Consider the following 144,179-nt stretch of genomic DNA (forward strand, 5'->3'; position numbering starts at 1 on the left):
GGGAAGGGCCTAGTTAAACCTGATGAAAGTGTATTTTGGTTCCAAAAAGACTTGAAATGACTTTTGCAAGAAGAATTAGGGCTCGTTTGGATGTGCTTTTAAAATGACTGAAAGCGCTCTTAGAGAAAATGTTCTTGGGTTCCAAAAGCACTATAAGTGATTTTGACAAGAAGCATCATTTATGTACTTCTACCATAAAGTACTTTAAGTGCATTTTTACTAAGGATTGTTTCCAAAAAGATTTTCATCAAAAGTGCTTTCAGTCATGTTAAAAGCACATCCAAACGAGCACTTAGTTATGAGTTTTTTGTACTTTCCATGATTTATTAGCATTTTTACTAAGGATTGTTTCCAAAAAGATTTTCACCAAAACTGCTTTCAGTCATTTTAAAAGCACATCCAAACGAGCACTTAGTTATGAGTTTTTTGCGAGAAGCACTTCTAGTGTTTTTTTTATTTATTTATTTATTTTTTTAATTTTTTAATTTTTTAATTTTTTTTATAAAGATTCACTTGTATTTTATTGATGATTGATTATAAAAAAAACTTTAGCCAAAATGTTTTTAATTATTTTAAAAGCAATTCCAACCGAAGTGGTATAATCATAGTATCACTGTCAATGTACAAATAAATCGTTACAAACTACTCAAATGTGTCAAAAACAAGCAGTATAATTTGTATCCTTCATCTATATGGTGTGATATTGACATGTAGACTGATAGCCTAGGCCCAAGTGGACACTTAGTGTCAAAAATATTATTTTTATCACATTTTTCATACAACATCTGCCCTCTTTTTTTTATTTTTTTTAATAAAGATAAGACCTACGTATATTTGTGGATCCTACTTTTATCATAAATATAATACAAATGTAGTATAAAAAATATGATAAATGTAGCATTACTCGTTAATTTATTCATTTATTAGTGAACAAGGAAAAATCTTTATATAGACGGAACAAAGTATAGGTCATGATCAAGCTAGGTTAAAATTTTGGTTTCCTTTTACCATCCAATTACCAATTTAGGACAAGTATTGTTTGCCCTCCCACTTTCGGTGCTCTTTTTTTTGTGTGATCACGGTTAAGCCACGTCAACATTTTATATTACTATTATTTTTTGTCTTATTATCTTTATAAAAATAAAATAAAAATATTAACGTGATTTAACCGTGACCACACAAAATAGGAAGACACGAAAAAGTACCGAAAGTAGGAGGGCAGACAATTATTGTCCACCAATTTATAGTATTAACCCGCATCCACGGCACCAGTCCATTCTCGAACCCTACATATACATTGTTCCACACGTTTAGCACAGCGGATGTCATGACTCAGTAATTATGACGCAATTAAGAAAAATGGAGAAAGTAGGAGGATAATATAAGCTGGCCACTTTCCTCCTTGGTCTCTCAATCCTCAATCGTTAAATTCCTTATGGATCATGGCATGGCAGAAATATTGGGACCCTTGTCGTTGTCCCATTTAAAATTTTCAGAGCTGAGACTGAGAACACCATCTGCATGCTTTGCCTCCGCACCAAGATCTCAAGTCTCAACAATTTCACCCTACGGGGCTGCGCCCTGCCAAGGTGGGGTTGTTCTGTCGCCACTCAAATTCCTCATGAATTCTTACCACTATTTTTTGGATATAGATATATGCCTAAATTAATTTGGGAGGTTTTCATGAATCCGGATTCGCATCTTGTTTGTGAGGATTCCAAAAATTCATGAATTGTGTTCGTTTATCGTATATTGTGCGATCAGAAATCATTTTAAATATTTATATTTAAAATTAAATACAAACATCATTTGTCAAAAACTGATCGCACGATGTACGATAAACGAATATAATTTACAAATCTTCAAGATCCTCACCAAAAGGAAAGAAATTTCTGATATGCTACAATTCGACATGAGGAATATTAATTTTTCTCTTTGAACATTGAAATATAATTACCATTTTGACTAACAGTTAATCTCTTGTTATAAGCAAAAGTACAAGGAATGAAATTTCTTTTAGATCCCTCCCTCATTTTTTTTTTTGTCAAACGATAGATTTATTAGATTAGAAATCAACGAGTTTGAACCTACACATAGTGCAAGGACAACACTTCTTTTCACCATTAGAGCGCATGAATGTTTTTTCCCTTAATTTTTTCTCCATAAATAATGCGGAGAATTCAATATAGACACTTTTTTCTTTCTCAAAAAAAAAAAATATATATATATATATATATATATATAGACACTTTTTTCAATATCAATTAGATAAATATTGCCAAAATTTTAGAGTTGGTCTAGCAACTCACCATTAATCAGTATCAATCAAATAAATATTGCCAAAATTTTGGGTTTGAGGATTTGATTTGAGTTTGTGCTTGAGAGTCCTATTTAAATTCATGGTCTCAATTCGAGAACATGTTTGGATTTTTTCAATTAGCAGTCCCAATTTGAATTCAATCGAGCTCATAAAGTGTGGTAAGTTTTCATATTATGGGTCAACATGCTCTTCCTCTCAAACAAGAGGAATACTTGGCTCCTCAAAAGATGAGGAGGAATTCCTCATCAAAACACTTTATGGCAGATTAAAGAACTTTATATTTGTGATCAAAATCATGCCTAATACCAAGCGTTCTGTATAAATCATTTTAGCAAAAAATCAATTAAAATTAAGGTCGTTTAGTTAAATAATTATAGCAAATAAATAGTCAGTTCGTAATACTTTTACTGATTCTGATCAATTGTTTTCATACAATTCAATGACTAAATAGTATCATATTTTATTGATTTTTGCAGAGATAATCTTAATATAGTTACTGCAATATTTAAGGATTCCGACCATAATCAGAAGAGTTCTGAAAAACCGGCCATGAAGTGTTTCGCTCCTCATCTTTAGTGAGCCAAATTGAACTCCCAAAACAATGCAATTAATAGAAGACATGTCATAGAAAATTTTTCAATGTGCTCATAATACGGACAAATACGGAATATATTTTTATACAATTGGAGGAATACTCTAACCTTACTCATAGTAAAACGAATACATTGATTGTGTAATGCAAAAAAGGGACACTAACACTACCTTAACCACTTTCAATATTAAACACGCCTTACACTAATAAATGCGTTTGAATTACAAAAGTCCCCTTCTTAGATGAATGATTACCCATTGTTTTTCTTCTTAAATGAAGATCCATCTTTTCCTACCAAAACGATAAAAAATGAAAAGAAAAAACAACCAGAAGCGTAAATCTTGTAGACTTGTATGTGTAGTGGGGCATAATATAATGGCATTCACGTACAGGTTTATGGTTAAGTACCAACCCTAAGTAGACCTTACTTATAGTGGATCTTGATCCCCGGTTTGACTCTAAGGATTTTAATTAATTAATGTCACTGGGAAAGAATAATAATAATAATTAATTGGAAGTGTTTAGGTCAAAACGTTTCAATTGAAGTCTCGGTGTGTTTCCACCTTTGCAAATCATCAACCATTTGACTTAGCATAAAAGGGAAATACTAAGGGGCTCTCTCAAAAATAAGATTTTTATGAACTCTTCGTAATTTTATGTTTTTGGTATGAGATAGTTGAGAGTTTATAAAAAATCTCACTATGAAAAAATCTGCTTAGTATTTCTCTAATCGAAAAAATAATCAGCCCCAACAGGAACATCAATGTAATTACATTAGTTGTATATAAATTAATAATGTTTGTAATGTGTTTCCATTATATATTTGTATATAGAGTAATGCTAATTTTTTTTCTTAAAAGTAAAACTCTCCATGGACCATCTCATGTTCTTTGTACAATATTTTATAATTATGAAAATTAATGTAAAACTGTGAGATGATAAAAAATCTATAATCAGTTTCTCTCTGAGAAAGTGTCCTTTACATTTCTCTTATATATTAGAGGAATGATTAATTAGTGAGGGCAGCTGCTGCTGCTGCGTACGTTGATGTCAAAGAGGCCAACGAAATAGCTCAAAACGCGTTTTTGTGGAATTTATGAGTGTTGTTTGTCATTTGTTAAAAGATAATTATTGTGTTAATAAATAATGTTAATCATGGAGGCCCTCTACTTGGGAGGCTTTTCTGGGTCTTATGATCTTATCAACCCGGATTTGGATCCTCGCTGGATCCCTTTTATAAGGATTTTAGGGACCAATGAATACGGACCGTTGATAAAAAATCGAGCGATCACAATTTTTTCATTTTTTATATTTTTTGTGGAAAATGATGATGCTTTACTTTTAAAAATATAAAAAACATTTAATTAAGACCCCACAATTTTTTATCAACAATCGATGTTCGTTGATCCTTAGGTTTCCCAGGGAGGGGATCTGGCGAGGATCCAAATCCTTATCAACCCATCTGTATAGCACTCGCATGTCAACCACGACAGCCACATGGTTTAGTATATAATGGTATATTTTTTGTTTTGTCAAAGCATCTCCAAAGAAGATATCAAAATGTTCAAATCAGTAATAACAGTAATAAAAGATAGCAGCAATGTTTTTCAAACGAGAAACCAAATCTGACGCGACATGACATAGAATAACATCTTTACCTCTTACTTTCAAATTTGACACCTTCTTCAAACGTTTTTTAATTAATTATTCAACCTTTTTTTATTAATTTTGTATTGTTTTCTTCTCTCCTCCATTTTCTCTTTCCTCCTTCCTTCGTCCGTTTTTGCATCTCAGGTTCTTTGAGCACAGTACTTTGTATCCTCATCTCAGGTTGTCATTCATCCTTCCTTCGTCCATGTTTTTGCATTTGCAAGCCCTCATCGCATTTTCCTCTCCGGTAATCTCTGTACGGTGCTTTTCAATAAAGGGCTGCGAATCGTTGGCTGAGGCTCGAGGTAAGCGCATATCTACCTCTGAGACTTGATCTTTTCCTTTCGTTTTGAGCCAGATCAGCTTGATTTTGTTGGTTGGGCCTTTAATCTGGTGTTGTATTGTATTAATGTGTAGATTTATCCACTGTGTTCAGGTGGCGGCTGTGATGGTGTTGGTCTCATATTTTGGTGTCGGTGTTTTAGGCTTAGTGCTGATTTGGAGCTTGTTGTAACTTTTGTTAGATTATTTAACATCTCTTTTGTTTTGGAGATGTTCTTACGAGTTATTAATTTTTGTGTTGCCTGGTTGGAACTCCTATATATGCTCGATGATCTTTTGCGTTTTGTGACACGTATTGTTGTTATTTTGTCTAATTTTATTTATTAATAAAAAAATAATATATCAACGATTGCCTTAATTTTATATGCGCAAACAAACACGCGACGGCTATAATTTAACATCCAAATGGCTTTGACCCCTCGACTTGTCTTTCACATGTTTCGTACAAATCCCAACACCTCACCTCACTCCGATTTCTATACTTCGATACAAACTCCCATGACCCTCCTTCTAAGAGCAGCTCCACCGGGAGCTTTTGCTCTGGGGACAGGCCCGTGAACAGGGCTAGAGAGCCCGACTGATTTGGTCCAGCGTGTGGTAGCCCGAGGGATAGGCCCAGCCCGAGGGAAAGGTCTGGCACGAGTTGCCAGCCCGAGAGCCCGAAGTGGGTGTGACGTCAGGGCGACGTCAGCCGCTTTTTTTATTTTTTTCTGTCAGGCGCGTGGCCTTCAAGCGCGCGTGGATGCGCGTTAGGAGACATAAATTCAGAAATGGGGCCCGTGGCCCACTCAGATTTCTTACCGTTGGGGAGGCCACGTGGCTTCTCCATGTCCGTTGGATTTCAACGGCTATATTTTATGGACCGTTGGATTTTCAAAGGTAAAAAAAAATTTAAAAACATCATTTAATTTCAGTCATTGGATCTGAGATCAACGGTCCACGTTATTAGGCTATGGAAATTTAAAAAAAAAAAAGAAAAAACAATTTAAAATTCTGAAATGTTACAGTTGTGCCACGTGACACAATCTGGAGTGTTGGAAATTCAAAATTTTTAATCCAACAGCAGAGATTAATTAGGTGAATAAAAATTAAAAAAAAAATGTAAAAAATTATTATAAATTAGAAAAAAAATGAAAAAATGAAAAAAAAATTGACTTTACTTTTCTATAAATACCTTCTCATTATCTTCTACCTTACACCACAATTTCATATTTTCTCAACTAGTTTCAACCACATTCCTATCTTTCTTTCAAAGTTTCAATCCAATTTTTTTTTCCATCACCAATAATTGTCTTTTCGGATTTTATGACAAGTAGGGCAACAAGAACGATTAAAAATCTAATTTGAAATTACAAATAAAATTATTTTGTATTATTTTATAACTTTTCGGATAATGACACGTGGCGCAACTAGAACGATTAAAAATCTTATCCGAAATTACAAATAAAATTATTTTATATTATTTTATAAATAAAAAAATACTATTATTTTATTGTCTATTGCCAGGGTTATTGAAGTACAACGGTGGAGATGCAAAAGGTGATTACTATTCATTAAGGGCAATTACTGTTCACCAGGTGAATTGAATAGTGAATAGCCTGGGGCGAAGGCTCCCACGTTGGAGTTGCTCTAATAACCCCACTCCCACCACCCCAATTCAAACTTATGGGAAAATTGGTCCTTATTATATCATGTCGACTATGATATTTTTGGCAGCAATATTCGTTCGTTAGAGCATTTTTAGTCGGAATGTATAAGTTATGGGGATGTAGAACATATATACGATTTTTGTGGTAAGAAAATTCTTTAGTATATATTTGACTGTTTGATAATAAACGTATTAAATAAATACATGTACTATAGCCAACCTTATAAATAAAATGCCAAGAAATCGCACAAAATGCCAACCATGCACGGCAATATGGGATGTCGACTGGATTACGTTAAACCCCACACATACAAGACCCCGCAGTGCATGTGATGTCTTTAAATAATGGCACCTTGCTTTTCTATCTTGGTGATTTGGCTGAAGACATAGCCCCCATGCTCTGCTTAAATTTGGTTATGCATAGTTCATGTACCATGTGACTTCTCCACATCACTTCTTGCTTGCTTCATGCATAGCAAAAAGCCCTGCAGTGACGAATGAATTTATTTAAGACACAACCACTTTTTGGTGTGTAAATTGAAGAGAAGGGTGTTTAACTAAACAAATGCTTATGTTGAATACCCAACCGAACCTTATATAAATTTTTATATGTATTTGAAATATAGGTGGCCGTTAGATATGATTGCGATTAGAACTCAACCGTTTATAAATATATAAATCTCTCCCATCTTGGAGAAATTTTTAGTTGTGATGAGAACATAGATAATACACCACGTGTTTTTACGTAAATGATGAGAAATTTTATTTTTTAACTTATTAACTTTTTAACACACATATTTCATAATTTATGTAACAACACGTGATGTATCATCTCGTGTGACAGTCACTGAAAAATCTCTCCCCACCCAGAACCTTCCCAGACGACCAAGCACTTTCCTTGACGACTCTGACGCTCTCTCACGACTCTGATCCTCTTCCTCTGTTTCTTCTCCGACGACTCCACACCACAACACAGACCACACCACACCTCCAAATTCATCTTTACAGGCAACAATGCACCGTCAAATTCATCTCCCAGTCCCACCAAATTCATCTTCCACCCACAGCTTGCACCCAAACAGTCCCTCCCACTCGACCCTCCACCACCTATTCCTCTATTAGATAGTCGTCGACCACCTCTCTCTTTTCGTCTGCCTACAACTCGACGAAAACCCCCTTTCGTTTCAGTCGTCGAGGTAGATCTCCATCAATTCTCAACAATATCTCGATTTGACCGTCAATGTCCATCTCTCCCCCCTCTCTATATCTCTCTGCAACTCATTCCCTCTCGCTTTCAAAATTTAGGTTTTTGATTTTCGAATTGGAGGATGAATATGAGAATTGGGGAATGACTTTCAAACCTTAGATGTAGCATAGAGTTGAGTAATAGACAAAACAAAAAAGAGTGTTTTTCCTTGGTGTACAATACAAAACATTTCTCACGACAGAAAACTGTCCAAGTGAAAAAGGAAAAGGTATACGATCGATATATCATTCTATTTAACGCAAGAAATACATAAACGACTCGTTGGATATCAATTACATATATAAAATGCAGTTTTCATAGGGAGAATGATTTTTGTATCCTTTCGCACTTTTTTGTATTAATTAAATTAAACAAATTAACAACCAAAATTAAAAAGAAGGTGAAATAGTGTGTACGTAACAAGAAGAGGAGTTAAAGGTTTAAAGCTCATCTTAGTTAGTGACTACACCTGATCCTACCGTGATGTGTATATAGCATCGAATTGACAATCAAATCAAACCAAGATCCATGGGCAAAAGGACAATAAGATTAGCATCTCACTGGACGGAAAATATTGCCACCATATTATAAGCCATGCCATGCCAAGTTGCCAATACCATTTTCATTGACTAACTACATGTCAAGGAAAAAACTATTGACTTAAAATGATATAATTGAGTAGAAAATGATACAATGCATTTTTTTTTAACAAACAATGCGTGTTAAACATGTTTGACATACTAAAGATGAGCCATTTGTGTTTTATGCCAAGAAATTATTGCATATATTGCGTGACAATGTTGTGATGCATGACGTATACCTAAGTTATAATAATTGTATATGTATTTAATTCTACAGAGCCTTGAGAAGGGATCTCCATTTTCTTAAAAAAATGAGGATTAGTTGTGGGACTCACTCTACATCGAACTTCAACGATCCGAACCGTCTATTTTTCAAGTTGCATCTCATAGATCATCCTTACAAAATGTTAGTCAAATAAAAAATATATGAGGCATCTATATGAGTTAAAAGAAATCGATGAACACTATGTTTTAAGAAACATTGAAATTTCATTGTGACAATTAGAAATGTAAATGGTTTTGAATTGAATTGAATTTTTGAAAATATGATCTATGAATCGAAACTTACAAAATAAATGGTTCGGATCGTTAATATTTGATGTTGAAATATTTGAGGCATCTAATTGAGGCATCCAAATTCAATATGTGGTATAAGGATTGTAATTGTATACGTGCTATCATATTAGTAAATCTAATGGGAAAATTTTTGACATGTCATATGAACTTGTACTCATTTTTCAATTTTCAACGATCCACATGAATACATACTATTATATAAGAAACAAGTTGAGATTCGGTGCCAAAAATGGAATTGTCAACAATCCACATTAATACTCTCAAACACAAAATTTAAGAGTTTTACTAAATAAAAGTAAAAAACTTGTAAAAAGATCTTAAATGACGGAAATAACCTAGAACACAAGTCATGTGACTCGCACATTACTTATTTTGGACGTAAAACTTAATGGAGTTAGAGTGAGATGACAAATTGATGATTTCAGAAAGTTAGTATGACATATTGGTTAAAATTTTCGTTTATATGACAAATTAAAAAATGTGAACAAGTTCATATGACATTTAAAAAAATTTCCTTAAATCTAATACATGTACCTTTATTAAGTGATGCCATATGGTATATCAGATGATTTTTCTTTTGTACCAATTCTATCTATATAATATTTGGGTTTGCATTTTAACTAATTACACAGGAGATGATTTGGTAAATATCGTACATTTTTCTTTTAAAAAAACTAATTAAACGACCTAAAAAAAGAAGAATAGGCAACATTTTATTTGTTATCCTATTGAAATTGCTCCAGGAAAGCTGGACCGGCCACAAGTTCATTGATCGGGCACTGTACTAAACTACAAGTACGTAACTTATCAGTCACGTTACTCCTTTCATGGTATTTACTCTCTGCCTAGTGCTTAGTACTTATTGGCGTGCTTTAACTTGACATTGCAATTCAAAATTTCAAACCAAATAAGAAGCTGCCTAGCTAGAACAAGAATATCAGAATATCTTCCCATTTCAAACTAATGTTTTCTGCATTAACTGCATAACAAGATTTCAGCTCACTAATGTCAACAATCTCTCGTGGCTCCCATTTCCTTGTTCTCACAACATGGATCAAATCTCAAATGGCATTTGATGAAACTATCTGCAAACTGCATTATTTATAATTACCCAAACAATAAGAAGTTTATTCATTTGAATCTTGTTTTGATGTTTTGATCTAAGCCACAAAAAGCTCACTTTCATTTTATGCTGGAGCAATCTAGGATCCACGTTGGAAGAAAAAAGGGCAACAATCACAGAGCAAGAGTGGTTGTTGCTGTGGTAGTTATTGCTTAAAAAGTGTAACAAAAAGTCAGAACAAATGACAAAAAATCAAAAAGTTGTCATACTTTATAACGCTTTTAGAAATAACTAGGCCAGTTACAGCTAGGCTTGTTCCGTTGTTGTTGCCATTTTTCTTGTATTTGTACATTACCATTAACATTGCGGTGGTTCTGTAATAAATATAAGATAGTCATGAATGTAGCTAAGTAGAAAATCTTCTTTTATATATCCAACCGTTTATCTAATATCTAATCACGTCGTTAGAGATAGTAACATATTTTATATAACTAATAATGTTAATGTATCTAAGTGATTACAATTAAGCAAACTGAACCAAATCAAAGAGATGTTTTTACTCTAACGTGTATTGCAATGAGCTTACGCTATCTCCAACCGAATGGGCCACGTTTAGACCCTGTCCAGATTATAACCATGCAATTTTTTTTAATGAACAGTGTCATACCATATCTATATACAATCTCCAATAGAAGGAGGCTATTTTTTTAGCCCTCTCAATAATTTATTATTTAAGTTTTTTTTTTAATTTTATCGGTTAATTGAAATTAACTACCATATTAAAATAAAGTTTCCGGACATATTTTGAGGGCCACTTGTCGCTAAATGTTGTTTTAAGTTTCATGTTATTAAACATTTTAATTTTACTTGCATGTTAACAACTTAGACATTAAAATGAGATAAGATAGTATGAAGGGTGAAAATAATGTGAGAAATGGTGTAGAAATGACTTAAGTATTTATAGGAAAAAATTAGAATTAATTAATTTTTTTTTTTAATTTTGTCTTAGAAAAAGGGCTACATGATGTTAACTAGCAGCATAGCTAGCCTGAACTTTCAGGGTTGGTTGGCTGACTATGTTTGCCCAACCCTCTGCCCATTTGGCTATATTTTGTCCTAGTGGGTCCCAAATTTTTTTGGCTCAAACCTCCATTGGAGATGAGTTTTGTGTAAAAATGGGTTATGTTTTGGCCTATAGCCCTTTGACCGTCTCGGTTAGAGATGACCTTAGTTCAATTTATTAGTATTTTGAACAAGTAGATATGTATCTGTGTGGGGATCTTCTTCCTCCTACCAACCAAACGGAGCAGTAATGCAATATCATTGGATGAGTTACTCAAACATCTCGTGCGGGGCCAAGATCCATTACTGGCAGCCTGAAAACGGAAAGTAGCAGTATCCCGTAGGAGCAAGAACATTTCAAATGATATGTAGGAATCAAAAGAAATTCTAGAGGAAAAAAAGTTTAAAAGGTTCGTGCATGCATGTTAAATATAATTCGTTACTCCATTTTTCTTAACCCCACTTTACCCATTTGATTGCCACACTCTTTTAATTTCTTGTAGGTCCATCATGCACACAGCTTGCCATCTCTAAAGATGTCCAACACATGGTCTTTAATTTTGGAAATCCTCTCTTAAATGAACAATACTTCCGTTATTTCTACGCGGAAATGAGTTCATTCTTCACTTGCAAATATCGTATATTTATCGTACAAATTTTTTCATCGGAATCGTTCAATTTTTCTTAATATTCATTTGAACATCATCTTTACAAGAAAATCATTCTAATCGAATATTGTTTAGCCATTTAAATATATTAATAAATCAACAATTCGTTACGAATACGTTACTTATACCTGACTTCATGTACATAACTCAACAAATTGCAATGTCATACTAAGCTACAACAACTTGCACGGTTGCTCCTCATGCTTGGTTTTAGGCTTTTAACTGAAAATTTTTATTTTTATACGAGCAATATTTGAGAAGAGAAAAAAAAAAAACGTGTAACCTCAAATTGAAATGGCAAATGCTTTTAAATTTGAACTGCAAACCCTTTACAGCTTACATTTTATGTCTTGGTAAAAACCTTTTGCCATCAGTTTGCCCCCTTCACAATTCATAACCGAGATCACTTCGAATCTGATTTATTTGTGAATACCAAGTAGTATAGAGAACTCTTTTGAGAGTATCAAAATTTGAACTATTTTAACATATGAATTATTTTAACACAATCCAATCCTATCCTTTTGACAAAAAAATAACTTGTTTGATAAGTTGGAAATTGATGGGTCTAATAAATAGTTTAAAAAGAATAATAATCATGAATTAAGTTGAGTGGGACAGCCAACAACAAACTATGGATGCAAATCTGCAAAGAGAAGGAAGGGGCATGCAAGGAGAGGACCACTTCCACTTCCACTTGTTTAATGAGATGAATAAATCAATGCTCCACCTCTAATATTGGACTCTACTAATTAACTTCCAAAATTGACTGCCTGTGGCTGTGGGGTTTAATTTCAGGCAGCACGATTTCAAACTTAACCACTTCAAATTTTTGAATATTTGTGCACAACCATACAACCATATCATGAATATGTATACAACATATCATATTTCTCGTCAAATATGAATTTGAACCACATTATTGTTAACATATTATAAGGTTAAACCCATCCCCTCTTCTTTAATGTAGATAATATCATTTGTTAAAAAAAGAAAAGTCAAATTCACATTGGAAACTAAAACCCCTAAATTTGACAAAAACCTTGAAGCAGCAGAATTTGGTACGTTGTGTTAATGGTGAACATGTTTTTTTTGGACCATATGAAAACTTGAGATTGATTTTGGTGTGCAGTGTGTGGGGCTCGTAGTTTGTGGGGGCGTGAGAGTAGTCCCGACAAATAGGGTGCATTAAGATAACTTGTACTTTAAAATATAGGGGTGAGCAAAAATGGATAATTGGGGTGAGAGAGCTATGAGACCTACGCGCTAGCCAACCGCGCCACCACCCCAATTGGCAACTACCTTATTTTGTAAGTGGAACCATTCAGCCTATGGGAGTGGTTGGTTATTGGACTCGCCAAGATTGCAGGCTATAAGCTTCGGCCCAATGTATTTAAAAGAGAGTCTTGAGTCCATAAGGTGAGTTTATGGGTCTTCCGACTCTTCTCCTTTGAAATTTCTTTCACTATTTCATTCATGATTAATGTATTAGGGAGAGCAACTTGTATGACGTAGGATACTACCGTGGCAGTGTACATGTACTATACCAGTCCTTCTCATTTTGTTGACGGATTATAGACATTGGTATGGCGTACTTTATATAAGAATTTAATAATTGCAATTGTTTGTTTTCTTTAAGTTGTGTGACAAATGCTTTACATAGTTGCTTATCTAGGTTTGGTTGTGTTGTGACAATCAATCGCACAATGAGCCTATGACCTATGCTTATGAATGGATCTCATTGTTTTACGCTTGTTTGCTTGATATCGATGATCAAGCTTTGATTGAGGCCCAAATTTGAAAAAAGGGTTAGTGATCAAGAAAAACATATGTGGTAGGAATAATATTTGTTGTATATTCACACGGCTAGGATTATAGATTTATACATGATTTACATATCAAGATCCTACTCTATTGCCTATAATTATGCATAGATGGATACAGAGTAAGGAAACAAATAACTACTCATCAATGATAATATTCGACACTTATTTCGCGGGATTCTTTCCCTTAACACTTAAGTTGGAGTGTATGTTAATGACACCCAACTTGCTGAGCAGCACTTCAAATTGTGTTGAACTTAACGGCTTAGTGAACAAGTCAGCTGGCTGATTTGTAGTTCGAATGTAGGCTATTTGCACTAGTCTTCTTTGAATCTTCTCACGTACTAAATGACAATCAATCTCTATGTGCTTCATTCGTTCATGGAACATAGGATTCAAAGCTATATGCATGGCCACTTGGTTGTCACAAAACAATGTAACTGCTTGCATGTGAGTTACCCTCAAGTCCTTCAATATATTTTTCAGCCATGTAATCTCACAACAAGTAATGGCCATAGAATGATATTCCACCTCTGCGCTTGATCGGGACACAATGTGTTGTTTCTTTGTCTTCCAAGAAATTGGTGCTTGGCCAAGTAGAATGCAAAAGCCAATTATTGATCTCATTGTATTTTTACAATGCACCCAATCGACATCACAAAACACTCGTAGCTCTAATGAACCTGTAAAGGTTAGAAGAATCCCTTGCCCAGGTGCTTGCTTAATAGATTTAAGGACCTTGTGAGCAGCTTTGAGATGTGGCTGCATTGGTTTGTCCATGAATTGACTTAGCACATGGACAACGTAAATGAGGTTAGGACTTGTAATGGTGAGGTAAATCAAACGACCCACAAGTCACCAATAAGGAGATGGGTTGGTAGGCATTCCCCCACTTGTCTGTGTGAGTGACAAGTTGTGCTCAACAGGAAATCATGGAGGGTTTAGCACTCACAAAACCTACGTTTTTCAAATTTCCAACACATATTTTCTCTGACACAACGTGATTCCTTGCTTTGATCGACCAACTTCTTCCCCAAGAAATATATGAGTTGGCCTATGTCCTTTAACTTGAAGTAATTTGCAAGAAATTGCTTGGTATCTATCTTGCAAGTTGTTTCCTGCCAATATTACATCCTCAACATAAACCAATAATGCTATAAAGCTACCTACACGTCAGACGAATTATACACGGTTTTAGATGAATAATTAGTGGTCGAACCATGATTGATGAAATCCAGCAGATTTGAGAGCACTAGATAACATGATAAACCATTAACGTGAAGCCTGTTTTAAACCATAAATGGATTTGTGCAGCTTGCATACTTGATTCTCCCCTTTTCGTCTGAAACTGGGAGGAATTGACATGTAAACTTCCTCATAGAGATCACCATTCAAGAACGCATTGTTAATGTCAAGTTGATGCAAATGTCATCCTTGAATTGCAGCAACATTGAGAAGCATATAGACAACGGTTATTTTGGCCACCGAAGCGAAGGTTTCTTGATAATCAATGCCTTCAACTTGGTTGTATACTTTTGCAACCAATTGAGCCATGTACTGCTCAGTAGTGCCATCGGGTGGATGGTGGAATGAGTGTGTGTGTTGGTTCAGGAGGATTAGGTGGGGTTTTATGTGAAATGGGCATGTGAGAGTTGGTTGTTGGGAATGAGTCCATATCAAAAGGAAATGTCGAAGGATTAGGATTGTGGTGAGGTTAAGATGCAGTGGATTTAGTGTTGGTTTGGCAGGGGAATTGATCCTCAAAGAAATAGACATCACATGAAACAAAAATCTTTTGGAGTTTGAGATCGAACACACGATACCCTTTTTGGCCATGAGGATAGCCAAGAAATATGCAACGGGTCGTACGAGGATCAAATTTGGTAGGTATAGTGGCATGTGTGGATGCGAACACAAATAACCGAAGAATCTTAAATGGGAATAGTTTAGCTCTTTTTGGAATAGTTTTTCGAATGATGTCTTACCATGAAGAAGTGGGGTTAGTGTGTGATTAATGAGAAAGACGGATGTGAGTATTGCTTCACCCAAAAAACGTTTTGGAAGATTGGCTTGAAAAAGCAAAGCACGGGCAACATTAAGTAAATGTTGATGTTTGTGACACCATTTTGTTGCGGTGTGTTGACTCAACTAGACTGATGAAAGATCCCTTTGGTTGCATAAAAATGTTCAAGTTTGAATTCTGGACCATTATCACTATGTACAATTTTGACTTTGGTATCGAATTGATTCTCAACCATGTGGATAAATATGACTACAAGTTCCCATGTTTTTGATTTGTGTTTCATCAAATAAACTCATGTGCTCTAGTGTAATCATCACCTATTATGAGAAAAAATCTTGCACTAGAAAGTGAAGGTACTTGGTAACCACCCCAAATGTCAACATGTATCAAATCAAAACATGACTCACTTGAAAGGGAACTTAGTGAAAATGGTAATCTGGTATGTTTGGCCAAAAGGCAAATTAAACACTTGTTTACATTACAAGATTTATTTTTGAAAAATGGAAATAGCTTGGATACTTTTTTGGAAGGATGTCCAAGGCGTTAATGCCAAAGACCGGTAGCTAGTATTCGAACAAAATTAGATGTTTCTTTCTTTGCTTGGTTGAGATAGTAGTCTCTCCCTCTTAGTTCCCGTCCCAATCATCTTCCCTGATTGTAGATCTTGTATCACACAAAATTGGTTGAGACAAATGGTGATGTATAAAAAGTCATATGCTAGCTTACTGATGGAAATCAAATTTAATCGAAAAGGTGGTACACAAAGGACATTATCAAGGATGAAATTGGGAGAGAAAACAGTTTTTCCAACATGAGTAACCTTAGCCAACGAACCATTTAGCAATTCGATTGTATGATTTTCAACTGCCTTTGAATGGGTAAGATGGTTGGGGCTACAAACAATATGATAAGTAGCACCACTGTCCAAGATCCATACATTTTTCTATCCATTTTGAGTGAATGTAAAAGCTTTACCTAAGAGCTCCTCATGATTGGGAGTATTACCATCGTGATTAGCCATGGAAATTTTGTTCTTTCTCAACATGCTCTAAATCTGCTTGCATTCTTCTTGGGAAAAAGGAAAATTGGAAGCAATTTCTTTCTAGTCAGGTACTTAAGAAGAGACCTAATTCCCTTTGGATCGATTTTGATCTCTTTCTGCAGTAGCTTTTCTCTTGTGGCAAAATTCAAATATATGTCCTTTCCAACCACAAAAAGGTACATTTGAGATGTGCATGACAATCCTTAGTGCTGTGATTTGTTTTGTGACATTTCTCACATTTGGTGTCGCTCTCTCCTGGATTAGATTCACGTTTTGTATTCTTCACAACAAAGACAACTGCTTCTGGTTGTGACGAAGCTTTTCCATTCGAGACCTCTATTTGCTTTTCATGGCGAAGAACTAGTGAATATGCCTTGTTCACTGTTGGTAAGAATCCAATAGAAGTGTGTTGTTATGGATAGTAGCGTACGAGTCATTCAAACCCATAAGAAACTTCATTGTTTTCTGGGTCTTTATGTATGAGTCGACCTCTTTTGTTGTTCCATAGCTTCACGCAGGAATCGGACAAGCATTTCACGCTCATCCCAAAGACTCTTCAGTTTAGTAAAGTAGCAACTCACAATCATGCTGCCTTGTGCGCAATTATGAATTTCGTTTTCTACATGGAAGAGTTGAACTATATTTGCATGGGAGAAACGTTCCCGCAAATCAAGCCACATTTGCTGTGCGTCCTTGTAGTTGATAACGCTTCCAGTGATTTCTTTTGACATCGATCCCAATAACCATGTTTTGACTAGGTTATTACAGCGATTCCATTGTTGTAGCTCTTACATTTTGTCTTATGGTGGCTACTTAATTGATCCATCAACAAGACCAATTTTGTTCTTGACCGTTATAACCATGCTCATGAATTGAACCCATGTGCTATAATTGTCTTCCACCAAGGGTTGTGGCACAAGGACTATGCCAGGCTGGTCTAAATGATGGAGGTCTAGAGTATGATTAGGATTTTCCCATTTAGGGTTTGAAGTCATTCCTGGTTTGGTTGGCTTCTCTTATGTGTTGTCTCTCATGGCTGTGTAGGCTAGGGTTTTGTCTGTGTTTCGTTGATTTTCTCATGTCAATGCCTTAGTGCCATCAAGAAAAATGTGATATGGTAGGAATAATATTCATTGTATATTCACATGGCTAGGATTATAGATTTATACATGATTTACATAGATGGGTACAAAGTAGGGAAACAAATAACTACTTATCAATTACAATATTCTGACACTTATTTTGTGGGATTCTTTCCTTTAACAGGTGAACCCAAAGTAAACCTCAGTTGGGCTCAACAGTCACAATATTATCAAGCATACTAACTTAGAGCATATTCAGGAAAAGTACGTTATTATTACTTTTTGCTAATTTTAAATTGACACAAAGGATTTTTTTGGTCCAACATAGTTTATAGAATCAATCTTCAAATTTGAAACCTTCATTTCACTGTCACGCACCTATACGTCCAGGATCAACATGTGACGTCACCAAATACCTGTATCTCTAACATACCCCGCCTCTGGGATATGGGCAAAAAAACAACTCGAGATCCAACAACATAATAATTTTTTTCGTATACCTTATGGCTGCATCTAACCTCCTCGTTAGACTGCCTACGTACGCTCAATAGGGTCAAGCCATTCATAGTTCGTCATTTCACTAGACTCAAACATCCATCACATAAATCGCTATTTCTCAACAATATATCACAATGCATACCATGCAATATGTCAAAGAACCAATGACGAAGCACGATACTCTTCTCAAGCCACATTGATCAACTAAAATAATCATAACAATAACTTCCATATCCAAAGTCACTCCGCAATCCCGTCAATTAATCAATTCATGAATCAAACATGCATGATTTTAGCATTTATTTACGTTAATCAATCAATGTGATAACTTATCATTTCATGAATTTAACTAAGGAACTCTATATAATTCCCTACTTGGATTATGAGTAATAAATATGGTAATTCTAATTTACATTCACCACGTCTATTAGTGGTAATTCTTATTCACTCAAAGCTAGGGTTTTAGACTAACCTTATGGAAATGAGCAAGAGCAAGGATTCCGGACCACTCAATGGAATCCAAAATATCAAGCGGTTTCTCGTAATCTACCCAGACCTGTCACATGTATAATTAGTGTCTACATCATGGAAATGGTGCACAGGCAAATTAGAACTCGGTTAAGCTGCCAAGCTCAGGTGAGTGACAATAATATAAGTATGTGATATTCAATAAAAACAAACCATCGGTCACAATTTATAAACATCGAGTATAGAATCATGCTTTATGAAATCATAATCAAATCACTGAAAACTCCAAAGGAGTCACCCATACATCCAACAACTTTTCCCATTCAAACTACCAAGATTCCCAAAAACCATCGTTCATATGTGCATTAAAAACTAGGGCTAGAGGGACGCAGTTCGGCCGAAGCCTACATATGTAACCAAATAGGAAGTGACACCCAACTGTGGATTAACCAAGCAGAACAACCCCTGCAGTAACCAAGTAAGCAGTGATCCCCTATCGCGGATTAACCAAGCAGTGTCACTCCTAAGCATCTGTTAGGCAGTGATCACTTATCACGAATTAACCAAGCATGTCACATCCCGGCCCGGGGCAAATCACTTCCCAGGCCCGCTCCACCACTGTAGCACGATATTGTCCGCTTTGGGCTTACCATTCCCTCACAGTTTTGTTTTTGGGAACTCATGAACAACTTCCCAGTGGGTCACCCATCATGGGATTGCTCTAGCCCACTTCTCGCTTAACTTCGGAGTTCCTACGGAACCCGAAGTCAGTGAGCTCCCAAAAGGCCTCGTGCTAGGTAGGGATTGGAATATACATTTAAGGATCATTCCTCTGGGCGATGTGGGATGTCACAAAGCATGATCACTCCTAGGTGTGTGTGTATGGCCATACCAAAGATATAAGGATCGCCTATCGCGGATTAACCAAGCAGAACCAAGATAACTAAGTAGGTAGTGACCCCCTATTGCGGATTAACCAAGCAAAGTCACACCTACGAAACTGTTAGCCTGTGATCACCTATCGTGGATTAACCAAGCATGATCACTCTTAAGTATGTATGGTCATAAGGATCGCCTATAGCGGATTAACCAAGCAGGACCACTAGTGACCCCCTATCGCGGATTAACCAAGAAGGGTCATGGTCTCCTACTAGCCCTCAATTTAACAAACATTTCAATATGCAATTCAAATCACTTTTTCACCAATATTACCAATCCATGACTCAATTCACATTTAATAAAAATAGATCGATGACCAATTATAAAAGAATCACATTTTAACAGAAAACACATTTATAAAACCAAGTCATATCCACAAAGGATACTAATATAAGACAACAGGGTAATAACCATATCACATATATTAAAGTCACTCACCAAGACAAGTCCGCAAAGTGGGAGTTTAAATAATTTCTAAAATCTATAGTTTAGTAACACAACTTCAAATGTCCGTAACTATACCGTTATAATCCGGACTTGCAAGCGGCTTTCGCCTATGCGTTTGTGGTTTCGAGATCTATTCAAAAATATAAATTGTGACCTCGACAGGGTTACGGATTTTAAATAATTAATTTCCAAACTTCAAACTTTGTAACTAGTTTAATTAAAATCTAAATTCAAACAAATTAAAATAAATTCTCGAGAAATAATATAAAATCTTAATAATACAAGTACGTAGATTATAACAGTGAAATCCAGAGACGGGATTTCACATTCACTCTCTGGATTTTGTTACCTTTTGCTAATTTTAAAGTGACACGGAGGATATTTTTGGTCCAACATAGTTGATAGACTCAGTCTTCAAATTTGAAACCTTCATTTCACTTTCTAAATCTAGAGACTCTTCAATTCACTCTTTTACTAAAATATCTCTCTCTCCTCCGTCGAATGAATGAAAATATTGAAATTTTGTTTTTTAAGTGAAAATAAAATATTGAAAACGGTAGAATCTGTTGAAATGGAAAAATGTGAATTTCATTGCATCGAAACTTGATGAATTAGAATTTTCAGATTTTAGTTTTTCTTTCTTCCAATTTTCAGGTTTCATTAAAAAAAAGAAGATCCAAACCAAAATTGAATCGAGCTGAAAAAATGAATCGAGAACAAACCGAACAAGAACCCCGTGAAGAGAATCGAACCAAACTGAACATTAATTTCGGTAAGATTTTTCAACTTTGACAAAATACGGAACCAAATAGAACTGAATCCACCCCTAGTCAACTGTATTAATTGAGTATATGTGCATGGGTATTTTAGTCATAGTTTTGTATAAGTTAGCTAGGTAGTTAAAGTGTTTAGCTAACTTAGTTATTAAGTTTTGACAGCTGTAAGTTTTGTTTGGTTAGGTATATCTACTGAAAATGTAAGCAATTGTATTCATTCAGTAAATACAACAACATTTGCAAGATATTGCTTTCTCTCTACTCTGATATTCATTGTTCTTCGTTCTTGCTCTTCGATGGAGATTTTATGGCTTAATGCCATAGTTATCATGGTATCAAGAGCTGAGGTTCAGTAAACCGGTGAAGAGGATCCTGGTTAGCTCATCAGGCTTACGGTTTTTCTGCGGCGTCTCTGAACTGGTTGTGCCCTAAATCTTGATCTGTTCAGATTGGGATCTTTGATCGTTGTTGCGATATTAGGTTTTTCTGTGTGTTTTGATCTTCAAAATTGCGATGTTTCTTAGTATAATTGTGGAATTCTTACTTCGCCGTCACGAAGAATTATGGATGTGTGGCTTGATGTGATGATTTCTAGAGCACGACGCTCCTTGTTGTTTCTTGATTGTTGCTAATTTCTAGGGCACGAAGCCTATCATTGTTTGATTACTGGTGATTGATTTGAGCACGAAGCTCCTTGTTGTTTCTTGATTGTTGCTGATTTCTAGGGCACGAAGCCTATAATTGTTTGATTTTATCAAATTGCACAGTATTGGTTATTTCTTGAGCACGAAGCTCCTTGATTACTGGTGATTGGTTTGAGCACGAAGCTCTTTGTTGCTTCTTGATTGTTGCGGATTGATTTTGTCGTTGAAATTACTGTGTTCTTCTCATTTTGTGGAGTAATGGCGATGAATATGGTGAAGGTTGAAAGTCTACTTGGAATGTTAACCATTAGACTTCAGGAGGATAATTTTGTGAAGTGGTCCTTTCAGTTTAGATCTGTTCTTGAAGACAATGATTTGTTTGATCATTTTGATGGTACCTCTGTCTGTCCACCAAAGTTTGTCTTTACTGAAGACGGTGGTATCACTACTGAAGTTACAGCAGCTTATAAAGAGTGGATTAAAAGAGATAGGGCTCTTGTGAGTCTATTGCTTGCTACCTTGGGCGATGAAGCAGTTGAATACGTTGTTGGTAGTCGAACTGCACATGAAGCTTGGATGAATTTGCAAGATCGGTTTGCTACTGTTTCGAGAGCAAGAGTGAATCATCTCAAGACTGAGTTACTGACCATTAAGAAAGGTTCAGATAGTGTTGAGAAATACATGTTGCGAATCAAAGTTCTTAAGGATCAACTTCTTGCTGCTGGAGAAGTTGTATCTGAAAATGATCTTATTGTTGCTGCTTTGACTGGATTGCCAGCAGAATTTAACATGATCCGTACTGTAATTGTGGCTCGTGAAACTCCTATTTCTCTTAAAGAGTTTCGAGCTCAATTATTGGCTGCAGAGAGGACTGCTGAAGATTCCCAATCTACAATGAATTTTCCTATGTCGGGCATGTATTGCCATGGTGAATCTTCAAATGCTAATTCTTCAGAGAGTCAAAGATCGGCTCAACAGTTTTCTGGTGGTTATGGTTTTGTCAGTGGTGCTAATGTTAATTCTCAGAATAATACTCAACGGTCAACTGGAGAATTTGTGTCTCAGGCTTATCTTCCTCAGTTTCATCAACAAAATAATGCAAATTCTCAGAATAACAGGAGCTATCAGAATTATGGAGGTAACAATGGAAGGGGTAACAACAGGCCTAGGAATAATGGGACCAATAATGGCAGGTTCTCAGGGAATTCAAATTTCTTTGCTGGAAGCACAAATAATAATGGAAGCTCTAATTTTGGATCTAAAGGTGGTTCAACTTGGCAGCATTGGAATGACAATACTGGTTCCAAACCAACACTGATTCCTGAATGTCAGATTTGTCATAAACGAGCCCATACTGCTCCTAATTGTTACTCAAGGTATGATGCAAGTTCCAGTTCCGTTCCTCCAGTTATGGCATGTCAAATTTGTGGAAAGAAAGGCCATACTGCTCTCAACTGTTATCACAGAGGCAATTATGCATACCAAGGTGATCAACCATCTTCTTCTTTGACTGCATTTACTGCCCAAGCTCAGCAGAATTTCGTGTCTTCTTCACAGCCAAATTGGGTGTTAGATACAGGAGCTACTCACCATATGACTGCTGACCTTGATAATTTGACACTTGTAACACCTTTTGAGGGCAATGACAGGATTACAGTTGGCAATGGAGAGGGACTTCCCGTTGCTAACACTGGTTTGGGTTCTCTTTTAACCTCTTCTAAATCTTTAACTCTTCAAATGGTGTTACATGTTCCACAGTTAGCAGCTAGTTTATTATCAGTTTATAGACTATGCAAGGATAATCATTGCTATGTTATACTTGATGAATTTGGTTTTTGGGTGCAGGACAAGGCAACCAAGAAAATCCTCATGAAAGGAAGGAGTAGTAGTAGTGGCTTGTATTACATTCCTCAGCAGCACTTCTACAAATATTCTCAGCTAATGAATAATACACCTCAAGCTTTGTTGGGGCAACTTGTGAAGACATCTATTTGGCATCATAGACTTGGGCATCCCACCAATGAGGTTCAATTAAAAATGCTTCAAGACTCTCAGATTTCTGTTTCTTTAGATAAATGTCCTCAGTTGTGCTCAGCTTGTATTAGGGGTAAGATGTCTAGACAACCATTTACTTCCAAGTGTAATAAGTCAAGTATTCCTTTTGAAAAAGTGCATACTGATGTCTGGGGACCTTCACCTACTGTTTCTGTGGAAGGTTATCGATATTATGTAATTTTTGTTGATGAATGCACAAGGTTTACTTGGATCTTTCCACTTGTTAATAAGTCTGATGTGTACACTGTATTTGTGAAATTTCATGCCTTTGTTGTGAATCATTTCAAAACAAATATTAAGACTTTACAATCTGATGGAGGAGGAGAGTACATGAGTAAAGTGTTTAAGACCTTCTTGGATACCAATGGCATTTTGCATCTTGTTTCTTGTCCATATACACCTCAGCAGAATGGTCTTGCTGAGAGGAAAAATAGACATATTGTTGAAACTACTGTGACATTACTGAGTGCAGCTTCTTTACCTCAACAGTTCTGGTTTCATGCGTGTAGTCATGCAGTATTCTTGATCAATAGAATGCCTAGTCAGAATTTAGAAATGATATCCCCCTATATGAAGTTGTTTGGACAATCACCTTCTTTAGGGTCTTTAAAGGTCTTTGGTTCTGCAGTCTTTCCTTATTTGAGACCCTATAATGTTAATAAGCTACAAGCACGAAGTGATGAATGTGTATTTTTGGGATATTCAGTAGGTTACAAAGGAGTATTGTGTTTTCATATACCTACAAAAAGGTTATTGTTGTCTCGGCATGTCCTTCATGATGAACATGTATTTCCTTTTAAGACATCCCAATCCATACATATTCCTCAATCTGTGTCTACTTCAACAACACAAAGAGAGTTACCTAGAGTTGTTTCGGTTGTATTGTCCCATGAATCTGAGCAACATGGGGTGAATGATGTGGTCAATAATCCAGACATGGAGCTGCATTCTGTTTCTTCTCAGTCTTCTGGTACAGCATCAGGTTCAGGATTGTTACCATTACAAGCTACTACTCTACATCCAACTCCTTCCTCTCCAAGGTTGCCTGTCCATAACCCTTCCCAAATTCAGGTAACTTCTCACTCTGAAGATCTATCTCCAAATAATTGTTCTACATCTGCCAATATGGTTGATATTTCATCTATTTCTCCTGATGTTGTGGCTGGTACATCTTCAGTTTCTTTTCATGATGTAAATGATCCTGTGATTCATAATGATGTAATTAATATGCCTTCTGAGCATAATATGATTACAAGGTTAAAAAGTGGAGCTTTACAAAGGAAAGATTATTCTGGTTATTGTGCCTCTGTATCCATGACTCCTGGTTCTTCTTTATCATCTGATGATGATATTATGTTTAGTGGTTTTACTGCTATATTGGATATTCATGAGTCTTCAGAACCAACTCATTACAAGCAAGCTGTTACCTCTGTGCACTGGAGAAATGCAATGAAGGAAGAATTTGAAGCTTTGCAGAAACAAGGTACTTGGGAATTAGTACCAGTTCCACCAAACAGAAATGTTATAGGCAGCAAGTGGGTATACAAGCTTAAGAAGGATCAAGATGGAAAGGTGTCTCGATACAAGGCAAGGCTTGTAGCTCAAGGTTTTAGCCAAGAGTATGGTCTGGACTATGCAGAAACATTTAGTCCAGTGGTCAGACACACCACAGTAAGGCTAGTCTTGTCACTTGCAGCAATGAACAAATGGGATTTAAGGCAATTAGATGTGAAGAATGCCTTTCTTCATGGGGAATTACAAGAAGAGGTGTTTATGAAACAACCTCAAGGTTTTCAAGATTCTCTATATCCTACTCATGTCTGCAAGTTACATAAGTCTCTCTATGGCCTTAAACAGGCTCCCAGAGCATGGAATGCCAAGTTTACAAGCTATTTACCTACTTTGGGGTTTCAATCTTCTCATTTTGATCCTAGTTTGTTTGTGAAGATCAGTGGTTCTAATGTAGTGATCTTGCTATTGTATGTTGATGATATTATCATCACAGGGTCTTCTTCCACGTTAATACAGCAAGTCATTGATGATTTAGCCAATGTATTTGATATGAAAGACATGGGGAGGTTAACCTATTTTTTGGGTTTGCAGATTGCCTACCGAGACAATGGAGACATTTTCATTAATCAGTCTAAATATGTCACTGATCTTCTCAATAAGGCGGGTATGATGCATTGTAGACCCTGTTCAACTCCGAGCAAGCCACACACTCAGTTATTGAAGGATGAAGGACAACCAATGGCTGATCCAACAGTGTACAGAAGTATGGTTGGTGCATTACAATATCTGACCTTCACTAGGCCTGATATTGCCTATGCAGTCAATTATGCATGCCAATTTATGACAACTCCGACTGAAGAACATTTTTGTTTGATTAAAAGGATTCTTCAATATCTTAAAGGTACATTGCAGTGTGGATTGACTTATTCTGCTCAGGGCAAAATGGAACTCCTTGCTTATAGTGATGCAGACTGGGTTGCTGATATAAATACCAGAAGGTCCACCACAGGATACATTGTCTTTATTGGTTCAAATCCTGTATCATGGCAGTCCAAGAAACAAGGAAGTGTGTCGCGCAGCTCTACTGAGGCAGAGTATAAGGCATTAGCTAATGCTGCTGCAGATGTAGCTTGGGTTAGATCAGTTCTCAAAGATCTTCATGTTTTTCTTCCCTCTGCACCGTTGTTACATTGTGATAATCTTTCAACGTTAGCCTTATGTTCTAATCCAGTTTTTCATACTCGGATTAAACACTTGGATACTGACTTCCATTTTGTTCAAGAAAGGGTCCAAAAGGGAGATCTAGAGGTTCAATATATTCCTACAGAAGCTCAGGTTGCCGATGTCTTGACCAAAGGTTTACACAGTCCTTTGTTTATTCATCATTGTACCAATCTCAGACTGGGATATCCCAGTTGAGATTGAGGGGGAGTATTAACTGAGTATATGTGCATGGGTATTTTAGTCATAGTTTTGTATAAGTTAGCTAGGTAGTTAAAGTGTTTAGCTAACTTAGTTATTAAGTTTTGACAGCTGTAAGTTTTGTTTGGTTAGGTATATATACTGAAAATGTAAGCAATTGTATTCATTCAGTAAATACAACAACATTTGCAAGATATTGCTTTCTCTCTACTCTGATATTCATTGTTCTTCGTTCTTGCTCTTCGATGGAGATTTTATGGCTTAATGCCATAGTTATCAAACTGTGTAACATTTTGCTCGGGTTCCAGAAACCCAAGTTTCCACCCTTCTGGCTAGAAATTATCTTTATGAATTTTTCTTCCATATGTGTTTGCACTAAATGCAAAGTGGAATATTAGTACTTAAAAGTAGTAGCGTCGGTGCTTAAAGGTGTAGTGTCGTGTTAGGGAGCGATGCACAACTCTAATGATGTAAACAAGTGCACTGCACTTTTTGTGTGGAAACGTGTTGGAGAAAAACCACTAATCTTTAGGTAAAAGAACTTTGCAAACCCGAATTAGGTGTAGGGTCATCAATCAAATAATGAGAAGATGAGCTAGCAGAAGATCGACCGTTAAAAAGGGAAAAAGAAAGAAAAAGTCAAAGGCACAAAGAATTCAGCTTTTGAATCATGTCATGAACATGAAGGAAGCCTCAGTACTAAGAAAAAGGGTCTTCCTTTTGTGGTATATATAGGAAAAATCTACATGAAACATGAGTGCATGTCTGGCATTAGTGGGAGTCTCTGAGGAATGAAGAGGAGTACTCATAGAAACGGACAATTCTGTTTCTCTTTTACTTTCTGCTGAAAAATGCAAATTAGGGTTTGTGCAAATCAGAAACTAAGGTACTCAACCACAGTGAGTGAGAGTGCAGTGCAGCTTTATATAGCCATTGATTCGTGCAGGCGACGAGGGCCGGTCACCCAAAAATATTATGAGAGAGAGAGATCTAGAGAGAGAGGATGGAAATCCAGCTCATTGTTGGGAAAGAATGATAGGATCCCACGTGGAGAGGACTGGCATATATATATATATATATATATATATATATATATATATATATATATATATATATAGATATATTGCCAGTTCACGGACTTGTAGAGTTCTATTCATGAAAACTTGAGGTTCTGCTCATAGCTGTCTCCTCGTCCCTAACGCTGGCAACAAACTAGATTATGACTCCTTCTGCCTCTCTCTCTCTCTCGCTTATTGTGCGTGCGTGTGTTGCTCTGTGCTCTTTGATCCTCTCCATCAAAAAGTCTTTTGCAGACATAATGCTGTCTTTTACGTGATATACATGTATAGTTATTCACTTAATAGAGTTCTTTTTGTACGAGAGATATTAGAGAAGGGAAAATTTAAACTCGGGACCTTGAGAATAAATATTTTTAACCAACTGGAGTATAAATCCCTTAACATTTACTTATAATGTTATCCTGATCACTTACTCTTGGTGTGTTGGTACTTCTTTGTCGAAATTGGACATAGTTTTGACATATATTTATAATTAATGTTTATATTGTAAAACTGTAAATTTGGATCATATTCATCAAGAATCAACCCAATTCATAATATTTGCTAGTCCAAACTCATACTCGGACAATAGAAACATCTTATGTTGCCAAACAATCTGACAAAAGAACAATTTGTCCATTGTTAGATTGCTTCGCAACAAAAAATATTTGTATTTAAAATTATGAATTTGGGCTACTAATTAGTTTAATTCTTAAATCGATGTTTTGTTCAATTTCATTGTATGGCAAGAGAACATTATCCTATCTACTATACAATCGTTGTCCTAAGCTTTTTTAAAATCTTATTTAAAGTTTGGCAGCATCCTATTTAAAGTTTAAAAAATGAAAATTGATGCAATCTTTACAAGTTTAACTTGGAACCTCTCTGCTCACTAATACATAAGTTGCTTTTTGTTTGTCACAGGTTACATATTCAATTATGGTTCTAAACGATTGATTACGTTTTTTTTCTTCCCAAGAACGGTTATTTTGACTTCAATCTGAATGTATGGTTTAGAATCGTAGTGTGACAATGTAAACTTAATTCATAAGATAACATATCTGCATACCTCATAGTGAACTAATTAATCGAAGCTTTACGACGTGGAAATCAGGATCATGCAATCCCGACTTGTAATGTCCAAGAATCCTTCAAAAGAGACTTTATGGCTCGCATGATCATTAGCTTGTGGACAAGATAATGGTCTTCCATTTGCATATACTAATTTAATTAAGAGCTTGAACCTTTTATTTAATTAATGATTATTGACCAGGGATTGGGAATTATTCGATGCAGATGGTCATATATAATTATAAACACCTAGATTTTGATTTTCCTTGGCTGCCGCCCATCGCAATGCACATGATTTTTTATCTGAAGCCATTGGTTATGTAATCCTAGCAACTGTTTGTTTTCAGTTCTTTTTCTTGTTTGGAAGTTGGCTTTAAACAGCTTATGATTAGACAGTTAAGAACATGGAGTCATGTGGAATACTTGATTAGCATTTAGAAGCAGTTGGTCAATCTTAAGATTTCTAAAACTAAAATTAGCTGTTATTTTGACCATAAACCAGCTAATGTAACATGAAGCAGAATAACATGTGCAGAGTAAAATAACATTGGTGATCTTCTGGAGAAAACGAATTGTCAATTTTCCACATACCAAGAATTGTGGTCCATTGCTTAAACAAGTTAAAATAAATAAATAAAGAAATCGAAAGAACTAATGAAGTGGAACTAATGAAGTGTAAAACATTTGTCCATAAAATGACACGACAATGTTTGATTCGTTTTAATTTTTGTTTATTAAATTATTACAAGATTAAGATTAATTTGCAAAAACTTTAAAAATTTAAGATTGATCAATTCTTAATAAATTATTAAGATTAAAATTGATCAGTTCCTAATATGTTTGTAATTTAAACTAAATAACTATGATTAGCTGAGTTACAAAAAAATGAAATTAGTCAAAACCTTAAACCCTCCATATATGACAAGAAAATTAAAAACCCTACACTCTAAAGTATAAACCATTATTAGCTATTGACACACGTTAATTCAGTCCTAATACATCATTTAGTGAACGAATTTAATTACTTGTAACTTGTAATCATACAACAAATAGTACAATATATAAGTACATCCACTGAATCATTTGTCGATACAAAGTGGCAACTCGAAGATGATCGAATGGTCTAATGGCCTTGCTAGCTGACCCATAATGGGTACAGATGTTGAGGGCATCTCATCTCATACCTACGCCTTGTATGAATTATGCAAACAAAAGAAGCAAACTAATTACAGATCACAACACTTTATATATGTTTTTCCGGCCTACATTGGGCTAATTAATTTCTTTCGGCCAATAATTAGGATTTTTTTAATATAAACGATATATTTACAGAAAAGGTGAAAGACATGGACTAAGCCACACACTATATCTGCCAAAATAATTTTGTTCAAACTCGCTATTGACAAGAATTGAACTAAAGACCTATTACTTACAAGTAAGGAAGAAAACACATCACTAAAGACATGTTTACTTATATGGTATGAGAATATGAGAGAATGAGGGACTAAAAGGAATGTGGATGTGAAAGATCGGGTATTGGATAAACAACTCCGCTATGCTCAAGAGATACTTTCATTATTCCTGTATTCCATACCCAAAATTGATGGAATTTACATAAATACATTTCATAAGTAAACATGCCGTAAACATTCTTTATTTAACGCATAATTGAGAATCATACGCATTCATTCTCATTATCATACATGATAAGTAAACCTGCCCTAAATTACATTGCTAAGTGACAAATAATTAAGATTATCAAGAGCTAAAAAACCCAACGTGCAGAAGAACACAAAGAAGAAGTAAATTAGAGAGAAAAAAAAATTGGAGTAGTGGGATTATAATTTGATTGCAGGGTGCGAGGGTTTATTAATGCAGAGACAGGGAGGACACACTCCAAAGTGCATTTGTCACGCAGAGCTGTCATTCGGTAATACAAAGCCATACCTCCCTCCTTCCTCCCCCTCCTGATACATAGCCAGCAAATCAGAGTTTGCAGCTGTCGGATTCTCTCTCTCTCTCTCTCTCTCTCTCTCTCAATCAACCAACTTCTCCATTTCAAACTACCCATCAAATATTTGACAGCAATACAACCAACAACAACTAACATTTTAAACCAATCCAAAACCCTTTTAATTTTCCATGTGTATCCAATGATTTTCTTCCTGTAAAAATAGGAAATATGGAATAATTATTTGTAGATGGAGACACATATAGAGCTAGCAGAGGAAGCAAAGAGCAAAGAAGGTCAACACAAATTTGAGGTGGAAGAAATTTAGAGTGCTCTTCTTATCAAAATTCTTCGACTATATGAGTTCATGCAGCTGCAAAAACAAATTAAGAAATCATCATATGTAGCTGTAGATGCCATGGCGCATCCACATTATCGATCGCAGTTCGGGGACACAACGTTTACAAAAGTGTTTGTCGGAGGGCTAGCTTGGGAGACACCAACTGATGAAATGCGTAGATATTTTGAGCAGTTTGGGGAGATTCTTGAAGCTGTTATTATTGCCGACAAAAATACTGGAAAATCTAAGGGCTACGGATTTGTAAGTCTAATGTTGATACGTATGTATTGTGTTCGAAGATCGCTGTGTGTTCTTTCTTTTTGTCTTGTTTCTGAATTTCGGTTTTAACGATTATATGACTAGGTGACATTTCGTGATCCTGAATCGGCAAGGAGGGCTTGCGCTAATCCAAACCCTGTCATCGACGGAAGAAGAGCAAATTGTAACATTGCTTCTTTGGGACGACCACGACCTTCTCCCCCGAGAGGTACATTGCGCATTTTGACCCTGAATTTGAGCTCATGTGTTCGATTCTCGTCTCCTTGATTATTGCTCTGCGAAAACAGAGTGATCAATGGCAAGTAATATTTTTTTGCTCGATAATTGATAAATTACTTAATTTGGTGGTACATTTTTATGTGGTTCATACAGGAAGAAACCAAGGCGCCACTCCATACCAGGGAAATGCACCCCAGGCTGCACAGTCCTACGGCGGAGTGCCCCCATTACCGCCACCACTACCGCCATCGGCTCCTATAATATATCCATCGTACAGGTAGTTTGTGTTGCATTTTTTTTTTTTTTGGGATTGTGGTTAAAAGAGAAATGGTCCATGCATTGAATTAAAAAAGTGAGTAGTTAGATAGACGTGGTTGTCTGTTTTTTTTTTATTTTTTATTTTAATGTAAGATTAAATATTACCTGGCTACAGTTGGTATCAACCTGTAAATAGCCAATATATAAATCATACAAACTTAAAGGTGCATAAGGGCAACCCTTCAACCCTATAACCTACTTAATTTTGTTTCAATGCATGCATCATCAGCGTGCATATAGTTTATGATACATTATTGATATTGATCAAAATTATCCACAAGCGATATTGTGAAAGAAAAAATTGATTCCGAAACTTCGAGGTTAAGGAAAAATGACTTAATTGAATTATAAATTCAGAAATTATTATTGAAAATGTAATTGTATTATTTGTGCAATTCTTTTGTTGTTGAATCTTCTGCAAAGTAATTCAAACAATTTATGTTTGACTTTTAGATGGAAAAAGAAGGGTAAAAGAAAAGGGTTGTGCAATGTCGTAATTATGGTGGTCCTCAGTTGATTACTTTAGTGCACAAATTTAGATACAACCTTTTTGCCGTTATGTATTTTTTTTCTTATGAACTTATATTCTATAGCAAGTAAAATTTGCAAAGATTAATGGAGAGATATTTGGGGGTGATGACACGTATGATATTGCTTAATGCTTATAGATATAGGTATATATTTTGATTTGTTCAACGTTATCAATCTCTGTCTTGATCAGTCAACTTTAGGGTTGGTGATGCTTCCTAAGTCTTTTACGTTTTCGAACTTTGTATAGTTTTCTTATTAAAAAGAAAACACGATTTTACAAAGTTCATTAACTTATGCGGTTAAGTGTATGTGTTTTGTATCTAAAGTCTTGAGTTTGTCTATCCTTTCCTAATATCTTTAGTATCAAAAGAAATTTTGCCAACTGCAAAATGGTTGACAATTTTTTTTCCAATTTTAAAGATATATAGAAGTATCACAAACCAAAAATCTGTTGATATAGATTCACTTCACTAGCAAAAATAAATTAGAGATTGTATGTAGGTTAGTTCTGATCCGCTTGAATTCAACTTATTATTTCTTGTTAGTAGATTGTGTCATTTTCGAATTATATGTAACAATCATATTTAAGAACACATGTGCATACAAATAGAAAGAAGGATTTGTGGTATATGAACAGGGCGATGGGCAAAAGCAAGTTAAGTTTAGTGTGTGAAACTTTCAATGTAGAAAAAAACAGGAGGGTTTCTGGTATATGGGCACCCTATTGGCAGTCTCATTCTAAGCAAGTTTCTGCTCATCCTAACTCATCAATCTCATTGAAAATTGTTGATTTGTAGCTACCCAACCTACACTCCTGCAGATTATGGGTACCACCAAGTGAGTCTCTCTCTCTCTCTCTCTCTCTCTCTCTCTCCATATCCAAAAATTTGATCACATTGTTGAATGGTTGCAATAATATTGCAGCAGGCTATGTACAACCCACAAGTGCATCAACAACCTCAGTACTACCCTCAAGTGTATGGATCATCACCATCTTCACCAATGGGCACTCCATATTACTATCATGGCTATTCTTTTCAATCTCCAAGTCCAAGGGGAACATTTTCTACACCCCAGGCGCATCGTATGCCCGGCCCTTCGTATCTCTACTATCCTACGCACAACATGGAACCCTCCTTCTCCAGCTCCTATCCTAATCCTCCACTCCTACAACCACCCCCCACCTCAAGGCATAATCCTCCTAATTTTACCTCTCCTTTACCTGGTAATTAACTAGTTTCTCTCGTTTTATTTATTTTTTTAATTTTTTGATATTGCATTTGAAGTGAAGATATAATCTTAAATTATATAATTGAAAATAATTATTATAACCTTGGTGATAAAATAAGTGATAGATTGTCTTGTAGTTAGGATATTTCTTTTCAATTCACTGCATTCCGAGTTTGAACTCTCTCCCTTTCCTTAGTATGGATTAGTATAAAATATCATTTGTACTATAAAAACGTTGTCGATAGCTACTTTCCTATTATTGAATTTAGCAGATGCAAAGTCTGAGTCAATAGCATCTTCGAATTACAGTTTGAAGCTCCCAGTTAGCTAATCCCACAAACTATATACATATGTATAGGAAGTTTTGTATAGGTTCCCTAGGGATTTGATTAACATGGGAGAGGACCTAGTGGGGCAAAGAGGGGAAGGGCAACCCATGTGAGTGAGCTGGCTGCTGCATGGCTTGTGTGATGACCAGACGCAGAAGGGTCAAATATTGGAAAGTCACGACAGAGAAGCATAGCAGAGTGTACATGTAAACTAACAGTGACTGCATGTGGCTTCAGCCTCAGAATCATGGTTCATTATTCTCAAGATATGTACTCAAGTGGTCGTTTAGAGATGCCCAGGCATGTTAGATACTGCCAATTAATCATGACTCAAGGAAATTAAGACGTGGTGATAGGAGGGGAAGCTAGGTTAATTTTACAAAGAAAAAAAAAGGGAAGTGTTATTAGCACTTCAAAAATCTCATTCTACACTCCTCATAAGTGTTTTTCTTTCTAAATATAGAAAGTTTGGAGTATAGAATGAGATTTTTGGAGTGCCAATAACAATTACAAAATAAAATCATTACAAGTATATACAATTATATATATGTTCAAGGCGGTTTCTGAGTGTTTGGTAGCTCATGGGGAAGTTACAATATAACTTTTTCGAAGCATTGTCTTCACCTGGAAAAAAAAACAAAAGATTTGATTTAGGTAAAAAATTAAAATGATATAAATATACGTAAAAAATAGGTAAAAACTTTCAAGAACCAAAGTCAGGGTGAGAAAATATTTGAAGGAAGGAGAGAATGAAAGAAAGGAAAAAACCACTTGCATGCTTAGTTAGGAAAAAGAGTCGGTCATTTAGTGTTTGTAAGTATAAAAATAAACATTTCCCCATCTACTATTGTGCCAATATATTGTTTAGTTTTCGCCTACATACCACGTAAAAGTTTGGGTCACTAAAAAAACATTAGACTTTAACAGTATATTCAAAATTTTGAGAGATTTTTTTGGTACTTGAAACTCCAAAAAATCATATATGCACTCTAAATTCATAAAACACTAACCAGTTTGTATATAAGACCAAACTTAATTTTGGGCTAAATGCTATTTTTAGGTTTTATTCTCCCCCACCCACCCACCCCACCCCCCCCCCCCCCCCCCCCCCCCCCCCCCCCTCCAAAAACCCAACCCAACCCAACCCAACCCATGCTAAAGAAGTGCAGTATGTCATATTTGGAGTTTAAATAACAACATTCTAAATGTTTTTCATTTATATATTAATAATTTAATCAAACGTTTTCAGTATATTTTTTTTATACATAAATATTAATATCAAGGGGACAAAGGATGGTGGAATAAATTAGTATCGAACTCGTCATATGAAATTCGAACAAAAGAACTCTCACTTATCAGTTAAGAAAAATACTATTAGATCGTAGTACTAAGTGACTTTTCTCTTCGATGTTCAAAGTAATCCTATATATAAATTGCTGGCCATAGAGTTGTTAAGTGTCATAACCCCACTCTTTAAAACCCTACATATATAAGCACAAATTTTCTGTCGGACGCTGTCTCATTTCATAAGACACCCATGACATGTCGTGGTGAAATTATGGACCATTCTAGCTAATATATATACTGGCATACATTGTACAGATTTTTTAATTAACGCCAACCCAATTTAGGGTTTAGTTTTAGGTTATACAGTAAGCAATTGCCATGATCTTTTTACTTAGGCTTGATCAGGTTATGTTGTCAGATTGCTAATCGACTATTACTCACTAGGTTAGATAAATTGTGTTTGCATGTGTATATACTTCTTATATATTAATATGAGGGCTTGCACTTAATTAAAATATCTCCATACACTACTGCTGTTATATTTATGTGTCGAATGTGCTCATGGGAATGTATGTATTGTTATGTTGGTTTCAGATTCTCAGAATCCGCAATATGCCTCAACCGAAACAGAAGCTGGAGTTGTTACTTCAGAAAGCACTCCAGATGCCTAAAAAGACTCGTTGATAAATATATGATCTGATGAAAAGAATTCAGTTGTATAAACTTTATGATTAAAAGTTATTATTCTCTTCATGAATTGATCCTTACGTTTCTGACATTTCTGCTGTCACTCACCCATAAAATTCTTTTTGGGTCGAAATCTGTAACATTAGGTGACTATTGCTTTAAGATTTCGTGTGCTCTGCACAGATATTGCAAGAAAGAGATGATCAACTAATCATTCACGTTTTTCTATCAACTATTATTTTGATTTACTTTGTTCATGTAAAGTGTATTATTTCTCCAATAAACATATATGAGGAAATTGTTATAGTATGAGGCAGCTCGGCGACTACTCACTACCACCAAAGTTCTTGTATAAAAAGTACGGGTATTGGGTCATTCTCTATTCTTCTTGTGTAAAAGGATAAGATAAAATTTCATCCGAAGAGTACTAAATTTTACTGAAGAATGCTAATATCAACTCCCAAAAAGTAAACAACAATACGACAAATGCATAAATAATAAGCAAACTACCAATATAGTGACAACAAGCAAACAAAGAAGGGAAACTTTACCTCCTACTACAAGATTATGAAGGAAAACCAGAAACTAGTTCGAACTCTCTGAAGTTCAGTTTCTCTCAAACTATTAGTTGGAACTCTCTAATCGAGTTCAGTTTCTCTCAAACTATTTCTGACTTAGGCATCAAAGGCCCTTTAGCGGACACCGTCATCATTTTTCGTGGATATTTGTCAATTAGCCAACCTAATAGTGATTGTTTTGCAAGTGTGATTTTTGTCAATCTATCCTTGGCGAAAATTGGCATCTACAAATTGATGTTTTCATCAGGATATTTGAGAGAAGGAAGTTTATCCAAAAACTTTTCTTCACCCTTCTTTGTTCATCGTTCTTTGAACCCTTCGAACCGTGGTGAGCACATGGAGAACTATGAGCAAGAACAACAGCCAATCCTTACAAACCGCGATGTGTTGTGACATCTTCGCAACCATTGCTCAATTTGGTGCACCACCATCAACCGTGGCCCATGTTGTCCCTTACATTCGAGGATTGGATCCTCTTTTACCACGAGACGTGATTGCTGGGACATTGTCGTGGCCCCTAATCGCCGTCACCATTGCTACTAAGACCGTAGCCACACCACTACCCCATGCCACGACATCAACAACAATAATTGATAGGATTTTTACCACCTGTAAGAATAGGGATAAAAACACTTAAAAATACAAGTAAGAGAACAAGATAATTGTAGTATAAACAATTCAAGTAAGGGTGTTCTCTACATGGATTGATATGAATAATTTGTATTTAAAACAAGTTTTTGGACAAGATTTGAATTTGCAAATTAAAATAAAAAGACATAAAATAATTGAAATTGATTTTAATGAAAACTTCGCAACAAAGAGAACATAAAATAGTTTTGGAAAATCAAATGTAAAATGCATTAGGGTTTAGCCGTCGCCATTAACAATCCTATGTAGATCTACCAATTACTTGTGAATTACACATGCAAGTTTGAAGGTTTGTAATTTGGTACTTGGTGGAATATCTTGCAAATAAAACTTTGCACAATAGACTAGTCAGACGAGCTAGTCAACTAGTTACAAGTTGGGCAGTGATACAAAGTGCAGTTGCAAGAGTAAAATCTAATTGACCACTATGTTCAACTAATCAGATTCTGCCCATATTAGTTTCACAACAACAATTCCTAAACTTGAATACATTTGCATATCAGTTCATTATGCAATTAGCAATGACAAAGCAATTATGATTTAAAGTATCCTGAATTGACTAGTCAAGCTCACCAGTCAACTAAGTATAGATTCGTCAGTTAATCAGACGCAAATCTACAAATCAAACTTGGTTCACTACAAGTTATCTTAGTCAGAACAATTCAGTTCATTCCTCATCATAATTTTGTAACTTTGTCCAGTAACTATGTATCTTATATGTATATATGCAAGTTTGATTTGTTGGCATTTTTACTTACCCTTTTCTTGCCAATAGCAAGTAAGTTACCCTTGCAAGCCTTTTTTTATCTTTAATTAGTGAAGTGTAAAAGGGTTGGAGAGTTAAGCTCCGAGAGGTGGGAATTTTCTAGTAGAGTTAGCTTGATTTTTCTCCAAAGAATGAGGTGGAAGTTGGTAATTAATAGAAGCTAATAATTAGGGTGAAGAGGTGGAATCTATAGCATATGTATGTTAGTCTATTCGCATGTAGGTGGCAACACTTTGAGGTATTAGACGTGTTTACTCATCAATCTTTAGGAATCTTAATCATTTTGGCAATGTTCTCACTACAATGCAACTCTATCAAACTTACCTTGAGATAAATCTTTACGTGGCCTTTGATGTTTGCATCCATCTTGCATGATATTCATTAACTTAACACTTGTTGTTTTTCCATTGGAACACATATCATTCTTAATGATTAGGACAACACTTGTTGCCTTGTTATTGGAACACATTTCATGGTAATGATTAGCACAGTACTTGGTTTCTTTCTATTGGCACACTTGGAAGCTTTCTCCTCAAATTAGATGGGAATGAAGATGTCATGCAATCTTTATAAAGGAAGGAGCAAGAACCAACGGAAGACATGGAGAAAAGAGAGAGGAAGAAGAAGAAGAAAAAAAGGAAGAAAGAACCACTCCAAAAAGAAAGCCATTCTCCCTTTCATATTACCTCTTATCTTTCATTTACATATTGTTAAGGCATTAAGCTATCTTTCCTTGTATTTGTAAATCCTTTATATATAGTAAAATACAATGAAAGCAAATTCTAGTGGGCGAACCACTTAAATCTTGTGTTGTTTATGCACTTACATTTTGAGATCATTTCCATGAGAAACACTTCCACCAAACCATCGAAAATCTCCATTTATAACCCTTGAGAATTATGTACAAAAAGTGTGAGACAAATCCCAGAAAAATACATGAGACCTTACCCAACAAATCTCTCCACCAAACTCACCGTCATTTTCATCTATCAAAAGAAAGATATAAAAAAAACTAGAAATTCGTCCCGCCTATTTAACAGACCAAAACACCAACATCCATAGATTATATCATATTACTTTCTCATGAGAGTTGTTTGTTTGTCTCTCTACCATGATATATCCAAATTTCAGGAAAATCCAACGGTGCGACCGTCCAATATGTTTGAAACACCAACTCAGTCTCTATTCTAGCAGAAAACTGGACATCCATGTTATTATCTCCGATTGAAACACTTCCTTCACAAAATTGTTCCTTATCATCTCCTCTATAACATATCCAAAAATCACGACAATCTAATCTATGTGCTAACTTGTACCACAGTTCAAACAGTTGATGTTCGGTTGAGCTAACCTTCTCTGCCAACCTCTTTGCATGGCTAACATCTCTAGTTTCTTTCACTCACTTTCAAGGAAGTTTTTCAGCAATCCAACTCCTATTACATATGTAGAATTTCAGCTATATTAAAGAAGAGGAAGGGGAAGTGGCGAAGGAAGAAAGAGAACAAGAGAGAGGAAATGAAATTGAAACAATAAAAAAAAAACTGAGGAAATGGTAACGTATTTGTTTATCATTTATGTTGATTATTACATTTTTGTTAATGTTATGATTATATTACTATGGTTACTAACAACTTGATTAGTGTTGCTGATGTTTTAGAGCATGTGATTATTGATATCCTTGTTACATGGCATTTACATAAGCATTCTTGTAAAGTAAGAAAAAGAGTTAAGTTGTGTTTGAGTTATGAGGATATTCAAGAGCTGAAGTTTGCCTTGAATATAAAATAATGAACCTTGTATACATCAGGCATCGGGGTAAGGGCTTGAGTATACAACTGATTGGTTATAAAATAATGAAGTCTTGTATATGTCAGGCGTCGAGGGAAGGGCTTGAATATCCAATTGGAGGTTGGGGGAAGTGCCTGTATAATAAAGTGGAAACTGAGAATTTAATTACAAAAATTGGGTTTAAGGGATGAACGGGAGTTAAATCATATTCTAAGGTATTCGGAGCCAAGTGGTATAAGCATGGTATGAGATGTGCAGACTTGGATGCCTTAGGTATGTGTTAGCGGGATTAGAAGGGAGTGAGTATATTCATCCATCTCATGTGCATATATTTCATGCATTTGAAAGAATTGTTACAATTTAATTATTATTTTGTTGGTACTTTTTGTTGTGAATTAATTTGTGCACTATAGTTATTCCTCTGTGTATTCAGTAAATTATATGTGGTGAACTCAAGTTTTATCATGTAAGATTTTGTGATGTGAAGTATTGTGTTGCAGTTATTAATCAATTTTATTTTAATTTTTCCACCATATCTTGGTTGTAGAATTTATTTCTATAGCTAAGATATGGCTCACACCCTAGCTTGTAAATAGTTTTTATTCGAGAGTTGGGGCGTGACATGATTAGTCAGTTTCTTCAGTCAAACAGTTGAAGGAAGAAATTGAGATGAATCCAAAAATGGGGTCAGTTTAAAGATTTGAAACTTGAAGTACTTGACCACCAAATTAAAACAAAACCATGAAGACAATGCTATCCTAATATGTAATGATTGGGTGATTGGTGCATGAACATGGTTTTGTAGCTAGGGTTTCAATGAAAAACACAAGAGGTAACTCAAAGCTAAAATCACTCTTTTCATAAAATGTAAACTTCCAAGCCAAAACAAATGAGCATATAAGATGATTCAAGCAAACATTTTCAAAGATAGATTTATAAATATTCAAAGAAGAATATTACCCAGAAAATATGCTTGATGCTCCTAGGGGATTTGAAGTGGAGAAGAAAAAGTAAAGCTCTAAAATTTTCCAATCTCAGTCCTAAAAACCAAATGAACCCTAGCTGCCTTTTTAAAGAGATGCATGGATATTTCAGATAAAGGGAACATGAGACACGTGTCAAAAGCCAAAGCAATAGTTTCAGATGAAGGTGAGAAAACCACACTCAGGAAAAAAGTGTTAGTCAACACATATGGGTTGTCTTAAAGTGTGTGCCCATCAAACTGGAAAGTAGCGATAAGTTTTGACGAGACAGAATCACTAGATAGAATAAACTAGAAATAAAAGTATGAAATGCATATGCATGAACAAACCTTTAATGTGAGAAGTGAAACCATTGAGTGCATATTTCCAACAATGGCAGCCCTTAGTGCAGAGTATGTTCTAAGACTAATTTAAGAATGTGTGGTACATTATTACATTATTGACAAGGAAAGCCAAACCTAAAAGTCTAGACTTCACAAGGATATGTTTTCCTAATATATATTCTCTTCGTGATGTCCAAGCAAAAATGTATATCTAGCATACAATATTTTTGTGATGTTCAGATCAAATATAAATATGCAAGACTCATTAAGTTTTGTGAAAACCTTTTGAAAAACCATGCCAACCCTTATAAGCGTGACATTCACCTTAAGTGAAACTATAATTATCAATCCCAAGAAGACCTCCTCAATTTTAGGGTGATGCTTTAACAGAAATTGCATTAAATTACTTGTCTAAATATCCTAATGGTGATCAAACATTAAGATATATAGATAGTTTGAACACGATGATTAATAATTCAAAGCAAACATGCAAAATTTCATAAATAAATTGATAAAAGACTACATATTTATGCTAAGGCTCGTAGTCTAGTCTTAACAAAAGGAAATTAGTTACATATAATCATGACTAAAAAGCAAAATATTATTAGAAGCATGGATAAAAAAAAAAACCTTGTAAAAGTACACTTGAATCATCAAAAGCTCTCTAAGCTGAGTTCATCATAGTAGTGCGTGGAGAACCCTAATGGTTGGCTGGGAGCTTAGAAACAACCCCTTATTCATAATCCTACCTAAATAAGGTCTTCTAAAAACTAGGAAGCAATATAACAAAAGGATAACTTAAAAATCACAATCCTAACCTAACTAGGCAATTTGCTTAGTAAGACAATTCCCACGTTTATGGACCAATCCAGCTCCAAATCAGGCTCAAAGGTCTTGTTTTAAATCTTAGGCCATCCTCTTCAACTTTATAGAAAGGTCCAACTGCAAAGGACGCCATCTTCACGCCCAAAACTCACAATTAAGCATGGAGCGTCAATTTGCCAACATTGCGGGCTATGCCTTAAATTAATTCAACACGTTCAAACACCTTGGAACTAAATGCTGAAACTTTGACACAACACTTGACAGACTTGTGAATCTACTCCAATTGGAATTACTAAAATGTTCTACTGTTTCATCACTTTTTGCATAGAGTAAAGTCACACATCCTATATTTGAATTATAAAACAAAGTATCAAAATCTTACCAAAATAATCACCAAAACATATTAAGAATTGGATAAAATAATAATATGAAATTAACTTATCAGCAACAACCGTTGCCGGTGCGGAAACCCCTGGTTAGCTATCGGCCACAAAACAGCTAACGCTAGTTTCGCCGTACGCTACCAAATGACAACAACCCTCTCAGTTGGTTCCCTCTGAATTACATCTTAGGCCAGAGCCCAATGATTCAGAAACCCTAGCACTTATAGGCCTTAACCCATATTTGCAGCCTTCCTCAGCCTAACCTATAATGCACTATATGTCTTCTAGCACCTACACCTAAGCAGGCCACTATACACCCCTCAATTTGAAGGTTGTAGATTTGACTTCAACGCTTAGCCAGTAGACCATGATGCTTAATCGACTCCTCACTCAGACCAAACTAATTTGCAACTTTGATTTTGGTTCGGCAAATCAAGGGGAAAACAAGCGGGAGTAGCCATTTTGTAGATGAACAGAAAAAGAAATTGTAGATGATGCATATCCTATCAATTAGCAGAGAAGGCAGTAGGAGGTAGATCATCCAACGACCATCAAAGGAACTCAGATCCTGATGAGTGCAGTGATAGAGATTTTTACCACTTGCAAAAGTAGGGATAAAAACACTTTAAATACTTGCAAGAGTACAAGATAATTGTAGTATAGATGGCTCTAGCAAGGTCGTTCTCCTCAGGGATTGAATGAATAATTTATGTTGAATCAAATCTTAATTAATTATTTAAAACAAAATTTGATTAAATGTTGATTTTGTGATTTAAAATAATAAAAACGAATTTATGAGAAAATAATTAAATAAAGTGACAAAATAAAACAAACTAAAAGAAAATGGTTTTTGAAAATTAAATTGTAAAAGCCTAGGATTTTGCTGTCACCTTAACAATCCTATGTAGTTTTTCCAATTACTTATGAATTACACATGCATAAATAAGGTTAGGTTTTCCTAAAGTATGCCTACTTGGACCCCTAACATAGAGCGTATATCAAACATGCAATCCGTCTGTAGTATTCAGATCAAATCTAAACATGCATGACTCATTAAGCTTTGCGGAACCTTTTGAAAAACCATACAACCCTTAAGACGTGATATTCATCCTAAGTGAAATTGCACATATTAACCACAAGAAGTCTTCGTCAATTTCAAGGACCGACCTCTGACCAAAATTGCATCAATTTACTTTTCTAAAGATCCTAATGATAGCTAAGCATTAAGACAATTAGATAGTTTAAACCGATGATTAATAATTCAAACCTGCATGCATAATATCATAAGCAAATTGAAAAGAAACTACATATTCTTGCTAAGACTCGTGACCTCACCCTAGCAAAAGAGAATTAGTTACTAACAATCATAAAACAAAATATTATTAAAAATAAGGATAGAAAACACCTTGGAAATAAACTTAAATCCAAAAACTCTCTAAAGTAGTGCGTCATTTCTTCTCCTTTTTCTCCCCCAAAACCCTAATGTTTAAAAATCCTTATTTATACTACTAAAACATAAAACCCTACTTAGAAAAGGTCTTAGAATAATACTAGGAAACCAAATAAATTAAAATAAATTAGGAAACATAATTCTAATTTGACTAGTAAAATTCGTCCAAAATCTGCACAGCCTCAAAACAACCACGTTTCTGGATCTTCAGGGCTCCAAAACAGGCCCAAAAATGGCAAGAAGTAAAACTTGAGATGTCCCGAACATAATTGTAGAAGGCCTCAAACCCAAAAGACATCATTTTGGATGCCAAAAAAGCCCAAAGAAGCCTAAAACGTCAGTTTGACAGCGTTGTACGCTGCTTCTTTATTTCATCGCCATAAATAAACCGCTCGATAGAAAAATCTGAAACTTTAATGGAAACAAGTTGAGAGACATATGAACATGCTCTAATTGGAATCACTCCAAAATTCATCCGTTTCATTATGTTTTGCTCCAGAGGAATTCAAATGTCCTACAATAAGAATATAAATCAAAGTATCAAAATTCTCACAAAATAACCACTAAATTGATACTAAGAATAAGGTAAAATATATAATACAATATTGACTCATTGTGCAGCTTCAACAATAATTTATTGCAGGCTAGGCCCACACACAAATGTTATGTATGGAAAAGAAAAAAAACCTAATATATGATTTTGGTAACTAGGTCTTTCGAACTCTTCGAGCTCTAGTCGAAATTGTTGGTCCATTTGTTGGTAGCGTTGATGAGCCACGATGGTAACTAGGTCTTTCGAACTCGAACAACATTTTTGAAGTCTTCGAGCTCTAGTGGAAACGAGGTAGTAATTATGCTCAAAATTATAAAATCAATAATAAAACTAGAATAACTTACCACAATATTTATGTTGTATGTTCTAGTAGTACTGAGGTGGAAATTAATTAAACTGAAGATTTTTTGTCAAATATTAGGGAAAACAAAGGTGGCTAGGATGACAACTCAACTATATAAGCTAGGTTAATTAAAACTTGCACGTAACGTAAATGATGAAATGTCTACATGCTCCTAAATAACTAGAAATTAATGATTCACCCTGCAATTCTCTCTCTCTCTCTCTCTCTCTCTCTCTCGTGTCTGGTGCGGGTTGACTGTTGGGTATGTAATTTGCACATACTGCATGATGATACAAATTGCCTTAGATTTTCAACCCTCTGTGGTGCAATTGTTGCTAAACTCAGATGACATGGGCCACAGAATTTAAGGTTATTTCCTTCCTTTCCCCAATGATATACAGAGTCTATTCAGCACATAGTTATGACCCCCTCAACAATGGTTCCTTTCATTCAACTGCAATATTCTCCAGCCACCCCTCTACCCTCCTCTCTCTCTCTCTCTCAGGTTTACAATGCATTCATTCCATGCTATGATCTCATTATAAAAACCTTGATCTTTAGTCAATTACATTGCAGCGTTCGTTCTATTACACTTTTAATAATCACTCTTATAATAAAATGGAGTCCTTTGAAATTTCTTCGAGCTCCTTCCCCTTATTTTATTCAAATCATAATTTAGAGACCCTCAATCTTTTTCCTAGTGAGATCCCAAATGCTAATCTTGAGCCTCTACCACCGATAAGCTGCCTACTTTGTTCACCTGATCAAGTGCCTAATTCCCATGTCGATAACCCTAAAGCAATATGCCATGAAGATCAGAAAGAGGATGGAGTAACTGTGGCCTTGCACATTGGTCTTCCAGATTATTCGGATGGCTCTATGAGTTATTTGACTGATCGGAAAGATGACGAAGATAACGTGATAGCACAATATTGGATTCCAACTCCAGAACAAATACTCATTGGCTTCTCACATTTTTCTTGCCATGTCTGCTTCAAAACATTTAACCGTTACAATAATCTGCAGGTATATAACTGTTGTTTTGTTTCAATATATAATTGATCTCGTCCAAAGTTTTGGTACAATCTGACTAGAAATCATCTTTGGTACAAACTTTCTCTTATATGCATCTGTTCATGCGGACGCATGGTTTTTTGCATGCCAGTCAAAACCTAATTATCTCCTTTCTATACGCAGAGATTTTGTAAATCTGCTACCAAATGTTGTTTATTTGTCTGAAAAATGGTTACATTTTCTACCACAATGGCAATCGTTTTTGAACAAATTGAAGTCCCTTCCCTACTTCTCAAATAGGTTTTGGAATCGAGCTTAATTATTTGTACTGGCTAAATTCTCTGATTTCAAAGCCAAAACCCCATTCAGCCATATTCCTTGATTTCGGAACCTAAACTCCTTTTAGCCAAATAAATAAGCTTGAGTTTCCCAACCAAAACTTTGAGTCATGTTGAAGGGACTTCAATTTTGTTCACAAAATTCGCATATGACCACATATGTAAATATTCTTATGTCGCTACAAATATTTGATTTCCAATGTCAAGCAATTTGTGAATATTCCTATGGTAGATGCACATGTGGGGGCATGGATCACAATATCGTAGAGGGCCAGAGTCACTAAAGGGAACACAACCGCGAACCATGTTTGGCATCCCATGCTATTGTTGTGCTGAAGGATGCAAGAACAACATCGACCATCCAAGAGCAAAACCCCTAAAAGATTTCCGGACCCTTCAAACGCACTACAAAAGGAAGCATGGAATGAAGCCCTTTATGTGTCGCAAGTGCGGCAAGTTGTTGGCGGTGAAAGGTGACTGGAGAACACATGAGAAGAATTGTGGCAAGCGCTGGCTTTGTGTTTGCGGTTCGGATTTCAAGCATAAGAGATCACTCAAAGACCATATTAAGGCATTTGGCTCTGGTCACAGTCATTTTCCACCGAATTCTTTTGATGAACTCAGGGACCTTGATGAGGACATTAGTCCTACCACTTCCTTGTTTAAAGGAATGTCAAGTGATGCAGCCTCTTAATGATCAGCTATATGTGTGTGTGTGTGTGTGTGGCTAATAATTGATGTTTGAGGCACGAAATTAAGTTTATGTACTCTCCTTTTAAACTTGATAGCGATGATTTGGGCCGAAAATGTTTATGAGTCTGATATCAATGTATTATTTTCACCTTTTAGTGCAACCCAAAGATTAGTTTAAATACAAATTATACTCACAGAATATTGCCACCGCTATTGGATTTTGACTTCAAATTAATTAACTCTTCACCTAATTTAATTACTTTTCAAACCATTTTTTACCAAGACAAACTACTACATACATTAAACACGTAAGTACTGTAAGCACAAAAAGGGTTTTTGAATTTGATGTTTCTAACAAACTAGAAGTGAAAATTGAAAAGGAAGCAAAAGTAATATGCAAGAAAACTTATTAATTATGAAGAAGATAAGTTGATGATTAACCTAAGTGAAAGATTATGTACTAAAAAGTAAAATAATGAAAAGACACTGAAAAATTCCAGCAATATAAAGAGTGCCCTTTATTTCAAAGGTAGATTGATACATTGTGATGAAACTGGTGATCAAGCACTCTTTGTTTGTTTTAAAAAAAATGACGAGCATTACTTTTACCAAAGATAAGATCTTTGGATATTCTACTCAATCCTCATTTCACGGAGCAATTAGGACCTGGTTACTGAGGTTGTCCAAATCCAGAACAGATGACCCCTTAGGATTAGTGGCCTTCTCTATCTTCTTCTTCCATCCCAACGCGTTCTTCCTCATCTCTTTGCCCTCTTCTCCCTCCATTAATCTTCTCACCAGACCTTCAATGTAATCTCTTTTCACCTCATCCTCTATCTCAATGCCTATGCCCCAGTGTTTGCATGCGTACCTACAGTTGGTCTGCTGCTCGGCAAAGAAAGGCCAGTAGATCATCGGCACTCCGCCGCACAAACTCTCAAGGGTAGAGTTCCACCCGCTGTGCGTCAAAAACCCTCCGATGGCCGAGCGGGTCAGAACTTGTTCCTGAGGGCACCAACTTGCCAACTTACCTCTTCCCTCGGTCTCTTCCAAAAACTCCGGAGGAACCACAGCTGAGTCTCCAGCAACAAGGCCAGGCCTAATGATCCACAGAAATGTCTTGTTGCTATTTGCAAGTCCCCAAGAGAACTCAACTAGCAGCTCATTTGTCATGACTGTGGTGCTTCCAAAATTCACATAAACCACCGAGTTAGGTTCTTTGGTGTCGAGCCAGTCGAGACACTCTGTGTCTTCGGTCCATAGGCTTGACGCAATCACCTTCAACTCGTTGTCTGCTGGAATCTGACTGAGTAGTAGGTTTAGGGGTCCGACGGAGTAAGTTGGTGGAAACAAAGAAGAAATTGCTTCCAAAGCTTCCTGCTCAAAAGACTCGAAAGTGCTCAAAACCACAGCTGAAGCTTTTTTGGTCCGTTCTGTTGGTATTTGACAGTTTACTAACTCAATACCAAAATATGTGGGTGATAAGTTTACAAACTCTATCACACCTCTTTCACTTTGCACTCTCAAATAAAATTGGACAAAGAAAGAAATAGAGAAAGGAGGGAAGCAACAAGCTTTGGCAAAACACTTGGACTTTGATATATGAAAAAGGTTTACAAACTGTTGGAATAAGAAAGCTTACAAGCTTCTTCACAATTGGAAGTGGGATTCGGATGGGATGATTTACAATGCTTGAGAACTTGGGTATTTATAGCAAACCAAATGATTAAACTAAGATTATTTATTACCACACAAAACACATTAATTGCACCTAATAATTTTTATTCAACCATACCTAACATTGCCTAACTTTCCATGCCTAACTTTGACATTGATTTTCAACAACAGCTAGCAGCAACCTGTTTTGATTTGAATTTCCAACACACCTCCTAAAATCAAAACGCCTTCATTCCTAGCATTTCACGCAGTAGCCGGAATGTTTCAATTGGCAATGGCTTTGTGAAGATGTCTGCCACTTGTTCCTTGGTGTGACAGTAGACAAGTTCAATTGTCTTTTGCTTCACATGGTCCCTTAGAAAATGGAACCTGGTATCAATGTGCTTGCTCCTTCCATGTTGAACAGGATTCTTTGCAAGTTTGATTGCAGACACGTTATCTACGTGAATCACAGTCGATTCCACTTGTGGATGACACACTGACTTCAACAGATTTCTTAACCAAATTGCCTCACACACGGTTGAGGCTACAGCAACATACTCGGCTTCACATGATGACAAAGCAACAATTGATTGCTTCTTTGAAGTCCATGAGAAAGCTGTTGATCCTAGAAAAAACACATAGCCAGTTGTGCTTTTCCTTTCATCTTGGTCACCTCCCCAATCACTATCTGAATAACCAAATAATTTTGCATCTTCACCAAAATTATAAAATAGACCATAGTTTAGAGTACCTCTTATGTACCTCAAAATTCTCTTGGCGGCCAGCTAATGAGACTCCCTTGGTGTTTCCATGTATCGACTCACGAGTCCAACACCATAAACTATATCAGGTCTTGTGATTGTAAGGTACCTTAGGCTTCCAATGAGGCTTTTGTACATTGTTGAGTTTACAAACTCACCCTCTCCTCCTTTGGACAGCTTCAATCCAGTTGCGACTGGGGTATTGACAGTGTTGCACTTGTCCATATTGAACTTCTTCAATATGTCTCTCATGTACCTTTGTTGAGAGATGTAGATACCATCACTTTCTTGCTTCACTTCTATGCCAAGAAAGTATGACATTAATCCATTGTCAGTCATCTCGAATTCACTGAACATGGATTGCTTGAACTCATGGAACATTGCCTCATTGTTTCCTGTAAACAATAAATCATCTACATAGAGACAAATAATTAAGAACTCCCCTTTTTCACCATTCTTCATGTAAACTGAATGCTCGTATGGACATTTCTGAAATCCATTTTGGTGAAGGTAGTTGTCGATCCTTGAGTTCCAAGCTCGTGGTGCTTGCTTGAGGCCGTACAAAGCCTTCTTCAAACGATACACCTTATCTTCTTCTCCTTGTACTTGGAAGCCTTCCGGTTGTTCCACGTACACTTCTTCCTCAAGTACTCCATTAAGGAAGGCTGACTTGACATCTAGTTGATAAATTTTCCATTTATGATGTGCGGCAAGAGAGATTAGCAATCTTACCGTGTCAAGTCTCGCAACTGGAGCATAGACTTCATCATAGTCCACTTCATACTTCTGTTTGTAGCCCTTTGCTACAAGCCTTGATTTGTATCGATCCACACTCCCATCTGCAGTGCGTTTGATCTTGTAAACCCACTTGACACCAATAGCCTTCTGATTTGGTGGGAGCTTTGTCAGCTCCCAAGTGTCATTCTTCTCGATGGCATGGATCTCTTCTTCCATGGCTTTCTTCCAACAATCTTCTTCCACAGCTTCATTGAATGAGAAAGGCTCGTGGTCTGCATACAAGCAGAAAAGGTTGGTTTCTTCTTCTTCTTCTTGTCCATAAATCTCTGTGAGACTCCTTAACCTCACTGGAGTTGAGGGGCTGCTTTCCTCACTAGATGTAGGACCACTCCTTGCAATTCTGTGCACTGGAGTTGTTGTGATTGTTTGAGCAGGCTGTTGCTCAATCGGTGGTACAACTTCTGGTTCTTCAAAATCAGTGGAGACGATCTTCTCTTTACTGACTTCTTTGTTGTTCCACGTCCATGTCTCTTCCTCACTGAAGATGACATCTCTACTAACCACTAGTTTGCCAGTTAGTGGGTTGTAGAGCTTGTATGCCTTGGACTCTTCACTATAGCCCACAAACACACATTTCTCACCTCTATCATCAAGTTTCCTCCTCTTGGCTTCTGGAACTTGAGCATATGCAACACACCCAAAAATTCTTACGTGTGTAACATTCGGCTTGTATCCACTCCAAGCCTCTTGTGGTGTCATCCTCTTGACACTCTTTGTTGGACATCGATTCAACAAATAAATCGAACAAGCTACAGCTTCTGCCCATAACTCTTTTGGCAAATTCTTCTCCTTAAGCATGGACCTTGTCATGTCAAGGATGGTTCGATTCTTTCTTTCGACTATCCCATTTTGCTGTGGGGTATAGGCAACAGTAAGTTGATGCCTAATTCCTTGCTCCTTGCAGTATGCTTGGAAAGCATTGGAGGTGTACTCTCCACCTCTATCTGATCTCACAGCCACAAGCTTGTGGTTACTTTCTGCCTCTGTGAGTGCCTTGAACTCCTTGAAAATTTTTAGGGCAACTGACTTCTCCTTGAGAAAATAGACCCAAGTCTTTCTACTGAAATCATCAATGAAGGTAATAAAATACCTATTACCTCCATAAGACATGGGATCCAATGGACCACATATATCTGTGTGCACCAACTGCAGTGGTGCCTTTGCTCTCCATGTATCACCAACAGGGAACGATAGTCGTGCTTGCTTGCCAAGCACACAACCTTCACATACTTGGCGTGTGGCTTCAATCTGGGGTAGACCACGAACCATTCCTCCACTTGACAGCAACTTTAGGCCATTGAAATTAAGATGGCCAAATCGAAGATGCCATTTCCATGACTCATCTTCCATTACACCGATGTTGCAGCTTCCAATCTTTGTGTTCAAATTCAACGGAAACATCCGGTTCTTTGACATTCGAACACGTGCAATAAGCTTTCTCCTTGCATTCCTGAGAGTGAGAAGCATGTTCTCCATATGTATAATGTACCCTTTCTGGAGCAGTTGACCAATGCTCAGAATGTTGCTCTTCATACCTGGTATGTAGTAGGTATCGGAGATGTATTCTTCTCTTCCATCCTTCTGGATGATCTTGATCTTCCCTTTGCCTTCAACTGGCAACTTTGAGGAGTCACCAAGACTTACAGATCCATAGGCCCCTTCTTTGAGTTCGGCAAAAAACTCCTTCTTTCCACACATGTGATTGCTTGCACCAGAGTCCAAATACCAAACATCTTGTTGGCTACTGGAATCATGGTGTGCTAGTAAGACTGTAAGTTCTTCATCAGTATTTCCACTTGATTCTGCCATGTTGACATGCTCACCATTTTTATGTGAACATTCATTGGCATAATGTCCATATTGCTTACAGTTGTGACACTGGATATGCGCCTTTCCTCGAGTAGATCTCCACTCCTGAGACTGACCTTGATTTTGTGCATAGCCTCGACCTCTTCCTCGGGCTCGTCCTCGGCTACGGTTGGATGAGCTCCCACGACGTGAGTTCCACTGCCCACGACCTTTATTTGGTTTGTCAATATTCAACTTTGACTCCAAAGCTTGCTCTAGCGTTGTGGGGCTTGCATTCTTCTGAATGCGTTGCTCGTGAACTAGGAGGGATCCTAGTAGCTCTTCTGCGCTCATCACCTCCAAATCCTTGGATTCCTCAATGGCAGTCACCACATGCTCAAACTTAGATGTGAGTGACCGGAGTATCTTCTCCACAACTCGTACTTCATCGAGTCTCTCGCCATTTCTCCTCATCTGATTTACTATCACAATGAGCCTTGAGTGATAGTCGGAGATGCTCTCCCCTTCATTCATATGAGCAGTTTCAAAATCTGCTCGAAGTGATTGTAACCTCACTTTCTTGACTCGATCTACTCCTTTGTAGATTGTACTGAGTGTATCCCATACTTGCTTGCTCGTTGTTGCTTCTGCAACCTTCTCGAACGTTGAATCTTCCAAACCCTGGTATAGAAGATACAGCGCCTTTTGGTCCTTCTTTCGTAAGTCCTTGAGAGTGTTCCTTTGATCCGCAATATATACGGCTTCTTGCTCGGCAGTGGGTACAACATACCCACTACTGACAACTTCCCATAGCTCCTGTGATCCAAACAATGCTTTGAATTGGATGCACCATCTTTCATAATTTTCTTTCTTCAATGTGGGAACTTGGAGTTGCACTAAGTTGGACGCCATAACTGCTGCACCTGCCAGAATGGTATTCTGGCTCTGATACCAATTGTTGGTATTTGACAGTTTACTAACTCAATACCAAAATATGTGGGTGATAAGTTTACAAACTCTATCACACCTCTTTCACTTTGCACTCTCAAATAAAATTGGACAAAGAAAGAAATATAGAAAGGAGGGAAGCAACAAGCTTTGGCAAAACACTTGGACTTTGATATATGAAAAAGGTTTACAAACTGTTGGAATAAGAAAGCTTACAAGCTTCTTCACAATTGGAAGTGGGATTCGGATGGGATGATTTACAATGCTTGAGAACTTGGGTATTTATAGCAAACCAAATGATTAAACTAAGATTATTTATTACCACACAAAACACATTAATTGCACCTAATAATTTTTATTCAACCATACCTAACATTGCCTAACTTTCCATGCCTAACTTTGACATTGATTTTCAACAACAGCTAGCAGCAACCTGTTTTGATTTGAATTTCCAACACGTTCTGTCTCACCCACCATAAACTCCAACATGACATCATTTGGGTCTGTGGTTCTAAAGAAACTCAGAATGTCCTTCAAACGGATATCTTTCATGCCCGGCAACCAATCTACAACGGTGTCTAAATATCCGTTTGTGAAATGACTTTCATCTGCAAGATCAAATCAAGAAATAGTACTGGTGAGTTCAAATTCTAATTGAAAAACACTGTCAACGTTTAATAACCATTTCAGTTTTTAGTTTGTAGTTTTCAACGAAAACATGAAACTTATGTGGTAACTGATTTCAGTTTGAATAAAGTGATTATTGCAACATCAGATTGATTTAAGTAGTATACCTTTGAGAGGGGTGAGACCCTCTTCAATGAGACGGTGATATTGAGCGTAGGCCAAGAAGCCACAAGCACTTGTTGTCCAGAAAAGCACTTCAGGAATTCCCAACTCATGGGCAGCATCAAGAGTGAAGGTCATAACACCATCAGCAATTATACAAGTCACAGGTGGTGAATTGGGTGAAGAGTTGAGCTTTTTCAAAAGTTCCCTAAATGGCCCCAAGCCGGTTTTGTTAGTAGAAACGCAGAGTGATGGCACGTCCTGGGGATGAGTTGCCGGGAGGCCGTCAGGAATGGTCTCGAATCGGAAGGTGGGAAGGCCATCGAGGGAATTGGTACCTAGGGAATTAATGAGGCGGTTGTGAGTGACCTCTGTGTTGACAAATGTTATGTGGAAGCCTTTGTAGTGGAGGAGTTTAGCTAATTGCTGCATCGGGTTTATGTGACCTTGTGCTGGAAATGGAATGAAAACTGCATGTGGCTTAGTTAAACCCATTTTTTCTCTCCTATTCTGTTTCTCCAACTTTTTCTAATCAAACAAAAATCTAAGAAAATTGGGATGCTTTTGGCAATGAGACCTTTCTTCAGCCTGCGCTTTTATAGTGGAGAAAAGGTAGTCTAGTGCTAAGTGCTTTCCTACTGAACGTGGCGGGTCGGCACCTTTCGTACTCAATGCATAAGGATTTGTCTATTTGTCCAGATGTGAATTAGGATTTTTATCACAAATGATCTATGAGATTGATCAAATTTATCATTTTGGTCCCTCATTTTCAAAATCAATCAATGTTGTGCCATTCATTACCACACATCAATTTGGTCATTCCGATAAGATTCCGTTAATTATTCTGTTAGTTTGTATGTGCAACCCACAAATCTAATGAAATGGTGACATGTGGATTGCACAAAATAAGAGTTTTTATCGCCAATGATCCCCGACATTGACCCAACTCCTCATTTTGGTCCCTGAGTTTCAAAAATCGACAAATTTGGTCCCTAACTTTCAATATCACACGTCAATTTAATCCTTCCGTTAAAATGTCGTCAATATTTTTTTGTCCCACTAATCCAATCATAAGGCTCCACGTGGATTAACTATAAGAAACTATTTTTTAAAGATTTAAAACTAAAAGTAAAATAAGAAACTAAAAACCAAAACTAAAAGAAAAAAGAAAAAAGTCATCATCGTCTTCATCAGGGTAAGCTCAAAAAGAAAAGGAAGACACCATGACACCATTAAAGTACTTGACTTCCTGAACTCACTCTTCATTCTCTCTAGTTAGTTATTTTCTTCAAATTTAAATTAAATTTGGATTTGATTTTATCGAATTTAGATTAAATTTTTTTCTAGTTGGAGTTGTGGGATGCGAGAAAAATGTTAGCGCGGAATACTCTTCAGTTGGCTCACTCTTAAAAAAAATAGTTCCTTATAGTTAATTCACATGGAGCCATATGATTGCATTAGTGAGATCACATCAGCACACAAACGAAAAATATTGATGAGATTTTAATGGAATAACTAAGTTGATGTGCAATAGTGAAAGTTAAGGACCAAATTTATTGATTTTTGAAACACAAAGACCAAAATGAGGAGTTGGATTAATGTCAGGGACCATTTATGATAAAACCTTTATTTTGTGCAATCCACTTGTCATCATTTCATTGGATGTGTGGGTCCCACATACAAACTATTAGAATAGCTAACGAAATTTTAACAAAAGGACCAAATTGATGTGAGATAGTGAATGTTAGGGATGACATTGATTGATTTTGAAAGTAAATGACTAAAATGATGAGTTTGATCAATCTCAAGGATCATTTGTGATAAAACCCCGAACTGTGAGAAATGTTGAAAAATCACGCAACACAGGATATGAGATATATGATTTAAGGCCATCTCCAACCGACTGGGCCAAAGGGTTATAGGTCAAAATATAGCCCATTTTAACACGAAAATTGTCTCCAACCGAGGGTTAGGTCAAAAGGCTTGTCGGCCCCATTGGGCCATATTCCAACCACAAGGCCAACGGGCTGGCCAAAAAAAACCAGCCAGCTAGCCCAATTGTAGCATCCAAATCCATGCAACGGTAACAATGATATCAACATGACACAAGCTAGCAAAGGCTAGTTGACGTCAGGTTACCGTTGGAATTTGAATTTTTTTAGACGAAATTTGAAAAAAAAAAAAAATCTAATTTTGTTTCCTATACCATTTCTATACCATTTTCACATCTTTTTCCCCATTCCATAACCAATTACATCTCGACACGTGACTAAAAAATTAATTCAATTAACCATATTAATTCAATTCCATAACCATTTCTACACCATTTCTCACATTCCGAAAACCTTATTTTAATATGGTAATTTAATTCAATTAACCATATTAATTCAATTAAAATAATAAATTATTAAGGGACTAAAAAATTGCCCATTTCGGTTGGATATGAGTTTTTTTGTCAAACGGGCTAGGTTTTGGTCTATGGCCCTTTGGCTCCCTCGATTGGAGATGGTATATAAAAATGGCCTGATACTGTTCATTAAAAAATAATTTCTTGTATGGCTATAATCTGGACGGGGGCTAAACATGGCTCTTTGGTCCCCTTTCAGTTGGAGATGGCCTAAGGTGTTACACGTGAGTGGACAACATGATTAATATATCATACTATTTGATCATATTAATAAAAATAAATACACATTTAACAAACATAGATTCACATAGCGACCCGGATGGTCTTGGGACCCTCTGAGAGAAAAGTTTGTGAGGATATATTCGGGGCCAAAAAAAAAAAGAAAAAAAAATCTATATATATATACACACACATATATTGCCAAAGGTGGATCCACATAGGGCCCCGGGTGGCCTTGGGACTCTCCGGAATACGGAAGAAACTCTTGTCAGGATATTTTTGGGCACCCACCTATTGTTTGGGCATATGTTGTGGTAGTGGTTGGGAATTATTGATTGTAGGTCGTTAGTTCAAAGGTTTGTTCTCGGAGTAGTTTTAGCACAGTTGAAATTTGGTTATCTATGGATGAGGCATGCAACGGTGTCATGGCGAGGAGGAAACTTTTGAAACCCTTTCTGTTTTCTCTCATACTTCGTCGTATTTGCTTTTATTAATGTTAAATGAAATTAGAGTTTTGGATGTTGGGTTTCTTTAAACCACGTAGAATCATTTACTTTATTAAATCTAAAAGGATTAATCCCACTTAGACCAACTCCAATGGTGAGCTAAAAGCCAAATTACCCCTCAAAATTTTCCCCTAAACCCACTCCAACCCGAGGGGAAATTTTGGGCTAAATGCTAAATGCTAAACTAATGCCAAATTCCTCTCAAAATTTAGCCCAGAAATTGGAGTGGACTCCACCCAATATTTATCGGAATTTATTTTTTTTAGATTAAAATGTTCATAAAATTAATTTACGATAGTCTACATATTTTTTTTTAAATTAATTTAACAAAAAAAAAAGCATAAATTCATTCTTTAATAATTCCGAGCTAAAATTTTAGGCTAGAACGATTGGAGCAGAAAAGTTGTTTCTGGGCTAAAAGCTAAATTTTCCGGGCTAAAAAATTTAGCTTTTAGCCCAACCATTGAAGATGGTCTTAGACCCCTTTATTTATTTAAAATTTTAAATAACCTAGAAAAATTCGAAAATAACTCCGTTGTTTGGTAAAAAAGGAAGAACTCTTTTTACTCTATGTAGAATATATAAAACTTTCAACCTTTGTAAATAAAGACTTATACGGGGAACAGGCTGTCGTGTATTATAAACTTGTACACGCATTATAAACTTGTACACTTCAAGTCCCAACCCTAACCCCCAAAACCCACAACCTGTTGCAGTGCTGGCTTTGGAGGAGTCCGATAGGTTCCTTTGCACAGGGCCCCAAAATTTGAGGGGCCCCCAGAATAATTTTATATTAAATGTAGTAATATAAAAAAATCATATAAAAATCTAATTAACACAATAGATATAATATATATAAATAGGAGTAGGTCGACAAGGCTACCGGCTACATGCCTATAATCCCACACACCCATCAATTCCGTATGAAATTATATATTTTATAAAACTATATCTCACTTTTTTCTTATTTTTCACGCTAAAGCCTAATCAGAGACTCAAGAGTCTATTTTTTTCTCTGAAGCCTCATCCCTCCCGTTGCGTCCGAGTTTTCTCTCCACTGCTTTTTCCCCCCACAAACCACTAAACCCTAGTTCATAATTTCATCCAATTGAATAGAAATTTTCAAATTATGAAGACAATTCAAGTGATCAAAGTAATGCAGACTTCGATTAAAGTAAGTAATTTATAAATTTAAGTATATGAAGTTGGAATTTGAAAATTTAGTTATTTCTCATCTATAATGAATTTTTTTCTTTTATACTTTTCAGGGCAAAACTCATAGAAATTAATCAAGTAATCATCACAACAAGAGGGAGCAATCGCAAAAAATACTAGACGCACACGCATTGCGGAGTATCAGGTTTTATTGTTCATACTTACTATAATTTAATTGTGATCTTGTTTGAGATATAAAAGATGACACCTACTAGAAAATATCCATTTGGCTACTTGAAGCGTCAAAGAAAAAGAAGGGTTGAACAATTGACTTAGTCTCAAAAAGGAGCTATTGATAGGTTTTTTGTTAAAGAAAAAGAACCACAAAGTTCAGTGGATGATTTAGTTAATGAATATCAAGCATATGATGATATATTTGGGTTTTTGTTCACTTCAGAAAGGTTGAATTCGATGGACAATGATAAATTGAAAGATTGTTGTGATCGTCTTCAAAACTTTCTCAAGAAAGGTGAGTTCTTTGATGTTGATGGGGGATGCATTATTTGTAGAGTTGAAGCTTTTACGAGAGCGTTTGCCGAAATAAATGAAGACATCCATTGACATATTGAACTATTTGAAGAGGATGTGTTGTTTCCTGACTGTAAGCATTGCGTACAAAATTTTGTTTACTGTACCTGTTATTGTTGCATCTGCGGAAATAAGTTTTTAAAAGTTAAAGTTATTAAAATCATACTTGTGATCAACCATGTTGCAGGAAAGGTTAAATGGACTTGCTTTGATATTGATTGAAAGTGGTTTTTAGACAAAATTGATTATGAATGTTTAATTGATGATTTTGCAGCAAAGAATGCACGAACAAGCATCTTTAAGTGAAACTTCAATGCTAGACTTTTTTAAGTTTTGTTTATTTGGTTTCTTAAGATTGAACTAATTGTTGATTATTTAATAATATGATTATTTTTGTAACTTTCTTTACATTTAATGATATTTAGAAACCAATGATTAGTTTGAGTTTTAAAGTTTGTTTCGTTATTGTTTTTTAACATCAATACTTTATTCAGTTTTTTTATTATTTATTATTTATTTATTTTAAGATTATCTTAAGATGGGTACCTTTTATAAATTTGACACAGGATCCTGAAATCTCATAAACGACCCTGACTTGTTGCCGTGCCGTCACCCTCAACCACTCACCTCGCGTCGCTCAATTCATTTTTTGTCTAATATTTTTATTTTTTTTAGGGGATCCTCCCGTATTTGAATCATGGATTTGTCATTGTATGCTACAATTCGAATAAAATAATAACTTTACGTGAAATTATACCCTTTTTATCTAGCAACTAATTAAGATGCACGTGACCGGTTTTTATGGTAAATATCAGACAACATGTGGTTCATTTAATACGAGTGAGACTGAAAACTAGTGAATGACATGCATTAAACAAATAATTAGCTCATTTAACCGGCCCATGAGGTCCATGAGACATGCACCTACACACATGCCACATCACAGTAAATACCCCTCAAGGGAAGCTTTTATATGCGCAATCCTATCTCTTTTGTGATCTGGGATGTGTGTAATGTGTGAAATGTGTGGCTGCATATGAATATTGCCACTGTGCCCATGAACTGCAAAAGAAACATGCTGTCTTTAACCGTATTCACTTCATGTGCCATTTTTGTTTTCTTTCATAGAAGGTTGCCCAGTCCCACTTAAATATGGAGATCTTTCCTGTATTAAGGAATTATTATTTTTTATACAACATGTTAACCCGACACGAAAAGACATCAAAATAAAAAATTTCGAATCGACAGGTTAATGAATCGAGTCGTTATCAGATAATTCGATAAACACTTGTTAAAATAACGGGATGGTCCACGTATACTCATGGTTAACTTGTTGTAAATTATTGGGCATGTTAGATGGTGCTTTACCGCAGTAATAGAAAATAATTATGTCTGTGCACTTTAGTGCGAGTTTGATCACCAGCAATCTTTTACGTTACGCCCCAATTTCGAGATATGCCTAGGATAAAGACATGGCAACAGAAAGTAGCAATACATTAACACATAATGAGATTTATACATAATATACATCAGATATTTAGTGGAAACAAAATTATAATAAAGGGTAACAAACCCTATTCTCAAGTGCACTACACACACACTAAATACCCCTTGAAATCTTCTTCTGTAACCACTAAATGTACTCTGCAAGAAACAGCCTACACAATGGGAATGGTGCACAAGTTAAAGCAAAAATCTGGGTAAGTTATAAAGCTTGTGTGAGTGACAATAATACGACATATGTGAACAAAAGTCAATCAATTATATTTTGAAAACATTTCATAAATCCTCTGCATATATATAAAGTAATCCTTACTCATAAATCTTGATTGAATCCACACAGACTAGCACAAATAACAACGTTCCGCCTTCCAAACGCACTCATGGAACCATATAGAACTAATACACAAGATGGAAGTAAGATTCCAAGCCTACTTTATAGAGTCCATAGGATGAATGGTTCTAGACGTACTCAATGGAATGAAAAAGAATGTAAGGATCCAGAGGCACTCAGTGGCATCCATACATAAAGTATTAGCAGGATACAAGATGCAGTCATGGAATCAGAAATAAAGGTCATATACTAGAGATTTAAGTTCCACACATGAAATCAGAAAAAAAAAAAAAAAAAGTATTCTAGGCTATCGATTCTCTACTAGCTCTCTCAGTTCACAAATCTTTCAAACTTACATATATATATATATATATATATATATATACATTTCACATAATAGATGGATGACTAACATTAAACTGATTAATAATTCTATGTCATATTCACAAAAGATATCAACATGGAGATTTTCATAGGCAAAATACTTATCACATAATATTAAAGTCACTCACATGGAGTCATACGCACTTTCAGAATCAACACAATTGAATTGTCATGCCAAACGATGCACACGTCATTGAGACTTTACATGTCCTGATGAGCCATCAATGCTCTAATAAAGCCTAATATTGTCCACAACTCTCTACTTAGGAAACTTATCAAGATTGACACGTAAAATGAGGGACAATGCTACTTCACGTAATTCGAGATGTGTGTCAACCAGTAAAAACATGTCATAATGATGAACCAATTAAGTTCCATCAAGCCTCAACAACATCTTATTCTAATTTCATGATGATCCAACAGTTGGATTGTCGTTAATTACAAAAATCAAACGGTGGTACAATTAACTCAAAAACTGAATTATCAAACTATCGCATTGAATCTCAACCAACGGACTTTGGATATGGGCTCAGAGCATTGAGAATGTCCGCTACCCAAAATTTATGTCCTAGATTTTTCCCACGCACCACTAATGCACTGTCGCATGTAATTGTTTTAGCGAACGAAATTTTAATTTTCTAACTAACTCTAAATTTCACCAAATTCTACAGACACGTACATCTCAACATGAGGAACATCTTTTATACATACTACAAAGCCTAAAAGTGGACGAAAGATGACCAATTTCGTTGGTAAAAGTTGTGGGTGCTGTAACCTTCGCGGCATCGATTCGCCGCCTACGATGGTCAAACGACGTTGGGGTTGCTTGGGTTTTACTTCTAGAATGATGGGCTACAAGTTCCTGGTGGTGGCGTCGATCGCCGCTTAGAGGATTCGTTGAAAAAAAACTAGGGTCGCTGAAATTCATTTGATTTTGCAGCCTCGCACCGCCACGTTTGGTGGTTTATTGAGATGGTTCTTGGGTGGGTTATGTACAAGAAAGTGTTATCTTCAATTTTGGGTAGGTGGCACCGTCCAATTATGTTTGAGATGGCCGAAATTTGTGTCGGAAATTCAAAGAGAAAATGGGTTGGTGGATCGGCGACTTTGGGTTATGGGTTGATTTTTCAGATTTGGAAACTTTCCAAATTTGGTAGGTTTTAAAAAGAAACCTTACTATTTATAGTAAGTGGCTAAAGAAAAAAATACCCCTTTTTTCAAAGCTTGTAACTTCTTCGTTCAACTCCTATTCATGAATGGTCTTTGCCTAAAAACTTTGGGATTGAGCTCTATCCATCTATTGTAAACCCACCTCCAAACACAAAAGTGATATTTAAAATAACTAAAATACCCTTAAAATCATTTTTCCAAAACTGTAAAACAAATAAATAATAAATTACAGGACGGGATATCACACCTCTCCCCTTAACAATTAACAATTTAACTCACTAACTCTATCGTTGGTTAAAAAAAAAAAAAATCATTGGAGCATTTGGGAATGTATACTATTGAAGTGTTTAAAATTAAATATAATAAATTTAAATAGCTTTAAGGAGAAGAATATGATAAGTGCTTCTTTATGTTATGGCCTATTTTTAACTGACGGGTGCGGCATGGAGAGAAAGAGAGTGGAGAATAGGCTTGAGGAATTGTGTGTTAATTCTCTAGTCCTTCTGCCTTTATTTATAGTAATAAGGAGGAGATAAGCTTGCTCTCCAAGTAATATAAAGTCTATTACGAAAGATCTTTTAGATCCCAAAGGATTCCTAATCTATCTCTACTTAGGATTTACACAATCACAATATGTATTAGAACATATGTCATAACACTCCCTCTTGAGTGTGCAAATACTTAAGTAGATGGCGCATCAGATCTTCATTGAAATGTAGAAGTAGTTGATGAAGTCTAATCGTCTAGTCGGCACAAGTAGTGAATGCTAGTCTCAAAACAAACGGAAGAATGCATGGGTGGTAAAACTCACAAAACCTCATTATGGAAACCCAAGGTGGGACAAAAGCCCATAGTTGAAGGAGAAAAGTGAGAAGTTTCATTAAGTCAAAACTATACGTCTTCAGGACACAAGTAGAACGTACACAAGGGTATGACCAACCTAGGATAGGTGCCTCATCAAAACCTAGTCAGGTAGCAAAAACCTAGTGGGAAAAATGCTCCTAAGTGTAGGAAAAAAAGTACATTAAGTTTAAGTGAGTATACTTTTGGATACTCCCCTTGAATTTGACAGAACTTCTAAATGAAACTATAAGCATTGCAAGTTAGAAAGTTATCTATACCAATTTCTCGAACAAACTTTTGAAAGGTAGACTTCAGCAGTGACTCCGTGTAGAGATCGGCAAGGTTGTCTGGGATTGGACTACTTGACTTCAATCTTCTGATACTCATGCTGATGTAGACATAATATGCTTGGAGTTGACTTGTTGGATGTATCATGATCTGGTCGATAATATGGCATTGTCTTCATGTATCGTTATTGGGACTCAACGATGGATAAAAATTGCAGGGAGTTTGATTATGCTCAACAAGAGTTCTCATCCATATCTTTCACGTGATGAGATACAATGAGTCTTGGAATGATTCAAAGGTTTCACAACTAAAGGTCTATATCAGGGACCTCTAAGATATTGCGGTGTTCCTCAATGATAAAGACATAACCATTTGGGAACGTACCTTGTGCGGTAAGATAAATAGTCTGATTTAGTGAATCCCACAAGGTAGGCATCATTCCGAAGATCAAGGGGGTGTGATCTATTCTGAGATGCATAGGGATAAATAAGCCCAAATCCATAGTAATGAAAAATTGTCTTTAACACCAAATTTGGTGGTGGTGTGTAAGTGCAGTGTTGCTTTATGCCAAAAGATTATCAACACATAAGATGTCTAATCTAGTGCATTAAGCTAAGTACAAAAAATGCCAATTGTGTTTAGATATAGTTGCCTCACATTCTAATATGGAACCTTATGCTCCATATCCTCCGTAAAGGTCTCATTTGCATCTAGCGTACATACGATCAGGATATACTCGGATGTAACACCTTCTTGGTCTAGTTCAACTAGTGGACCATAATACCATCATAACTAGCTCGAAACTTCAGGTCGAGGTAATGTCGAGTTTTCCCAAGATCATTCATCTTAAATTTCGACTTTAGGTGTAAGTTAGTTTTCTCAACTGTAGCCATTTTGGATTTTGTATAGGCAGGGGCATATATCCTTAATTGATCAAATATTCACTTAGACGGATATACCGCATTCGCCCGGATAGTTCTGCATCTGCAAAGTGAAGGCCTCATTAGAACCGAGAAGTGTTCTTGTGGTCTAGAACTATTTGAATTAGTACATGTAAGTCCTTTGGAAACTCCATATAGGTTTCGTATCAAGATCCTAGAGATACTACAACAACATTTTTAATGCCGCAATCAATCATATCTCAGAAGAGAAACTTTGTGCCACAAGGCGTCATATCACACTATTTTATTCATCTCATTCGTCATAGATTGATTCTTCTAGTTGACCAATTAGTTCTACGTAGTAACCATATAAATGAAACATCATCTATAATAATCTCATTCCAATTCCATATCTCATCTAAACTAGTATACTGGACCAAGAAATTCAGGTATCGAGAGTAATTTGGATTGAGACAGCGATCGAGGGGCTGATTCGTTCATGCCACATTCCATCACTTTTAAGGAGGTGAATCCTTCGAACTGAGTAATCTGCCATGCTTTTGGTGTAGGATAGATTGATTGGCTAGCCACCAATGTATGAGGGTCAGCCACAATAGTGGTGCTTTTTGCTTTCGGGACGAAGGTCCGTCGTACATTTGGTACACATCTTTGCAAGCACATTGTAGTTGGTATATGTGATCTTGTCACTTTTGCTAAATCAAAAGAAGTGTCTGGTTATACTTTGACAATCTAGATTGGGATCGAGATGAGACATAGTGGGGACGTCCACAATAATTTGCGTCTTTCTTTAAGAACGCTGACGTTCTTATCTTCCCTTAACGGTGGGAAGATTGTTTCATAAAAGTGACAATCCGCAAAACAAGTGGTAAAGAGATCGCCTGTCAAAGGTTCTAAGTAATGAAAGAAGAATCATAACCGACATAGATTTCCATCCTTCCTGGAGGACCCTTTTTTTCTTTTGTATGTAAGGGCAGTGCAAATGGCATATCGACCGCACAACCAAAGATGCATAGATGTGATATGTCAAGTTCGTATCTGGTAACCAATTGACATGTACTTTATGAGGTTGGGTTGTGATGGGCCTCAGGTGGACCAACATGGTTGCTTCTGATATTGCATGGCCCCAAACAGAGATTCAGAATTTGGTACGTATAACCAATCGATCACATAATCATTTGAAGGCGTTTAATGAATGCTTATGCTGGGTCGTTCTGGGTATGAACATGGGGTATTGGATGTTCAACTTCAAAACCCAACTGACATGCAATATCCATCGAAAGTTTTCAATGTAAATTCTCCAACTTATCCAATAAAATGGATTTGATCAGATAATCAAGGTGGTGAGCCCTGAGCTTGTTAATTTAAGCCACCAGTGTGGAGAAGACAACTTGTGGATAACAGCTCCACATGTGACCAACATGTAGAAGCATCGACCAATACTATAAAATATCTAAATGGTCCGCATGGTGGTTGAATCAATCCACAAATATCCTTTTGAATCATTTGTGGAAAAGATGGAGGGTGCTAAGGCATGATACGCTTCCAGGTATGATTATGATCACATTGATGAATTTGAGCCAGACATAATGAACAATTCCAAAACACAGATATATTGTGCTTATGTCACCACTGAAGAACCTGTGCAACATGAGCCCTTAGAAAGAAATGGACATTACAATGAAAGGCTCATTCAATGATATACTTCACTCCAATCCTCATACTATCACAAAGCCAGGCAAAGTGACTTGGTAGAACACTTGTGGTCGTTGAAACAAGCTCAAGAAACTTAAAAACAAGCTTGTGGTGGAAGAAGAATGCTCTTAGTTTGTTTGGTGTGTTTTTTAAGTTCATTTACTGTGTTTTTTTTATTTGGTGTGTTTTTTAAGTTTAGTGTTTTTTTTTTATTTGGTGTGTTTATGTTGTTTGAATAAAGATTCTCTTTAGTTTAAATAAAGTACCAAATAAAATAAAGATATTCTTAGTTTAAATAAAGTACTAAATTAAATAAATATGAAATTACATAAAGTACTAAATTCAATAAATACAAAAATTACATAAAGTACCAAATTAAATAAATACAAAATTACAACCCAAAGTGATTGGAAAATTATGGGCTCCGATTATACAACAAATTACATAGTCCCTTGTGAATGGAAAATCATCACCTAACCAATTTGTGGTGCTAGGACCATATCTACTTGTTCCCTCGTCTCTGGCATGTCTTTTTCACACCACATTTGCTTTCTCTGAATTCCAAAAATATTTAGAATTCGAAGACATTTCATCTACATGCGTGTTCATAATGTCACGATCTTGTTGAGCCCTTCTTTATTCTTTAAGCATCTTCCTTTCTTGCCTAAGTAGCTATCTTTCTCTCCCATTAGCTTGAAATAATCTCTCAGCAGTTGCAACTTTTGCCTCATCTCTAGCCTTATCACCCTTAAATTTAGCCATTTTCCACACTAAAGTCAATTCACCTTGGCAAGCAAGTTCTTCCATATATTTTGCATAATCATTCTTGGGATAACTCCCTCTTCTCTTTGAAGCCTTCTTACCTTGAAGCCTGAGTGGATAACGGATCGACCCTGACACTTGCTTAGGGGTCGCTTTCGGCACTTGTTCTATAGAGCTTTCATGAACATGCGAGTTGTGGTCTAGCATAGAGTGTAGAGGGGTTCTATTCATGACAACTTCTGGACCGACATACACAACTCTGAATGTGGGACAATCTTTGACAATATTCCAACATTCGTACCAGTTGAATGGTTTGTTTTTGTTGTTGGCATTGTACCAAGCTTGTGCTTGAAGTGTCTACAAAATGTGGGAAAAGAAAAAAATTATAATCAAAGTAGCTAATGTAAATTTGGGTATAGTACAAACAAATAAATAATATATTGCTACCTGATCTGTGTAATTTCCCTTACTTTGAATATTAGTATTAGATTGTGCTAGGTCATTTCTCCAATGAGTAAACGATTGGCTAAGTATTCTCCAATGACTTGAGAATGATTGTTCCGTTCTTTTGGCATCGATTTTCTCAAGAAAAAGAGAATGAATATTGCTCCACATTTCTTGCAACTGCATCTCATTACCTGTAGTCGGATTATGAGTATTTTTGCCTTTGCTTCATTTTCCTTCACCTCAGAGCATTCAAGCATTCGTTCCGAGACCCAGTTAGAACACAATGCAACATCTTCAATAAGTGTCCAATTCGTACCTGCATCAGTGGCCTTTTTTTTGGAAACAAAAGTATATAGAAACTTTGAGAGAAAGATTGGAATGTGGTTGAAAGTATTTGAGAAAATATGAAAGTGTGGTGTAAGGTGGAAGATAATGATAAGGTATTTATAGAAAAATAAAATAATTAATTTAAAATTTTTTTTTTTCTGATTTATTATTTTTTTTTTATATTTTTAAATTTTTTTAATTAACTTAATTAATTTGTACTGTTGGATTACACAAAATTTGAAATCCAACCCTCTAGATTGTGACACGTGGCATAACGGTAACATATCAGATATTTTTTTCTTTTTTTTTTTTAAAATTTTAAAGCCAAAAAACTTAGACTGTTGATCTGGATTTAAAGGGCTCAGATCATGCCACGTCATTTAGCTATTGGGGGAGTTTTGAATTTTTTTTTTACCATTGGAAATCAAACTGTCTAGCGTGGGCCCCATTGCCTGCAAATCTTATTAGTGACGCACCCCCACGTGCTCTTGTGTTGCACGCGCCTGATGTAAATTTTTTTATAACATGGCTAACGTCATGCCGACGTTAGCCTTACATCATCTCCCTCCTCAGGTGCTTGGGCCTTGGATTTTCCCCTGAGCTCTCCCTCAGGCTCCCTCTCAACCCAATAGCTTGAATGGGTTGGAGTTATTTAGGCTGGCAATTTGGGTTGTTGGAGCAACCCCGTTGGCGTTTAACCATGCTGGACTTGCTCTAAAGCCAATTTAGTTAGTCTCTATGTTGTCATATTGGTGATGAGCATGACAAACACGTGAGTCATCAAATGAACATAGACAAGATCTAAATATCATTCACCATATGGCGGTCAGTGGAGCACCATCATCCCTTAAACTATAAAGGAGGGGGATGCTACACGAAGACTTCTTAAGAGGTCGTGCGTCTTAGTATTACACTTTCTCAAACACGCTTAACTTCATAGTTCTGATGGAATTTAGTGCATGTGACTTGGAATGATCGCATCCCTAAACCAAATAAATTTTTAAAAACAAAGGAATCACAAATTTGAGAAAACAAGGAAATCAGTTCAAGCACTAGAAAAAGCTTTTACCTCATAATACTTTTACAAAGAAGCAGTTTGATAGTTGGCAAGCAACCAAATAGATGCTTCTACATTGTAAACAAGTGTTTTTGATACTGAATAGACCGTTTCACTTCCAAGTGAAATAAAAAAAAAAAAAAAAAGTTTTAGTTTCTATAACAATATGATTTAAAAAATTGGTATGTATATGGATAACTTGATAATTGTTGTAGGTATAATGTATTGAACAATTATGGAGGCTAGAAAGAGAGAGAGGGTGCAGCATAGAGAGAGAAGAGAGAGATGTGTAATTGTGAGGTGTGTTCTATTCCGCCCCATTATGCCTTTATTTATAGTAATAGGGAAAGTTAATTCCTTACCTTTTTAGGATTACAACTCTAATAAGATATTAACTACTAAAGGGAATATTCAAAGATATCCCTAGATACACTAGGATTTACACAATCACATTCCTAATCTAATAGGATTGCAACACTCCCCCTTGAGGGTGTAAATACTCAAGTAAATGGCGTATCAGGTCTTCAGCGATCAAGTAAGTACAGTTGATGAAGTCGTCGGCATAAGGAGCGAATGCGAGTCTTAAATTAATGGAAGAATGCATAAAAAGGTCAATCTCACAAAACCTTCCTTTGGTGAAACCCAAGGTGGGAGAAAAACCCATAAATAAGGAGAGCTCAAAACTATACATCTTCTAGACGCAAGTAGAAGAGCTCACAAGGGTATGACTAGCCCAGGATGGGTGCTTTGTTAAAACCTAGTTAGATAGCAAAAATCCAGTGGGAAAAATGCTCCTAAGTGTAGGGAAAAAGAGTACATTAAGATCAAGTGAGTATATTTCTAGATACTCCCCTTGAGTTTGACAAAACTTCCTAATGAGAACTACAAGCATTGTATATGAATAGTTAGGCATACCAATTCCTCGAACAAGGTTCTAGAAGGATGACTTCGGCAGTAACTTTGTGTAGAGGTCGGCAAGGTTGTTAGGATTGGCTTACATGACTTCAATCTCCTGATGCTTTTCTGATGTGATGTAGACGTAATATGTCTTGGTGTTGACTTCGTTGATGTATCATGTCTTGGTCGGGTTCATACACGTGTCATAGTCTTCATGGGTTGTCATTGGGACTTAACGATGGATGAAAACAACAAGTACTTCAAATATGCTCAATAAGAAGTCCTAACCATGTCTCAGGTGTTGCATAGTGAAGTGAGGTGAGTCTTGGAACGATTTGAAGATTTTGCAACTAAGGTCGTATCGCGGACCTCCAAGATATTGCGATATCCCTTATCGGTAAAGACATAACCATTTGGGGACTTTGCCTTGTGTGGGTTTGATAAGTAACCAGCGTCAGCATAATAAACAGGGCAAACATCATTTCTAGGATCAGGGGGATTGGATCCGTTCAAGATGCATTGGTATTTGTCCAAATTCGTAGTACCTTCATGGTACGTCTTTAATGCCAATTCAGTGGTTGTGTGTAGGTGTGGTGTTGCATCTTTACCAATAGATCAATAACGAAGGATATGTCCTGTCTAATGTAATGAGCTAAGTACAACGAAGCACAATGTTGAACTTAGATATGGAATTTCAAATTCCATAACCTCTTCAAGGGTCTCATTTGCATATAACGTATGGACGATCACATGTATACTCAAAGGTAACACCTTCGGGGTGTAGTTTGACTGGTCGACCAAAGTACCATCAGAACAATGCTTCAACGTTTTCCTAAGATCCTTCATCTCAAATTCCATCTTTAGATGTGGGGCAGTTTTCTCAAGCTTTTCTAGAGTCTTAGTGAGATGTATGTCACTAACATAAATTGTAACTCTAGCAATTCAGAATAAGACTTCATAGTTTAACATGCAAGGGCATTCATTCGTATCCCTGACTAAGCAAATAATCACTTAGACGAGTATACCACATCCATCAGATTGCTTCAATCCGTAAGTTAACGCCTCAAACGAGTTGAGAGGATGTTCCATGGTTTAGAGCTATTTGAACCAGTCCATGTAATTCTTCGGGAATTATATGTAAATCTTTGTATCTATATCGCCATGGAGAAAACACTAACCACATTTCATAATGCTGTTATCAATTATAGGACTTTTAAGAGAAACCTTGCGCTGTAAGGTATGCATCATATCGCACTGTTTCATTCATCCCATTACGCTTACTTTCCCACATGTAACACAACAGGGTTACCTTGGGCAATGTATCCAAAACACACTTTAGTAAGGAATTTGACCTGGTTTGTAATTTTGGTTATGCAATCGGTTTTACGTTGTCACTTAATCAACGGAACAAGGTTCAATATCGTCGCTTTTCATTTATGTCGGTAACTACCATATAAGTGAAAACATCATCAATGGTAATCTCATTTCAATTCCATTTTCTCATCCAAACTAGTAAACTGGACAAAGAACTTCAAGTCTCGAGAGTAATCTGGATTAATCTCATTAGATGAAAATGATTTGAGACAACAATCAAGTATGAATTCATTATTGTGCCTTGTCCTCCTCTTCTAGGGAAGTGAATCCTACGAAGCAAGAGATATGTCATGCTCTAGGCTAAGATAGATTGATTGGCTATCCGCCGGTGTACCAGACCATCCAACAGTGGCATCTAAATTGTCCAACAAGGACGACACACCTTTTGGGGATGTTGACTCGATGTCCATTAAGTACATCTATCTTCGCAGGCATGTTTGCAGCTGGTATATGATCTTGTCACTTTAGCTAGATTAGAGGAATGCGTCTGGAGCAACATTCTGAAAGTTAGAATACATCGCACTTGCTTATCACACTTATGTGGTACGAGGATCGAGATGAGACATAGTGGGCAACGTCCACGCGTGCTATTCTACATGCAAGTTGACTTTCTTATCTCCCTCTAACGATGGGAAGACTGTCTCATTGAAGTGACTCCGCAAATGACCGGTAAAGAGATCCCTTGCAAGGGTTCTTGGAGAGCTTGTGTGAAGGAGAATCATGATCGACAAAGATTCACATCCTTCCTTGAGAACCCATATTGGTACGTTGCAACAGCGCAACTTGGCACATGGAATGCACACCCAAATGCGTAAATACAAAAACGTCAGGTTCGTACCTAGCAACCAACTGTAACGTCGAAATGGTTGGGTGGCAATGGGCCTCAAGGCAGACCAACATAACTACATACAAGATTGCATAGACCTAGGCAGAAACCAAAAATTTGGTACATTCACCAAAGTTCGGGCGATAATTTAAATTCCGCTTTATGATCACAAAGCGAGGCCATTTGGGGTGAACATGGGAATTTGATGTTCAATTATAAACCCAAAAGATATGCAATACTTAATAAGAAACTGTCGATATAAACTCTCCGGCATTATCCAGTTTCTCAGACCTTATGGGATAAGTTGGGTAGTGAACCCTTAAAATCGGCTAGGAGGTTTAGCAACAATGTGTGTGGACAAACATGTGACCAGTTTGTCGATTCATCAACCAAAACCATAAGTATTTGTATGGTCCGCATTTTGTTTGGATTAATCCACATATATTCCCTTGAATCCACTGTGAAAATAAGGTTATTTCGTATCTTTGCTAGGAATGATTTAGAAAATCAATCAACGAGCAGGCTTGGCAAAGTGTGCTTGTAGGCAGAAAATCCTTACTTCGGATAAAGAGATGCGTTGTAACATCATTGTTTGACCTAAGTGTCCCAAATGGTCATGCCAAAGCAAGTAAATTGCTCGAATCACCTGGCTCCAGGCCGGCCACATGTGGGCGTGTTCCCAGTTGGGATGCAGCCTATTGGCCCCAAAACAAAGCTTCAAGTTCATTTTTGGACGTGGTGCAAAGATATGCAACTCTATTTTCTTCAGTGGTTTCATTTATGATCATTGTCATCTCGAATATCTTTAAAAACCCAGAATGGTGAGAATATAAGGTCTCTTAAATGTTAATGTAGTACCATTCATACAACAAGGAGAGTGACAATGCTCTTAATCAGGTTGGATAGACCTGAAGTCATTGCTAGGGATGTGATTTAGGTATAAAGTTAGTGTGCGTAGTATCGCATTCATCCATACAACTAACTTTCCCACATTCCTACCTATTCACGTGTTTAATTGAATTTGGTCACATGTATACAAGATACATGATTCAATTAACTCATATTCGAGGACAATATCAATAAGATTATCCATAACTAAAAGAAACACCAAACATGAATCCAAGAACATAAAGAAATGTTCATAAAGTAAATGGTTTACTAAGGGGATTCGGCCAACAAGGCTATCCATGTCAAAATTTTGCTTTTCCATCGGTGTTCGGTGGAGCAAAATTAGTCTCACATATTAACTACAAGAATGATACTCCTCAATGACATTGGTAGGGGCACAAACAGGTGCATATCCTATGATCTATTCCATCGAGATGGAAATCGATTATGCAGGGTTGAGGTTCAAGAACAATATCCCTTATTCTTAAAGTTTTAGGTCTTAGGTGCCAAGGATCACGCTTCGGGCGTGATGCCACGCCTTGGCAGGCCCTGCTTCTACCATATGTTGTAAAAACAAACTGAAATTGGATTGTGAGAAAGGTAGACCCAGAATTGGGTTCAGTAGGCTCTAGCCGAAGTTGAAGGGGTCTGTTCGGTAGGCCTCTACCGAAGCAGAGCAATACCATTCACGATGGAGTACTTTCTCGACATCGGTGGTGGTAAAAAAACTAGTGAGATTCTTCGAGAATCTCTAAAACATAGTTGATTTTCAAATTTAATCTCGGGGTTTCGAGATTGGGGATAACTTCCAGTCGACGTAGGTCATCGGAGCTCGACTGCAGGCGAGTTGGCGTTGAGTGTGACGAAGAAGACGATGCCAAAAACGACGTCGTATGCTTCTGTGTTTGGGTTTTGGACTCGACTAAAAAACTAAACGACTTGGCTTGGCTTGGCGCAAACACAACTTCAAGCCGTGGCTCCAGCACTTTTTTACTTTTTTTTTTTCTTTTAAAGTTTTAGTTTTAGGGTTTTCATAACCCAAAGGGAATCAGGGCTTGAAGCCCAGCAAAGAATGAAGGCCCATGCGAGTAGGCTTGGTTCTAGCGCACAACAAGCCTAGAAGGGCTGCTTGGTTCCCTTTTTTTTATTTGGCTAGGGTTTGGAAAAAAAAAAACCAAAATTGCTTCTATTTTATTTTGATTCATTAACTCACAAATTCCTCATAGCAAAAATTGCTTAATGCATGAAAACAACAAAAGCCTTTGAATTTGTAGAAGATCATTCTTGGAAAGCTGGAATTGCATCTCCAATGTGTTGTATCACGTACAACAATGAAATGTTAAATTGAATCAATAGCATGTGGATCAATTCAATAAAATAATAAATTAGTCATAAAAAAGAATGATTAAAACGTAATACTCCCCTGATTGAAGATCAAACTTTCTTTAGCGCAGCGTCAAAAGTGTGCTGATAATGTGTTGTAGGCATAATTTATTGAACAATTATGGAGGCCAGAAAGAGAGAGAGAGGGTGCGGCATAAAGAGAGAAGAGAGAGATTTTTAATTGTGAGGTGTGTTCTATTCCACCCCATTGTGCCTTTATTTATAGTAGTATGGAAGGTTAATTCCTTACCCTTTTATGATTTCAACTCTAATAGGATATTAACTACTAAAGGGAAACTTCAAGGATATCACAAGATACACTAGGATTTACAAAATCACATTCCTAATCTAATAGGACTGCAACAATAATATTGACATGTCTGTGGAAAAATTTAATGATACAAGCGTTCACAATTAAATCAGAGTTAAAATGAAAAAAGGGAAGAAAACTAGATTTATTGTTGTCCTCGTGGGTGCTATATTTATTGTTGCATGGATTATGGTAATTTGTGACTCATGAATTATACATATTTCTAAACAGTTTGTAATTGTGGAGTTGTGGTGTTTCTTTTGAAACGTGTGACCTCATGTTTTGCTCTAAGGTAGTAACTCGAAAATTGTCTCACATTAATGTAGGCCCAAATCAAATAAACTCACATATATCAAAGCAAATGATTTTTTTTTTTTGTTTTTTTTGTTTTTGTGACAAGTTGTAGGGAGATGGTAGGGAAATTATATTTTTAGACCACAATTAAATCATCTTACTATTAGAGAAGTGGTTTAGATCATATTTTATAGGTCACATGTTGTGGCGGATGATGATTCGATTCCATTTTTATTGACTTAAAGAAAGAATCCAACCTTGATAAAAAAAAAAAAAAAAAAAAAGAATCCAACCATTAACGACCACATTATGTGGTCTAAAAAACATATGGTCTAAATAGATGATCTTTCTAATATCACCCTTTACAAAATGTGATCTCAAATATTTTCCCAAGTTGAATCATGAGATTATAATTTATTCTGATTCGTATTCAATAATCATAGGAATGAGCTAGGAGACTTTTGTTCCTCATTTACAATTTTTCCTCTATGCTTGTCACATAACCCGCAAACTAAAGTTAGGATTCTAATAGAATGTAGCTTATAGATCATTTAGAAGTATTCCACCCATCCACTGAATAATAAGACGAAATTTTATATAACAAGAAAAAAAAAATACAAATTACTAGACACAAGAAAAGAGATCTTTACTTTTTGGGAAATTCCACCAAGGACCATTATGTATGAAAAATCAAAGCAATTACTCCATGCTTATTTCTCAGAGATAGATGCACACCTTGGAAACCATTTGGTCCAAATCCAAAAAAGATGAACCGTTAGGACCAGTAGTCGCCTCCTTTGCCAACTTCTTCCATTCCAAGGCTTTCTTTCTCATTTCATTGCCTTCCTCTCCCTCCATTAATTTTCTCACAAGTCTCTCTATATAATTTCTTTCAACATCACCTTCGATCTCCATGCCTATGCCCCACTCTTTGCAACTGTACCTACAATTTGTTTGTTGATCAGCATTGAAAGGCCAACAGATCATGGGCACTCCGGCACACGCACTTTCAATAGTAGAGTTCCAGCCGTTGTGCGTCAAGAACCCTCCGATAGCCGGGTGGTTCAAAACTTTTTCTTGATGGCACCAACTTGCCAGTAGACTCCTTTCTTTGGTCTCTTTTATAAAGTCAGTAGGAACCACAGATGAAACCCCACCAACAAGGTCAGGCCTAATAACCCAAAAAATGGTCTTATTACTATTTGCAAGTCCCCAAGCAAACTCAATTAGCTGCTCAGCTGTCATAACTGTGCTGCTTCCAAAGTTGATATAAAGCACAGAATCAGGTTCTTTAGAGTCGAGCCATTCAAGACAATTCGTTGCTTCTGTCCACAAGTTTGATCCAATCAATTTCAATTCGTTATCAGTCGTGATCTGGGCAAGTTGTAGATCTAAGGGACCAATGCAATAAATTGGTGGTAGCAAATTCGATAATGCATCTAAAACTTCATGCTCCAAGGCATTAAACGTGTTCAAAACGATAGCAGAAGCCCTTTTAGCTTGTTCTGTATCGACCATGATAATATCCATAATGGGGTCATCTGGTTCTGTGGTTCTAATGAAAGTTGGAATGTCCTTCAATCGTATACCTCTCATGCCCGGTATCCAATCTATCATGGTTTCCAAATACCCATTTGTCAAATAACTAGCATCTGCAAATCAAATTATCCATCATGTGTTAAAAATATGAACTGAATCACTAGAAAGTTGTACGATATTTTATGTTTTAACTAGGCTGTGTTTGCCATTTAGTAATTCTGCCTCATGCCACTGATATTCCCACAAAAAGATTACGGCCCTAGCATATATACAAATTTATTAATTTCGATCATATTCAAAAATAAAAATATAGATAAATGATTTACCTTTAAGAGGCGTGAAACCTTTTTCAATGAGAGGGCGATACTGAAGGTAGCCCATGAAGGCACAAGCACTCGTTGTCCAGAAAGTAACTTGAGGAACTCCCAATTCTTGAGCTGCATCAAGAGTGAAGTGCATGATTCCATCGGCAACTATGCAAGTAACTTTAGGAATTCCCAATTCTTGTGAAGAATTGAGCTTCGACAAAAGGTCTTTGAAGGGTGCTAAGCAGTTTTTTCTAGTGGATTGGCAGAGGGACGGCATGTGTTGGGCAGCAGAAACACTAACATCAGTTGGAGGCAGGCCATCGGGAATGGTTTCAAATCGAAAGGTGGAGAGGCCGTTGAGGGAGTTGGGACCTTGGGATTTAAGCAGGCGTTGATGGATGAACTCTGTGTTGACAAACGTTATGTGAAACCCTTTGTAGTGGAGAAGTTTTGCTAGTTTTAGCATAGGGTTTATGTGGCCTTGAGCTCGGAATGGTATGCAAACTGCATGGGGTTTCACTGAGGTCAAGGGATTGGAAGCCATTACTTAATACAGAAGTTATGACAGAGCTAAAGAAAATGGATGAACTCTTTAGGGAAGAAATTTTTTCAGGATAGCTACTTAAATTAATGGTGTAAAATAAATTACAACTTGCAATTAGAATAAGTTAAAGAGAGGATATTCCCTTACGGATACTAGTGGTGAGTGGACCGGAGGTTATTGATGCTTAAATATGTGGATTATTCTTTCCCTGCCAATTGCCAGAAGATAATAGTTATCAACGAATTTATGATGAAATGCTGATTTAGTTCATGAACTATCACTTCAATGAAAATTAGGTTTTTAAATTTTTTTTTTTTTGGGTAAAATAAGTTCCTAAATTCATTAAAAATTGCTAATTTCATTTCTACTATGATATTCAAAGCTATTTTAACCAATTTTTCGTTAACTTAAATCACTTGACACCTTTTAGAGTGAAATACCGTTATTTTCTTGCCTATAAGCCCTTAGCATTTCATATAGGTTGTGAATCTAACATCTAATTTACCCTCCAAAGTTAACTCCATACACTATTTCTTTATATAAAATTACCACTGTACCCTTCAATGTGTATCACATGCAAGTAACGTGACTTAAATTGACAGAATATTGAATATAGTAGCTTCGAGTTTAATATTAGGGATGTAATTGACAAATTTTTATAATTTAAGGACTAATTTTTTTGAAAAAAAAATAGTTTAAAAATCTAATTTTTACTCAGATTATAATTTAATAATTAATTTAGCAATCCATCCAAGAATTTATACTAGAAAGACTATAGTGGCATCCGTATCGAACCCAAACAATATAATTTACAGATATAGGAATTGGACCCTTGTGAAGTTAATGGAGCACTGTGCACACAGAAAAGGATACTTGCGGACATATTGTTGAAATTTCTCATTCTCATCATTTATTGAAAACCTATTTAAATTTCTCTTTTTGATTAGCAGAACTCATCATCAAAAGATGTTACAAAAAAAAAAAAAAAAATCTATATATATATATATATATTCATATGTAAAAAAATTACATTTTTCGGCCAAGATGTATATATATTTAGATCTTGGGTTAAAATCTAAAATTTATTTTTAAATTAGAAAATTTAGATTTTAACCCAAAAATGTTATAAACATTATATTAAAGTGTGATGTGTGAATCTTAAATTATATTTTATACTAGTTTTTCTTTCCTATTGGGACTTGTATTCCTTAAAGGAGAAAGATTCTTCCCTCCCTTATTATTATATAAAAAAAATACTGCGTAGGGAGAATAACACATCCTCTACACAACCCTATAAACACATCTCTTTCTAATCTCTCTTTGTTGTTGTGCCTCCCTCTCTCCCTCGTCAGATAAATAAGCCACAACAAGAAACAATTTTCTGCTCTAATCTTTCTAGGTTAAATTTTTACTCCAAGATTATTAAAGAATGAATTTAGGATAATTTTTTTTTTCCTGAAAGTAACTTTTAAAAAAACTTATGTAGATTATCCTAATTTAATTTTATGATCATATAAAACTTAACAATATTTACATTCTGATAAATATTGAAAAATCACTAAATCTATCATGAAACTCGTTGAACACTATGAAAGGATATGAAACACATGAATTTTTTTTTTTTTTTTTATAATTATTTTAGCAATTAGATTAAATTTGGACCGTGAGTTATTTTTTGTTTAACTGTTGGATTTGATCATATTAGATCTTAGCCATTGGATTCAATGAATTTATAAATGCAAAACTAAAAAAAATAGACATATGGTGGCCCATCCCACTAACCAGGGGAAATTCTGGGCTAAATATGCCGCCAAAATGAGTTTTGGGTTAAAACTTATATTTAGCAAGTTGAGGTAGGTTTAAAACTTAAAATTTAAGTTTTACTCCAAGGGTTGGAGTAGGTCTGAGAAAGTTTTCCGATCAAGCAAAAATATAAAATACCTACTTCAAGGCATTTTATATCTTGCATTGAAAATGCCCTAACCAAACCTCTTTTGTGCATAGACCAATCTGTAAAGCATGCAAATTTTTTTCTCGCTCCTACTCAAGATTCTAAAATACGCTAGGCACTAGTTGGGCGGAGGGTTGGGGCCTAGTGCCTAGGTGGCTTGGCGGAGCCTAGGCGAACGAGGCAGATTTAAGTAAATCTATTGTATTTCGTGTAAATAAGTGTATGTTTATACTTAAAATATATATAATATCATCATAAACTAGAAAATAGAATATCATATATATTATGAAGTATTGGAACATACTGAAGACATGGGGAGGAAACATATAATTTGTGTTTATTTAAGTGTTCAGTTAGTCTCTTACAAGTTATTGGAAACAGTAAAATGTAAAAGGAAAATTATCTATTTTCTATCTAAGTGAGTTGCAACCTAGGCAGGTGTTTAGGTGGGTCCCAGGCTAGGCGGGTGCCTAGGCGGTCTAGGCGGGTGCCTCAGCAGGTCTAGGCAAGCGCTTCAGCAGTTCTAGGTGAGCGCCTCAGCAGTTCTAGGCGAGCGCCTCAACAGGTCTAGACAGGCGCCTTGGTCTAGGCGTCATTTCTTAATTTTCAAACGTCTAGGCATTAATTGGGACGGTGGCCAGCCAACTAGCGCCAAGGTGGGGCCTAAACTATGTTAGGTGGGGATTTTTTGAATAATACTCCTACTACAATAAAAACAAATTGTATTGAAATAATACTTGGATTATAAACTTTCTCATGACTCTATTGCACTAGAAACTTTCTCGTGACTCTTTCTCTGAAGTTCTCCCTCCCTTCTCAGAAACCTAGATCTAAAGACCCCAGAGTCACCGGCCCTTGGTGTCAGCCCTTCTCTTTTCTCCTAGCCTTCCCTCTCTCCACCCTCCTCTATGTCCTCCTCCTTCCTCTTCTTCCCCCTTTTTCTCCCACTCTGTTCTTCCCTCCCTTTTCACGCTTCTATCCAACCCTCTTCCTCTAACGGGGCGTCTCCAATACCTCTCTCTAGTTGGATGGGGTCAAACTATTATCCTTCTATGAAGTTAATGAGCTAATTATCTTGATCTATTGACTGTGTTGGCCATGAGGTGTTCACTATAATGGCTTGTTTGGGTGTTTATGCTGGTTTGGCGTGCAGATCTGAAACGTCATTCTCTGGTGGCTTGGAGTTCCTCGCAGCTTTTGGAGCTATGGGTTCGGTGGGCATGGATTTGTGCTGGTGGCGGGCTATGACAGCGCAATATGTCGGTGGCTCTAGCGTGGGAACCAGATGCTAGGCACACTCGGATTTGCTTTTTTGCTGAAGCTTCAACCACAAGTCTTCAATGACTTCTGGTGCTAATAAATTTAATTTTATGCAGGTTACTAGGTGGGTGGTGGCGGTTGGTTATAACACTGCATTGACAGTGGTTGTGATTAGGGAACCTCTGTGCCTCTCACGCCTTGTCCTTGTTCTGCGACCGCTTTTGTACCCGCATCCTCTTTAAGGATGGCAATTCAACTTGTTAAACCCAATAACAGTGGATATGATTTTGTTATGGTTTCAGTTATGGTATACAGTCCCTGATCCATATCCATCCTAGAATCCACTTCGAAAAATATAATACACACACACACGTGTATTCACAAGTATTAAAATTATGGAAACTTTAACGAAAAGCTTCCGGTACCGTTCACTTTAACGAAAAATCACATTTTCATACTAAAAAGTCAATTTTGATACTATTCACTTTACCCTTTATTTTGTCCTTATCATTAAAATTCAAGGTTTTTAAACCTTTTTCATTAGTTTTCCTTAAAATTATTTGATAATTTGTTTTATCTTTCTCCTGTAGTGACTATTGTATTGCTTTTTTCATCCCTTTGCCTTTTTTTTTTAATTTTTTTTAATTTTTTTTTATCATGGGACCAATTTGCCTTAGTTTACTATTATATTTGCCTTATCATGAACGCCTTCATAAAGTATTGTTATGTTTTTGATGATTTGGATGTGGATATTTAATATAGAATTATCTATTATATTACAATGTGTAAGTGGAACGAATAATTGTTTTTCATTGACGAAGATGGATATAACTGTTAATCGATAGTGAATCTGTTACCTGATGGGTATGATTATAGATAATCCCTGATGATTAACTTGTGGGTATGGATATTATTTTTTGTGGTTATGGGGATGGATATGGCATTTCTATCCCCAAACTGAACCATTGCCATCCCTATATCCTCCTTCTTCCTGGACACATATCAACTTTAGTTTAGTTGTATGTATTTTCTTTTCTTGGTTTTTTGTTGTACCGATATGTAGAATTATAGTGTCGCTACTGCGATTTGTTTGTGTAGCTCTAGCGATTTTTGTGGCCTCATTGTTTGCAATGGCTTGATGTGAGGCATTGGTTCTAGGTCTATCGCGTATATCGTCTTTGTGACAGATATACTCTGGAACTCTTGGTTGTAGTGGACTCTTGTGGTGACTGTATAGAAGTTTACAAGTATAAGCATTTTGTGCGAATACCTCCAGATCAAAAAATTGGTCATGAGAGAGAAATGCGCCCATCTAACTTTTTATTTGGTTATTCATGGTAATGAAATACTCTATCGCTTAAAAAATTAATACTTGCATTCCCCTCTTGGGCATGAGCTAATACCCCACTTACTAATAAAGTATCTTTATGGTAGAAATTTCAAATTGGAACGGTGAAATTTCTTAATCCTTTTTTTTTTTGGACCAAAAAAAAAAAAAAGAAAAAGAAAAAAAGGAACAGTAGAGAAAGGAATATATTTAGTTTGTTATCAAAGTTCAGAATAGTAGCCTTCTGGTCGACTGACATATGATTATATGAATATGCTTGCTGGTAATAAGGGAAAGGAGTATATTTAGTTTTAATTTTTAGCAAGGTTCTAAAAAATCCCAGGCGCTAGTAGGGCGACAGGTTGGTGCCTAACGCCTAGGTGGCTAGACTGGATCATGGTGGGAACCTAGGCAGATTTAGGTAAATTTCTTGTATATATTGTAAATAACTGCTTATTGACATATAAAAAATTATACTTGTATGAAATTCAGGGATAAGATAATAAAAGAATGATAAAATATAAAAAGAGTATCCAACAAGTCCAAAATTTAAAAACACATTAAGCATATATGCCATATTACTTAAGACACTTTGAATGATTATATTTGATTTAAAAAAAATAAAAGTAAAACTCCCACGTAGTGGGTTGGGTGGTTCATAATAAAACTACTAGGAAGCCATGCCAGGCATCCCTTAACCAAACCACGCACATTGGTATCATCCCCGAAATTCTCTCTCTCTTTTATTTATGATTTTATATGGGTTGGTGTCCCACTTTGAACTTTGGAGCACTAAAACCAGTTAGAAACTATATAGCAATTGAAAGTTGAGGTCATAAATCATAAAGAGAAAATTATGAAGACGTGCATGCATCCTTCCCCATTTCATAAAGCACCACGTGTGTGGTGTGACCCCTCCCCTCCACCCCTAGTCCCCATCACTCATATTAGCCAAGAGACTCCCAAACGAAGGAGACTATTTTGATGCCTTGAAAAATGGAAACTTTTATTCTTTTTTATTCTTTCCTTTTCCTCATCGTCTTTTTCTTCTTTCCGTTTCCTTTTCTTCTTCTTTTTTTTTTTTTTCCATTTTCCCTCTGTAAATTCTTCCTTTTTGGTTTCCTCTACTTCTGTTTTGCGTTTTAAGTTCCTATTCTTTGATGGATTCCAAAGAGAGGAAGTCGCGACAATTAAGAAAGTCATGGTGCATAGAGAGAGGGAGTCAAAGTGGTGAAAAAGCTTTTGCAATTTTGGGTTTCTGTTTGGAATTTCTTCCCAAGAAATCATTTCACTCCGCCTAAACCGCCTAGGCCGCCTAAGACGCCTAGGCGGGCACTTAACATCTCCCCGATTTTTCTTAACTATTCGAACCTAAATGCATCGGCACACCTACACTCAACGCCTAAGCGCTGCCTAGGCTGATTTTTAGAACACTGATTTTTAAGTATATTAACACAAAAATGCACTATTTGAAGCTATGGAGTGACTAATGGTCTCATCCCAGGAAGTTGTCACTTCCTAAAGTCAACGGCTGCAGCCTGCCTCCTAGGTTTCATCATTAACCAAGATCCCTGAAATTAAGGTGTAGATGACTTGTTGATATTTGGTTTAGTGTTTTGATGTGATCCCTTAATTCAAGGAAGTATGATAGCTTTAGGTTATTATATAGTTACTAGGGTTTGCGTAATAAAGACTTGCATGTAACTGTCTCCCTTCTTTCTCTACTTATATTGCTTTGTACATTCATACAAACCATGAAATATACATTGAATCAAACTAAAAATTTCACATAGTATTTGAATAGTGTCATCTTTGACCTGTCTTTGCCCATTTCTTTTCCGCTCCAAGCTTGCCTCCAACCTTTCTCCATGGCTAAAGAAAGCTCAGTTCATCTGGATGGTGAAAGCTTTCCTATTTTTCCTTTAAGTTTTTCAGATGCAAAGGTCAACACTAACTAGCGTTTTTGTTTTGTTTTATTGAAAGAATTCAATTACCTTCCCTAGTCTAGGACAATTTCTCTCGCTTTGAGAGGTAAGTGGAAACTAAGGTTTATCGGGATTAACGAAGCACCAGACACTGCATTCCCAACATATGAAGCATGGTTATGCAAAGATCAATTGGTTATGTCACTGCTCCTTAATTCAATGGAGAAACATGTTGCTGAGATCTTTAGTTATTCTAAGTCTCACAGGATTTTTAGAAATCTATGAAGGACATGTATGGGAACCAAAACAATTATGCTCTAGTTTTCAGCTAAGAAAGCCATTGCCAGTCTTCAATAGGATGGTAAATCCTTTGTTTAGCATCTTGGTAGTTTCAAGTCTATGTTTATCTTCCTTATAACTTCACTGTTGGAGAGCCTTTGGTTGGCATACACACCACTCCCTTGGTCTTAGGCTTGCTCACAATTGTTTGTTGTTTTACAAGTTATTCAGATTTGTGCATCTCCACCATTGACAGTGGTGCATGAATTTGGTTCCAACACTTGTGAATTGATGCACTCTTGCTTTGAATTGTTAATCGTTGTGCTTAAGCTATCTAATTGACTTAGTGGCTGGCCAGCATTAGGGTAATTAGAATAAGTAATTTGATGCAATTTTTGTTGGAACATCACCTTGAAATTGAGTAGGGCTTCTTGTGATTAATAACTGTAAGTTCACTTAAAGCGAACATCACGCTCTTAAGGGTTACATGGTTTTTAAAAGGTTTTTCAGAGAACTTAATGAGTTTTGCATGTTTATATTTGATCTCAACATCACAAATGGATTAAGTGTTTGATATATGTTTTCGTTTGAACATCACGAGAAGAATATGCATTAGGAAAACCTAACCTTCAAGGCATGTATGTGGAAATTCATAAGTAATTGATAGAATTGCATAGGATTATTAATGGTGACGACTAAAACCTACTCCTTTTCATAAATGGTTTTCTTAAAAATTGTTAAATATTCTTGCTCCCGAGTTTGTTTTCTTTAAAATTAAATTGTTTATCCTTTATTTTAAATTTAACAATCTTAATCTTTTAGATATATGGTTTCGCTTGAACATCACGAGAAAATATGCATCAGAAAAACATAACTTTCAAAGATGTATGTGAAAATTCATTAGCAATCGATAGAATTGCTTAAGATTATTAATGACGACGGCTAAACCCCTCCTTTTCATAAGTGGTTTTCTTAATAATTGTTACATATTCTTGCTGGCGAGTTTGTTTTATTGGAGATTAAATTGTTTATCTATTATTTTCATCTTTTATATTCCACAATCTCAATCTTCTCTAAAATCCAATTTTAAATAGTTAACTAATGATTAGTCTAAAAAAATATATTCATCAAATCCAAGTGAAAAACGACCTTACATGAACGTTTATACTACAATTACCTGTACTCTTAGGAGTAGAATGCCATATTTTGTGTGAATTTAAACCTATTTGCAGAGGTGGTAAAAATCCTACCAACAATCCTGAACAGAAAGGATCTTATAGTATCATAAATATAATCTAATAATGATTTACATAATCACATATGTACTAGATTATGTTGACAATATATTACAGTTTTTTGAAATAAGTAACGAATAGTCAATCCAATTAGGATTTGGTTTTGTAACGTCGAAGGAAAGCAAGGGAATCAAAGCTTTCCTTTCCTTTTCTTCACACGTCACATTCCTAATCCTTTTTGGATTTGATCTTCAATCAGCCCACTTCTCTCTCGTGAGCTAACTGACACGCATAGCTGCAGTCCATCTTGGCAAATATTCAGGTTTCCTCATATTTAATCCTCTAATTACAAAGAGACAAGACAACCCTCTCTCTTCCCCTTTCTCCCCGCCTAGGCTTTACCTATAAACACTGATTCCCAGCCGTTGGCTACTCCTCTTGGATGAGATCGATGGCAAGCCTTAAATTTACTTTTCTTGCAACTCTCTTTTTTCCTCACTTTTCTTGCTTTGCTTTTGATCTTTGTATCTAGTGATTTTGTATCTAAGCTTAGTTTCACTTTGCTTTGGGCTTTGTCTTAATCTCTCTAGGGCAATTTAGTAATCAAGTTAGTTTTAATTATGATTAAGTGAATTAGTAAACAATTTACATAGAACTAACGTAATTTATACTCCTATTCCAGACAGTTTCAATAAATAACTTAAACATGAACCTGATTTTAATTCCACTTTATTCTAATTCCTCTTTATTTGAATTCTTCTGCGATTCAATTCATTTCAATCTGATTACTTATTGTTAATGAGTTAATGCTAGGAAGACTAATTTTGAAGACAAAATTTATGCTCATTCCTATTGGTGACACATTATTTAGTTTGTAAATTTTATCTACAAATTCAGTCTTCTTAGCATTATTCTATATTAAATGTAAGAAATCTTACATCCTTAGCATTACCCTATATTAAATGTTATAAATCTTATCTGTCAAACATTTACTTCAATTTCAAAATATCCCCAACCTACACGTCTTAAGTAGTTGGTATCCAATTTGTCCCAAAAAAAGAAAAAAAAAAAGGGGCATCCAAGACGTGTATAGATATATTGTTGGACACCTTGGCTCGACCTGTATAATAACATAATTAAGGCTGGTCCAGATCTATATACTTTAGGCTTTAGTTAGCTTGTAAATGTTTCGGTTGGTTGGTGAAAGTGAATTTTTACCCAAAAAAATAAAATAAAATAAAGGCTGGTCCATTTCTGTGTGTGACATCATTAGGTTTATTAGATTGGAGCTTATGGGACAGTAATCCTTGGAGGGATCTTGTTGAGTGTTTATGTGTGTCGTTGTTTGTTTCTCTTATACTTTACATTCTTCTGTTGTTGGATTTGTATTTCGTTTTGGTATTTTTGCCAGCAAGTGCCTCATGGTGAGGTTTTTTTTAAGACTCCTAGTGAGTGTTTTATTTTTGTGTTTGTGTTATTCGTTCCTTTGGGTCTATTTCATGGTTTTTGGTAGTTTTGTTCATGGCCTTGAGCACAAATTCATGTTGGTAGTCCACTAGTTGTTTCTTTCACAACCCCATTTCAAAGTCGGTGTTGCTTTTATTCGAAGAATCTTCCTATTAGTTATGTTGCAGGTTTTGTGCATATAATCTTTCAGGTGCAACGAAATTGAAAGAAGAAATTGGTGATCAATCAAGAAACATGACTGGAGAATTGGAAATTCATAGGTTAGTATATTATTTGTTGTTGCCTATCTTGAACGTGGATCTTTTGGACTTTTCAGAACTTAGATATAAGTAATCCTCCTTGACATAATGATACCTTTCTCTTTACCACGTTGTAACACAGCAGCAGAAAATTGCATCCATTTCTGTTGAACAACACCAAATGACTCGATTCAGTGTTTGATTAATGATTTAATTCCTCATAGGAGGCAGAGTGATGTAACATTGACTACTACCAAACTTTCAGGTGATTCCGAAACTTGTCACCGATGTGGGAATTCAAGGTCTGCTACACTAAATTTCGAAATGTCAAATTTACACAAAATTTCAAGATACAAACTGCAAATTTTGCAATGAGCTTAAACTCAAATATTATGGAAATCAATAATACCCGGTAAAAAAGATAGATGGTAAAACATAATATAGTAGAACACAACAACAAATCTTAATCAAAATTCAAACTTGACAGAAGGGATTAGGGTTTCATATGGGTGGGAAAATTAATGAGTCTTTGGTGTCTCCTCTTCACTCAGAAACAAGGGCGAACTAGTTGCCTCTTTTAAGTGTTGGACATTAGAGCTGCTCGCCACCGCTTCCAAGCTGGAGTGTTGTGGTTGTGGTGTAAAGGAAATGAAGAATGTGATGGATTCTATGGAATAAATTCGCCAACGGCAGAGAATACGATTTGGAGGGTTAAGCTCCGTCTATCGTCCCTGCTGGAGAGAGGGTTCCTTTTGTGAGTGTTTTGGTTGGACTCTCATTAATGACAAGTTTAATACCAAAAGTTTGCGTGGGTTAGCACCAACCCCTACGATTTATGTTTTTTGTATAAAAATCAAACTATGCTTATATAATCTTCTTGAGTTACGTTTTCGTAAGCACGGTGTCGAACATTTCATGGTGAACCTGCATTAGATTCGCTACATTACTTGAGATATTAAAACCAAATCCATGACATTAAATGTAATGTGAGTGACTATGAAGTTTTTCGTCATTTAATGAATAACAGAGCGACTTACATGACATAAAAATATCACTATCATAACCAAGGTTCTAAAAGACATTAGAGACTAGTTAGGCAGCGAGCTGGGGCCTAGCGCCTAGGCAACTAGACGGGTTCTAGGCCAGCGCCTAAACGAACTAAGCGGATTTAAATAAATTCATTATATTTCATGTAAATAAGCTTATGTTTATACATAAAATATATATAATTTCATCATAAACTACAAAATATAATGACATATATATTATGAAGTATTGAAATATAATGAAAACATAGGGAACAAGAATATTATGTGTGCCCATTTAGTATTCAACAAGTTTCTTACAATTTATTAAAAAATAAAAAATAAAATGTTAAATGAAAGTTATCTATTTTCTGCCTAAGTGAGTCGCAACATAAGCGGACTAGGTGGGTGCCTAGGCGGTCTAGGCGGGTACCTCAGCAGGTCTACGCATTATTTCTTAATTTTCAAAAATCTAAACATTAATCGGGACGGTAACTAACCGCCTAGCGCCTAGGCGGCACTAGACGGAAATTTTTGGAACAATAATTGTAACATCTTATTTCAATAATACACCCAAAAAAAAAATAATATATCTTTTCATTATTAACATAGCACATTTTGGCCTTTTGTGTGAGTTGTATTCAAATTTTAGTTTCCTTTAGCTCAGCCCGTACGTCAGGAATCTAAATATACATATATTTTTTTTATACGTATCTAAATCCTGACCCGTTTTAATTTTTTTTTCAATTTGAACACTTCGTTTATGCCAAGCGTCCAAAAGCAAGGTTGAACTCTTACAAAAGGATGCAAAACCTTCATGATTTGGACAGATCCTCCCGCGTGCTGATACAAAGAAAGTTGATAACAAGTAATTTATGTCTAATTAATAATTGATCCGCCTTTGTGACTAAATAATTAATGATATCTTCCAAACTATAATTGTTGCAACGTATGCGCAAAGTTGACGTCCGCCTAATTTACGTTAGATGTATCATATTATCTACTATAGGATTGGAAATGACAATAACATTACGTTAAAATATAAACTTGTAATAGGTTCCCTATGAATTGGAATATCATCCTACACCCAAGAGTCCAAAACAAGAGTTGAATTCATCATATTTTGTGGATGAATTGACTAGAGCCAATTTCCCTTAATCCCCCCTTATGAGTCCATTCTCATACGATTGGTAAAGACGAGAGCAATCCATGATCAGGTTTCAAGTTTTAATTCCAATTACGGATTAATAAGCATGTGTTGACCCTAAAAATTACAAAGCCTACGTGGCGCGCAGGCCAAGTAACTAATGAGCTATCTACATCATTCAGTTGATGCGAGGCATGCCAACTCGTCGGCCGAGGAGTAAAATTTGTTGATGTTGTGCGTAGCGCGCTGCTGACTTCTTGAACTTGCAACTGTGGCCAATGAAGGAAAATGTCCCGACATTCGGGTTCTTAAACCTAAAGACAAGGTTGTTAATTCTGCGAAGTTCACAAATTGTTGGTGCTGGGTTCGATCACGGTGATTATATTCGTAAAAATATAAGCACGTCGAACCGACTCCAAATTATATAGACACAAGTACTTAAAAGAGATGTATGTTTTAATGGTAAATGTGGTTCGGCCATCAAAATGCCGAACTTTGAAACTCACTCGTGAGTATCCAATCATAAAACCACTCGGCGTTCGATGTGCCGAATGTAGTAACTTGTAACACCTTACCTTGCCGAGAAGGCTAATAAAATGACTTCTGCCAATAAGGATTCAAAAACCCTTCTCGACTGAGACTTGGATAAGTGGTTAGTCGGCCTCGACGCAGTGCTATTTATCCAAACTGAAGGCGCTCCTCGATTGTCTAATTTTACGGCAACAGTGTTGTTTATCCAAACTGAAGATGTTCGCTGATTGCCTTCACAGTGTTGTTTATCCAAACTGAAGTTGTGTTGGCGAAAAAAGAAAATGAAAAAAAAATCTCAAGATGTTTGAGAGATTTGCGCAGGGCAGTTGTGTGTTGAATTGGCGGTCACCTAAATGCTGCACTATGCTCTTTTTTTATAGCAACAAATCCTCCTTAAGATCGAGTTGAAACCATATTCGAATTAGGACTTCTTATTCTGATCCAACCTTATCTTGACCAATCCTACTCCTATTAGGACTTGGAACTTACCTCATTTCCAGGCCGTATTCATTCCCGACCAAGAACCCTCATTGCGTTAGGACCCCTTATTGTACTAGGACTTCAACCCATCCGCTTTTATCCAAATTACTCATTTTTGCAATATGACTCGACCGCCCTAACTGAGTGGCTTAGGACCACCAGATAACCCATAGTACATTTGAAAAAGCTTTGGGTCGAACATAAACCCACGCTTGGCCCAATAATATTATTTTGGGCCCAAACATTGCCCCCTCGCTTTTGAGGTCTTCGGCTTAGAATTCCTTAGCCGATTTTCAACCTTAAAGAAGTGAAATTAAACCCTACAAGATAACTAAAGGATAATTAAAAGCCTCAAACATCCCATCCATCAAGCGCATTTATGAAGCACGATCGCACGATCGCACGATCCTAAATCCCCTACCGCGTGTCAATCATTTGGTTAACCTAGCAACCCTTAATCATGACCCTTGAAAGCATACGCCGGTCGAAACGTCTCTTATGCATTAAATCTGCCACCATACGCAATCGTGCGTCTTCAAACCGCGAAAACCTCGATCCTTTCCTCCGGATTCTCTAAATATCCATAATGATTAGCGATTTCCCGATCGATTCTGCCCTTAATTTTGAAAACCAAACGTTTAAACTCCCCTCCCAGAACGCCTATAAATATCTAAACTCCTTCCATTTGCATTTTACGGTTCCAAAAACCTTGAAAATCCCTTCACTATCTTTGCCTTCAAAATCCCAGAAAATCTAAAGCTCTTAAACCAGCAATTCTTCCTTCAAACCCAAACAATTCCAATCTTCATCAATGGTTTCCTTCATCTCACAGCTCTCTGATGAGTGCAACAAATGCAAAGGCTTCATTGACCGGAGCGCCATCAAAACTTTGTGCTTCGAGAGTGATTTGAGCACCAATCATCAAATCCTGGGGCCACTCTTCAAGGACGCAGTACCATCGTCCATCACCATGCTCTTCAAGACTCACTGCCTAACACCTTTGTTGCGAAGATTTGATTGGTCAAAATGGGACCTAACAAAGCCCCAAGGAGTCTGGCTTACAACCAACGCCAACTAGGTAGCTTAGGTCGTCTAGATGGAAAAATTCTTCGGTTAAGAATGGAAAGATCTTCGCATTTATGATGCCATTAAACACTTAACTATGGAGCTAGCCATAGACAAAGAACTTCTTATGGCAGCACTAAGCCTCTGGTGCTCAGCCACCAACACCATGATCCTTCCTTTCGGCCCTATTAGCCTAACCATCCTCAACATCTTGGCTATCCTTGGAACTTCTCCTTCTGGCATCCCAATAGATGGTACCCTTTTTGGGTGCCCGTCAAATCTTGACCTCAAGGCACTATTTAACGAACAGATCGTCGAGACACTGAGTCAAAACGGTCAAGAGCCTTCAAAAGAAAAAGTTCAGAAGCTGCACAAGAACTTCTTCAACTACAACACCCTCATCCTACACTTTGCTGGCCGAGGGGAGGCGAGCCTACGGAAGGAAAAACACAAAGCCTTCCTATTTTACTAGTACAATAAGTTTATCTATTGTACCAAGTTAAACAAATACTTGGTCGAAAATATACTCGTGGCTGAAGCCCTAGCTAGTAGTCACACTTTGATGCTTAGCTCAGCCGTTCTCGCCAATCTCATGAGCTACTTGGCCAAAACGACCATCAACAAAATCGACCCAAACCAGAACGGTCCTCTCTAGGTTTTCCAACTCTGGCTAGAAGTCTACTTTGCCACACTTCGGCCAGAGATCCCTAACTTTCAGTCCACTAAAGCGCTCATCCTTCAGTTGGCATCTCGACCGGTGCCTTCTCACCAAGACGCAGAAGTCTTCAAATATTTCTTCGACCTAGATGTCCTCTCTAACGAAGAATTTTTAATATGTCATCGTCAAGAGTACTCCTCTTCCATTAGGCTTCCAACATCAGCACGGAGTAAAAATGAAGAGGCTGATCTTCGTCAAAAGTGGGGGTCGTTCGTGTTAACACGCGACCTTCCTCTTGGCTGCGACACTCGCCGAGCAAGCTGGGAGATCTACCACCCCCATTTTATTGCCCGACAACTTGGCTATCTCCAAGGTTGTCCGGTGCCTCTACTAAGTCGAGGACGACTTTTTGGTTCTTCAGAGAAAGAGTGCAGAGATACCGAGAAAAAGTTTCAGGAATGGTGTAAAACATTCCGCCTCTAACCAACTGTTCCTGAATCTCTCGGCACTGAAACCTTCGGCAACTGGTGGGAAGAGTATACTCAAGACTTTTTTGGGGCTTCGGTCGAAAACATCGTCAACAAAATTTTGGGTGACCGACTTGAAAAAACTTCTGCCCCTCAATCCAAATAGACAACCCGAGGTATACGGCTATCTCTACCTTTATTTCCCTTTTTTTATTATTATTACTAAACTTTACTAATTTGATCTCGCGTTCTCAGACGGTCGAGTGTCGAAAAAACCAGACGTGATTGCCGCAGCTGCGGCCAAGAAAAAATCGGTCCCCTTCAAGAAAACCAAAGCTGCCACGCAAGCACCACTAAGCAAACGGCCTCGCCAAGAAGCCGAGATGGTAGTTGAAGCTCCTCGACCCCCAAAACGTAACAAGAAATTGACGAATAAGGGAGAACGGGATATTCACGTTATCTCCAGCCAGACCACGAAAGCGACCGCTCCTAAAGTTTCCCCTACTGCTCCGGCTGTCCATGCCTCGATGGAAAAACGATCATCTCCAACTGGAGTCGTGGTTGAACCAGCTTCCGCTCTACTGGTCGAAGAACCTGCAGCTTGGGACCGACCGTTGGACCTGTCTTGGAAGAGGTGGCCCCGTACGTCGGGAAAAATCTCTCCAAGAATCCAAAACAATCAGCGATCATCTTGGAAGAGGTATGATTATGTTGTTGATAACTTTCTTCTCTTATTATACTCAAAAGTACCAAACAGCTTTTTATTTTAGGATTACGAAAGCGACGAGATTCCACTGGCGAGTCGCCCTTGTCCAAACAAAACCCCTACCACTAATCCTCCTCCTGTGGTTGAGGCGATCGACCAAGTCGACATTTCTGCAGCTGACTGTGGGAAAAGGCCTCTTGTCGAGCCTGAAGCGACTGCGGAGACGCCGATCCATCCGTAGTATCAAAACCTTGGTGTTCCTCCTCAAGAAGTCACTTCAACTTTTGTAAAGCTTGATCCCCTTCTCTTGTTAGTTTTATTATAACAAATTTGAACCAAGGAAAATATTAAATGTCAGGTGCTCAACTATTCATTTCACCGATAGTTCTATGCGCTGAAGGGTGTTATCTATATTTCATGGCCACCTCAGTGACCATCGAACGTGGATAACCTCCATTGACCGCGTGAATTGAGAAGCAATCTTAAATACTGGCTTGGCCATTGAGCTATTTGGGTTCGAGTAATGAACAGGGGACATGGCTGAAGTCTCCTCTCTGCAGGTTTAAAAATTCCCTATGCTATGTTCCTTATAATTTTTTCTTCTGCTTAAAATCTTTTCTTGTGTAGCTTTCATGGGAGGTCAAGCTTGACGTTCTACTTTTGAGCACTTCTAAAGCAGCTGGTTCTTCTGCTGCGTCAACCGAGCCTTCGAAACCCGTGGTCGAATCCCATGCTTTTGCCAAGCTGCAAGAAATCTTATCCCTGTCTGCCTCTCAAGTCTTCCAATGTAAAGGCCTCGACTCCGTACGAAAGTACCTGAACGACCTGGCAGACGGCAGCTTATTGAGCACCGAAAATGTCGTCTATTTGTCCGACCTTCTAAAGCGAACCCAGCAGCACTTTATCACTTTTGAACAACCTTTCCGGGCCGAGGATAACCTAAAGGCAACAAAGATTGCTCATGAGACTAGCCGATTAGAGGTTGGGGCTATCAAAGCAAAGAAGGCACAACTGATAGGCTTTGATTGCCAAATTTTCGAGCTTCAACGTCAAATTGCCGAGCTTCAACAACAAAGGTTTGTTGCTGCTTCAGAACTCGAGAGGGATTTCGAGATGAATAAGGCTCAACTAACGGATTTCACGGCTGACATAAATCAGATCCAGCTACTTCAACTTAACAAGAATACGAGGTAGGCTGGAATCATACTGAGCGAAGTAAGGTGGCTAGAGTTGAAAGCTGCTCTTGAAACCTTTCTTCCTTCGACCCCTTAGAATTTTAGGAATCTTTTATAATTTTACTTGTACATCATTCTGTAAATTTAATGAAATGTTCTTTTATTCTCACATCTCCCAAGTGACTGGGTAGTATTTCTTTAAAAATTTCCCGTTGAATGGCACTTGTGAACTAAACCAGTCCAATCCTTAAGGTGGTATGCCCCATTGCCGAGAATTTTGTGAATGATGAACAGTTTTTCCCAATTCGGTGACCATTTTCCAAACCTAGGGCCTTTAATTCCTACTAGTAGCACGGTTTGCCATACCAACTCTCCTTCTCCTAACGCTTTTTGTCTGACACGCTGATTATATGCTCGCGTCAATCTTTTTTTGTGCCATTAATAAGTTATAAACGTCAAGCCGAATTTCTTCCAAGTCTTCTAACTCTTATCTCATGGCTTGACTGTATTCGGCACTGAACAAACTACTTTGTTCGATCACTCGCAATGAGTTTATGCCCAGCTCGATCGGTAACATAACGTTTTGTCCATAGGTTAACGCGTATGGAGTCATTTCGGTGGCTGATCGAAATGAAGTTCGATAGGCCCATAATGCTTTATTTAGCTTCAAATGCCACATACTAGGTCTCTCTCTTACCATTTTTTTAAGAATGCCGATCAAAACCTTATTACTTGCTTCGGCCTTCCCTTTTACCTGTGGATAATATGGCATAGATTGCTCGAGTAGAATATTTAGATTCGTCGTGTACTCCTTAAACCTGTCGACTGTAAAGATTATGCCATTATCAGTTATGATCGTTTCTGGCATGCCAAATCTGGTCACAATATTTTCCTCTACAAAATTGCAAACTTCTTTGGTTGTTAACTCGGCGTATGATTTTGCTTCGACCTACTTAGTGAAGTAATCAGTTGCCACTAGTATCCATGTGTGTTTTGCTGCTCCAGAAGACGGTGTGATTTTGCCGATTACATCCATTGCCTATCCTCTGAACGGCCATGGTTTGGTAAATAAGTGAAGTAATTCGGGCGGGACTTTCTGTATAGGTTCGTGAATCTGACACTGCATGCATCCTCGTGTGTATTCGATGTAATCCTTTAATATACTCGGCCAGAAGTAGCCATATCGGTGAAGCAACCAACGCATCTTACGCCCGGATTGGTGAGCCCCGCAAATCCTTTCGTGTACTTCGGTGATTGCTTGGGCAGCCTCCTGTAGATCGAGGCACAATAATAACAAACCATCATCACCCTTTTGATATAACTCATTCTGGTATGACACGTAGTTTGTAGCATGGACTCTTATCCTCCGGTTGTACTTGTCGCTGGGGTTATCGAGATATCGTATAATCGTCATTCTCCAATCGTCTGGCAATGTCTCGACAGCACATACTTCTACAGGATCTCCTCGTTCTAACAATGATGGTAAAGACATCACTCATGTACATATCACGTGATTGCGCTGGAGAACTTGCTGATTAACCAAGGCTGGGTAAGACCTTCGTCCTATAAGTATTACCCTGCCTAGCTCGCCCCTCCCAGGAGTTGTGCTCCGGAGGCTATTTGGGCGAGTTTGTCCGCATCAGTGTTTTAAACATGTGGAATGTGCTTAAATGCAATTCCTTCAAACGGCTCGGCAACATAGGTGGCGACTATGTGATAAGGCTCCAAAGTACAACTCATGCAACGAAAAATGCCTTTTAGTTGGTTAATCACCAGTTCGGAATCACCAAGGGCGAGGACATGGGTTGCTCATAAGTCATGAAGGATGTGAAGACCGATGATAAGAGCTTCATATTCGGCCTGATTATTCGTACAGCTGAAGTCCAATTTGAGAGAGAGATACCAACAGTAGTGGTCGGGAGATTGAATGACGATACCGACACCAGCCGAGGCTGAGGTGCTAGAACCATCAAAGTGCATCGTCCAGTAATTGTCTTGTGTTTCGACTAGTCCGATGTCAACTTCGTTGCCCCCAAAACCATAGAGAAAGGGGTCAAAAAATTGGCTACATCTTAACCTTTAATGGCTTTTTGGGGCACGTATTGCAAACTGAACTCTGATAATGCCATTGTTCATTTCCCAATTCGACCTTTTACTATAAGCCGAGTAAGCATGTAACGAATAACATATGTCTGGGCAATGACCTGTGGAACTGATGGGAGCATGTAATGTCGAAGTTTTGACGCGGCGAAAAACAAAGCCAAGCAATATTTCTCGACAGGTGAATAATTGATCTCAGGTGAATTCAGATTCCGGCTGAGATTCAAATTCGCGCCCGGCATCGTTGTCTTGTGCGAGGAGGCAACCAATGGACTCATCGGCATAAAGCTTAAGAAGCCTACCATGTCGAGGCGGTACAAGGACCGGTGGCATTGTAAAGGAGACCTTGAGTTGCGTGAAAGTCACCTGATATTCTTCTAGCCATTTAAACCTATATGAGTCCTTAAGTTTCAAGAGCATAGAGAACGCTTTCATTTTTCCTGCCAAATTAACTATAAAACAGTGGAGAAAATTTATCTTCTCAAGTAACAACTGGAGTTGCTTCTTGGTCATCGAAGGTGGGGCGCTAATGATGGCACGAGCTTTATTTTCGTTTACTTCGATGCCCCGATAGTGCACAAGAAAAACTAAGAAGTTACCGGCCGATACACCGAAGATGCACTTGGCCGGGTTCATTTTGAGAATATGCTGGCGCATACGGAGGAACGCTTGCCGAAGATCATCCAAATGCAATCGGTGGCTCTTCGATTTTACCACCACATCATCAATATATACTTTTATGATCGTGCCGATTAAATCATGGAATATGGTATTCATAGCTCGTTGGTATGTAGCACTGGCATTCTTGAGGTCGAATGGTATGACGACCCATTCGTACGTGCCAAGTGCCCCCGGGTAAAGAAAATCGATTTTGTGAACGTCGGCTTTGGCTATAAAAATCTGATTGTTGCCAACATGGCGGTCCATTGAGGACAACATTTCATGATTAGCTACAACATCAATTAACAAATTTAAGATCGGCATCGGGTATTCATCCAAGGGAGTTGCCAAGTTCAAATTACAGAAATCAAGATAGATGTGTAAGGCGCCATTTTCTTCAGCAGCGGGATGATATTGGCCAGCCATTCAACGTATCGAGCGATTCAAATAAACCCGGCTTTTAAAAGTCGAACTAGTTCATCTTTATGCCGAGCTGTACTTCGATCATGAATCGGCGAATAGGCTGTCGGAAAGGCTTACAACCAATATTGATGTGTAGGTCATGCTCGACGAGGTTTCGGTCGAGGCCCGACATCTCATGATAATTCTAAGCAAAACAATCTTTAAACTCGTTTAGTAATTTACAAAGTTCGACCTTCATGGGGTGAGGTAACAACGCACTAATAAATAACGACCGAGGGTCATCAGTTGTTCCAACATTTATTTCTTTTAATGGGTCCTTGACTTAGGGCCGATTGTCTTCGAGTTTGGCCGGTGCGGCCTAAACTTTGTCTAACGAGAAGACTGGGTCATTGGCTCCCTTGGCCAAAAATTTGATTAAGTTTATTCCCGAATGTGGACGCTTGGACATAGCATACCAATGAACCAGCAGATGTTCCATAGTGGATGAAACTGGGGCCCGACGCCTTTCTTGTTTGGCATTAGTCATCAGTGTTGGTAATTAAATCTGCCAAGTCGAGTCTCGTCGAATCCTGGTGCACAGTCTCAGCACCTAACTTGATAATTTTCTGGACTGAGATCCGAATCGGTCGTCCGTCCTCATTAAAACCCTATAGGGTAATGTAGACGACATGATCGTCATAATAACATGCCTAAATCATGTTGGTTTCGAATGACTGATTATCGGTTGGGTGAACCATAACCGATTTGCTGTCCTAAAAGATGAAAACTTGGTATAATGACGAAGGAATGCAGCTCGTTTGATGGATCCAGTCACGGCCAAGCAATGCATTATATTTGGTCTTTGAGTCAATTATAAAAAATACGATTATGTGGTTGCGACTTGCAACGTTTTCCTCTGACGGGATCACCTTTTGGTTTGGAACCTGTCGCCAACAAAGCTGCTCATGGTTATTCCTGATGGTATGAGTTCGTCATTGAAGTGGCGTAATGTTTTCATAATGGATATAGGCATGATGTTGACTATGGCCCCACAATCGACAAACACCTTAGAAATTGGGTATCCTTCAATATGAGCCGTAACGTACAACAGCTTGAGATGTTAGAGATTAACAGAATAAGAGCAGGGGAATAATTCGTCCATCGCTGCTTTAAGCTTATCCTCCTTACTCGCTTGCCCATCTTTTTCGGTGGCGATGAAGTCGACTTATGTTGTTTCTTCGGCAACAACGTCCCTATCCAAGAAATTTGGCTAGTGTGTGGTTGGTTGAAATTCAGCAGGTAAAACATGGACCATCCTAATCTCCATGTTTTCGAGGACTGAAAGACCCATCGGGTCCTGGTCGTCTTCCTCTGGGTGATCGAAGGCAATATCATGCTTTTGAGCGCTCTTGTCCTGGTTGTCTTCTACCTCATCGGATGTGTGTGCTCTTGTTGTGTAGCACCTGGGCCTGTTTCATTTTGGTTATCGTCTTCGAGTATGCTTGATACAGAGGTTGGATTTTGTCCCTGCAATGTTTTACGGGCCCATTCTTCATAGGTGATTTAGGCATTCCTTATGTCTAGGTATGCATCTAAACACGCCACACGATCCCTTTCAACAGCCGTAAGGTCGAAGAGAGATACAACCGAGAAGACTTCGAAATGATATCGCAAATGCTGAAGGTCTTCAAGGGAAAAATGAAGTTTGGTGGTGTCTATATCTGTGTATAGGTCGACCTCAAAGCCGAGGACTCGAGCTTCACGTATAGAACCTAGCTTTTATTACTGGATCAATGGTTGTCTGGATAATCTGTTCAACATCGAGACAAGTTAGTGCTAGGTCGAGGGCTTCTTGACATGCCTTGGGCAAGCCGTACAAGTCATTGGCGAAATACTTCTTGTGAAATTCCCGCATGTACTCCAAGGATTCACTAAGGAATGAAGGGTGTAGATTCTGCCAGACTTTTATTAGTAGCTCTTACAGGGGTAATGGGGGAAGCTTACTTTCGGCTTCTTGTCTAAAATGCTCAATACGAGCTTTCATCTCCCCAGGCCGAAGAAGGAGTTTGATGTGTTTTTCAGACTCTTCAATGGTGGTTTCAAAGTTGCGATCAACTGCCTTTTTCTCTTGAAGTAATTCGACCATAATGGTCGGGGTTGGCCGGTCATCGCCGCTTCCTGCTGCCTCTTTTGGCTGCCACCTAATAGTCGAATTAGCTTGTGCTTCCTGTTGTTGGGCCATGCAGTCTATCTGTTAGCAGCGATGTTTTTGAGATTAGGATAACGCCGTATACATGCCAATAGGAGAATTGTAACTATACCAACGTTGATCGTGTGGTTTAGGTGGCTTGAAGGTTTTTTGACTCATCGATGAACTTGAACTGCTGGAGTTACGCGAGTAATAATCTTCATTATAAAACAACGCGTCAAAGTCAAGAAGCTGTCTGGCTGAGGTTGGACCATTTGTTTATACCTAAGGGCCGAGTTTCTTGAACACCTTCTGGCGTTGGCTGACATCAAGTTCCTTTGGAGATGTCGCTACGGCCTTGGACGGTTGCCATGAAGTTGGAGCCTGAGGTGTTTTCTCTTTAGGTTTAGTTAGGATGACGCGTGTTTTACAATGACCACACAAAACCATCGATCCATCAGCTTCTTCGGTACTGGAGCCTGACACATATTCGACTATGGCCGATCCCGAAAATTTCGTGGGTGGTTCATTTGAAAATAAATCAATCTTAAGTCGTGGCTGAGAGTTCTGCTTAAGGACATGTTGTACTGGGATGAACTTGACCTTCTCTTTCCCTTTGTTTTTAAGCAGATGAGCATCCACCATGCCAATTATCATCGAGAGAAAGGGAGTAACATCGACAGCCATCTGTTTCTTAGGAAATTTTAGCTTGCCTTTAGCAATCCAACTTTGAATGGCATCATGGAACACGGCGCAATTGTTGGTGGTATGCTTGTTCGAGTTATGGTACTTGCAATATACTTTTCCTTTCAACTTTTCGGCCTTAGGAATGTTATGTCTTGCCCGAAGTTTTATGATCTTTGCTAACAACAACTGGTCAAAAATTGCATCGGCCTTGGTAATATCGAAAGTGTAGACTTTCGATGTTTTAATTGTCTCTTTAGAGGCCGAGCGGGTTTTGGCACCCTTGGAATTAATTTGAGCTAATGCCTTGCAAACGTATGGTTTATCTATTACTATCTCAGTCGCGTCTACACTGGCGTATTGGGAATCCTTGCTTTGGGCCAATGCGTAACTAACCGTGGGATTCTTGTATATTGTTCCCCGAGATGGGGATTTTGAGATCTTTTCCTCTCATAGCAAATAATCATACTGCTAAACGTGATGGACCAGTTTGTACATATCTCGAAAATTTGCCCCCAGAAATTTCTTTTTGTATTCCATATCCAGGCTATTTAGAGCGATTCTGACGAATTCAACTTTAGGGAGAGGTACTCGGCACCAATTTCTGACCAACTTGAACCTTGTTAAGTATTCCATTGGTGACTCGTCTGATGCTTGAGCCATCCTAGCTAATGATAAAACTGACATTTCCATCCCCGGTCGGTAGAATTGTTCATGGAAGTTTTCGACCAGTTCCTCCTAACTCTGGACAGAGTTAGGTGGGAGGTTGATGTACCAAGCGAATGTTGAACCTGTTAGTGAGAAGTTAAATAGTCGCAGTTTATGGAAGTTAAAATTAACATCTCCACATTGTGTAGTGAACCGAGTTACATGTTCTAACGAAGACAAGGACAATTCTTCAGCGAAAACGCTGAAATCTGAGATCTTGAAACCTTTAGGATATTCAAACTTCTCCACATAAGACGGGTATGGATGGATGAATTTTGGGAACTTCAGCCCTTTTTTTAAGGCCGAATCAAACATTCTTTGGACCTCGGTCATATTGACGAATGCTGATTCCACTCCCTCATCGGGTATGTCTGATCTACTATTTGATCATCTTCTTTTTTCCAAGTCAATCGGTTGGAGCCGAGCAGATCCTGTCTCGGCTTGCAGTGGAATACTATTAAATGGAAGTTGTCGAGGTTAACCAACGTGTCCATCTTCGAAGGTTTTACTGACCAATAGTTTAAGTAATCTAGTGTGTGTATCACCATTACTTCGTATTACTTTAAGCAAATTGTTCTTTTTTTGGCCCACCGACTGTTCAACCTGCCGAGATTGCTCATCAAGTCGTCTTCGAAGAAACGACCTAGTCGGGGGATCAGAACCTTCCCCACCATCTTCGTCGTAGTCTTCCACTATTCTTTCGATTAAAATGCCTGCGATTTTGTTGCGAATTTCTATGTTGCGAGGCTGGCCATCGAGACAAACTTCCTTTTATTAGTGTGTCGCACTTGCAACCTTAGGTGTCACAGTAATAAGGGGATTTTGTACTTGTGACAAATCTTGTCCAAGGCCTTGAACTGGCAGGTCGGTCGTCGACTTTCCCATGACTGTTTTCCTTTTTTACTAACCGTGTCTCAATGGTCATGAACTCTGAAAGTTTAGCACTGGGTTCCACCGGGCATGCCAAAATGTTGACCCTAAAAATTACAAAGTCTACATGGCGCACAGGTCGAGTAACTAATGAGCTAACTACGTCATTAGGTTGATGCGGGGCGTGCCAACTCGTGGGCCGAGAAGTAAAATTTGTTGATGTTGTGTTGAGCGCGCTGCTGACTTCTTGATCTTGCAACTACGACCGAAGAAGGAACACGTCTTGGCCTTCGGGTTCTCAAGCCTGAAGACAAGGCTGCTAGTTCTGCGAAGTTCATGAATCGTCGGCGCTGGGTTTGGTCACGGTGATTATATTCGTAAGAGTATAAGCACGTCGAACTGGCTCCAAATTATACGGACACAAGTACTTAAAAGAGATGTATGTCTTGATGGTAAATGTGATTCAGCCATCAGAATGCCGAACTCTGAAACTCACTCGTAAGTATCTAATCATAAAACCACTCGGCGTTCGATGTGTCGAATGTAGTAACTTGTAACACCTTACTTTGCCGAGAAAGCTAATAAGATGACCTCTGCCAATAAGGATTCAGAAACCTTTCTCGACCAAGACTTGGATAGGTAACCAGTTAGCCTCGACGCAGTGCTGTTTATCCAAACTAAAGATGCTCCTCAGTCAGCTGATTCTACGGCAACAGTGCTATTTATCCAAACTGAAGATGTTTGCCGATTGTCTTCACAATGTTGTTTATCCAAACTAAAGGTGTGTTGGCAGAAAAAGAAAATAAAAAAAAATCTCAAGATGTTTGAGAAGTTTGTGCAAGGTAGTTGTGTGTTGAATTGACGGTCGCCTGAATGATGCATTCTGCTCTCTATTTATAGCAACAAATCCTCCTTAAGATCGAGTTGAAACCATATTCGGATTAGGACTTCTTATTTTGATCCACCCTTATCTCAACCAATCCTACTCTTATTAGGACTTTAAACTCACCTCTTTTTCAAGCCGTATTCATTTCCGGCCAAGAATCCTCATTGCATTAGGACCCCTTATCATACTAGGACTTCAACCCATCCGCTCTTATCCAAATCTCTCATTTTTGCAATAGGACTTGACCGCCCTAATTGAGCGGCTTAGGACCACCAGACAGCCCATAATACATTTGAAAACACTTTGGGCTGAACATAAACCCATGCTCAGCCCAATAATATTATTTTAGGCCCAAACAGCATGTTATTACTAATTCATTATGTAGTTTAGCTCATTCTCTCACGCTTTTAATATAGATATTATTATTTGTTAAAAAATAAGCATGTTATTAATACATGGAAATGGAAATGAAAGAAGAGAAATTTATTGGAGTCAAATTCTCCTAAACCCAAAATACAGAGTAACACTAAGACTTATCGCATATTTGATTTTGATGTAGAATGTGGTGTATTCAAACAATGCAAATAGATATGGCTATTAATGAGTCAAGCCAAACCGAATATTATTGTGCTCAAGTTTGGCTTGCTTAGTTTTTCTGAGCTCGAGCTAAACTTGACTTGGTTCTTATACGAGCCAACTTAAGCAAGTTTAAGTTAGTCGTTAAAAATTGACATGGCATTCACGTGGGCAATGATTAAGCATCATGTTGTCATTAAGAGCCCACGTGGAAAATTTAAAATTTACAAATTAAAAAAATGTATAAAAAATATAAAAAAGTCTAGGTCACCTAACCCTTCCTATTAGCCCATAAGCCCCAACCCTCCCTAATTCCTATTAGCCCATAACCCCAATTGACGGCGGCGTGATCAGCAACCTGAAACCCATCTAATTTCTGCGATCTCCTCCATATCTTTCTCTTCCTCCTTCTCTCACTCTTATCTCGAAAGGGAGTCGATTAGAACCCTAGGGAAGCCTACGCCAAAAACCGAGCCAACAAATCAGAGACTTCTCAAGCGAATCGAAGTCGACGCAGTCGGCAAGGATGTTGAATCTCGACGGCGAGTCGACGAGGACGTTGGAGTTGTATAGAGCGAGAGTCTTGGGCGTCGAAAAAGGTGAGACAAGTGGTAGCGAATTCGCCGGGGAACTTGTTGGTGAAACATGGCGACTCTTACACCAGTGCCGCAGGTCTCGACGAGAAAAAGAAGAGGAGACACGAGCTGCGAGTGACAGCGAGGGAGATGTTGCAGACCGGAGGAGAGCTGCGAGCTGCGAGTGGGTTTAGAAGGAAGTCTGGGATTGGATTTTATTGGGGCGTGCGTGCGAGCGGGTTATCGGAGGGGGATATGTTGTAAATGGGAGTAGAGGAGGAGTCGATGGCTCTGGCCTTCACCTTCGTCCCCAAAAATGGCCGCATATTTCTTTTTCTTTTTTTTTTTTTTTTTTAATTTATTAAATTTTAATTTTTCACATCAGCATCATGTCATAAGTTAATGGCTGATTGAATAGCAAATTTAACGAATGCATGAATGCATGAGACTGTTCCAAAATTAAGACCATCGAACCTTGTTCGTTGGACAAAGATCTCTAGAAAAAAACAAGACGTTGACTATTTTGCCAGCCCAAATGCTTTGTTATGTCGGTCAAAGGTACTTTGGCCGACGAAAGTTGGTTTGTCAAACAAACTTTTGTTACAAAAATGACAATTTATGGTAGTGAGGTGAATTGACAGATCGTACAAGAGAGCAAAATTAGCTTCCCAATAATAATAAACCTAGGTACGAAGCTGCCAGGTAATCAAGAAACCACATCAATGATAACTTTGGAGTCACCATCAATTTTCAAATTGAAAATGCCTTTACTCTAGGCAACTCGTAGACTATCTGGGGGCGTTTGTTGCGCCGAACTATCTCGGACTGGATTAGCTTCAAGAACTAAGCTGGACTGGCTTAGACTAGACTAAACTGGACTAACTTAGTGAAGCGTTTGGTGCAGTATTAGACTAAGAAGCTGGATAATAACAAATTCTAATATTATTTTATTTAATATATAAATTATTAATATTTTATTATGATCTTATCTTTTTCTCCATCTTTTCCTACCATTTCCGTCCCACTCTTTTCCTCTTCTCTCATCGTCCCACCCACTCCCTCTTTTTTTCCTTTTAGACCTCTCAATTCATGTCTCTTTCTCATTCCTGGTCAAACTCCTTATTGATTCCAGTCTCTATTTCTCTGTCCTCCCTCCCTCTCTAGCTATGCGTTGTTCGAACGGAACCTCACGGCTCCAATTTTCCCAACGAGTTGCAGGTTTCCCGATGTATTTTTTGGCCAACCCTCATTAAATTGGATGAAGTTAGCACCGCCAAAAAATTCATCACCATCCCTGGACCGAGATCTTAGCTTTGCATGCTCAAATTTGTCATGGATTTGAAGAAGCCCAAACAGTCCAAGACTTCCAGGCCATTTTCCGGCCACATTCAACCACATTTTGGCCTCGATTCAAGTAAAATCGTAATCTTGTCACTCCTAGCTTCAATTTGGTATATTTTATATGAAAGTTGGTTGTGAAATGGATCTGAAAGAGAGTCGGGAAGTTAATGATTGATCTAGGTGACCGGCGATGACGAGGAGTCTGTCGGGATTGGTCATTGAGCATGACAAGGACGAGAAATAGAGGATAGTCTTAGCTAGTCCCATGGTTATTGGGGGGTCTCACTAAGGCCTCTTAGTGAAGGGTTTTGTCCATGCTAGTCCCCTTTAGTCTCATTAATGTTAGTCCCAGCATGTAACAAACACAGTATTGGACTAATAGCTAGTCCAATCCAGTCCAATCCGACTTAGTGAGGGCAAACAAACACCCCTTCTGAAAATATGACCTTCAACAATAAGAAAGTTCGAAAATCCAAGCTTTCAAGCAGCAGCTGAAGCCTGAGCCACATAACAGTTGAAGAAAACATAACCATCAAAATTAAAGTTGAGAGAGTTATAAACCATCCTCAGACAGCTTCCATCATATAGCTTGAAATTGTCTCTAAGTTAGGGTCCAAAAGTTTCACTAAAAGCCCAACTACCTTTGGAAGCTCAATCATCGCATATTCTTGGCAAACCAAGCTCAAATTCATGGTAGCTAAAAGTGCATGACAAGGGGTGTATGAATTCACAATCATGTCATGCTAAAAGAAATTATAATTCATAACTCGTGCTAAATGTATGCAATAACACACATATCCACCATGTGGGGCTATATAGAATAAGCTTGAAATATTTATACATTAACATGTCATCCTATTCCTCACACGACACACTTGAGTGGGCTCAAGCCACATACCAAGCATGTTGAGTAGATTTGTGATGTGAACGGTTACAAAAGTCTATCGAACCTACATGAAATTCAAGCTTGTGGAGATTTTGGGCTGCTTAAAAGTACCAATATCCAGCCCACAACTTTAATCTCGTGTGGAAAGGCAGTGAGAGATGAAGTTCATATCCCTTCCAAACCAACTAGAATCCTTGATATCTACTCATATTCACCAGATAAACCTTACTTGGAGCCATGGATATTCATGTCTTGTGTGCCAAACTCATGAACTTTTAGTTTCCACACCACGAATCATGCATTTAGGCAAGTCATAATTTGTTGTTACATTTTTTCATTCATTGTTATTTGGAGTTGTTAATTTACTGAAATATCTCTTAAGACACATTTTCTTTCAAGGTATTTCAGGGCCTAGTGCCGAAAGTAAACAGTCACCATGGAGAGATAAGTGTCTCATAGCACACAAAGTCTTGCATGATTAAAACGTCCGCAAAACTCCCTAATTAAAACGGTAGCCTTCGACTGCCACATCATGGTTAGTGAGGATAAGGGTCAACCTGCAGGATGGCGAGTTGACCCGGTATATGAGACTTCTTTTTTAATATTTTTCCTAAGGAGCGCTCCTTGTCCGAAATTTGGGTTAAGAAAGAAATGCGGGTTGGCTTTCTGCCAGCTTTTTTCTTGTAGCATTGGACTTTGTTCCACCATTGAGTGACCGGTCGAGGGCTTAGAATTTTGGATCTTTTCATGGGTGAGAAATTTCAATACCATAGAATTGGAATAGGGAGGTGTCCTCCGGGAGCAAAGTTCATATGGTTGGTATTTTTTTTTTTTTTATGGGACCTATTGTTTTTTGGGACTAGATGTAACCCTATGTTACCCAAGAAATGAAATGACTAGCCCAATGGTAGATCTAGCCTCATTTTTCTGTTCATTGGGAATGAAATTTCTCACTAAGACTTCAAATATAGTAACCTCATAGAAAATAAAGCTCCTATTGGAGATGCTCTTAGATCCTTGCTCCAAGAGACACATTTAGTCATTAGGCTCAAGTGAGAAAGAAAATGTCTCAACAGTAGATTTGTTCAAAAAAAAAAAAAAACGCAATAGTAGTTGTAATGAATTGGCCCAGCTCAAATTACGCACAAAAATATTTGCTCCTCCAGGTTATAAAGCTGCTTCGTCTCCTGATTCGGAAAAGCGAAAGCATCCTTGTAGTTCTTCCTCATAACCATTGGTCATTCCTCTACAACCTAAATTGCTAATCAAAGATGCCACGTTCGAATGTCTTGGGAGATGTATGAAGCCTCTATTCATAGAAAAAGTCACACCGCTCCTCCTACTGCACCATCTTTTTTGGTGTCTGCCCTATTATCTTTGGTGAATAAATTGTCTGCTTTCATTTTCTTAACCCTTAAGACCAGGAATGTTTATGTCGCTTAGGCTTAAGCCCAAGCTTCTTTTTTCATATCAGTTTCTGCTCCAATTATTCCATAGCAAATGAACGCGGCTTCATCTCCTCAAAATGATAACCCTCCACCCATTGTTCGAACGTGGTCCATAGGAACAGTATGTCCTCCTCTCGTGATTTGGCATTCAGTTAACCATGTTGCCCTTCCTATTGAAGCCAGCGGATTTCGGAATACTGATTTCGCTCGTGCTCTCCTTAAAGCTACAACTGCCCTTGCCAATTACAAAGAAGTTTGTATGTCTCATGAAGATTTCCTGATGCGGTGTTATGGTAGCCATTATGTGGTGAATTTCATTTTTTATGTTTCATTCTTCACTTACAGGTGTTGTGGACATTGCCTTCCTACTTTCTACATATCAGGCTAACATGTGGACGGAGATGGCCATGTTTTGGCAACGCGACAAATCCAGGAACTTGAACTAACATGTGATCTGGAAATTAAGGTGGGATTGCTAGCGGAGCAGCTGGAATTGTCCCAACTTGAGGAGCTCAAGAAGCTACAGTCCAAGTAGCGAACTTGAAAGACGCCCACGAAGCGGAGATATGCCAGTATACTGATGATGCTACATCCAAGGAGTTGAAGGCTACGGAATATCAAAAAGACCTTATACAGGTGAAAGCGAAGTTGAGACTGGAACGTCAGGCTAGTGGAATAAGAGTGTGTGTTGGCTTCGGATCATCGCGTTTGGGCAACAGAGCTAGTGGCTCTTTAACGGGAGATTGAGCATCTTCGCCAAGTAATCGATCATAAAGAAAACGAGTGTGTAGTAGACCTCCCGCAACTTACTAACAAGCATACCTCAAAAACGCCGACGCTTTGGGATGAGCATGAGAATGTTCTTAACGAGGAAGGATAGGATCTTGGATACCTCACTGGTTACGCCGGGCGAGATCATGTTATGTTAGACAAATAAGGAATATGGTTGGAGTCCTTGTGTAATTGTATATAATATTATTATTGGAAGAATAAGCCGTCCTACAGCCGTCCTACCTTGTCCTACCTTGTCCTACCTACACACTAGCCGTCCTACAGCCGTCAAGCCATCCTACAGCCGTCCTACCTTGTCCTACCTACACACTAGGACGGCTACCTTGTCCTACCTACACACTTGTATCATGTATATATATCCTTGTAATCTTGTAGAGAAACACAATGAGAAAAAAAGCATTCTCTTCCACTTTTCCACATTCACGTATCAATAACAAATATATTTTTTAGCCTACATACCTTTTTCTACATGTTAAGGGTTGGGATGTTCACTAGTTCTATAAGGGGGCGTTTGTTTGCCCTCACTAAGTCGGACTAGACTGGACTGGACTGGACTAGCTATTAGTCCAATACCGTGTTTGTTCCATGCTGGGACTAATATTAATGAGACTAAAGGGGACTAGCATGGACAAAACCCTTCACTAAGAGGTCTTAGCGAGACCCCTCAATAACCATGGGACTAGCTAAGACTATCCTCTCTTTCTCGTCCTCATCATGCTCAACGACCACTCCCAACAGACTCCTCGTCATCTCTGGTCACCTAGATCAATCATTAACTTTCCGACTCTCTTTTAGATCCATTTCACAACCAACTTTCATATAAAATATACCAAATTGAAGCTGGGAGTGACAAGATTACGATTTTACCTGAATCGAGGCCAAAATGTGGTCGAATATGGCCGGAAAATGGCCTGGAAGTCTCGGCCTGTTTGGGCTTCTTCAAATCCATGACAGATTCGAGCATGCAAAGCTAAGATCTCGGTCCAAGGATGGTGATGAATTTTTTGGCGGTGCTAACTTCATCCAATTTAACGAGGGTTAGCTGGAAAACACATCGGGAAACTTGCAACTCGTTGGGAATATTGGAGCCGTGAGGTTCCGTTCGAACAACGCATAGCTAGAGAGGGAGGGAGGACAGAGAAATAGAGACTGGAATCAATACGGAGTTTGACCAGGAATGAGAAAGAGACATGAATTGAGAGGTTTGAGAGGAAAAAAAGAGGGAGAGGGAGGGACGATGAGAGAATAGGAAGAGAGTGGGACGGAAATGGTAGGAAAAGATGGAGAAAAAGATAAGATCATAATAAAATATTAATAATTTAATATTAAATAATATAATATTAGAATTTGTTATTATCCAACTTCTTAGTCCAATACTGCACCAAACGCTTCACTAAGTTTGTCCAGTTTAGTCTAGTCTAAGCCAGTCCAGTTTAGTCCTTGAAGCTAATCCAGTCCGAGATAGTCCGGCGCAACAACAAATTTGCGTGTACAGATTTCCCTCAATCACAACATCTACTGGATGGGATCTCGGACTTAGAGGCAAAGCAAGAAAAGTTCATCCCTGAGAATGTTCTGGCCATTGGCGCTCACAGAAAGTCTTCTGCAACGTCTAAAGGGAAAGAAATTGCAAAAGAAAATTATCTTTGAGGCCTTTCTAGCTAAAAAATAAGCATGCCCCTTATGTGACTTCAAACTCTTTGTGTTGAAATGTAGACTTCTCTTTGCTCTTCCTTTGCTTCATAAGGGAATCTTAATCTGATAGACTTCTCTAAAGTAAACGAACTTTATATGAGAAACAAGTGGCAAAGTAGAATACAATAAGCTTGTGGGCCCAAGACAAAGCTCAAAAGGCCCCGTTGGCAACATTGATTTGGGAAAACATTGCCTCCTAAACTTAGTATTCATAAAGTATTCTCATCGCGATATCTATAATACCACCTTACTCCAGTACTAGGAATTAGACGTTAAACCTATGAGAAACTTTTGCTTTTGCACTTACTAAAACACATTTATTGGATTAAAGAGCTTCAAATCGTACTTGAAAACGTCCTATAAACAAATGTTGATTGCTTCGTGACTGGCCCAAGTTCTTCGGATCAAGGGCTTGAATGCTTGCAGCGTGGTGCTAGAGGAGGTCCATTTTCCTAGCCGGAATTGCATATCCGTTTCCAGTGAATCTTAAAAGAAAGTTCGTTGGAAACATGGTGAGTTGTGATTACTTGCAGCACATGCCAATTCCTAGATTTTGGGAACTCTAAGACTTACGAGGATCTGATTGTGTCCATATCCGGATCAGATCGCTCGGACCTTGCCTATCAGAACAGGGTGATGGTGGCACCGTTACTTTGTCTAAACCAGCTTCATTTGAAGCTGTCAAGTTCATGAACGAACTTCTGAGGTATCAGTATTCGGATTAGCCTAACTTCGACCTTGGAAAATCATGGTCCCACAACCTGGGTCCTCTAAGATATTTTTTGGGTATGGAAGTACAACGTTCTGCTAGTGGTATGCACCTATCTCAAGCCAAGTATATTTAGGATTTGCTCAAACGAACAAATATGCTGGATTATAAACATGTTTCCACCCATGCCATTAGTGGTCGTCATCTTAATTAGTCTCTATGATGAACCTCTATCTGATATGACTGAATTTCGTAATGTGATTGGTGCTCTTCAACCTTCATGAGGCCTAATATAACATTTGCTATGAACCAAGTCTGCTAGTATATGCATCGTCGTGCCTTTACTCATTGGATTGCAGTCAAATGGATTTTAAGTTATCTCAAAACCACTCCTGATTATGGTTGGTGTATAAGTCGAGTTCCTTGTCTGTCGTTACCTATACTGATATTGACTACGGTGGTGATCCTAATGATCGTAAGTCCACTGGGGATATTGTATTTTTCTGAGCAATAATCTCATCTCTTGGAGTTTAGAAAGCAGCGTGGTGTTTGTCACTTGAGCATTGAAGCTAAATATTGCCAGCTTGCATAACCTACTGCCATGATTTCTTGGCTTCGTGAATTTTTTCTTGATTTTCGCCTACCATTGTCATCTCCCAAGATTTGGTGCGATAATATATTAGTAATATCCTTTGCGTCTAACCCCATATTTATACTCGCACTCGTTATGTTGAGGTCGACTATCACTTTTGAATTTTGTAAATTTAGTTTTATGTAATTATCCCTGGTATTATGGGTTTGTTTTACTAGAGTTTAATTCTACCACGGACTCTTTCTTCAGTTCTTGTAAACTGTATATATTGATGAATATACAGAAGGAAAGTTTTATCTAGCCAAATTATATTCAAACTCAAAGTTTATCGGGGGTGATATATTGAATTTTGTACTATTGTAAAGCAGCTATAAAGACTTGTTCACTAGAATCTGCAGGACCAAATGGTGCAGCTGGTCCATGCTCGATAAGCTTCAACATCATGGTACTCCCAGAACTTCAAATACTAACCCATGCATATGCAGACTCATGTGCCCTTGGGGGTTCACATGCATGCCATGCACGGTACCACAAGTTCCATACCTGACCTGACCTGAAGTGGTCACTGCATGCAGGTATAAATGTTACTAAGTACTTTAAAAATGGATAACTACGGATTGCTAGAGATCTACCCACTGCGGAATGTGGATCTCTTTAATGGAAGTCAATACATACCAATATTTTCGATCAATGGCCAGCTACGTACTCTTGCTTCTCACGCAATGTCAGTACTGAACAATACTTGCGTCTCACTCCCGATGGACGCAACTTGTTCCACCTTTTTATTTAACAAAACATCCAAGCTCTTTAACAAGAGGGATCCCTTTTCTTTCTTTTTTTTAAATGGAGACACCTCTTGACCGTTAGATTGGCTTTAATGAAAATGTGTTATTGAGATTAAATCTCAGGCCACACAATTTCATTAAAGTCAAATCCAATGGTCAAGAGGGTATCCCTATTTTTTTAGAAAAATGGAGATCCCTCTTGTTAAAGGATTCCCTTATACATATATATATCATAAGTGAAACGGTTTATCTCCTAAATCATCATTTCAAGATCATCTCTGTAATTCAAATAAATTGGTGATGGTTTAGTCATCCATAAGTATCAAACTAATAGACAATTTTGGTAACAATTAAGATCATCATGGTGAAATAGCTTATACTTATGAACGGCTAACCGATTTTTAATTTGGTTGGGTTTTATAGAGATGATATTGAAATGGTTATTGAAGAAATGATTGTATAATTATATGTATAGGAAAAATTCTTTAAATAAATAGGATGGAATGGGGAGGTTACACAAGCTAGAGTGGGACGCAAAGTATTATTCTCTATAAACTACATGATGCAACCATTGAAATTTGACCGTTATGTCTATATATGTAACAATAATATCGTCAAGCACATGCTAATTAACAATTCTGGATTATTATTAATGTGATGGATATATGATTTTAATTGGATTTCCAGAGCACCACTCGTGCAAAGTGTTATAAAATTTTCATTTATTAGGGTGACCATGTTTATATTTATATATGACATAGTGGTAACCATGTTTGCAAGTATAGGTACAAATGTGATCAGCCATTAGACAGGCTAGCTGGATCGATGCTCTGCTGGTGTCATCCGAGGAGACTAAGCACCTTGCTAATCGAATCTACAACATTTTAATATATATCACTCCAGTTCCAACCGTTTGATCGGTTGCTTATTCTACGAGTGGTAATGAAACAAATAAAAGTTTATTCAAAAGTAATGATGTTGATTATGTCAAATGAAATTAGGGCATGTTTTCAATTTTTTTTTTGGGTTATTATACCAAATGGTCCCTGAGATTTGCATGATCAATATAAATAGTCCTGAGATTGAAAATCAATAGACATGGTCCCTAAGATTGTCCATCATCCATGATTTTGGTTCTTCAAAGTTTCGTAACTCAATCGATTCTTAACCAAATTCGTAACTCTATCGATTCTTAAAAACTATTTGGGCAGTTTTCAAAGCTTCGTAACTCAATCGATTCTTAACCAAATTCGACCCATAATATATCAAAATGAAGATAAGAAAGTGTAGAACAAGATTATATCTATTTGGAAGCCCAATGATTGCCGGAGATAGCCGGAAAATAGCCTGAAAGGTGACTGGTCCGCGGGAAAACTGGAAAACTCACCAGAAACTGGGTAAACTTTAAACATTCATAACTTCTTCAATACTCAACCAAATCGAGTGATTCAAAAACGAAAATCATACTTCTCAACAAGACGAAGAGAATGGTACCTTTCTTCAATGTTAACTCACCGTTTTTTGGCTAGAAAACTGCTCGAAAGTGGATAACTCGAAAATGGTTAGCCAATTTCGAGCCGTTGTCCGACCAAACCACGTCGAGTTAACCTTCTAAAAAGGTACCATTCTCTTCATCTCATCAAGAAGTATTATTTTCGTTTTTGAATCATTCGATTTGGTTGAGTATTGAACCAAAATCATGGATGGTGGACAATCTTAGAGACCATTTCTATTGATTTTCAATCTCAGTGACCATTTCTATTGATCATACAAATCTCAGGGACCATTTTGCATAATAACCCTTTCTTTTTTACAAGCAAGTGGATTATTTGTGATCAATTTCATATGCGGTAATTCACATTATTACGTAACCACCTATTTGTGACGTTCTTCAAAAACGACAAGAAAAGTCAATTTTATATCGGATATTAAGTAAAATCCGATAATAAATGGTGGTGGTGTCACTCTTCTTAACTGGGAGAAGAATCCACGCGAATTTTGATTTTTTTAGAAGCAAATCGAAAGAAAGATCTTCCCTAAGAGCCCATTGTTTGGAATCCTTGATGTTGGCTCTTTCGCGTCCCGGAGCTATGTAGTATATGACTCAAGGGTTAGGTTGCTCACCTTTTAATAGAGAAAATGATAAATAAAAATAAAAAAAAGTCCACCCGTTTAGGCGTATTGGGGACGGACTTTTAACGCCTATTTAGCTTTCTATATACCTCTGTTTAATTATGTTTGTTGCTTTAAGTTGATTTATTCATTTTGATGGTCAAATTTAAAGAAATACGTGAAAAAACTAAAAATTGTATATAAAAATTATACACCTCACAACATTGGTCACGGGGAGTATATTGTATAAGGTTAAGGTTATAGTAGTTCTGCATTAAACTTTATTACAAATGAAATTCAAGTACAATATTACTAGTCAAATCCAAATTATTTCTTTAAAACTTCAGCATCCAAATGCAAGCTTTATACAACATTATTTCTAACCCTTTTTCTTTAGACGTGGATGCTACATGAACAAACAGATCTCGTGTATTTACCTATACGATCCCCTGATTAATTATAATAATTGTAGTACAAATAGTTTTGATCAACATTTTAAGTATATACGTAATCTATAAAAATTAACTTGAAAGACCTTGATCATCGTGAGAATGAATAGATGTAGAAACCACTTTTTAATCCGCAATAACAATTAATCTGACCAACAATACGGATTAGAATCCTATTCGGATCTTTTTTCCAAGAATCAATCAATTGTGCCCGTTTATCGTATATCGTACGGTCAGTTTTCGTTAAATACTATTTATATTCAATTTTAAATAAAAAATTTAAAACAATTTCTAACCACACGATATACAATGAACGAACACGATTAATTGATCGTGAGAATGAATAGATGTGGAAACCATTTTTTAATCCGCAATAACAATTAATGTGACCAAGAATACGGATCAGAATCCTCTTCGGATCCTCTTTCTGAGAATCAATCAATTGTGTATGTTTATCGTATATCGTGGGATCAATTTCTGTTAAGTACTATTTATATTCATTTTTAAATAAAATAATTTATAATCACACAATAATTAATTGATCCTCTGAATTCTCTCAAATGATCCGATATATAATAAACGAACATAATTAATTGATCCTCTGAATTCTCTCAAATGATCCGATATATAATAAACGAACATAATTAATTGATCCTCTGAATTCTCTCAAATGATCCGGAGCCTATCGCCAAGAATACCTCATATATATGATCTGTTTAAACATTCAAACTTAAACAAAACCCAGCGTAATGACAAAAATTGTCCGCTTTCATGATCTTCGTGACAGACAAAAAGAATCCAGGAAAAATTAAGATATGTAGTGACAGACATCTATATATATATATTAAGCAATAGAATCCTCTCATGTTACTTATTTAGAAATGTCTTTTAAAATAATTAAAAGCATTTTTATTGAAAATATTTTAAGAATTAATCTTTAATAAAAATGTAAGAATTTAAAAAAAAAAACACTTCAAATGCTTTCGAAACTTAAAAATATTAGCTTTAAAAACATTTCAATTATTTGAAAAGTTTCCAAACAAACCCTTAATTGTTCAATCTTTTTTAATAAGATCGAACGGCTGCCAATTAACCATATTTAAAGAGATTCAACCAAAGGGAAAGACCTGAAGAAGTAAAAGACGAAAAGAAAAAAATAATAATAATAACCAAAAATGTGAATAAAGCATAGCTAACTGACAGCCGCACGATCTCATTATGAAAGATCCAACAGCCGATCGTGTGATCCCTTTCTTTGTGTAACTACACAAACCTTATTGATAAATTAATAAAAGTGATTAATTAATGGCTTAAATATAAATATGTACGTCGCAGGGGAGAAACAAAGCGGCTATATCTAGTGCTGAAGATCCCTTCCCATCAGACACGGGTTTCTTTAGTCAATCGGGATGTGAGTGCATTGTAAGTGGACGCACCGTCAAACCCAAAACAGTGTGATTTGAGTATAATTTATCATAATTTCGGGGGAAACCAATTAGGGTTTGGATAAGTAATGTTTTCTTGTGGTATATACATGCATATTACTCGCAGCTCGTGAATTTAGGTTGTAGCTTATTCTAGTTTAACGTGATCATTTGTTTAATATGCTCGCTTACTAAACCATTTTTTTACGCCAGCTTTTTCTAATAATAAAACAAGTTTATTAGAACTAGGTTTGTTAATTACTTTGTTAAATGATCCGTGATAGACATGGTCGAAATTTCAATTTTTGCACGTTCATGCATCTCCGGTAATGAGAATTAGCACCTTAGAAACTTATATAATATGCTTACTTACCTGGAATAAATATTCAAATTATTCTTATTAATTCATGATTACTCACATTTCAAGTAAGTAAACATCGAAACTGTAGCTAGATTGGTGTGTTCTCAACTTATACATCTATATTTGCAAACCAGATTTTTGCTTCAAAAGAAATAACTATATATATATATATATATTTGAAACTGTACTTTCATTTGAGCGCATCAACCCTTCTCTGTAAATACCACTCTTCATGAAATTTCTTCATGAATCTATATACATGTTGTGGCCAATTAATTTGCATTTATGTTGGGATAATTTGGACACACGGATTGAGAGAGGTGCTAAATTCATCTCCAATCACACTCGCTAGGAGCTCCTAAATTTAGGGATAATTTGAAACTGTACTTCATAGATATACTTGGACTTTGAATTACATTGTATGAAATATATTCCCTCTGTTATTTTATTTTTCTAGACATTTCCGCTGTTATATTCTGTGTCGTTTGTACTTTGTAACATGAAACCTTGACAGTATGACACATAAGTTTTTTTAAAAGAAAAAATGCAAAGTATTGTAGTTCAGAAATTTACCAGCAATTATAAAAATTATTGTTATCGAAATCGAAAGGAATTTTTACTAAAATCTCTATCCAATCATCTCTAAAATATCCTAAATGGTTTAGATACCTGACGAAAGTATAAAAAAGTTTATCGAAATTGGCAATATTATCAAAATATCTCTATTTTCGGCGATATCCTTGAAATATATTTGCTTATCCCGTTTCGTTTATCAACAAGCTCATTTTATAAATTTGTTGATAGATATTTCAGTTTTTTTTTTTTTTTTAACCAACGGTAGAATAATTTATATTAAATTTATCTAAATTAAAAAGAGAATGAATCGGACACGAGACTTTAGGTGCAAGACTAATGCTCTTAACCAAGGCAACATACAAACCACTTGTAGACATTTTCAGTAATATTTGATGAATTCTTTGAGTACGATTATGATGATTCATTTAGAAATGTTTTTAAAATTGTTAAAAATATTTTTAGTGAAAAATGTTTGTGAGATCAACCTTAGTAAAAATTCAAATAAAACATGAAAAACACTTAAAATGCTACTTCTAATAATTTCGCTAAAACACTTTTAGATATTTTGAAAACACTTCTAAACATCGAATCAGCCGGAGCAAGTTGCAGGCGCTCATAATGATTAGCTACTACGTGTAATTAGCTTGATCCAGCTGGAACCCGAAGGAGTGATTTAAATTCAACTACCTTGTTACCAAGATTCGCCTTCGCCCAGCTCACCTCACGAGCTTCGTGTGAGACTGGGAGGGCGCGTGGAATTACGTTCTCGCCCCACATCGGATTCCAGGCTTCCAGCTGACTGCCAGTCCGGTCAGAGTCCACGCTTCCCAATAGACATTCATTTTTTGCGTCCAGCCTGGAATCTCGACGCCGATTTTACAATTCTGCCCACCGATTACTCGGGGGTCTGTCCGTTTAACCGAGGTTGTTATGGTCAATTAGGGGGTTGTGCAATCTGTAACTAAGCTGTAATGCTTTTTGTTAGCGAGAAAGAGGATTTCACTTACTTCCATAAAGTATGGGCCCTACGTAATAACATTTCTTCCCGTTTAGGCGTTGGCAACGGCTGAAACACAGGTTTTCTTTTTAGCCCTGGAATAATGACAAATATCTCTAACTCTCACTCCCTATCCGTTTTCAAAATAGTTGTAATATTATTATAATTTAATAATGTTTTATTTTGTACGTAAGCGTGAAGTTTAAGTTCGATTCTGATAAATCGAAAGTTTAGTATCAATTTATTATAATTAGATTATTATGTATTTTATCATCGCAAATTTCTCAAAAAATTGAAAATTCAGTATCAATTTACTATTTAGCTTATTCTGTATTTTTTTTGTACGTAAGTTTTAAGTTACATTCTAGTAAATCCAAATTTTAGTATCAATTTGTTATGGTTAGATTACTGTGTAGTTTATCATAAAATTTTGTAATAAATTCAAAATTCAGTGCCAAATTATTGTGGTTAGCGAATTGTGTAATTTATTATGGTTAGCTTAATACGTAATAAGTATTCTATTATCACAATTTGATATTTTATTTCGTACATAGGTGTGAAGTTTTAAGTTTGATTGTGGTAAATTGAAATTTCAGTATTAGTTTATTGTGGTTAGCTTATTAAGTAATTTCTCGCAAATTTCTCTTATTGTAAGTATATCATTTGTTAAAGGGAATTGTTATTGGCATTCTAAAATTCTCATTCTACACTCCAAACTTTCTATATTTAGAAAGAAAAATACACTTGTGAGGAGTGTAGAATGAGATTTTTGGAATGTCAATAACACTTCCTTTGTTAAAACAAATTGTTATAAGGACGGATCCATGACATTATTTTTTTTACACAATTGTTAACACGCATTTTTATGAATTTCTCTTTATAATGTATTTTAACGATCCAAATTATTATTATTTAGAATACATAAATCATCATTCCAAAAAATTTAGACACATACAAATACTGAAAAGGTAAAGTTGCTTACAACCGTTATATAGTTGTATTTTTGCTAGATTAAGGAAAAAGATAAGAAAACTTTGGGAACAAAATAAGGTTTGATTCTTGGTTGGACCGTTGGAGTGTGGAAACAAATAAAGAAACGCGCTTGGGAGTTGGGAGTAGCGTTCGGTCACCTTTCTTACCGCCCAAACCCCGCAAGTCGTGAATGGGAAGCCACCCTCTCCTCTCTCCCTCTCTTTCTCAACACACGCACATTCAATTAAACCCCACCACCACCTGCTTTTTCCAATTTCGGAATCCAAAAATTTGAACCTCCTCCGGCCCTCTATATAAACACCCTCCCCACCTCTCTCGCTCCACACTAAATTCTCACTCCCTCTCTCAGGTTTTAACCCCCAAAATCTAAACTTTTTTGGGAAAAAAAAAAAAATGGGTTTTAATTCTGGTCAATGGCTTTTGAAGGTGTTAGTTGTGGCCACCTTGTTCCAAGTTTCATTCGGTTCCAGCAGATTGTTCCAAGTCTCTTTGGCAACAAGGAAGCTGAGTGAGCTGGTCCAAGACCAAACGCAGCTCCTCAAATACCACAACGGACCTCTCCTGTCCGGCAAAATTACCATCAACCTCATCTGGTACGGTAACTTCAAGCCCTCCCAGAAAGCCATCGTTTCCGATTTCATTTCCTCCTTGTCCTCCCCCTCCAAAACCACCCAACCCTCCGTCGCCGCCTGGTGGAAGACCACTGAGAAATACTACCACCTCACCTCCAGCAAAAAGTCCAACTCCCTCTCCCTCTCTTTGGGAAGACAGATTCTCGACCAAAAATACTCCCTCGGCAAATCCCTCACCACCAAACAGATTGTGGCATTGGCCGCAAAGGGCGACCAGAAAAACGCCATCAACGTTGTCCTGACATCCGCCGACGTCGCCGTCGATGGGTTCTGTATGAACCGGTGTGGAACCCACGGGTCCGCCTCCGGCGCTACCAAAGCCGGACACGTGAAAGGCAGCAAGAACTACAAGTTCGCATACATCTGGGTCGGAAACTCGGAGACCCAATGCCCGGGGCAGTGCGCGTGGCCATTCCACCAGCCTATCTATGGACCTCAGAGCCCACCCCTTGTGGCTCCCAACAACGACGTGGGCCTCGACGGCATGGTCATCAACCTCGCTAGCCTTCTTGCCGGGACAGCCACCAACCCATTCGGGAATGGATACTTTCAGGGCCCAGCTGAGGCGCCATTGGAGGCGGCCTCGGCCTGCCCTGGAGTTTACGGGAAAGGGGCTTATCCTGGTTATGCCGGGGACTTGCTGCAGGACGCCACCACGGGTGCCAGCTACAATGCCAATGGTGCTAATGGAAGGAAGTACTTGCTTCCTGCACTATATAATCCTGCAACTTCATCTTGTTTCACTTTGGTTTGAAACATGAGACGGACTAATGTGTAAGCCTAATTAGGTGTTAGCTATATTCATTGATTTGTTCAAATTTTCTTTTGGTTAAGCGGATTATAATGATAAAAAAAATGCAAATTGATTCGATTTGCATCAGAAAATGTTGTGCCTTGAGTTCTTCTAGCTAATTTTCACGCAATTTTTTAGTATTTTAACAAATATATTTTAATATTTTAACAATTAAATTGAATAAATTATTTATTAAAAGAAAATAATTTAACAAGAATGTATTATAACTTCTAATTTGATTGATGGTTTCTGATGAAAAAGAGAAAAAGTTGAAGTCATGGTAAGTGAGCTTTTGAAAAGCTGAAAGCCTCGAACGAGCATTAGCAGTTGTCTGATAATTGTATATAGCTGGAGGCATCTATGTTTCACCAGCTTTTGCCATGCCTCTTTTCATAACAAAGGTTTCAACTTTCCTTTACATACATGTTTAATTTTTTTTTTTTTTTTTTTTTTTTTTACAGGAAACAATAGTGTACTTCATTAATCAACACGAATCATTACAAATGTGTCGTTGAGTACATAGCTTTAGTGACCAATAAATTGATCTAAAGTGAATTATACAAATAGATAAATAAGAGGAAACCTCTAAACGACAACCACAAGAGCTAACATACAACCGTCAAGCGTATAAGAGCTACCAGTACAAATCTGTTACAATAAATGATCGCGAAAAAAGGAGATCACATCAAGTCATCGTTTTGTTAGCAAACGCGACTACCAAAACGCATTGCACAAAGGCAAAAATCAATTTGACCAAAACAAACAACGACACCGCGGTGCACCAAGGCGAGTGGACAATGAGACATGTTGATAAAACATGAATAGCGAAACATAAAATTGTTACAAGTTCGTGTTATTTTTGTGTTAAATAACACATGGGATAAAATAATGTGCAAGTTCTACATCATAATTATTCTACTTGAACAGTTAAGAATTAAATAAATATGCTAAGTCAGATCGCTTTGAGTATCTCATATAGTTACGTTATCAATAATTTATATGGTGTTAATGTTGTTCTCTTCCTTCCGACACATTTGGGTTTCTCATATGGTTACGTTATCAATAATTTATTTAGTGTTAATATTGTTCTCTTCCTTCCGACACATTGTGTGACGTGTGAAAAATGAAGCAAAGAGGTTATTTTAATTTTCAAGGATATGTAATGATGAACAAAAATAATATATATTAACTCTTTAATCTTACGCTTTAAAATGCAGAGATTTATTTTTAATATAAAGATATATTTACACTAAGATATAATAAAAAATTAATATCAAACTCATTATTCTGAATATTTAAAAATACTATACACAGCAAAGCCAAAAAGCAAAACAAAGATACTTCTATGGTTGTAACGAAAGGAAAAATGTAAAGAAAAAAGGGGGCATTCAATCATCCACGTAGTGAGCCAATTTTAACACAATTTTCTTTAGAATAGTGCTATCTAAACCAGTTTTACTTCTCGCTAGTTTTTTTTAAAATATTTTGTCGTTGATTCGAATAAATTTAAAAAAAAAATCAATATAAAAAAAGTTAAAAAAAATACATTAGAGAGAAGAAAGAGTGTTTGAACAACACTATCCTTTCTTTATCTACATGTTTATTTACATTAGCCGTCTGCGCATATTAAACAAGGGATCTCTGCACAAGAACAAAAGTTAAATGTTGAAGCAGAATTTCTTTTTCTTTATAGTTTGGGGATAAAGCTCCTCTCGACAGTCCTTATTTATAATAATCTATACTGGCTACATTTATATATTAGGGTATGATATTTATACATCTTATTTTATTTCTCACACATTTTTTTAATTTCGGTCGTTGGATCGGATAAATTGAAGAAAATCAATAGATATAAATGATCAAGAAATGTATGTGAAGTAAAACAAGATATGTAGATAGCACATCTCTATATATTTTATTTGGTTGGATAGAAACGTGCATGCCGTATTATTCCCTTGTCCAATCACTTGGAAGTGCATGCCGGATCAAGGGTCGGCAGCTAGCATTAGTTGAGGGTACTTTGCATATTGCCTTGTATGTCATGTATAAAGTAGGATAAGTTACCTTTTGCATGTCGTGATTAAGAATGTAACAATTTGGTTCTGTTCGTTGTATAAGATAAAAACTGCTGGCTCGCAAAGTAATTTTGTTTCTCAGTTGTTAGGTTTCACACTCTAGTTTTTAGAGACGCTTAGGCCCGTTTAGTATTTCTTCTTCTTTTTCTTTTTATTTTTTTTTATTTTTATTTTTTTTTTACTTCACTCAAAATTAAGCAATAAAAAAAATATTGGTAAAAATAACATCCAGCGTATTTTTAAAGCATCAGTCTTCAGACAATAGCTTTTAAAAGTAATATATATGTTGCTTTTAAAAGCACAATTACCGTTACTACTACTACCACCACACCATTACCACCACCATCGTTGCCACCATAATCTTCTCCACCACCAGCAGCGTTTTTGCCACCACTAGTACTACCACCACCACAAGCACAACTACCTCGACTAGCATCACAACCACAACAATCATTACCACCACCATCGTTGTCGTTACCTTCGCCATAATTATCACCACCACCATCACAAGCATAATGGCTACCAATGGCACCACAATCACCACACCCCACTATTGGCACAACCACCACATGTACAATTACAATTATTGCTACCACCACCATTGTCATCGCCAGCCCCGCCGCCGCCGCCACTATTATTTCCACTGCGATCGCTACCGTTATCGTCGCCATCACCTACAATTGCAACTACGGACATTATACCACTACCGCCATCATCACCACCATCATTGCACTACCAAGAACGCTGCAATCGCCACCATTGCTACCTCTACACCCCAACCACCACACTCTATCATTGGCACCACTACCACACCTCCACCATTGGGGCTACTATCATTGCCATTATCCTCGACACCTTTGTTGTTGCCACCACCCCCACTACTATGTCTATTTTTTCTTATTATATACAATTTTATCATTTTTACATTAAATTTTACCAAACGCGTTTACACTGGTTTTTATACTCACAACACTTTTAAAAGTACATGTTATAAAATGCTCCACTGCTTTATGTTATAGTTGATTATTCTAAATACAATACATCTTTCTATTGGCATAAGCAATTTTTTTGAAAAAGCACAGCAATCCCAAACTAGTCCTTAGTGAATACTTTGGTTTGTTGATTATCAAGTATGCCACCGTTGACTTCTAGAAACAAAAAGATGTATTGTATTTAGAATAAATTGTATGTATGAATGCTTGCACCATAAGTAATAAGACTTCCTTTACAAAGGATTGTGCCAATGTTTGGCTCAAGTTAGGTTCTTTTTAACGTGTTGCATGTTAAAGACATTAATTTTTTTTTCTCAATATTGCACCAGAAACTATTCAGATAAGGTTAAAAATAAAATGATTATTTTCAAACACATCACTTCAATCATTCACAATAGAAAGTAAAGACAGTAAGCAATAAAAACAATAAGTAAGTAACTAAAATTGATATTAATATTGTTGAATATCAAAACAAACAAAGTACATACATGTATGAACTTAGAAAAATCGATAAAATTCTGAGGCCATCTCCAACCGATTCAACTAGGGGGTCATAGGGCTAAAAATAGTTCGAAATGACACGAAAATCGTCTTCAATCGAGAGCTAGGCTAAAGGGCTCGTGGGCCCCACCGAGCCAAAATTGTACAATCAAGGCAACCCGCTAGCCCAAAAGAACCAGCCAACTAGCCCCGGGCTGGTCCATAATTCAAGCCCAATAGCTACATGGCGTCAGCATAATGCCAGGTAGCCATTGGATTTGAATTTGTTTGCTGTTTTTTTTTTTTTTTTTACAAAACTTTTAAAAAAAATAAAAATAAAAAATTCTAATTTTTTTCCTATAACTACCTAAGCCATTAAACAACATTAAATAACATTACACAATGTTAAATAATATTAAACAATATTAAACAACATTAAATAACATTAAACAATATTAAACAACATTAAATAACATTAAACAATATTAAACAACATTAAATAACATTAAACTTACACAACATTAAAGAACACAATCTCCACCCTAGTACTAATTGGGGAATTTATTCAAACTTAAACAATATTAAAAAAAAATGGTGAATTACATTTTACCCTCTCAGGTTTGGGGTTGATTACAACCTCATACAACATTTTAAAAACATTTCAATTACATACATTTGCTTATCATTTTATTTCAATTTCATACATCCGTTAGAAAATTCGTTAAGTAAACCTTTAACTGATGACGTGGCAAAGATGGGATCCACATTTGCATTGACGTGGCTAACAAACGTGTGCCACGTGGCATAAAAAATAAATAAAATATTAAAATAATTAATTAAAGAAAAGTTAAAAAAACAAAAAAACCCAAAGCCCCATTCGTCTTCCCCACCTAACCCACACGAGCAGCAGCAGCAGAGCCACAGCCACCCATTCCTCATCACCATCACAGCCCTCAAACCACTCATCCCTCTTCACCTCCCCTCCCTTCTCTCTCCCTAGAGACCCATTCCTCCCTTTTCACATCCCCGACCCACCTTCTCCGTCTCCCTCACTCTCTTCACCTCCCCTCCCTTCTCTCTCCCAGATCAACCTGCACCCAACCCTAATCCCCAAAATTTTATATCCCCTAATTTTAGCCCTAACCCTACCCAGTGCTGTAGGCAACAAGGTCGCGGGTCTTGAGGGAACTAGAAGAAGAAGAGGAGACACGGCAGAGGTGGAAGACGTATTTGAGAGAGCAACAAAGGAGTCGGTGTCTTGGGGTTTCTTCGACAACGTGCCGAAAGGAGATGAGGTGTTGCAGACGGAATGGGGGAATGAGATGTTGCAGACGGGTCTTAAGGGAACCAGAAGAAGAGGATGAGACACAGTGGAGGTGGGAGACATATTTGAGAGAGCGGCGAATGAGTCAATGTCTTGGGGCTTCTTCAACAGCGTGCTACAAGGAGATGAGGTGTTGCAGACAGAATGAGAGAATGAGATGTTGCAGACAAAGGAGAGGAGAAGCTTGGGATTGGATTTTTTGGGGTTTGGGGTTCTAGGTTCTGACGACGGAGGAGATGTTCATATTCAAATTAGAGTGTATTTTTTATTAATTGTTTATGCCATATGGCACACATTTGTCAGCCACTTCAGCACAAATGTGGATACTCTATTTGTCACGTCATCAATGAACGGTTTGCTTAACGGATTTTCTAACAGATATATGAAATTGAAATAAAATGATAAGTAAATGTATGGAATTGAAATGTTTTAATGATGTTGTATGAGGTTGTAATCGACCCCAAACACGAGGGGGTAAAATTTAATTTACCCTAAAAAAAACATTTAACAACATAAAACTTAAACGCCTACTCCATGCTTCTTTTGGCCCAAACATGTGCAACAAGATCCTGTTGTAGGTACTTGTTTGTGCCAAGCAAACGTATCATCCTATGGCGCCTCATGTACTCATTTAACAAGATATTACCAGTTCTTGGATCCAAAGGCAAATTAGGCCCATCGTATATTTTTGCACGAGCCCTCCTTGACATATTTGGATCATCTTGTTCGTCATCAGATTCTCCATCAATATAGTCATCAGATACTCCAAAGAAAGCATGCCAGATCCATGTGTCAAACAAGGCAACCACCTCTAACACAATAGTTGGCTTTCTTGATCTTCCATCTAGAGAGTTACTCACATATTGACACGCGACACTCGAAATCCGAGACGTAAAATTATTGAGATTCCATATCGACAAGAAATCTGCGAAGTTACTCACATATCGACACGTGGCACTCAAAATTCGAGCAGGAAAATTATTGAGATTCCATATTGACAAGAAATCTGGAGAGTTAATCATTTTAGCAACACGTGTCACTCGAAATCTTATCTGAAAAATTATTGAGATCACATCTCGAAAAATTATTGAGGTAGTTTAATTTAAGTAACCATATTAAATCAATTAAAATAATATATTATGTTTGGCCTATGGTCCTTTGGCCCCCTCAGTTGGAGATAGTTTTTTGTCAAAGGGCCTGACACTGTTCACTAAAATATTAATTTCTTGGAGGGCTATAGGGCTAAAGGGAGCCCTCTAGCCCTCATTCAGTTGGAGATGGCCTTATTAGATTAGATATAAGCCACCGGATTAGGTTAAAGATGCTTCCTTATAAAGAGTTGCAACCAAAGAGACAAACTGTCTTAAGACCAGTAAATCAATACTACGCAAAAGAAATTGTAGCAGAGCAAATTCTATTTGGTTTTAGAGCCTAAATGAGGCTTCCTAAAGTTCTTAGGTCTTGGTTTCAAGTGATCATTTGGTAAGGCAAAAGGAATGAAACAAGTACAGCAAAAGAGCCTTTGATTTGAAAACTTGTAGTATGTGTTGTCGAATGATTTGAGTGTCTGTTGCTCAAATCATTCGCTTGTATTTATAGGCCTTTCACTCTTCTTTCTTCGAACACTATGAAGCATCTTGGAGCCGACTCGATAATTAACTATACAATTTACTATAGGTGTAGAGCACACCAAGACTTGTCTTATACCATTTACTATATTTAGCTTAATCTAGGAGATTATAGAGAGATTTGAGGAGGCAAGAGAATCTCAAAACATCATTTGAGTAGATGATATAGCAGGTCTTACTAATGTATTCGGCTCGTCTCCACGACTCGATGATGGTCCGCATGGATGGTCTGCACAATTGACCCTCACAAGAGAAGCTTTCATGTTGTGTTAGTTTGTGGTTGGGCTACTTTAATTTGGGTTGTGTGTAAACTCCTTTTCAATGTAAATCTTATTTACCAAAAACCATGCGGGTTAGAAGTTAAAATAGAGTGCGAAATAATTTTTCCATTAAGCCATCTCCAATCGACAGAGGGCCAGATGACTAGTTTTAGCCCTATGGCCCTCCAAGAAATTAATATTTTAATAAACAATGTCATGCCATATTTCTTACCATCTTCAATTGAGGGCCAAAGGGTCATAGGCCAAACATAGCCATGTGACAAAAAACCATCTTCAACCGAGGTGCCAAAGGGCCATAGGCCAAACATAATTTATTATTTTAATTGAATTAATATGATTACTTAAATTAAACTATCTCAATAATTTTTCGAGATGTAATCTCAATCATTTTTCAGATAGTATTTTGAGTGACACTTGTTGATAAGTGAGTAACTTTGCAGATTTCTTGTTGATATGGAATCTCAATGATTTTACGTCTCGGATTTCGAGTGCAACGTGTCAATATGTGAGTAACTTTTCAGATTTCTTGTCGATAAGGAATCTCAATTATTTTAGGTCTTAGAATTCGAGTGCCATGTATCAAGATGTAAATGGAGTAGGCATTTAAGTTTTATGTTAATTTTTTTTTTTTTTTTTAATGTTGGTTAAGTTTAATGTTATTTAATGTTGTTTAATGGCTTAGGTAGTTATAAGAAAGAAAAAAAAAATTAGAATTAAAATTTTTTTTTAAAAAAAAATTTGTAAATATATATATATATATATATCAAATTTAACAACTAGCTGACATCAGCAAGTATCCGTTAGGTTTCAAATTTCTAGACCGACTCGGGCTGGCTGGTTTAGGCCAGCCAGCTGGCCCGATTATGTAATTGTGGCCCGTGGGGCCCACGAGCCCTTTGGCCTAGCCTTCAGTTGGAGATGATTTTCGTGTTATTTCGAGCTATTTTCGACCTTATGGCCCTCTGGCCGGATCAGTTGGAGACGGTTTTCGTGTTAAATTTCATCACTTTTTTTTTTATGAATTTTTCAATCTAGAAAATTAAATACAAAGAACAACATTTTTTTTTTCTAATCAATCACACAAAAAAATAGTTATTGTTTGTATATGTTTTCTTAATCAAATAAACGGTTGAATGTAAACCCTTAAAACCCTAAACAGTTGAAAAATAAACTCTTAAAATCATGTTTTAGAATTAAAAATGAGGCTCACCCATTTCTAAACTTAAAATAAAAACAAAAACCAAGATTGGCCCCTCAATTTGGTTTCCTAGTTTTTGGGGCTAGTTGTAGCCTAACTTTTTGTTATCCAAGGATTGAAGTTGCTAGCCCATGTGGTGGATGTAGCTCTATTTTTCGACCAATTGGGAATGAAAATTTTCATTAGAGCTACAAATGTGGTAGCCTCAAGGAGGATAAAGCCTCCATTGAGGATGCTATAAGAGAGGGGCTACATTTGGCCAGTTTGATGCCCCTTTGGCCAAAAAATGGTCAGGCGGACTCCATAAAGTTATAGCCCTGCCATCGGTTAGAGATGAGTTTTTAGGCAAATCAAGTCATTCTTTGGCTTTTGGACTTCTAACCCTCTCCGTTGGAGATGACCAAATTTTTCGGACTAGAACTCTCGTTTAGAACTTCATTCTCAGTTGCTCACTGGAGCTCCTATATAGTGGGCTTTGGTTTCAAGTTTTGCATCTCCAATGTGCAACTATAACGCACTTATGTCACATGATGCAATGGCGAATGTAGAATTATAATTTTAGCAGTCCTTGTATAACAAATCCAAGCTTTTTTCAGACATGAACAACACATCAAGTGCACAAATTCTATACAATTAATTTTTAAAGTTATACATTTGTCATCATACACTTGTTAGGCATATAGTCATATGTCGAGTCATTTTGCGCACATTTCATACATCTGACAACAACTTACTATCAAGCTTGTATGTTGACAACTTTTGAGTGAGCCTATCAACATACTATCATTGAACACTTGGTGGTCACTCTATGATCCTCGGAAGACCTTCTTAAGCGTCTTTTTTCCAGCCTCCGAAGAGTCATAATGAGTCCGTTCTGACATGAAAAGAGGTATAAATACTAAGATGTATAAATTGTGACGTAAAATTTTCATTCCCTAGAGATGCCAGCTCTTGACTTTACTTAATGTTTGAAACCACAATTAGCTTGGATAAAAGTATGGTAGTAAGAATATTCATCTGTATATAAAAAATAAAAATAAAAAAAAATTATATTTCATACAAAATATGTCCAGAATATTCCTAAATTCATATTTTCCCTGATACATAGTGTGTGTGTGTGTGTATATATATATATATATATATATAGGAAAGTATTATTAGCACTTCAAAAATCTAATTGTACACCCCTCACAAATGTATTTTTCTTTTTAAATATAGAAAATTTGGAATGTAAAATAAAGAATTTGAAGTACTAATAACAATTCCCTATATATATATATATATATATATATATATATTCCTTTATTCGGTCTCTTTGTCCGTCCATTTCTTTTCTTAAAAGAAACTTTAACGAAAAGTTCCTGGTATTGTTCACTTTAACGAAAAATCATATTTTTACACTAAAAAGTCAATCTTGGTACTATTCACTTTACCTTTTATTTTGTCCTTATTATTAAAATTCAAAGTTTTCAAATCATTTTTATTATTATTATTTTTTTTTAAATGGTAGGGGCCAACATCATTTGAATCTATTTTTGTCCAACTTTTGTATTTAGTTGCATGGCAAAATTTCATCAACAATTTATTAGTCACACCCTCCGCCACATAAAGTCGACCATACCTTTGAAATAATACAAAAAAGCAAATAAAACGAACGCGTTTTCGTCCTCCTCCTCCCTACCATTACTCTAATCCAATAGCTGCCTCAATTCTGTCATCTAATCACAAGTCTTCAGATCCTCTCCTTCCAAAAGCCCTAAATTTAAAAATACGCAACGCGTTGTCCTGCTGGCCTCTCACTCTCCCCCCGTTTACTTTGCTTTTGTTTTTGGTCAATACTCCCTCCACTTTACTTGCTCAAAAGTCCTACCCTTCCCACCTCCTTCCATGCACTTTCTTCCTCCCAACTTTTCAGCCCTATATATTTCTCCCACCTCCTCCCTCCATTTCCATCCCACTCCACAAAAACTTCAGCTTCATTAAAATCCCAACTCCCAAATTTGATCACTTTCTTTAGAATAAACCATGGCAGCTTTTGCGATTTTGCAACTAGTCCTTGTTATTTCTTTGTTTCATTTCAGCTCAGCAGCCAGGAACCTTGCTGAAACTTCCGATAAAAACCAAATGCAATTCCAGTACCACAACGGTCCTCTCCTCACCGGACAATTCTCCGTCAACTTGATCTGGTACGGCCGCTTCACCCCCTCCCAGCGTGCAATCGTTTCCGATTTCTTCACCTCCCTATCCAAACCCACCTCCGACCAACCATCCGTCGCCACGTGGTGGAAGTCCATAGAGAAATACTACCACCTCGCGCATTTGAACACACCCTCTTCATCTCTCTCCCTCTCTCTGGGAACCCAAATTCTTGATGAAAATTACTCTCTTGGAAAATCCCTCACTTCCCGCCAAATCCAACAGCTGGCCTCAAAGGGTGCACTAAACTCCGCAATCAATGTCGTTTTGACATCGTCCGATGTTCTTGTCGACGGGTTCTGCATGAACAGTTGCGGCACCCACGGCTCATCCAACGACGCTAGTCAAATCAGAGGATCAAAATCCAACAAGTTCGCTTACATTTGGGTCGGAAACTCAGAGACCCAGTGCCCGGGGCAGTGCGCGTGGCCATTCCACCAGCCCATCTATGGACCCCAGAGCCCACCCCTTGTGGCCCCCAACAACGACGTGGGCCTGGACGGCATGGTGATCAACCTGGCTAGCCTTTTGGCGGGGACCGCGACCAACCCTTTCGGAAACGGCTACTTCCAGGGTCCGAAGGAGGCTCCTTTGGAAGCTGCTTCTGCTTGCCCTGGGGTCTACGGCAAAGGGGCCTATCCTGGTTATGCTGGGGACCTACTGGTGGACCCCACAACCGGAGCTAGCTACAATGCTCATGGATCGAATGGGAAGAAGTACTTGCTTCCTGCTCTGTTCGACCCTTCGACTTCAACTTGTTCTACTTTGGTTTGAGGGTTGAGACTCTTTAACAGGAGATACGAATTAATATTAAAGTATATATGTACATTACGAGAGAGATTTAGGGAGATGTATTCTGATATCTAAATTTTTTTTATTCTTTTGTATCACATTGAAAATTAATATAACTACATTATTTTGTTATTCTTTTAATGGTTGGTATTATTTTGTTATGCTTAGTTATCCTAGAACATCTATAAATAAGATGTCAAAACTGCTACATAGACCTACAACAATAAAAAAATAACAGCAATCTCTCTTCGACCGAGCTTTCAGTTTCTTACATGAAGCTGAATCAATTGAAGGCAAAACCAATGTTGTCAAATTTGACGGCAGCTATTAAATTTATTTAATAATTTTAAAAAATATATGATGTAATATATAATAATGTTGTTGAGTGTTCCAAGTATTTGATTTGTTGTGTTGACCCTAAAAATTAACAAAACTACGTGGTCCACAGGTTGAATAGCTAATGAGCTAACTACGGCATTCGGTTGAAAAGCGGGGTGTGCCAACTTGTCGACCGAGCTCGGTCGATGAGTAAATGAATGTGGTGATGGTGTTGAACGCGTTGCTGACTTCTGTTATTCGAGAGATCACGGCCGAGGAAGGAACTCGTCTCGGCTTCTAGGTACTAACGTCTGAAGACAAGGTTGCAAGTCACTGCAAAGTTCACGAATCATCAACTCCGGGCTCAGTTGCTTCAATTATATTCGTGAAAATATAAGTGCACCAAATTTGTATTATACTATAAGAACACAAATACTCAAAGAAGATAAGTGTCTTGACTATAAATGTGGTTTGGCTCTTGGAATTTCGAACTCTACAATGCACTTGAGAATATCCAATCATAATATGGGTTTGGCTTTGAATGTCACAAACAACGTAAGCTGGTAACACCTCAACTCGCGCGAGACGCTAATGAAATGATCTCTTCCAACAAGGACTCAAAGACTCCTTGCTGATTGAGACTTGGACAAATAGTCAACAAAACTCAAAGCAATACTGTTAATCCAAACTGAAGGCATTCCTCGATCGCCTGACTTTATGGCTTCAGTGCTGTTAATTCAAACTAAAGATGTCGCCAGTTCTTAACCACAATGCTATTAATCCAAACTGAAGATGTGCTTGACGAAGTTAGGAAGGTTAGTGTTTTTCTCAAAGATGAAAGGGTTTCGCATAAAGCAAGAAAGTGTGCAGGGCATATTTGCATATTGTGTTGAAGGTCCCTTAAATGTTGCAAAACCTCTTCTTTGGCATTCCTCAGTCCAGTCTTTATTGCTCGGCCACTCCTACTAGAGTTAGGACTTTAAACCCAGTCTTCTTTTTCTTTTTTCTTTTTTTTTGGTATTTTATTCACTCTTGATCTTAATCACACATGAACCTTGATTCTTGGAATATTACGAATCCTATCAACGTTCATCCTTATCCTTAAACAATTTTACTCATACTAAGACTTAGTCGAATCTAACCTAACTCCCTAAGAGTTGTACACTTATTAAGATTCGGCCATCCCACCTTGGGTTGGACTCCATCTTAGAAACACGACCTGGGTCGTAGATCTTTACTTTGTGTTGAGCCCATAGCTACATTTAGCCCAAGCCCAATATTTTGGGTCCAAACAGGTTATGGGGAAGGGCAATCGGCCCAATCTCCCTCAAACAATTGATTATAAGCCCATAGCTACATTCAACCCAATCTCCCTCGAATGATTGATTGTAAGCCTAATTATCACGAAGCAATTCGTGACACTATCAACAGAAGGGTCCTTGTCAACTAAAATCCATAAAACACCAAGAAAAGTTATCGGGAAGGGCAATCAATGTTATTGCTTTTATTGATAATGAGCTCGTTATGCAACGTTTTCATGACATGAAAGCTAGTTAGCAATAATTGTAACTTGTTTGTATTAATGAATTATGAACGACGTTAAAATCGTCTATCTACTATCTAAAATGATTCGGTTGTCTAATTTTTTTTTTTTAACCTTTTACTCTTTTAAATTTTGTCTTCCTCTCTATAATTCCTGACTTAACCACTGTATAAACAAATAATGTACAAAAATATTCCTAATAAAAAGGAAATCACAATATTACCCAATATTACGATAAATACAATAATTGACTCACGTATGTCAACGGAAAAAAGTTCACTGGGTCGAAATTTTTTTTCCGATTCCTATTATGCAATGCGTGCATGTCCTTTACCCTCTTTATTCTTGGTCAAACTTATTATCAATGGCAGTGTGCTGGTAGGTTTAGGTCATTGCGACCGTTATGCCTTTGAGCACACTCATCGCTGTCCAAGTAGCCAGCACCATACAAACTTAAAACATTTGCGCTCCAATTCCATAAACCTCATGACCTTCACATGCAGCAGCCGGCGCATATTCGGCTGTGAGCTAGCATGGTTCATGTGTTAATAAAATACCTTAGACAGCATTCATATGCATAATGCATGCACCCTCTCCAGTCTACTATCCACGATAATGAATTACATGGCATTAGTACACTATCATGATTACGTTTTGTGTTAATAAAATAAAGGCATATGTAAAAAAAAATTTATTCACATATTCTTATTTTATCGACAAAAAACATTAAATGATGATAATATTTCCGTTTCATGTATATTGTTCTTTTAATCTACACGTGAAGAATTAACTAGTACTACTAGATTGCTTCAGCGCCTGACAATGCGCAGATTGTCATAATTAGCACCGACCATTCTCCACTCACCACTGTCGCCGGGTGCGTGGAACTTTCCGTCTTTCCGACCCATGATATATAGTATTGTTCGTCAAACGCTGTACAATACATACTCCATTTTAGTTTCCAAGGTTCTTCACCTCTACGCTACAACTAGTTTAACAGCTTAGTCATCTTCTACCATTATAATTTCAAAATTTACTAAGTTTGCTAAGAAATTGAAATTATAATTTCAAATTTTACTTTCTGATCATTTTTCAATACACTTATTAGCACATTAAAAACAAGTGAAATTTAGACTCAGACTGTATACTAAAATTGATTGGTGAATACATCGGACATATAAATTTGGTGCATGTATCAAGCAACAACCAACTCAAGCAAAGATGGAGGCAGAAATCATTTCAGAATGTGAACTTTTTTTTAACGATAGAATCTATATACTAAATTCATCTAAACTAATAAGAATGAAGAGATTGAACTCGGAATGCAGTGAGTTGAAAATGAATGACATATTCATCATGGCAATCCACTATTTACGACATAAACGGAAACTGAGGACAATGAGATAAGGTTAAAAAAATCAACAAACTAACAAACATAAAACGTAAGTGTTTTAGTGATATATATTTGCATATGTTGTAAGCATAAATAAGAGACTTTTAAGTACTACGACGATCAATTCATTATATGTGTAAAATATATCAAGTCCATCTCTATGTAGGATATCTAGTCTTTCTTAAAGACATTGTGTTGAGAAAATCTCACCTTTGTTCAATTTTCTTGGAGTTTGATCCCATTTATTTGACGGACCGCAAGTTTTTATTTTAACCCTAAGCAATCCTCCTTGACAATAAATAAGATTAAAATTGATGAAATTTGCGTAGAAATGAAATTTTCTCAACACATCAACATCAAGAGCATACACACTAAATATTAGTTTAGGGGCAAATGACCTTGTACTAAAGTTGGATAGTTTTACCGAAAACAAGCAGATTACCTCGTTAGAGATTAAAGATGGATAATTAGAAGGAAACCCTAATTGTGTGATTAATAACTAGCATGCGAAGGAATCTAAGATCACCACTACCACAGGAGCATTTTTTTCTCACCACCATTTAGTGTGATGTATGCTCACTACTGTATTTATCACCGTTAGATGAATTTGAATTTTGAGATGCATGTAGTGGATAGGCACAAATCTCAAAATTTAAACTCATCTAATGATGATAAATAGGATGGTGAGTATACACCAAATAAATGGTGGTGAGCAAAAATGCACTTATCACTAAACAGTTGCCATATATATAGAACCACCACATCCTTAATTAATTGTGTCATTCCTATGTTCCACGCCGACCAACCCACAGGAAAGCTTAAATCTTATTAATCACCTAATCTATTGAAGCTTGTCATTTAATTAATTTGTTGATAATCAGAAGTGGGACGTGCATAATATAAAAGTACTATTGAAATTATAATTAGAAGTGAGACGTGCATAATATGAGTAGTACATAATGTGTTTTTATATAAGTAGTAAAATTTTTTAATATTTAAGTTATTAATTTTTTAACACATATATCTTACCATTTGTATAGTAACACATAATGTACCATCTCGTTTTTCGGCCACACTAAAAAATATCTCTTAATTTAGTATCTTACCAATTAAATATACGTGACAAGTGTTAGAATTTCGTCAAATGTTGAGGATACACACGAAGGGGAAAATGACGGGAAGGTGTAGTCAATCTCAAAACCAAAACCAAAACATATGATCTGTATACAATGCTCATCGAAATTGAAACCCTAGGTGCTGTGCTGCCTTTTAATTCATCCCAATCAATAAAGTAAGCTTAATCCCCACGCGACTGCATTTAAAAACATACCAATCACTCACTCTCTCTACCCACCTGTCCCTGAGTTTTATAGCTTGTGTACGTCCCCTCCATCCTGTGTATGAATACACATCTCTCTCGGGCATTTTCACAAGAGAAATGTTTAAGAAGTCTTGTCGAACTTTTCATAGATTCTCATACATTTTAAATTTTTAACATAATATTTTATAAGAAATTATTATGAAAATAACTTGGGTTAACTTTATTTTAATAAAAGATCACACAATAACTTTATTTAATAAAAAAAAACCTTAAATTTTAATGAAAAACTCATACATTTTAATAAAAATAACAAAGAACTTAAATTTTAATAAAAAAGACATAATTTTAATATTAAAAAAATTTAAAAAAAAAATTGTCGCGCCAATCCGCGCATCCTCGCGCAAACTGCTTATGAAACTTTCTACATTGTTTATGAAACTTAACAGTACTACACTGCTTATGAAACTTACTATACTGTCACTGCTTATGAAACTTTATGGTATTACATTGTTTATGAAATATAACGGTACTATTTATAAAACTTACTACACTGTTTATGAAACTTACTACACTATTTATGAAACTTAACAATACTTCATTGTTTATGAAATTTAACGGTACTACACTGTTTATGAAACATAACGGTACTATTTATAAAACTTACCATTATTTATGAAACTTAACGGTATTACACTATTTATGAAACTTACTTCACTGTTTAAGAAACTTAACGGTACTATACTGTTTATGAAACATAACGGTACTATTTATAAAGCTTACCATGGTTTATGAAACTTAACGGCATTACAATGCTTATGAAACTTAATGGTGCTACAATGCTTATGAAACTTAACGGTGCTACAATGTTTATGAAACTTAATGGTACTACACTCTTTATGAAATTTAGCGGTACTACATTCTTCTCTCCCTTCTTCTTGAATTTTCTTGGCACATTCTCACCTTCTAAACACATTTTCTTCTTCAAATTTTCTACCATACTCATCAAATTTTCTCTATATCTCTTCAATTTCTTAACTTTCAACACCAACTACTGAATTTTCTTCTATTGTTCACCCATGTGCAGCTTCCTCTTCTCCTCCACCTACAATTTAACCTTCTCCCTTTGCAAAATAAAAAAATAATAATGCAAATGAAACCAATTAAATCGAATACACCCACAGATATGAGCTCAGATTGTATCCTCGCTTCATGTCCTTCAATTCAGAAGCATCTTAAGTCTTCAATCATCTCAATATCCGTGTTGACTTAAAAACCCTGAATTTTTGTTACCATACAATTTCTGAAGCATCTCACGGCACCAGCTACGTGGATGGAAATTGTTGGGAACATTGCATTCGTCTCAATGGTGCATCATGTAAATCAAAATTGTAGGTAAAAAAGGTAGTGGCTTGGCAAATAAAGTTGCATAAGGTACTCTTCAGTGCTTCATATGTCCATAATATATAATATGTAGTAGGGTGTGTATGTGTGTGTGTATATATATTGTACAAATATATAGAGGTGTTTGTTGTAAAATAGATATTGGAGTTGCTTCGGGCAAAGCAATTTTTAGACCCCAGTTAATGAGTACTGGAAAAAGAAGCTACCAGAAGATGCAGCAGCAAAGGAGACTGCACGCGCGTTTAATAAGTTTTTTTTTAATTTTTTTCTTCTCTTGCCCTTATCATTAAATAAAGTTATTAGATGACTTTTGGTTAACATTCAAAGTTTTTTCATTAGTTTTCCTTATTTTATAATGTTGGCACATGAATTATGCCAAAAACATAAGGTGGCGGAAAGTCCATGGAGAGTCCCACTTTTGAGAGAGTCTCCTTAGCATTTCTCTTTTCACAAACACCTACAGTCATATAACTCACCAAGTCACTTAACACAAGCTAAAACTCCAATCGCCAATGGTTTCTACTTCCTATTTGGTGAGACATTTTTTTATGTGTCACAGTGTAGTACACCACGTGTCACTATACAAGTGGTGAGATACTTGTATTAAAAAATTAACAATTTTTCAAATAAAACTTCCCTCCACTTATATAATGATGCATGATGTATCACCGGTGTTCTGTGCACAAGGAAAAATTTCTCCTATTTGGCCATTTGGGTCACATTTTTTCTTACCCTTTCCATTTTCCACAGCCCTTACACAACCATCATACGTAAGCTGTCAGTTTAGTACAACAACAACCACTGATGCTCAAGTACCACAAAGGTCTACTCCTGAAAGTGAACTATACCATCAATATCGTATGGTAAAATAAGTTCTACCCCATCCAACGGTCCATATTAGTTGACTTTTTTTTCAATCTTTGAGCTCCGGCCATCACATCTCACAGCCATTGGTCTCATCATGGTGGCAGACTATTAGAAAATACAGAGGAGGCCGATCGACCCCCATCGTAAGGATTTAAATCCTCGAAAAAACTTACTCTTTCAGAAAAGACATTCATAGATCAAAAACTCATGGCTCCAGTAACCAAAGCATCAAAAGGCTGAAATGCAAATTAATGTCGTTTCGACTGACGCTAACATGGCAGTTGACGGTTCTATAGGAACCGTTGTAACTCCAAGGCATCAGGCAACTAAGGGAGAAAGATGGGCAAACTGGCTTAAGCTTGGGCGAGTAATACAGCGAGCCAGTGTCCAAGTCAGTGCACGTAGTGTTGGAAATGTGCCCAAAACCCAATCATATGATGATACTTTATGGACATTTCACATGTTAAACTAAACTAGTTTAATGTAAGGGCAAATATTATTATTTAAAGCCATCTCATTATATGTTATATGCTTAAATGATAAGTCCAATGAATATGTAATTAGGAGAATGTGATCTAAAGAAGTTAGATTCATGAGACCATTCTCTTTCGTACACATATCTTAAACATTCTTGATCATATAAGATTGTCAATTGGGTAGTGATGATCCGTTAAGATCAGTACATTTTATGTCTTTTCTCCAGGCGAGTGACTTGTCTCAAGTCATTGGCATGCTTGGCACCAAGACGAGTATGTAGGTGCTCAATAGAGAATGAGTCCACTGAAGGTACTCAATAGAGAATGAGTCAATTGAAGGCAATCAACAAGGAGTTCTCATACTCATGTCACTTGAGAGCTATTAGTTGAGATAATGCAAAATAGTTTTTTAACTTGATGGCATCATAGTTGTCTTGTGGTTAGGTCCTTGATCTTTGACTGTGTTAAGGGCACTCATCAGAAGGCATCCATAGCGTAGTTGGGGTTAAGCTACTTAACCACAAAGGAAGGTGAATGCGTAACAAGGGATCTCTAACATTCAAGCCATTGAGGGAGAATAATCTATAATATGATTAAGAATCTCTTACCAGTGTATGAATGAGATTTAGTAAGTCGTTCCAAATCAGATTAGTTATCATATAAGTAAGAGAATTGCATTAGATAGTAGACATGAATAAACTATCAAACCAAACAATGTGATCAAGAGTATTGTATTAGAGAAAAACCGTTTTGCATTTGTAATCCAAAACTAAATAGGTTCTTCAACCTCTTATGATTAGCTTAGGTAGCCATGACATATTGATAGGTGTCACTCATGACTTGTGGAAGCCCTGAAGATGTATAATCACTACAGGGAGAATTGAAAGTAAGTTTTAATTCACAGTCGATTGGAAAGAGCTCTAATCACCTACTGCCTCGCTAAAAGGAACCTAATGGGTCATACACTGTGTAAGGTAATTATTGAAGGAAAAATGAAGACGATTAAGGACAACTACATAGTTTAATTGTATATGGCAAGGATTAATTTAAAGTTAATTAATTGAAGAAGAAAGGTTCATTTAAGCCTTAAATTAATTTCGGGTTTCGGGGCCCAAAATGAGTTTGACATTAAGTTTAAGCTGTATGACAACTAATATAAAATGGAAATTAACCCATACACACTAAGCAAAACTGGCCATAGATAAAGGGAAGGAGATGGTGGACTTATTACAAGTTCACCACTCATTTCCACTCATTTCCACTCATTTGGAAGTACTATAAGGGCAACTTATAGCTCCATACCTCATTAGGGTTTTTTTTTTAAAAAAAAGCAAAGAAAGAAAACACAAAACTCTCTCCTTCCTCTAGAAGGCTGGCCACCATGGGCTAGCAATCTTTGCTTTGTCACCCATCTTCTTCCTTCACCATCCTTGGTGTCGGAACTTAGAGGTCTCCAACTTAGGGGACTTTTGGAGAATCATTCAAGAATCCAAATCCAAGAATCCAAGGAGACTACAAGATGAAGATGAAGGCCATGGACTCAAAGAGGAATGAAGGCCCTCTCATAGATGATTAGCCTTTGCTCATGCAAAGAGGAACTCCAATCGTATAAAGAATCTTAACTCTTTTGTGATTAAAATTGAGTCTTGGTTCACCACCACTAGTAGGCTTTGAAGTTCATGGTTTAAGTTTTGTTTTAAAGAGCATACTAACATACATCCGACATTTAATTTTTAAATGCATGCAATATGTTGCTTAATGAACTTAGTTTTTCACAAATTTTCCATCATGTGGTCGTTTCACTAGCCGATTTGATGGCTCCGTTAGTTCCTCCAAACGACTAGGTGGGGATCAATGGAATGGTGATTAGTTTGGCTACGGGTTTGGCAGGAGCCGTGACGAACTTATTTGATGACGGGAATTTTCAGGGAACAAAAGAAGTGCATTTGGAGGCAGTGAGCAAGTGCACGAGTATATTTGGCAAAGGGGCTTACCCGAGTTACCCTCAAGAAGTTGTTTTGGACAAAATGACATAAGCTAGCTACCATGAGTTTGAGGTACATGGACACAAATATTTGCTCCCGACTATGTGGGACCCATGGACCTCCACATGTAACACACTCATTTGAGAAATGGTGCCTACGTGTGCATGTCATTGGAATACTACATGAAATTGTGACAATTACGCTAAAAAATATTTTGTTGGAAAATAAAATTATTTGTAACTTTGTACACTACACATATTTTAGAGGTTGTTTGATAAATATTAAATAATTTTGTTGTCACTCGGAAAAATTGAAGTAAAAGTAAGCGAGAAATATCTCATTAGTATTTTTGTTAGAATCGCTAAGTACTTGTAAGTCCTTCTCTAATAAACATTAAAGCATTGGTAAGTTATTTTCCATAAAACACTAACAAGTGTTTTCTTTTAACCTATCACCATTAAAGCATTTTCGAACACGCGAGTTAGGATTAACAGTTTCGAAATTAAAATTAACCAAACAAAAATGAACTTTTCATCCGAAATGTGAACCCATCTAATCTAAAAGACCAAACCACCTTCGCAGTACGAATGATTTCGGACAAGACAAGTATTGGGCCTCCACGACCTAGAACCCGCCTAAAAATTGCTCGGCCTTACCAACAAGATACAATTCAATTTGGGCTTACCAAAAGAAGACGATCATCATAGGAATTGGGCTTACCAACAAATACAATTCGATTTGGGCTTAAGAATAAAATCCAATTCCAATTGGGCTTACAAACAATTACAATAATAAAGATCCAAAACTTGATGAGCACCCTCATCACAACATCTCAATCAGCCTTTCTTTAACGACATATCACTAGATAAACATCTTAAACAAGAGTCGTTGGATTAAAATGGGCGGGCAAGATAAGACTAATTTAATTACAATCGGGTCAAGGAAACCCGAATTGCAAACCCAGAAAGTCGAAGACCTAGTAACATGATCCACTGCAACTATAACCGAGTTCACTTTTTCTTCACTTTAATTTGATTCCGAGAGAAGTCGACACATGCCGCTGTTGGAACCAAAATCGCAAATCATGATCCCACAACCACCATGGTCGAACCACTAAGAGATATCAACAGAGAACAAGAGAACATGGAAGTCGTCGGGTTCAAAATTTCAACTGCATTGGACGTAGTATGTTTTTTATTCCTAATGTAATTACGAGTGACAAATAATTAATAGTGTGTGGAATCACTACATGATATGCAATTTCCACTATTCAAATTAGGTATTAATAAGCAAGTGCATTTAATAGTTACTAAACTGTACATAGTATTATGTATATACAAGAGCGGTCAAGCGCTAACCAGTTAATATTTTAATACGAAACTAACCACTTGTTTGGACTTATTGACCAATATTTCTCAAAACCTGAATGACCTCGATTTTAGTTTATCATTGAAAGATCATTCTTGCAAAAATTTACTGAAATCATAAGCTGATGGTTATGTAATTGTTACATGAGAAATGGCCCAAGATAGAGTTGTCGATAAACAATGAAATATTCACAAAAATAAATTATAGAATTAAATGATTTTCAATTTGGATGAACTTTTTCAATGACAATCTAGTAGTGATATCAAAAACACTAACGGTTCGGATCATAGATTACATTGTGAAGCGGACTCAAATGAATTTGTGTGTGTGCGCGCGCGAGTGTGTGTTTATATCTGCCTAATATATATGTGTTTTTTTAAATTGTTGTCACTTAAGTTGGTCGATTTCAATTGAATTAATACTTTAACCCAACCCTCTATAAGATGGGTGATCATACTTTTACTCAAAAATAAATTTTAAGTAACTAGATCTCTAAACCTTCGGTAAATTCACTAAAATGTCCACCCTTTAGCATTTCCAATTTAGAAAACAAAACATCCATTTCGGGAAGTAGAGGCACATTTGATGCAAAACTAGCAAAAGAACACCCTTAAACTTTTCAGAGTTCAATGTTGAATAATTATGTTGGTAGATGGGCTCTGTAATTCTGCAGTGGTGGGCTTGTCCATGTTTAACCTTATTCATTCCCACAATTTCTAGGCGTGGAAGAAAAAAGGAGGATTATCTTCCTTTTTAATTTCTTTTCCGTTTCATTTCTTCTTATTTGAACATGTACGACTAAATCACATCAACATTTTATAATTGATTTTTAATAGAGACAATATGACAAAAAATAAAATGTGAGAGAAGGGTATGAGAATAGGAGAGGACATAATCCTATTCCACAAAAAAAAAAAAAAAAAAAAAAAAAAAAAAAAAAAATCTAGACTGGATTTTTGAACTTTTGTCGCATGTTTGAACGAAACTTGAAACCACCAGGAAAAGTGATTTCCAGACTATTTTCTCCTTTTTGCTCTTTCTTTTAACTACATAACAAAAACAAATTAAAAGAGAATAAAGAAATACAATAAAAAAAACAAGAGAAAAAAAAAATTTATACACAAAAAACGAAAGTATAAAAATCACTATATATTCATATGACTATAATAATTAAAATTTTTAATTGCCAAACTCATCATTTTACCCTTACAGACTAAAACTTTTGACATGAATTTACTTTTCTACTGTTATTATATAATTGCTGGAATGGTATGGTCTGTTGGTTGTCAACCTACTTGAAGGATGGTCCTTCCATCCTGAATTGTAATAATTTGCATAAGAGTTATTCCTAGGCCTCTGAAAGTTATTCGTCATGTTGAAATGTTCCTCCGCAAGCTCAGGATAACAACTTTTGTGAGGGAAACTTAGAATGTCATGAGTGGGCATGCTACGAAAGAACACAATGAATTGTCGGGAGGTGACGGTCGATGTACAGATACGACCATCTGCTCTCAAAAGTATGTCAAACTTGGCGTCAAATTTCTCGAATTTGTTTTTCATCTTTTTCATCTGTGCTAACATGCTGGAAGATCCTACTGACATCTCAAAACCTTTTCGGTGAATTCTCGGCTGCCCATTGTTGAGATCATATAGGCATCATATCAAATAATTCAAACGCCCCTAGCTGATTCAGATGACAAAGATCCTCCAGCTGATGCATTGACATATGACTTTTTTAGATGTAGTATTAAGCCCATTGAAAAATCTATTCGTCTGTGTGTCTGTGTCAATGTCGGCATATGGACATTTCATGTACATCTTTGTGTATCTCTCTAATGCCTCGTGAAACTTCTCGTTTGGCCGCTATGAGAATGTCATAATCTCTCTCTTGTAATTCAATATCTTGGAAGCAAGATAGTATTTGTTCAAAAACTTTGTATACAATTGATCCCAGTAGTGATACTATTAGCTAGGAGGGTGAATAGCCAAGTTTACGCCTTCTCCTTCACAGTGAATGAGTAAAAGACGAAGCTTGATAGCTTCAGCCGAAAACCTCTCATCAAAATATTCTTGCATCTCATAAAAAATTCTGTAACGTGTATATTGGCATCCTCATTTGGCAGCCCATGAAAAGGCCGTAAAATTTCAAGCATGTAGTGCTTGATCTCGAAAGCATTGCCTTCTTCCTGTTCTGAATACACAATACAGCTCGGGACATCATTGGCACGGGCCTCTTGTGATTGTCTGTGTGGCCGACATGTTGGTGGTATTGCCAAGGCCATTGGTTCCTTGCTGTCCGCATAATCAGCAAATAGGTAATGCAGAAAAGTCCTCTGAAGGGAGGGTCCCACGTCAAATTCCTTTCCCGTAGCGTTCGTCGTAGTGTACTTCAAGTTCGAGGTCTAACTGTGCAAGCTGTGCAGTTTGTAATCTGGTAGTAGCCATGCACAGATTGTAACTGCTGCAAAAACGAGATTAAAAAATTTATTAAAAAAACTATTTACAGAAATAATTAACCAAGAATATGATAAACACAAATTATCTATAAAAAAAATCTCCAACAGTAACGCCAATTTCTTGATGGGGTTTTTACCACACATGCAAAAGGGTTAAAAATACTTAAAATCCTTGAAAGAAAAACAAGTTACTTATAGTACAAATGTTCATACAAGGTCGTTCTTCACATAGATTATTATAAACAATTTATATTTAAAACCAATTAACTAACTAATTTAGCATTTCAAATATGTATAAAGTATTAACATTCTTTTTGAACAAGAGGAGACACAGTATGGACAAATAAAAAAACAAGAGGGAACAAAATAGGATTCCTTTGTATACTTTATATTTAGAAGGGGTATATCTCTGACATTTATAGTCATCGTTTCAAGTAAAAACTAACCAAGATATTTTCTATAATTACAACTCATATAAACAAAAATCATTTAATATGGTAGAAGATGATATTCGGGATAAAAACACGGATAGAAAATATTTTGATTGGAGAATTCTCAATTTTTATCTTACAATGAAGGTCGATATTGGGGCTTGATCAATATTGATACTGACACTAACATTAATAAATATATTAAGACTAGGGTTAGTAAGTATCAAATAAATGATAAAATCAATAATGAGGGCCTGAAGTTAGAGATAATTCCAATTTATCTACTTTTATTCGGTTTTTTTTTTTTTGGTGGGGGGGGGGGGGGGGTAAAGAGA

General features: G+C 36.9%; 7 protein-coding genes and 1 pseudogene across 7 annotated transcripts; 5 read left to right on the plus strand and 3 right to left on the minus strand.

The window, feature by feature from the left end:
- Nucleotides 1-30,742: 30,742 nt before the first annotated feature.
- Nucleotides 30,743-35,851, plus strand: LOC137730082 (uncharacterized). Its single transcript, XM_068469150.1, has 6 exons — nt 30,743-31,157; nt 31,260-31,383; nt 31,548-31,671; nt 33,041-33,080; nt 33,168-33,468; nt 35,684-35,851. Exons 1-6 carry the CDS (start codon nt 30,924-30,926, stop codon nt 35,758-35,760), a joined length of 900 nt encoding a protein of 299 aa, XP_068325251.1. The 5' UTR covers nt 30,743-30,923; the 3' UTR covers nt 35,761-35,851.
- Nucleotides 35,852-45,034: 9,183 nt separating this feature from the next.
- On the plus strand, nt 45,035-46,462 carry LOC137726907 (protein TRANSPARENT TESTA 1-like). Its single transcript, XM_068465861.1, has 2 exons — nt 45,035-45,442; nt 46,001-46,462. The coding sequence occupies exons 1-2, from the start codon at nt 45,035-45,037 to the stop codon at nt 46,460-46,462; spliced, it is 870 nt and encodes a 289-aa protein (XP_068321962.1).
- Nucleotides 46,463-46,961: 499 nt separating this feature from the next.
- On the minus strand, nt 46,962-53,699 carry LOC137731196 ((R)-mandelonitrile beta-glucosyltransferase-like). The gene is made up of 3 exons (XM_068470299.1): nt 53,210-53,699; nt 52,890-53,023; nt 46,962-47,919 (listed from the first exon to the last, which is right to left on the minus strand). Exons 1-3 carry the CDS (start codon nt 53,697-53,699, stop codon nt 47,110-47,112), a joined length of 1,434 nt encoding a protein of 477 aa, XP_068326400.1. The 3' UTR covers nt 46,962-47,109.
- A 20,513-nt stretch (nt 53,700-74,212) lies between these two features.
- On the minus strand, nt 74,213-76,206 carry LOC137714007 (7-deoxyloganetin glucosyltransferase-like). Its single transcript, XM_068453365.1, has 2 exons — nt 75,623-76,206; nt 74,213-75,409 (listed from the first exon to the last, which is right to left on the minus strand). The coding sequence occupies exons 1-2, from the start codon at nt 76,146-76,148 to the stop codon at nt 74,475-74,477; spliced, it is 1,461 nt and encodes a 486-aa protein (XP_068309466.1). The 5' UTR covers nt 76,149-76,206; the 3' UTR covers nt 74,213-74,474.
- Nucleotides 76,207-94,124: 17,918 nt separating this feature from the next.
- LOC137726917 (uncharacterized) lies at nt 94,125-94,577 on the minus strand. Its single transcript, XM_068465872.1, has one exon. It carries the CDS (start codon nt 94,575-94,577, stop codon nt 94,125-94,127), a length of 453 nt encoding a protein of 150 aa, XP_068321973.1.
- Nucleotides 94,578-118,244: 23,667 nt separating this feature from the next.
- On the plus strand, nt 118,245-119,666 carry LOC137707931 (protein PHOSPHATE-INDUCED 1-like). Its single transcript, XM_068446877.1, has one exon. It carries the CDS (start codon nt 118,288-118,290, stop codon nt 119,278-119,280), a length of 993 nt encoding a protein of 330 aa, XP_068302978.1. The 5' UTR covers nt 118,245-118,287; the 3' UTR covers nt 119,281-119,666.
- A 9,599-nt stretch (nt 119,667-129,265) lies between these two features.
- On the plus strand, nt 129,266-130,417 carry LOC137713709 (protein PHOSPHATE-INDUCED 1-like). Its single transcript, XM_068453054.1, has one exon. It carries the CDS (start codon nt 129,323-129,325, stop codon nt 130,265-130,267), a length of 945 nt encoding a protein of 314 aa, XP_068309155.1. The 5' UTR covers nt 129,266-129,322; the 3' UTR covers nt 130,268-130,417.
- A 5,773-nt stretch (nt 130,418-136,190) lies between these two features.
- On the plus strand, nt 136,191-137,533 carry LOC137726943 (protein EXORDIUM-like 2; annotated as a pseudogene).
- Nucleotides 137,534-144,179: the final 6,646 nt, after the last annotated feature.

Source organism: Pyrus communis, chromosome 1 (assembly GCF_963583255.1).
Source record: "Pyrus communis chromosome 1, drPyrComm1.1, whole genome shotgun sequence".
NCBI classification, from domain to species: Eukaryota; Viridiplantae; Streptophyta; class Magnoliopsida; order Rosales; family Rosaceae; genus Pyrus; species Pyrus communis.

Excerpts from the sequence above, each read along its gene's own strand:
- LOC137730082 (XM_068469150.1), top strand. The coding sequence starts at position 30,924 with ATGCAGCTGCAAAAACAAATTAAGAAATCATCATATGTAGCTGTAGAT. Across the intron at positions 31,672-33,040 it reads ATAATATATCCATCGTACAG|CTACCCAACCTACACTCCTG; the intron begins GTAGTTTGTGTT and ends GTTGATTTGTAG. Across the intron at positions 33,469-35,683 it reads TTTTACCTCTCCTTTACCTG|ATTCTCAGAATCCGCAATAT; the intron begins GTAATTAACTAG and ends TGTTGGTTTCAG.
- LOC137726907 (XM_068465861.1), top strand. The coding sequence starts at position 45,035 with ATGGAGTCCTTTGAAATTTCTTCGAGCTCCTTCCCCTTATTTTATTCA. Across the intron at positions 45,443-46,000 it reads ACCGTTACAATAATCTGCAG|ATGCACATGTGGGGGCATGG; the intron begins GTATATAACTGT and ends TTCCTATGGTAG.
- LOC137731196 (XM_068470299.1), bottom strand. The coding sequence starts at position 53,699 with ATGGGTTTAACTAAGCCACATGCAGTTTTCATTCCATTTCCAGCACAA. Across the intron at positions 53,024-53,209 it reads GGGTCTCACCCCTCTCAAAG|ATGAAAGTCATTTCACAAAC; the intron begins GTATACTACTTA and ends TTGATCTTGCAG. Across the intron at positions 47,920-52,889 it reads ATGTCATGTTGGAGTTTATG|TTAGTAAACTGTCAAATACC; the intron begins GTGGGTGAGACA and ends TTTGGTATTGAG.
- LOC137714007 (XM_068453365.1), bottom strand. The coding sequence starts at position 76,148 with ATGGCTTCCAATCCCTTGACCTCAGTGAAACCCCATGCAGTTTGCATA. Across the intron at positions 75,410-75,622 it reads AGGTTTCACGCCTCTTAAAG|ATGCTAGTTATTTGACAAAT; the intron begins GTAAATCATTTA and ends TTTGATTTGCAG.
- LOC137726917 (XM_068465872.1), bottom strand. The coding sequence starts at position 94,577 with ATGTCTTTACCATCATTGTTAGAACGAGGAGATCCTGTAGAAGTATGT.
- LOC137707931 (XM_068446877.1), top strand. The coding sequence starts at position 118,288 with ATGGGTTTTAATTCTGGTCAATGGCTTTTGAAGGTGTTAGTTGTGGCC.
- LOC137713709 (XM_068453054.1), top strand. The coding sequence starts at position 129,323 with ATGGCAGCTTTTGCGATTTTGCAACTAGTCCTTGTTATTTCTTTGTTT.